At 38.9% G+C, this 110,490-nt stretch overlaps 1 protein-coding gene across 3 annotated transcripts; it reads right to left on the reverse strand.

Moving 5' to 3' along the window:
• Positions 1 to 17,889: 17,889 nt before the first annotated feature.
• Positions 17,890 to 109,292, reverse strand: SLC25A13 (solute carrier family 25 member 13). Of its 3 annotated transcripts, none has more exons than XM_010712547.2 (18): positions 109,242 to 109,292; positions 90,418 to 90,471; positions 86,574 to 86,716; positions 79,759 to 79,874; positions 66,008 to 66,147; positions 59,799 to 59,945; positions 57,876 to 58,014; positions 56,949 to 57,042; positions 56,688 to 56,772; positions 54,736 to 54,820; positions 54,143 to 54,301; positions 48,103 to 48,155; positions 47,026 to 47,106; positions 34,683 to 34,823; positions 23,905 to 24,043; positions 20,148 to 20,306; positions 19,944 to 20,034; positions 17,890 to 19,107 (listed from the first exon to the last, which is right to left on the reverse strand). In XM_010712547.2, the coding sequence occupies exons 1-18, from the start codon at positions 109,275 to 109,277 to the stop codon at positions 18,918 to 18,920; spliced, it is 2,052 nt and encodes a 683-aa protein (XP_010710849.1). In that variant the 5' UTR covers positions 109,278 to 109,292; the 3' UTR covers positions 17,890 to 18,917. The 3 variants fall into 3 exon arrangements, with proteins under 3 accessions (XP_010710849.1, XP_010710851.1, XP_010710847.1); XM_010712549.3 differs by lacking the exon at positions 109,242 to 109,292 and adding an exon at positions 109,037 to 109,135; XM_010712545.2 differs by lacking the exon at positions 109,242 to 109,292 and adding an exon at positions 103,112 to 103,198.
• Between the last annotated feature and the right edge of the window lie 1,198 nt (positions 109,293 to 110,490).

Here is a 110,490-nt window from a genome sequence, read left to right on the forward strand (position 1 = left end):
TAAAAAAAAAAAAAAAAAAAGGCTATATCCCAATATATAAATGCATACATTTATGGCTGTGAGTAGCCATGTATATTCATCTTCACGACTATGTGCTTATTTCTGTAGTCTACTACAAGTTGGATAGGAAACGGAGACAGGTATCTGTTGTCTTGTTTTTTCAGTCTGTTTTGGTGCTTAAATGAGCTTCTTCACAGCAGACTGGAATGGGGTTTAATGTCCTACTAACAATCTGTTATTAGGGAAGTGTTTTTCAAGAGAAAATTTGAGCTATGAAGTAACTGAACTGACTTACCCAAGACCAGCAGATGAGGGCTGCAGCTGTTTGTCTCCATGCCAGCCTAGGGCCGCTAGCTTCCCTTTCCCTGCTGCCGTTTGCAGGTCATGGTGTGTTGCTGCACCACTGCACCTCTCTTGTGGCCTCCTGGATAACAAAGCAGCTTCATGAAACCAGTGCTACTCAGAAGAGTGCTTCAACATTGTTTCCCCTCTGCTTTAAAAATACCTGTATTTTAAAAGACCATTTGAAACATACCTATCAGTGAGAGGTGTGGGTCTGGGCTGCTGGGAGGTGAGACCAGCCTGCAGAAGGAGACTGAAGAACTTGGTGTAACTACCAGGGGAGATTTGAGCCTGGAGAAATATGTATGGTGCATGTATTTCTAGGAGTGATTACTGCCAGAAAGCGAGAACCTGTGAAGCTGAGAGCAAGGCTGTCACTGGAGCACACAACTGCAAGTTGGCCGTGTCTTAAGTCTGTTAAGAATATTTCAAACTACCATGAGGATAAAGTTCCAAATAAGCAGGGACAGTGGGAACAGACAGCTTCGCAGTGCTTTTATGTGAGTTAGCAGTAGGTCAAACCTGGCATACAGGATCACTTTGCCTGCCTGATGTACGCTTGTTCTTAGTGAAGACAGTGTTTTTTCTGGTTTGCTGTAAATGAGTAATTGAGTAAGAGAGTTTTAAATAAGTGAGTATGGAGTTTCACCTTCATTTTAGTACTGGAAGATTACTCCCTAAAACTAAAGAAGAATGTACAAGATTTTTGCCAAAGATATCATCTGTCTTATTTGTTGATCACACAATAGGGTTAAGCAGGTATGAGTGAATACAGCTGAAAAAGGGGTCTAGATATTCACCCTAAAACTTAAATTGATTCTTTATCTGTACCTTAGGATAATACCTTACTATCTCCTCAGGATTTCACAGGGTGAAAAGATGTAAATTTCCAGATTGGTACAGGTATCTTTTATAAGAATTCCTCCAGCCCTTGTCACATGAAGTATAAAGCTTAAAATCAGCCAACCAACAAAAATCTGGCTCCAGTCCTTTTTATTCATCTGCACACTACTTTTAAAGCCAACGTATGTTTCCTTTTCCCTTGCAAAGGCCCAGATTCTCCCCCTGCAGAGAGGATCAGAGAGAACAAGCCACATGTGACAGTAGTTAATCATGTAGCTTAATGCACTATTAGAAGGCACTCAGATAACGAAGCGATGAGAGCAGAAGAAAAGCTGTAAGAGATCATTCCCTTTGCACAGAAAGCCTGCAGGAATAGGAGAAGGGAGAGTGGTATGTAATCTTTCTACAGGTATTTTCCTGCTGGAAAACAGTGTAGAGGACAAGAGAAAGAAGAAAAGGATCTATCTGATTGTATGAATCTGTCCACTACACATTAGTGGTGGCTTCACTAGTAGCTCCTCAGTTATTGCTCCTCCTGAAAACCTTTGAATAAGCTCAGTGGAAAAGATAATCAGGGCTCAGGTTTTTTGTAGTAGATGTGCATGAGGCAGTGCAGACAGTGAATGCTTAAGCTACTCTGCCTTGTTCTGGACCTGCACCCTGGAAAACTGATAGGGAACAGAGCTGAAGAAAATGCATGCCAATAGTTTCATGGAATGTTTATTTTTAAATATCTAGTTAGTCTTTTGTGTAATATTTTCTCTGAAAGAAACCTTTCTGATATGAGTCTGGAAATTTTCATAGCTTCAAGTAAAGTGGAGTGTGGAAGGGAAAAAGTAACAAATGCAAAATTTAGTTTAAACTCAATCTGCCTTCAGCAATTTGCAAGTTTAATTGAAATGTACGTGCTATCATTGTGTTGTTAAACACTTCTGAAACAAGAGCCGTTTCTAGAATTAATTTTCTTTATGATTTTTCTGTGGTTTCAACCATTCACATCCAATAGCAGATTTTATTTTGGGAATCCTTAATTATGTCTTTAATTTTTTTTATGGTTTGCAAAATGGTATGTGTTTAAAACATGAAAAACTATATAATTAATGACTTGGAAGGTAATGGTTACACTAAAATACCAAGTGAGGAAAGCTGTTCCCTAATACATTGTATTCAGTAGCTAAAATTCCATATGCAGTTTTTAATTTCAATGTAAAATATATCTTCGAGTGGTTATGTCTGAAATGAAGAAAAAACAGTGCCATTTCATGATGAGCTTCTGCAGGTAATGAAATGCATTCAAAACAAAAGGGGAAGCAGCAATCCTCATGGAAACAAACAATAACAAAAAAAAAAAAGAGCAGTTAATTCTGCTTTTCTGGTGGGAGTTCTTTTCCCATCTGGGAGCCAAAAAGCTCAAGGAAACAAACTAAGCTAAAGACACCGTGGTGTTTCTTCCCTGAGGCAGTGCTCCTTCATTCAGCTGGGCTTCCATGAAGACACCTTTGCCAGTGCAGTTACCTGACAGACTGAAGCTCTTGCAGTTCACGTAAAAATGATCAATACAGTTGTCAGTTTAAAAAAAAAAAACAACTGGATATTGGAAGGAACAACAGATTGAAAACTCCCTACATTCCAGTTTTGATCCATTTGGCATTTTTACATTTTGTAATGCCATGGTAAGAACAGATCGTAGAATGGTTTGGATTGGAAGGGACCTGTAAGATCATTTGGTTCTAACCCCCCTGCTACAGGCAGGGACACCTCCCTCTAGACCAGGTTGCTCAGAGCCCCATCCATCCTGGCCTTGAATGCTTCCAGGGAGGGGGCATCCACAACCTCACTGGGCAACCTGTTCCAGTGTCTCAGCACCCTCACAGTAAAGAATTTCTTCCTCATATCAAGTCTAAATCTATCCTCTTCCAGTTTAAAGCTATTTCCCCTCGTCCTGTCACTACATGCCCTTATGAAAAGTCCCTCCCCAGCTTTTCTGTAGGCCCCCTTCAGGTACTGGAAGGTCGCTATAAGTTCACCCCATAGCGTTCTCTTCTCCAGGCTGAAGAGCCCAGCTCTCTCAGCCTGACCCCCTAGGGAAGGTGCTCCAGCCCTCTGATTATCTTTGTTGCCTTCCTCTGGACCTGCTCCAACAGCTCCATGTCCTTCTTGTGCTGAAGGCCCCAGAAGAAGAACACACAGTACTCCAGGTGGGGTCTCATGAGAGCAGAGTGGAGGAGCAGAATCTCTTGCCTTGACGTGCTGCTCATGCTTCTCTTCATGTAGCCCAGGATACAGTTGGCCTCGTGGGCTGCAAGCCCATCAAATCCATTTTTCTCCACTTGGGTGATTAGGATGTTGTGCTGGACACTGCCAAATGCTTTGCACAAGTCCAGGTAGATGATATAAGTTGCTCTTACTTTATCCACTGATACTGTATCTGTAAATCATAAAAGGCCACCAAGTTTGTGAGTCATTATTTGTCCTTGGTGAAGCCATGTTGGTTACCACCAGTTGCCTCATCTTTATTTTCCATGCGCTTTAGTAGGTCCTTCAGGAGGATCTGCTCTATGATCTTGCCAGGGACAGAGGTGAGACTAACTGTCTTGTAGTCTCCTGGATCTTCTTTTTTTCCCTTCTGGAAAATGAGGTTCCCTTTTCCAGTCAGTGGGAATAATATAGTTCTGATCTCTTCTAACCCAAGATAATATACTTTGGTAGAGCAGGAATTATGTGATCACTTAATTCAATACTCAGGCAAAAAAATTACAGGAGTTTTCCATGACTTTTCTCTGACTTCCACATCTCAAGACTAGGATCCTTATGGGAGATGAATGATGGGATGTGTACCTCCTTTTCTTAACTCTGAATATTATTGCTGTATAGGACACCGCCTCTTTCTTAGAAAAATGGTTAGCTTTTCTGAAGCACAGCAGGTGCTCTTTCTTCTCTTGTAGCTATTGAATTATGCTAAATCTCTCTTCTTTCCAAGGATCTAAAGAGGTCAGTAGTTGCTGCCATTGGAAATATCACAAGGAGATCCATAGGAGAGGACCACCACAAAATGCCTGGGAAAGGTCTGAGGTATTACATGGAAACAGCTTAAGAATAGTCTATAAACTGATAGTTTTAAAGTTTCTTATTTTAAAACTATGAGGTGATCTAGGGAAACAAAAGCAGCTGAAATTTCACCTTTGTCATCTCTTTCAAGAATCTTGTGGTAACTCAGTGTTTTGTCTTCTGTAGTCAATACCAAATGCAGCATGTTGATACACTAATTGAGGGGAGAAAAATCTGTTTGATTGTTTGGATATCAGTCTTTCTAGTTAGTTTGGGAGAGTCTGAGCCTACTCTGATATTACAGGCTGAAATGTAGGATTGTCTACAATTAAAGATACTTCCCACTTTCTTGCTTTCTTTTTCATAAGCCCTATCAAGTTCTAATCCTTCAGGCTGAAATCAGGCTGAAATTTTCTGAAATTGCTGCTTGCTTCCAGCACAAGTTCTGTGGGTTGGTTTTTAAATTTTTTTTTTTTTGGAGAAAGATTAAAGACAGTGTCATAAAGCAAAATGAATAACATGCTTAAATCATGGGAGTCAAGCCTAACTCTTGACATTTCCTATCTTTGAAGTGTTAAGAGTCTGCAGTCGTAATGTTCTGTTAACATGCATTTGTGTGTCATGTATGTATAATTTACAGACTACATTTTAGTCTGTTCTCCCGGTAGCCTGGCATCAAGATGACTGCTAGAGACAAAGAGGGACTGACTTTAGAGAAGAATTAATAGGCATTCAAACACTTGAATTCGTATGTAGAAACTCTGTACAGTGCATCTTTCCTCATTACATGGAAGTTATTAAAGTAACACCATTGTTTATTTTGTATTCGAAACAGAGTTTACCATTAAATATGTAACGATTGAGCAGCTGCCGTTCTCCTTGGAAGGAGATCTGTTCTGTTTCTGTTAGAAATTAAGCTTTTTTTTTTCATATAAACTAATATTTTGTCTTTTTACTATGGCAGTACTAGTTAAATCAGACTCTGGTGAATTGCAAAGAAATAAATCACAACAGACATTAATCTAGATGAGGGCTAAGTAATTAACTCCATAGAAGCTTGGTGTACACTGTGTCTGTGACACTAGACTGACTGCTGTGCAGAGAATAAATGCAGTATTTAGGCTGCCTATGGGATTCCACCCCTTCAATTAAGTAAACAAATATATATAGAGCTACTCTGGAGTGTATCCTTTGTGGTCTAAACACTGTATCTTATTAAAATCATCTGCATGCAGTATGTGGGGTTTGAGTTCCTGCCAGTGGTTTCATCCATTGTTACCAGTGATGCTCGGCTCTCCCAAGAGTTAAATACAGTGGTACCATAGTTATGTGAAAAGGGTGCTCTTGGTTACTTTGGTGGCCATTTCCTTGCACATTACCTCCCACTTTGTTTCCATCCATGTGTGTGGCATAGGGTGTTGCCTGGAAAAATATAGGGTTTTTCAGGAAAAAGAAATCCATATAGGTTGAGAAAAATGTCAGAGACATTCTGGAATGGATTCTGTGGGGCAAGAGCAGGGCCAGAATAGGTGTGTGCCTGCTGACTTTGTGTGTGTGCCTATCAAGGTACTTCACATTTACATCTCTATATCTGTTTTCACCTCAGTGTCAGTGATAAAATACCTGTTGAACTCCGGAAGATTAGATCACTTGTTTAAAGGAGAAATGCTATTCGTGTTTCTGATCTGTAAGCATGATGATCCTCGTCCTGCAGGTCCTTATTTTTACCCAGAGAATTAGATTATCATCTGTCCTGCTTTGCAGAAAAGACCGAGCTACAGCTATTTCAGTAGTCGTATTTTACCATCATACAAACATTTTTACCTATAGTGTCTTAAATACATTCAGACATTGTTAATCCATTGCACAAAGTATTTGCAACAGATTTCTTTTCAGTCCAGCGTGTAATTTTAGAGGATGATATGGATGATACAGGCTGACAAAATTCTGCCTAGGGAAAATGGCAAAAATGATATTCTCCTGAAGCTGCATTTATTTGATGGCGCTATTAAATTGAGAGAATATAAAAATGGTGATAAACCACACACAGAGATAAATTAGTGTGAATTTTAAGATTTCAGTCATTAAAATTAATTTACTTGCTGGAAAACTTGCTGTTTTTCACAAATTCAATATTCTCATGTTTTAATTAGTTAGCTCTTCAAAGAGTGATTAAACAGCCTTTGTCAAAAAATATAATAGCAACAGAACATTTTAGAGATGAGAGGAGCATTAATTTTCATATAGTTTTTGTTCTCCTCGATTTTCTTGCTCTTGCAGCTCTGCCAAAGTGGAGACGAGTGAATAGTATTCTCTGTAAGGCAAGCCTTTACCTCCAAAGAGCAGAAAGCGTGAATGCAGTGGATGAAGGATACATGTTAATCAGAAAGCTCCTGATCTCTAGGAGCATGGTGACTAGCTATAAAAACCCATCACGTAACTTAGGTCAGAATAGGGTTTTCTATATGCAAAACCAAGAAAATAAAGCACTGTGCTTATATAAAACGTTGGAATGGGTCACAGATTTTTGACTTGGGAGCGTCTATCACCCTTGAAGTGTTGCTTGGACCACCGTGCAGGCTCGTCTGCAAACGTCTAATTGAAAACAGTGTGTGGCTGCAGACCACATACATTTGGCAGATTGCTCCGAGTCGTGGTGTAACGGTTCATTTTCAGATTCTCCTTTTACACCTGTGTTCTTGAAACGTGTGTGTTAGAGGTGATTATAGATCGTTTGGGTTGGAAAAATGCACTCCTCCAAATTAACCCAGGAGTCAGAGACAATGTTGAGAAAGGTCTTCCCACTGCTATTTTTCCTTTGAGCTATCAGAACTCCAGGTAAGGGTGAAAAAAAATGTAATTATTAACCTAGTGCTCTGGATTGCACAATACTTTCACCGGTAATCAGCACTGCAGTTTGTGAACCGGTATCACAATGACAGGTAAATTGACCATGAGGTACAGTCATTAAAAAGAAATACAATAGGTTGAATATGGACTACTGTGCTCCCTTTGAGAGGTTGGGAAGCTGGCTTCTCCAAAGTGAGACTGCTGCTCTTGAAATTACTGTTGCATTTTCTCCTTCTCAGGAGAGTCCGCAGCCCTCACAGAACAGTGGTGCTGGACAAGAGCATGGAGGGATGAAGGCAGAAAGACTTGTCCATTCCCATCCCAAAGATTTAGAGGCTCCAGGAAATGCACTGAGCCAGGAATAAAGTGAAATATCCTCAATGAATAATTCATGCCCTGGAAAGTGGTTTTTCAGGGAAACTGAAGCTATACAGAGATTTGGACAAATTGAGCTGAAACACTTTCAGCAATAAAAAAGATGGATAGGAGGGGAGTACACTGAAAAACTTGAAATATGGTGCAATATCTTATTTCAACTTTCTGGATATTCAGGGTTGGAATTTTTTTTTGTTGTTGTTTTTTGCTTGGTCTAGAAAAGTATTTTTTTTTTTTAATAGACATAAATTAAAAGAGAAGATATTACCAGAAAGTGTTTAATGATCTGAAAATGAAATTAAATTTCTGCTGATAAGTGTCTTCACTGTATTTCTGTTGTTCTTCTGCTTGCCTAGGGAACCTAGCACTAGCAAGCACAGCTGGCAGTGTCGACAGGTGTCTCTTCTTGAGCACAAATAACCCTTCCCTGAGTTCTGCGTTAAGATTTTAAGGGTAGTAATGCTCAGGGAAGTTCCTAAAAGCACGGTTTCTGTAGAAACGTAGGGACATACAGCTTGTGTTTGGATGACGTCTGGTGTATGGATTGGAAGCTCTGCACTCTGAGGATATCTCTGCCTTAACAAGAAGGTGGAGAAGGCTGTTCTTGGTGAAACCCCTGTTTGTGCTGCTACCTGTGACTAGCTTGCCTTGGGAGCCTCAGGAAGAGAGAGAACTCCCATATTCTCTTATCAGAATGCACATATGCCATCTTCTTGGTCAATACTAGTGTCAAGGAGAGCACGTTTATGATTCAGGACTGGAGAACTAGCAGGTAAATGATGTGCTCGGCTGGAGCTCAGGTAGCACAGAATGCCTTAGAAGTTTCATATAAAGGCTCCTGCCCCTCCACTCCCTGTGAGGAGCTGTAGGCTCCCGTGAGGCCTCTCCTCAGCCTCTTCTTCTCTGAGTTGAACAAACCAAGAGACCTCAGTCTCTCTTCACATCCCTTGCTTGCCTTGACCCTGCACTATTTTCATAACTTCCTTTAGATGATCTTTACTATAAAGTTTTATGTCCTCGTATTGTGGTGCCCAAAACTGTACACAGTTGCTTCTAAGCATTGTTGCTTCTAAGTCTTCTGTGGCTCCGTGGCTCCGAAAAGGTGAGAAGAAAAAAATCAACCTTCTGTAGCTGGCCTGTGCAACCCAACCAGATAAATCCCGCCAGCTCAACACATTATCACCAAAATTGAAGAGGTTGAGATTAATACTAGAGACCAGAGGCTTCTGACTTACCAGAATGCAGCCACCTCTGGCTGTTGGGAAGGAGACAAATGAGAATGGGGAGACCTCCTTATATAGTCGTATAAGCCTTACGTCACCGCATCCCATCATCTCACTTTCTAAGCACTTTGTATTCCATTCTGTCCAGTCAGTGGTTGCCTTCTGTGCATCTGGCAGACCCAGGGAAGCACAAGCTGGGTAAGGTTCACATGGGTGTGATGTTATTTGTCCCTAATAAGATAACCTGGTAACTGTAGCACATCACAAGAATAGTTAGGAATCCACTCGGTGTTACTGTCTGGAACGGAGCCTGAGCTTGCTGAAATTGCCAATCCACCACTCCAGTACTTGGCAGTAGCTGTGGCTGCTGCATACTGGTCCTTGTGTGTGGTGCAAGGGGCTGCACTGAGCTCACTTTGCGTGGGAGTCTCAGGTTGCTGGTTGGGAAGTGCTGCCCAAGGAGTGCTTCCTTTTCAGCAGTGGTGTTTGTGCTGCTCCATTCCATCAGAAGCTTTACTGATGCTTTTTCTCACCAGAATCTCTGTATCTAAAATCATAGTAATAGAGGTGGTGGACAAATTAATTCTGAGAGTTTGCATGACATAAATCAGCTTTTGAATATCATTGAGAAGCAGTTTGTGAACTAGTTGAAATGATAAAGTGTTACGTGTGTGTGATGTTTAGTATGTTACAGGTTACTGATCTTTTATCAAACAGTTACAGATACCCATTTTATAGATACTGAAGTGCTTTTGGTAGATATTTCATGGATTTTAATTGAGGAGAGGGTTCTCACAAGGTTAGAGTGATAGAAAGAAAATGTTAATTGTTGAGAAATGAAGAACCTCAGTTGTCCCAAGTTAAGTAGCTTCACCCTATAAAAAAATGAATCAACATTTTAGCATCTTGCTAAAATGTTTTCTTGCATTACCTGTAACCAGCTGAGCACACGTAACTTCACAAGCAGGAGCAGGTTTGTGTGGATGCATAAACTTGTAGTCACACTTGCAGCCTGAACTTTTTTGATATTTTAAAAGCTGGGTAGAAGACCGAACAACTCCTAGCATCTGAACAGACAAAGTTTGGCTTAAGTCACCACATTGCTTTGGTAATACTGGTTTTCCTCATTAGAATTGCTATCTGATGCAACCTAAATACACTGTGGTATTTAAGCTAAAGTGGTGTGAGTAATTGAGTTAATTAATTAGCTGTAGGTAGCGCTTACATTCTCTTGTGAAGGGATCAAAGGAGAACACTTAATAACATTTATTTTCTTGTTCTGCTCCATAGCATGGTGTCAGTTCATTCAAATAACCTTATGACCCAAATGTTAATATAAGTTATTATATTACCTTATGCTTCGGTGAACATTTCCACTCTGTGTAGTGATTATGACTGCTGGAACTCAACGCATGCTACTTTGGAGTAACTGAAAGTGGACAGAGAAATGACAGATGAGTAAGAAATGCCTAAACAGCTCTAAGTCCCCGCCCTTTTCCTACAAATTTATTTTCTTCCACTCTTGCCCTGGGATTTGCAGTACAACTACTGCATCAGGAAAGCTGAAATGGGGAGTTTGGCCCACGGAGGCACACGGGCCTTCAGCAGTTACCAGTGTGTGTATGCCCAGCTGAAGGATCTTTAATTGACAATGACTGGGAGCATTAATTCATACAAAAATTTGAATTGGAGTTTCTGGATACTTTCGTTTTTGTTTGTGGTCTTTTGCCTTATAACTTGTGTGGTTCAGCATAAGGGATTTCATAGAAAGAAGAGCAAAAATCTATTTTTCCTTGACTCTGCATCCCTGAAGGATTTAGATTAGAGAGGGTTGTTCTACTACCAGACTATTAGCAGAATTCTCCCTTTGTTGAAGGCATGATGCAGTGTGTGAGATTAAATAAGGTAAAATAAAACAGAGATCTAAGTAATTAGATTGCATGTGGACACTGAATGTTTTCATCTGTGTGCTAACGGTCTTCGCTTAAATCACTGTTTTGTGATTTGAGGCATTAAAGAAGGCCTGAGGCCTTCTGAAGCTGTTAGTTAGCTATACTGCATATCTACGTTTGCAGGGAGGATGTTCAGTTTTCAGTTTGTTGTCATTTGGGCTTTATTTGTCTGTGGCCGTGCTGTGGTGTAAAGGGAATTAAATTATCTCAGTGTAATAAATACATTCTTTTTTTTTTTTTTCTTTTGATGTATTATCTTGAGCCACTTAATACAATGTAAAGCCATTTGGGATTTAAAAAGACAACAAGAAATGAGGCTTTATTAAATTCATGGAATCCTTTGCCTAATATATTGTTCCACTGTAACAATTTCACTACTCGACATAACTGAGGCTTATTTAATGTTTTCATTCAGTTTGACAAATGATAGTGCTATGTACATCATGAGAAAGAAAGTCTTTTAGAATACTAGCAATGGTGACATAGAATTTGATGCACAGATGGCTTTGGCTTCATGTGTAATGGAAGGATCTTCGCACTGTCTCCCAGCTTACTCTGCAGGTGTTTGTGTAGGCGTGTGTGTGACCAAACCTTTGCTATGGGTGCTTGTGTGTTGGTGAAGTGACCTTCATCTTGATGTTAATGTTTCCTTCTGCTTAATGTTCTTCAAAGAACAGAGCTTTCTTTCAACTGAAGACCACAGCAGATCCACATCTGTGTGTGTGAAAGAGACGGCTGGCTCCCATGGTTTGCTCCTGGAACTCTGGTCTCCATTCCAATAGTCAAAGAGAAAAATGCAGAAGTGGAAGGTGGAGGCACACTGAGGGCTGGTAGCTTTCACACAGATGGTATTTTTTGGTCTGCAACCTCAGTAAATATTGAGCTGTATTAATTCAATATTTCAGTAGGCAAAACAAAACTACTGTATGCCAGTCCTTCATATGACATGGCTGAGTCATTGGTATATGCCCTATATGTGGGAAACTTTAAAACATATGCTAGATCATTGCCCAGAATATTGGCTGTAGAGGCAAAACTAGATGCAGTGTTGAAAATCTCATTGACTTCATTGAGACACAAGGAGATATTGCAAATACCCATCCAAGCAATCAACTCTGAACTTGCAGCAGTGTACACACAAGGTTAACATTAGCCTGTTATGCAAGTTCTTGCCCAAATCGGGCTTCCCAGTTTGTGTAAATCACTTTTGCTCAGTCTCCAGCCATATGGACTGCTGGAGAAGGAAGGAGGTGAGAACTATTTGCTCGTATTCCAGTATGGACCATCTCAGTTTGCGTTGTCTTCCAGAAATCGTAGTGTTGGATCCAGCAAGAAATGACTGCCTTTTGCCATATCATTACTGCGTTTTTCTCAGGAAGTTCTGCTGTGGGTTAAGGCTCCTCTTGAAGCCTGATGTTCAAGAGCTCTTCACCAGAAACATCAGTGCTATTGAATGGAAACGGATCTTACGAGTCAATTTCAAAACAGATGCTGGTGGGGCAGTCTCCAGTTGGTTTTACATTCCCCTTATAGTGCATGTTTCCTCATGGTAAATTCCTTAACATAGAGGAGAGTAACTAAGATAACAGAATATATTTATTTTACTAAGAGCTTTAATGAACTTCAGGAACATGGTTTCAGTACAACGTTGTAAAATCAGTTACCTTGTACACAGTGACCTCGGTCCTGCAATCAATTACTCTTGGCCATGTGTGTGCTGTGAAGCACACATGGATGTGTCACAGAGATCGAGCTTGTCATAGTTTGGAAAATCAGAAAGATTAACAAAGGGGTTCTGCAACAATGCTTAAGCAAAGAACTTCTCCCCAGAATCGTGCAGGGAGATAAGCTTTTCTCTCTGCCACCGGAGCTGGACGGGAGAACAGTTTTGTTCAGCTTTGTGCCGGGATGGGGCAGCACTGCGGGCTGACATGGACGGCCATGGGCTGTGGCAGGAGCCGTGCCTCAGCCTGGGGCTGCCATCCTTGTCCTGTCTCTCTGCAGCTGGCGGTCCCACACAACGACGAATGGACACGCTTCGCTCGGACCCTAGTGGAGATCCGCGCCAACCGGGCGGACAGCGAGGAGGAGGGGGCAGTGGAGCTGGCGGCATAGAGAAGAGGAGGAGCGGCCTTCCCTGCCGAGCCCGTCGTGCTGTGGCTGCCTATGCCAGCGTGCGTGCCAGTATTGCTCAGAGCATTCCATATTAATCACACGGCTTTACACGGGGCTGAAAAAATCCAGAGCATTTTCATACTTTATATTTCTGTCTGAAAAGTAAGAAAGAAAAGACAAATCAACCCTTTATGGGTTTAGTTGTTGCTTTTTAACTACTTAGTAGCTGTATTTAATGGGTAGGAACCCCTGGTTAAACTTGTGCTCACATTGCCCTTCTGGCGTAGTCCTATTAAATCCATATGAAGCCAGATATGATTATGTGCAGATGTGGTGTGCTTCACTGTATGGGACTGGGCCAAAGGCTTTAGATGTGGTGTTTCACATGGTGACTTACATTATGAATGGATGTACTATACAAAAGTTGCTGCTCCTTATTTATTGCGGTGTGCTGCATGGAACATATTTATTTGAAAGCATTAAAATAAACGATCCTAAAGCATGTGCATAATGAGAGAACTGCATTGTCTGTGTGCTGCTGTAGAGGTTACATTAAAGTCCGCGTAACAATTACAGTACATCAGTTGTGCTTAAGATGTAAGATCTATAAAGGTTGGCTTGAGTGGATGGAGTGCGTTTCCTTTCCTTTTTTAAGACGCCCATTATTTCTAGGCACTTTAACAATATTTCAAATACAGTTGGTCACTGATACTTGTCATGCAAGTTAACACTAACAGTCTGACAAAGGGTTGTGGTTCCCGAGTATGACACTAGCGTTGCCAATAAAATGTATCCAGCCTGTTCTGTCGCAGTGTGGTTAATCCTTCCCTGCCAGCAGCGCTCAGCACATTCATTACTGGGCACTGGGAAATGGGGCTTTGCCGGCTTGCAGAGCACTACTGCAGCTGCTGTGTGAGCACACTGAGGTGCAGGGCTGGCCAGCTATGGCTTTGGTGCAACAGATTCTCTGCAGCTGTTACAGAATAAACTAATCCATGCCAGCTTTTAGGTTTCATTTACTCCTCACGCCTACTGTGCATGGTTACCTGCACACATAGCACGGCACTGTGCTGCTATATGAACAAGAAGAAAAGGAATAAGGAAAAAAGGTCTCCTCCAGCTGTCTTGAGACAGGTCTGGGTAGGAGACAAGGGAACATTCTCCTTTACAAGGAATTCATGGCCAGAGCAAGGCAGCAGGGCACAGGCTGAGGGATGTGGCAGGCTGTTGGCAGCACAGCACTGCAGTGTCCCCTGGACAGACAGGTGAGCCATCACAGCAGGAAGCACTGGAAGTCAGACAGTAACAATTCTGTGCGTTCCCAGGGAAGCACATCTCCATGCAGTTAAAGTCAGGACTCTATTGGCTAATGCCATCTAGGGCCAGTCACATTCTGAACCATGGACTGGGTTCCTCACAGGGGGGTGTCACATCCCTATGCCTGAGACACAGGACCTGAAACAGTGCACAGTGGTTTCAGCTAACAGTCAGCTGTCTGGGGGCACATACACACGCATGCACGTGTCCATCAGAGCCTGTTACAGGCCAAGGGCACTCTGCCCATCACCCTCGCACAGTAAACCCACACCCAAGTGTGTGTACCCAACACGGGTGCAGTGGGAAAGGGCTCAACCACGGTCTGTTTCCTGTTCATTGTAAGCAGCGCACTGACAACAGCAAATTTGCTTCCGTTGTTTCCACATTACCTTCAGTTTTTTGAATCAAAGTGAGGGGAAGTTCTGTACTAGCATGCGGAAGAACTTCCTTATGGTAAGGGTGATGGAGCACTGGAACAGGCTGTCCATAGAGCGGCTGTGGAGTCCCCTTCTATGGAGATATTCAAGACCTGTCTGGATGCCTACCTGTGCGACCTATTGTAGGGTACCTGCATGAGCAGGGGGTTGGACTCGATGATCTCTTGAGGTCCCTTCCAACCCCACGATTCTATGAAGTGCTCACTGCCCACACTGCCTCTCTGCGTTCTTAGCTCATAAAGTGGCCTTAAGAAGTGCCTCAGAAGTGCTGCACATTCCCACAGAGCAAAGCCCCAAAGGGCTGACAGCACATGCAGCAGAGGTTTGGACAACCTTGAGCACGAGAAGCACACATCGTGTGCTGCAGAGGCACTGAGCCGGACACCTGCTCGGGCACGGTGCTGTGCTCAGCCATCACCCAGCGCACAGCAGAGGTGGCCCAGTGGCCTGTCTCCTCCTAAGTCAGATGCAGAGCAGTTTGTCAGGTACCCTATTTTTAGCAGGTTAAGAGAAACCTGCCCAAGTTATTTAGGAAGCCTGTGGTGTATGTGGTCATGAAAGCATCCCCACTGTCAGTCTTAAAGAACTTAAACCAACCCCCTTCCTCAGGGACAGGCAGAAAATCCCTCAGCTCCTGCTGGGCACACAAACAGGAACAGAGGTGGCTGACTGAGATGCCCTCAACAGGGAACATCATCAGTATTAGAGCAGCTCTCTTTTTGGCTGACTCAGTGGGACTTGGCTGGGCTGCAGGAAGCAAACAAGATTACCTTTTACCCTATTCTTTCCAACACTTTGCGTAACTCACCCAGAAACTCAAAGACAACAAACATCTCAACATCCCTGGGGCCTTATGTTCGTAGGGCAATCTGACAATTTATTGGCCTGTAAGCTTTTCAGAACTTTTGCATCCCTTTGTGTCTGGAAGAAGCTGACAGCACACACAGCCAGAGGATCTCTAGACAGAACTGCTCTGAGTATCATGAGCTGGGCCACGCATCGGGGAGGCCATCACAGGCTCTTCACCATTCTGTCTCTGCTAATAGAGACGTGTCCTGGCTGCAACAGTCCAAGACATCCCATCCCATCCCCAGGCTGCATCAGAAGTGAGTGGCTGCCATCTGGATGTGCACACATAGGCAGGCGGTGACCCAAAAGCACAAAAGGAACAGCTCAGCACTCAGAAGTCTTCCGAGAGCTACTGCTTTCCCGTGGAAATTCTTGACAAGGTAAGTCAGGCAAAAGCAAGGAATTAAATGGAAAAACAACTCCTAAATTGCCTAAAAAATCTCCAGTGTCAAACACAAGCGGCTCCCAGTGAAAAAGTTTAACTTTTGTGACAAGACTTAACCAAAAACTATGACAGTTGATTTTGGAGAAATACAAGAGGCAGGCTTTTTACCCATTTTTGAAACAAAGGAACTGTCATTTTGGAAGACTTGAATAGATGAGGCCGAGAGGTTGCAGCCAACAGCTGCCCTGTGCTCTCTGCACAGTGCAGCCCAACTCAGAGGTACAGCTACTAGTAAGTATCATCTTGCCCCTCACCTTCAGGTGAACGAACACTGCAGGCTGCTCTTCTCATGCCTTATTTCACTGATAATTTTGAAATACAATTTAGCTCCAGTAAGTAATTTTTATGATGACCCAAACACAAATGCAATATAGCAATTTCAGTATTTCAACAAATAATAAAACACAGTATTACTTACCTAATTCTTCTGCAAAGATATTGCATCCATGCATTTTCTCAGTTTACAATCTGCGCTGAAGCCAACACCTCCCATCTTTCAAAAGAAGAAAAGCATTCTTCTTCTATAAACACTAAATTCTTGTCTTAAGAGGTAGCACAGAAGACACCCAACAATAACTTCTGTTGCCCAGGTACTCAGAATATCACAAGTCTAGTGGCTTCTATGACAGGGTTATAGCATTGGTGGAAAAGAGAAGAGCAACTGACATCATCTATCTGGACTTGTGCAAAGAAAGCATTTGATACTGTATTGCACAACATCCTTGTCTCTAAATTGAAGATATGTGGCTTTGACGGATCACTTGGTAGGTAAGTAATTTGTTGGATGGTCACACTCAGAGCTGTGGTCAATGGCTCAATGTTCAGGTGGAGACCAGTGATCAATGGTGTTCCTCAGGGGTTGGTATTGTGATCTGCACAGTTTAACATCTGTGTCTGTGACACAACAGCAGGATTGAGTGCACCTGCAGTGAGTTGGCAGATGACAGCAAGCTGTATGGTGCAGTTGACAGGCTGGAGGGAAAGAATACTATCCAGATGCACCTGGACAGGCTCGAGAAGTGGGCGTGTGCAAACCTCATTAAGTTCAACAAGGCTCAGTGCAAAGTCCTGCATCTGAGTTGCATCAATCCCAAACATGAATACAGGTTGGGAGGAGAATGGATTGAGAGAAGCCAGGAGAAGGATTTAGAGGTGTTAGCTGATAAGAAGCTCAACATGACCTGGCAACATGCACTTACAAGCCCAGAAAGCCAACCACATCCTGGGAATGCATCAAAAGAAGCGTAACTATCAGGGCAAGAGAAGTGAGTGTCCCCTCTCTGCTCCACTCTTGTAAGGCCCCACCTACAGCACTGCGTCCAGCTCTGAGGCCATAGCCTACAGACAGGGAGCTGCTGGAGCCCAGAACCTCTTGAGGAGGTCAGGAGAATGATCAGAGGGCTGGAGCAGCTCACCTATGAAGCTGGGCTTGTTCGGCTTGGAGGAGAGGTTCTGAGGAGACCTCACTGTAGCTTTCCAGTACCTAAAGTGGGCCTACAGAAAAGCTAAAGAAAGACTTTTTTTACAAGGGCCTGTAGTAATAGGACAAGGAATAACAACTTTAAATGTAAAGAAGGGAGATTTAGATAAATGTTAGGAAGTAATTCTTCCCTCAGAGGGTGATGAGGTGCTGGCACAGACTGCCCAGAGAAGCTGTGGATGCTCCATCCCTGGAAGTGTTCAGGGCCAAAGACTGGATGGGGCCCTGAGCAGCCTGATTTACAAGGTGTCCCTGGCCATGATGGGAGAAGGTTGGAACTAGGTGATCATTAAGATCCCTTCCAGCTCAGCCCAAGCCAGTCTGTGATTCTATGACTATGAAAAGAAAGAAAAAGAAAAAGAAAAAACAAGCAGAAAGGCCTACTTCAATCCTGCTCTTTGACTGAAGAAAAATTTCTTTTTTGCATGACATCTACACCAACGCATGTCTTTTCTACGCACACGGACACACATAACTTTGTTCACAAACTGCAGATGTTTTTATAGCCCAAACTCCCGAATATTAGCTTTATCTTTAACTTAAATTAATCAATGAAGTTGAACAAGCCTTTGGATGTACTATCCCATTTCCATAACAGAATACCATGTATGCATCTGTTTGAAAGGTTTATTACTATCTTCATAAATACATAATTTTCTAAACACTGTGCAAGGCACCAAAAAATTAAGTAAAATCTTTTCTTTTAGAGTATTTTAATCTCTGTGGACTCAATGAAGTAAATAAGAATCTGAAACCACCTATTTGCCAATTACAAGCCAGCAGTTAAGGCAGGTACCATTGATACAGTGCATGAATTTTCTATTGCAGCTATTTAAACAAGCAGCGTTTTACTAGAGTGCATATACAAACTGAATTCCAAACACCAGCAACCCAAGATAGGCACCTAGTTATGAAATTTCCTTGTATGTGTAGTAGAATGCCAAAAGTACTGCCATAAAGTGCAAAGACTATGGACAATAACACTTTCTTTTGAGCATTTTGATACTAGTAACATAATACAACGGCTAAACATTTATAAATGTGGTTTCCATTACAAAAACATGTTCCACATAAAAGCTTCATAATACAATCCAGAAACAACTTGTGCGTGTACATATTTAAAAAGTTGAAGCTGTACTGGCAGACTTAGGTACCAGGGGTATGTTTGCTGACCTCTACAGACACGCACCAAGTTGATAACCAGTTTACATGTACACTCAAAATCATTCTGCTTTGAGCACCGTGATATCCACTGAGTCTTTTTTGCCATTTGAGTGACAGTGTGTGACATCCACCCTGGGAATCTGCAACTGAGCACTGTCTGTGAGATGATCTGGTTCACAGCTCTCACCCAACCCTCCCCAATAAATGGAACCTAAAATTAGTGTCTTCCCAACATAAGCTCATGTCAGATGTGGACAGATACATTCATGGTCCCAAACTTAAAATGACTGGTAAGAATTTCACAGTGATCTGGTTAAGGAAGCACAAAGACAAATGATTACGTTTAAGATGAGAACTGCCTTAAAACTCAAATGAAGCCAAACTGTTATACGATGTGAAGCTAAAGGAACAAAAGTATTAACCAATTAGAAAAGTGGCTCTTTCCCAACTAATAACAAAAAGCCTACAGCAATAAGCTTAGGGTCCTACTGCTGCAGCAGCCTTTGAGGTAGGTGGTGATGGCTTAAACCGAGGTAGGTAAAGTCCAAACTTGTTTTCAATCCCTGCAAAAGTGGCAACTGCCAATTTGTAACCACCAACATGGTCAGGGTTAGGAGCAGGGAGCGTGATCCTGGATTTAGGAACTGGCTCCGATCCAACTGGTTTTCTGCAAAACAATAATAATAAAAAAATAATAATTTCCATAGCATGAGAGCAATATTCACAAAACTACTCCGTAAGGCCAGCTGAGTGAGGTACCTGAGAGCACTTTCTACTAAGTAACTAAATTAAATGCCACAACCTTCCATAACAGCCAAGGGTCTTTGCATTCACTGAGATGGAGGATGGTCAAATCTTTCAGTGCAACTTCACTGCAGTGTGAAGTTCAGAAGTCTCTCCGACACCGTACAACCAATCCAGTAACTCAGCAGTGTTTAAGTAACTTCTTTGGTAGCATTCTATTGCCCCCAAAGCTTCATAAGCATCTGCAGCTGCATCTGGTAATCATGTTAAAACAGCAATACGCACATCCCTATGTACTATGTCCTCAAAGAAGGCTGAGGCTCCAACAAACAGTATTTGGACTTGGTGACACCTGTAGACCCTTCTGTATGTCAAATCCCTCCTTAATAAGGGATGCAGCTCCTTCAGCACACTAATGAGGACTAATGCAGAGTGCATCCTGACTCAGTAAGCATTACATCCCCTGCAGTTCTACCCCCACCCTGTTATTCAGCCTTTTGCTGTCTCCATTTATACTAACACATGTCCCCAGACCAAAATGATGACATAAAATGTGGTAATGTCTTGCTGTGATACAGGTGGTGGAACACCATCCTATCCTCCACCAGACGTAACGTGGCTTAACTAACATTGACAAATATTAACAAAATCTTTGCAATATCTTCTACATAATATTAAGACCCCTATTCTGCCCAAAGACACGTGGAGATCCCAGTGCAGCTGTGGGTTCCCAGGCACATTCACACACCACATACTTACACTCCCCCGAAGTCCACGTAAAACCATCTCTGCAGTAGTTCATAAGTCACAAGAGTTACACCAAACTGGGGAGATGATCGAAACACGCGAGCTTGAAAGAAAACAAAACAGTCCTTAAGTGACACAAAACCAAAGCAAAGCAAACAAAAAACAAAACAAAAAACAAAACAAACAAAAATTAGTAATCAAAGCTGTTTTCCACACCTCCTGCTCCTTTCCACAGAGCCTTTGGACCTTCCTCTCGAAGGATCTTCACAAAGCAATCTACAACGCCGCTGTAAGTGGTCTGCCCTGCCCGGGCTGCTACCTGTAGCCTTGTTTTGATGACATCTGCAGGAGTCACCAGAGAGGCTGCAGGCATACCTAGAGACAGAAAAACCTTTGGGTTGGTACTGCTGACTTACTACATATGCTACAAACCGCGGTTCCCCAGGGGTAACCATGCCCTTCATCCTTACGTTAGCAGAACCCAGCACATAAGGTTTGAGCAGAAGTTGGGAAGGAAAACAAGCAACAGGAGGCAGCGTTGTGGACGTGGCTTCACCCAGAGGAAGCTTCTCCTAGAGGAAAAACCGTATCACAGGCTTCCTGTCAAGCTGGGAGGCATAGCCTGGATTTTTCAGAAACTTGCATAGTCAATAAGCACAATGTTTTTGGAGGTGAGGTCGATCTTTCCCTTTCCTCTTCACGCCTCGCTGTGGTTCCTGGCACTCTGGCTGCACGCTGTGCTAGAAGAGCCTGTACACACACACTGCCCTTATCCCCACACAACAGCATTACCAAGAGCTGATAATGCCATGCACGCTCAGCAAGGCACAAGAGCTAAGTTTAAAAAAAGATTCATTTTTCTCATTAGGAATGGCAGATTGCCCAGCTGCAAAGTCACAGCTGACATCCCCAGCAGAACACTTGGAGGAAGATTTAAATTTACCCTGGCAGATAATCAACTGAAAGTAAAAAACACCAAATTACCAACAGGCAGTATCTCTGAAATCATTCCTGTCCAAATGGAGATTGCCCATGTTTAGAATTAAGAAAAAAAAAGGAAGAAAGAAAAAATAGGGAGCGAGACTGTACCCAGGAGACAGTGTCTCTTATGGTTTTATTACTTTTCCATTCTGCATCTGTTCCAAACCAACTTGGTCAGATGTAGATGCATAAATCTCCTTTGCTTTGGTTTTTTTTAGGCTTAATAATTCTGTAACAATTTTTGTCCAAACCAGCATGGTCTGGCTTCAGGCACCACAGCATCCTTCTGCACGCTGCTTCGGAGAGATGGAAGCTGGTACATATCACCAAAAGAATTCCTTCTCCTCTCCTGGACCCCCCAAAATAACACACACGCTGAACTTGCACAGTGGTCAGTCTGGCAGGCAAATGCAACAACTCAGTAAAGGTTTCTGAACTTTGGAGAGGCTGAAATTCCTCTTTGCTTACCCTTACCCACACCAGGATATTGGTTTGTCTTCAATTTAAAGCTGGACTTTTGTTCTTCAAAAGCCAACCAGTGTTTTCAAGGAAAACCAAAGGACATACTTAGAAGCAATTCTGCTTACTACACATTGACTGCCATCTCCTTATTCCTCACTCCTTATTGCTGTTTTGTATAAAACAAGTTTTATCGATATTTTTTTTAATCCTGTTTTTAGAGCTATGTATAAAGCGCAAAAGACTTCACAGACAAATAAAAATTTACAGGTCGCTGCCCTGAGGAGCACACAATCAGAATGAGACAAATGACACAGCAGGAGATGACAGTAGAAAAGAGGAGCACGGGAGGAAAAGGAAGCTCATAGGAGCAGTAAGCAGATGGAGCAAATTAAAGAGCTATCCTGTTGTTGATACTGGCATCATCTCCTCAGAAAATGCCATGGCACAACAGGTTGATCTGGTGAACAGTGAAAACAGCAGCAGATCCAACCAGATGATGTGTTGTTGTGTAGCATGTGTCCCTAATGACAACAAAAAGGAAGAAAACACAGACAGCAGACACAACACCCATTGGCAAAAGGTGCGGGGGTGCATGCAAGCAGGCCAGCTTGAAGCAGAGGGCCCCGCACATATAGAGCCAGTGCTGGAGATGTGGGGTTCTTCTTGTGGCCTCCCCTCATAGCAAAGCAGGGCTGACATGCACATCCCACCATACTTCATCTGTACCCAATAGAGAAATTTCTTGGTTGTGTAAGCTGTATAATGAATGGTGAATCTTTAATACTGTAATTTGCTCACAAGAGTTAACTTTGAGTGGAATTCACAGGAAACCCTGGATAAAATTCACAACACAGCTAGTTTGGTAAGCTGTATCAGCAACAATAAAGACTGCTTCTGTGCCTGGACTTCAAAGGACAGTTATCTCAGTCTGCAATCAACTTGACAATGGCTAGAAAGAGAAAAATAGGAAAATCCAAGAAATGACTTGGCTTTAAAATGCCAGCTTATGTTTGAAGTCTGAAAATAAGAACTGAATGGTTTTGTTCCACTAAATTGGGTGAGAAGTAAGTTGGATGTAAGTTGCTGTTGAAAGGTTTGGAGATTAGTTGTTCTGGGATATGGGGATGGGAGAGGACAGAGTTTGTAAGCACCAGTCATTATAACTGGTGCTGGTTTTCGTGGTGCCAGGTTGATTCCTCTGCACTACAGATGACTGAATGCCAACACAAGGAGTTGAAGCCATATGCTTTCAGCAAGGCAGGCCAATTGATCTGCACTGGCCTTGGCCACATCCAGGAACCAGTTACTAGCTTTAAAAGGTCCTTACTCTTTAAGAAACACAGCCCCACATATAATCCTCACTGAAAACAACTCCCTCAGGAAGAAGAAACCTTAAAAACAAGAAAAAAGATGAACTACTTGTCTGTGCTGGACTCATGCGTCTCCATCATTTTTCTGGCCTGCCTGGCTGCAGCAGCCTGCCAGCTGGCCAGAACTTGGGTGCAGCTTTGAGAAGCCAAGTAGCCTATCATTAACATGATGAAAACATCTGCTTTGTGAGTGCTGATGGGAACATCCTGCTTGTTACCCATTCCCCTATGGCCATGTCGCACAAGCTTTTGAGCCCACTTGTTTCCTGAAGAGAACTTCTAAGGAATGGATGTGGCAGGAATAGGCTCCCAGGCTGCATGAGGCAGTGAGCCCCTTTGGGTGTAGGAACTGTGCATCATGTCAGGGACCACCTACACAGCTGACACAAAGGTGAACTGAGCCTGCAAAGTGTCTCTGTCTTCCCCTAGGCTCTGGCACACTCAAACTGAATATATCTGTGGAAACTGCTTGGCTATCCTATACACCATGCAGCAGACAAGAACAAGCAAGTGCTCAAGATGACACTCAGCACCTCTTTGATATCTGGGTGTCAGGAATCAGAAACTTACGGCACACAAGAGAACAAGCATCTCCTTATGCTTTCTTCCACACAAGTGCCTGTTGCAACAGGCAAGACAATGGAATACAGCCCAGTTCAGAAACTGTTCTGATAAGGGCGAAGTCCTCACAAAGCCACGTTAACTGCACAGGAGACTGTGGGTAGCCAGTAATTTTTATCATTTTGTCACATGTTTTGCCAGCGTATTCTGCAAGCATGGTTGTTGGATTCCACACACCAATATTCAAGATTCCTTTGATCACAAAATTTCATAAATGCCATGATTTTATTTTCAATGATTTCATTTATAAATCATTTCAACAAAAACCTTTACCAGTCATTCAGCCAGCCAAAGCCAACAGCACAGCAACGTCACAAGTAAAGATGACATATGACGACAAAACATCAGAACTTGAATCCTTCATTTCTTTTTTCCCCCTAAACATTATGAATATACCTCAAACTTTATTTTTAATCTCAGATCATTTCTCTAGCATAGCAGCTTTATGCTATTTGAGCACAATGCTGCAAAATGTGCTCTAACTACTGCACTGCTGGTGTAAGACAAACCCACATAGAAAGCAGTTTGGGCTTACTTACCAGCTATTGACCCAGCCAAGAGCAGATTTCCAGGACTGACTCTTCCATCTTCATTGGCAAATGAAGCTTTCAAATGAGCATAACAGGGGAAGTAAATAGCAGAGAAGGGGATGTCACGCAAAAAACACGCCTTAGCGCCCTGTGTTGAAAAAGAGAACAGGTTTTGAGAACGAGCAAATTTAACATGATGAACAACGGACACCGGAGAACAGAGCAACATCATAATTTTTGTTTTGTCACTAATGGCTTATAGAAAAAGCAGTTTCTCCTCTCAAAATAAGATAGGTGTATTTCACTCTGCTGAGTAGCATGTGTGTATTGCTTTTTGGTTCAGTAATTTCTATCATTATATTTATCTTGTCTACTTGTTCTCCCTCACTCCTTAATAGTGTAGACATTTATTGGTAATAGAGAAAATGTTGTGTGTTGGCATAAGCCCTGGTAACACCTTTGCAGAATAGTAAGTAGTTGACATTTGAGCCATATGCCTGTAAAGGAAGTTCAGGGTATGTTTGAAGAAGAGTCACAGGACAAGTCTGTTCCTTCTCATTCTCACTTACAATAAATACTTCAAAGATAATAGTGCTTCTTCCATACATCCATGCAGACATTGCAATTGATAATGCAACGTGTATCAGAGGAAAGAGGGGAAAGTAGGACTGTAACACCAACCCTTTCACAGAGCAGTAACAGAGAGACTTACCTGTGATTTTTGAAGTACGCATTATTTGGGATACAGTTTGTTTTCAGGTCAGTTTCAGCTCTTGCTACCAACTTGCTTCAGTGGTACAAATAACCAATTCAGTTACCAGTACAATGGCTTCAAATTTAAGAGGACAGTAAAAAGGCAAGAAAAACTGTAGGGCAAGAAAGGCAAGAAAAACCTTTTTCTAGCAAGAGGAAATGCAAAAAGCCACTACAGTAGGTCAAAGAAAATGAAATACCAAATATCATCCATGCTTTGATAGCAAAGGGATCTGCAATCTGCCCTTCCTCAACCTGGGGATCCAGGACACCAGAGTCTGAACGCACAAGGACTGAGTGTGGCAGGTAGACACAAACAGAAGGTCCTTTGGAAAACTGGCGGTCTTTCAAGTTTCAGAAAGAACTGCTTCATGGATGAGGCTAAGCCTGCTTGCTTTGAAACTAGGGCAGAGTCACAGTGAAACTCCTTGAGGTTCCTCAGTAAGCCCACCTGAGGTGCCCTGGTTGCAACAGCTCTCTGATGTACAGCCCTACCAGAGCATGGCTCATCACCAGGCATTTCACAGGTGACATGCTAATATGCACAGAATTTAATTAAATCTAATTATATGCCTGGACATATCTGTAAGTTTAGCCCGTATGGTAATAGCAATGAAAACAGAGTGCTGAAGTAAGCTGGATGCTGATTATCCAGCAAACACGCAAGAGCTGCAAGGTGTCAGAAAGGCTGAAAAGATGCCTTTTGGCAAGGTGTGGCAGAAGGGATTACTGTAAAAACAGATCCTGTCAGCCCGTTCACAGGAGATGCTAAGAAGCATAGTTTGACCTCTGAGAAAATGAAGATTTTATCTAAAACCAGCCATTAGATCCACTCATCAGATGTTCTGCATGGCATGGACGTAGTTGCCAAGTGCAGTGAGCAAAACAAACTGCTGGACCCCTTTCTGTCCCTGATCTCTCTCAGCTTACTTCCTGACAGACCAAGAACTGACCATTTTACCTCACAGTCCATTCTAAGGTTAATTACTCTTGCTTCTAAGAAGGTTTGCCTTGTTGTGTAATTGGATAGGTCTGATTAATGCTCGCAGTCACTGGTTCTTGTTAGGCCTTCCTCAGGTACACCGAATGAGACTTAAAGAAAATGCCACATAGGTCCTCAAAGCACTGCCATTGCACAGCCACAGGCCGAACCGAGGTACCAGGCACAAAACAAAGTCAGTGCTGGGCTGGGCTCTCAGAATTACCCATCCAGCCTGTACACCTCACCAATAGGGTAAGAAGGTGGATCTTTTGCAATTCACATTCCACAGGAGTTCTGGCCTTGTGTTCCAACAGAAGCCTGTTTTACAGTTTACCTTTAAGCCTTACATTAGGAAAAAAAAAAAAAAGACTAGGGTTTTACCCAGCTCTGCATGAGAAAACAACTTTTTAATGATCAAGTGTCTGCACTGTATTCATCTCACAGAAAAATTACGAAATTCACTAATGAAACATTCTCAGACCAAGACGGTTTCTTCGAGGATTTATTTTTAGAGCATACTTCTCCTCAGAGCAAATCTCCTCGCTGCCTTTACCCTCAGGGCACATTACTTTTATTTTCCTTGCAATGCTGCCATTAAACACTGTGCACATTTTCCTCCGCATTTTTTTCATACTCTGAAATATCTCTACATAGTTGAAATAACGTATGGAAATCCACGAACTCCGACTGCAAGCAACTCTCAGTGGAATCTGAGCTGCTAATATTCTTCCCCTTTCATTTAAAGGTCCTTTTTCACAGGACAGAAATGGTGTATTGCTAGTATCACTAATAACGCACACTCTGGTACGCAGAGAGAGGATGTCCATCAACTTAGTTGGCTGAGTGTAAACAAACCCTGGATCAAAACTTGGATCCACTTTAATAATAACCCGATTTGGCCCTGTTCCAATATCACAACAGTCTAAAGTTTCCCCCCATCGTTCTGTTTAAAGTCTGGGAAAGCATGTTTAAAAGCAGGCCTCATTTAACTTCAAGTTAATCATCCGCAACCAGCCTAGGCCAATTAGGAAGGCTTAGGGAGATTGGCTGCAGTATCTTGAAAAGCAAAAGCAACATTTATTTTACTTCTCGCACCTATTTGATGTGGACAACGTGCTGAAAGCCAAAAGGGGTTTTAATCAGTCCCCAGAAAGCTGTAAGGATCATCCGCTCACGTTTATTCTGGCAGCCAAGGTGCAGAGCTGCCAGGCATGAAATTGTTGGGAGATCTTACACACCATAACGTGTGCCTCACCAATGCAACAGCGGCTTGGCTCCCATCTTCGAGCTCTTTAATAACCTGAAAGCTCTTAATCTTGGACGCTATCTCACTGAATAAACCCGTGGAGGTTAAAAACAAAAACAAAACAAAACAAAACAAAAAAACACACAAAACCAAGCTCTGATTGTCAAAGATCCTGATAAATAAGCCCAAGTCAGCGCCGGGGCAGGTTCTTTAGCATGCTAATTCCTGCTTATACCAGCTCTACCTGCAAATAAGGCTCTAAACAAACTATTTCTACTACAAGGGGAGGGTAATTATACTGACAAAGGCACCTCTGTGTCGGGCTGGGCACAAGGAGCCGGCAGGTCTGGGAGACGCAGGCTTACCCGAGTCTCCTGCAGTGAATGCACATTGTCTGGTGCAGGGGAAAAATGCCAGACTGGGGGACCTAGCAGCATTCAAGACAACAGTGGTGCACCTTGTCTGAGAGGGTTATTTAATGCTTCTGGCACCTGTACTTACAGCCACCCCCTCTTTTTCTCCTTTACAGGTTTAGAATTTATTTGGCATGTATAATTGTTATTTTGATCCTATAGCTACAAACAATAGGCAGCATGTCATTTCTTGATCATTTTGCATTCTTCTTGGGTTTTACTACAGACTTAACCCTTTGGAATCGGAGCTCTAGCAGCATCTAACAGGTTTTGTAGCGTTCACAAACACCACAGGCATTTGCTTTCGAGGGCTGTAATTTCTTCTGCTGTAAAATGACATTGCTGTAAGAGCCGCTATCCGCTTTTATTCACGTGTTTACTCCAACCAATACATGAAACTGATTCAGCACAGCAGCTTAGAGGAATAAAACACATTCCAAATACCGCGCCAGCAATTCAGATGCATTTTGCAGACAAGAGTGGCAAAACTTCTCAGGTAAAGAGCTTCTTTTGGAACTAAACCTTCTGAACAGCAGGTACTCACATAGGAGAATGCAGTCACAAATGAGCGTGCTGGATGCAAGTTAATATAACTCAACTCTTTTCCTACTCAGTTTCATGTTTATCACCCTGCTGTAAACCCATAACGTGAAGAGCTGGAATACCTCAGATGTTGTTACCAAAAGCTGCCAGGTGAGAGCTTGGTACGTACTGCCAACTAAGATGACATCTTCCAGGTCAACATATCAGAAGCCTGTTTATGAAGTTATTATTATTAAAAAGAAGAAGAAGAAGAAGAAAAAGAAGAAGAAGAAGAAAAAGGGCTTACTGAAAGGTTTTCTGACTAGTTTTGGATATGCAGGCTGTGCTGGCATTATCAGCTAAGGCACAAATCTGAGATAAATACCTTCTAGGAATTCTAATCATAAACATTACCACAACTGATGTGTCATTTCCTCAAAGGATCATTTACTAAACTCTATTGTTTACTACCTCTTTGGCATCACAGAAATAACTTGCACAAAATTAGGGAGTGGCGCTGCACATTATGCAGAAAAGCACTATCCACCAGAATGATTACTTGTAAAAGTAGTTGGACTTGATAATCCATATGAGTCTCCTCCAAATCAAGATATTCTATGACTCTACGACTAGTATTTTAATAAAAATCCCATTTTATGGATATGAGTTTCTAAGCAGTACAAAATGAGCAATTTAAATATGTCCTTGGAAACCAAGAGAATATAAGTTCAACTGACTTTAACAGGACCTCATGCATGTTACTGTGATAGATAGGCAGAAGACAAAACACATTACCTCATCTTGTACAATCACTTCGGTATTCTATTGTGATCAGAAATTACATGAGATGTATTAAAAATACTGAAAATCAGAAATGTATTCTTTCTCACTTCTGCCAATGCAAATAGTATTCTGAGCTTGGGATAGATGATACTTTCCCTGACTGGGATACACAGCCTTTATACTTTTAAGAACAGTTGCTGTTTACAGAACATCTGCAGCTAAATAAGAATTTACCACCCCTGAGCTTCCATGCCCTAGTTGCTTTCGCAGCAACAAATAAAAGCAGAAATAAGATAAACAGAGGAAAGAAACACCTTCTGCAGAAGCTGAGTGTCCTGAAATACTTTCTTACACATGCAGTTCTGAATTTGAGATAAAGGCAGAAAAAATAAAAATAGTTGCTTTCTACCTTTGAAGAACTCTGGGGATTCAACCCAGCAGTTAACCTAACAAGTCGTATGTGTCAAATCTTACTGTTGCAATTATGGATAAAATGAATAGCATGGATATATAAATGAGGAAATCATGAGTGAGCTCAGATGCGGAAGGTAAAAAGGAAGGCGAACTGGGTCTTCTACCCAGGAGAAATGCAGAAACACTGCTTGGGCATGCAGCAATGGAGTCAGAATAGTCAGAGGTCAGCTGGTGCTGGACCCAGTGAGTTGCAAATGCTTTTGTGAGCATATCAGCAGCTCAGGACAACTAAGGGAATTGTGAGGCTGTTGCTCAGTGGGGCAAGACACTTGGTGACTAAGGACATGGAAAAGGGAGAGAAATTACTTACTTGCCTCACTTTTTACTAGTAAAATCTGCACTCCGGCTTCTTAGTTCCATAAGCATATTAGAAAAGTCTGCAGAAGCATACCATCACCTACAGTAGACAAAGCATTTAAGCCCTTTGCACACAGACAATCCATGAGAGCAGATGATGCATCTCCAGTGGTGCTGAGATAGCTGGTTGATGTTCCTGTGAGTTGGCTATTGCCTTCAAAAACTCAAGGCAGTCAAGGGGGTTTGTACAATTGGAAAAAAAAGACAAATACCACACCCATCTTGAAGAAGAGCAAGAAGGAAGATCTGGAAAACTACAAGCTGCTTGGATACACCTCAGTCCCTGGGAAATTTACAAAGCAAACTATCCTGGAAGCTGTTTCCAGGCACATAAAGGACAAGGGAGATATTGGAAACAGCTAATAAGGATGTTCCAGATAATGGCATGAACTGATTGCCAGACCTGTAGACAAGCTGGCAGAAATGGATGTTGTAAGTTGTGAGTACGGGCAAAGTTTTGAAATGATCTGCTGTAGAATCGTCATAGGCACATCGGTGGAATGTGGGCTGCACTCTCAGCAGATTAGTGGATGATACTGAATTGGAGGAGTAGGCTGCTATTCACAGGGACCTTCACAGCATGAAGAAATAGGCTGCCAAGAACATCATGAAGTTCAGAACAGCAAATGCAAAGTCCTGTATTTGGACTGGAACAGTGCCCTGCAGCAGTACAGGCTGAGTAGCCAAAAAACTGATTTGCAAAAAAAGTCCAGGGGTGCTGGTGGACAAGTAAAAAACAGGTCAGAAATATCTCTGTGCAGTAAAAATGGACAGCCACATGCTGTGCAAGGATGCAAGGGAACTGATATTCCCATTCAGCACTGGTGAGACTGCATCTGGAATCCAGTGTCCAGTTCTGGGCTCCTAAGTACAAGAAGGACATTGCTACACCGGAAAAAAGTCCAGTGCAGGGCTGTCAAGGTGGGCAGGGAGCCCACGGTGTGTGAGGAAGGAGAGGCTGAAGGAACTCAGTGTGCCAAACTCTGAGAACAGTAAGTAAAGGAAAGATTTATTGCTTTCTTGCCTAAAGGGAAGGTGTGGGGAAAGCAACTCCTGTAGGAAAGTTTTAGGTTGTTTTTTTAAAATCTACAAAGGTGGTCAAACACTAAGTCTGGTTGCCTTGATGTCCTGCAGACTGGTTTTCCACACAAATTAATCAGATTCAAACATCAAAGGTATAAAGTACAGCAGTACACAGAGCAGGGATCTTAAGAGTGCTGCTGTGAATTGTTTTGTCACTAGCATAGTAGAGCACCACGTTAACACAACAAGGAATTATCTAGAAGAATATTAATCTCCTGAATACAGAGGGACATCAGTGATCATCAAATGCAATTTGTCTAGACTAGAATACTGTCATAATTAGGATTATAATCAATGAAATATTCACTCAGCCAGGTGCAAAGAAGTTATACATAACATTTCCTTTGTTAAATCATTGACACGAAACCTAAGATTTATCTGTGCATTGGTTTTCTTTGCTAAGGAAAGACAGGAACACTGAAATTACCTGTATCAGGGAAGTTTGAGAGTTTTAATCTACAAAATGCATTTCCTAGTTAGAAATTAACACAAAACATACTAATTCAAACAACAGACAGCAGACCTTGTTGAGACGTGCAAGCATTTGCTTCATGAAGCTAGGACTGACTTGCGTAACTCCTTGCATCTTCTGGCTGCAGTTGTAATTAATGGAAGTACATTCTTCCATATTGACTACTATATGGGACACAATGATTTTTCACCTAAATTTTAGCATAGATTTTAGCAAGATTCATAGGATCTAAGCAGAATGTGCTGGACTGATCTGTTGTGGTCAGAACTGCTTTCAAGTTGATGTATTTCAGAACTGGGAAAACAATTTTTAAAACAGTCTATGCAACGTAGTAAACAAAACAGCACCAAAGCAGAGAGAGAAACAGAAAAGCCACTGTGCAGCAGACTGGATGATCACTCCTGATTTAAGAGGTTTGTAGCTTTTCAATACAGAAGTAATCTCACATTGACAAGCAAAGGAAACACTTCTGCTCTGCTAAGAACTTACGAACTTGACTGGTAAAGCTGTCATTCATCATAGAAAAATATTTTAAAATGCCTGTGCTCCTATTTTAAACAATTATCATGATGGCAATATTAATTCCAACATAAGACCAGAACTTCTGGACTCCATCTTCCTATTAAGTATGTGCTATCCCACCACTGATCTCATCACTCTAACAAGTCCATTTTTTCCACTGCTGGCAGTACAGTGAAGTCAACAATTTTGGCTTTCTATGCATTTCACCAGGCAACTATCAGGCTGAGGGAATCCCTTTCTGTTCCACCTCAAAGCAAAACCTCGAAGAAGATTCTGCAAGCAACAGAGGATCTTGTCTCTGCACAGCTTCTTGTACCATCCCATCCAATGGCCTCCTCTAGGGACTCAACTCTACTGATGCTTGTTAATGGCCATCAATGCAGACATCAGAAGTGAATCGTTGGACAGTCACTTTCTCATTCTCAGACACTGAGCAGTGGTGGAAACTGCTGTAGAAAACTGCAGTCAACCCTTCTTAGGGCAGTTTTACAAGAATTTCTAACAGGTCAGACCAAAAAAGAACATTATACACTTGAAACAAACAAAGCTGATGGAACACTTAATTCTTGTTACTTTTGCTTTCTCTACACCAATCACAGGGTTAAAAAAAAAAAAGGAAAAGAAAAACACACAAAAAAACCCACAACCAGATTCATACCAAATTGAAAAAGAAAAAAAAAAAGAAAAGAAAGAAAAAAAAAAAAAGACAAAAACCCCTGTTATTGACCACTTACAATTAAATTTTGGACTGTTAAAAAAAAAAAAAAGAGGTAATTAAAAAGCATCTGTTTCAAATGAAAAATCCTGAAATGAAAAGTCTAGAATTTGCTTTCAACACTTGCAAAACTAAGTGAATCAGTTGGTCCTAAATCACTACTAACATACAGAAGTGTTTAAACACCTGGAATATTTACACAAAGGCCCACACATAACAAAGTTCAAGACTCACAATACAAAATTATTTTGTAAAGCAACTATCAGATCTTGTCCTTCCGCAGTAATATCCACGGATGCTTCTTAAGTTCAACTAAAATAAGTACATTTGAGGCATTGGACATCTTCACAAGGACGCAAAAGACAAAGCTGCACAGAAAGCCCTAAGATGCAAATAAAAGTTCAGATCACATTAAGAGATCACATGAGAAGTGGTGAGACAGACACAAACCCCTCATTTCAGTTTTAGAGTCGTAAAGCTAACTGACTAGTTAACAGCACAAGCTTTCCAAATTTATCAACATAATTCAATTCTCTTTATTTCTCTTTTCTGTTTTTGTTTGCTCAGGCTGTTTTTTGGAGGAGACAAATACAGATTGCACATAGGAACCACAAGGAACAGGGGTAGGGAAAGGATAGAGATTGAGAAACAGAGACAGAAGAGTGAAAAAGTGAAAACCCTTATGGGTTGCTTTCTTTTTTCTTTCTTCTTTTTTTTTTTTTAAAGTAGGAGGAGGTGAAGGGACTTAATGAACGGTCCAGTGAAACCATGTATCTTGGATTAAAAAACAGTGCCTTTCCCAGTGCACAGCTGAGCTGTAACAGCACACATTCAGAAGGTGCATTCCTCGCAAATACTCCCAAAATGCGTACTTCAGAAATCACAAATAAGCCATAATACGACTTAAGACGCTTAAAATGGCGCTTAAAAGTGGAAAAAATAAGCAAACGCTCCTGAGCAACCAACAGAAGATTATCAGGAAAAACAAATGAATAAACACTAGCTGTACTAAATCAGCTGGTCATTCTTTCTCATGTTGTGTTTTGTTTATAACAGTTCAAGCACAAGTCAGTAGCTGCCCTCCATTCCTGCACAGCCTCAGGGATGCAGACTGTTCAGTTGTAAATGCTTACCCGAATCAACACCATAATGTCATTTATTAGGAGTTTACACAATAGCATCAGCTTCAGTAAAACACCTAAAAAATTAGCAAGTCGATTTAAAGGGAAAAACGACTCCCCATTAAATCTTATTCAGACCTGTTACTTCTCACCAGGCCAAAGCATACATACATCTACTCCCGGGCAGGCTTCCTCTTTGTAATGTTAAAAGAACGATTTAAAAGGATTGCGGGTGAAAAATGTGGATGACATTTAAATATTGTTGAGGAGGGGGATGGGGCTCATTTGGTGCTATCGAAGCATCTTCAGTTTACAATTGCATTGCTGTAAATAAGAAACGGAAGAATACTGCCTGCTGCACTACAAAGACTGGGACAAAAAGACAGCATGAAGCTTTCTCCATGGAGAGCAGGCTACAAAATCTGAGGAAACACCATACGGTGCTCTGTGGTGTATGGAATGTATTAATTTTTGTTCTGAGCATAACGGGTATTTCAAAGTATTCCAAGACCTTTCATACCCCTCCATATCTTGTCCACCTCATCTACAGGTGGAGGGTAGTATGTCTGCCCTTTCAATTATTTGCAGCATACACTCTGTTAAGATTCATCAGAAGATGTTTTTAACCCTTCTGCAGTCTGTGTGTGTGCTTGTGCGTGTGTGTGTATCAGTCTAACATTAAATCCAACTTCATTTCTAGATATTTATGCATATATATATGAGAACAGTAATGGAGAAAGCAGAAGAGTAGAGTTTGCACCATACACTCATAAAAGTATATTTTCCAGTATTACTCGTGGAAATGTGTTTCTAAAATAGCAAGGGGCAGTTTGCTGTAGGAGTTTACTTTCACACTGGGCTCCCACCATCCATATTTCCTCCCTAGTTATTGTGCCGTAATTAATTCCCACCACCAGATTAACAATGGCAAAGTTAATTAAGTTAATTTCACTGGGAAAGTTGCTGAATCAAACACAGAAAAGTAAAAGCACAGCTCCACAACTGTAAGCTCTCTATAATGAAAGCAGATGAAAATAACTCTATTTTTACCCCAGGCACAGCATCAGGAAACATAAACTAATCCTTAATCAACAATACTTACAGCCAGATCTGCTGAAAAGATGAAAGAAATTTCAGTAAGATTCACAAGGGCCACATACTTAAATCACAAGGTAGTGTCTTCCCTTAATCAGGAGCAAAAAATGAAGATATAATACCACATAACAAATAATTAAAAAGAAGTACAACTATGTTCATTCTCAAAAGTTTTTAAGAACAATGAAATAATCTTCTGATCTGAAATACTCACAATTTGCTTTTCATTTATGTATAAAAAAAAGGTACCTTGTAGAGACCAAAGAAGCCTAAGTCCCGTAGTACAGTGAGGGCACTAACACGAGGGCCAGTAGTAATTTCTCCAGCCACCTGTAGTCGAATCTTGACAATTTCTAGTGGATTGGTAAAGATCACTTGAGAACCACCAGCCTGAAATTAAAAGTAGAAGGCAGTATGTTAACTCGTTAAATTATTTGCAACATATGTCCTGTTACATATAAGAGAATATGTTTTTAATCTTGCTGCCATCAGTTCAGCCATTAGCAGATGTGAATTTTAATATTAGTTAATAAGCTGCAGCTCACAAGGCAAGAAATCTACCCCACGTGAGATGAATGGTCAGGAAACAGAAAGGAAGCAAGTCAGCCACTGCAGGACACTGCGGTACATCAAACACACTCTGCCTCAACTCCTGCTGCAAGAATGTATTCACCAACATCAATTCCCAAAATACTGACAAGCCAAGAACATCCTAAAGCAAGTAATAGACAAAAGAGTAACCAAGCAAAGAAACTGAGAAGATCATGCTGGTACTTTGTGAAAACATACTACTGAGGAGTAGAAGTCTAGCAGAAGCTTTTTCCATTTTGGCACAAGTTCACAAAACAAAGAATACATGGATTCCAGAAACCAGAACTGCAGATATCTTTTCCTCTTCTAAAACCCCACTGAAATACTAGCTTCAGAGTTACTAAATGCTGCTTGATTCAAGAGTCTGAGCTCCACATCATTACTTGTGCACCAAGTAAGAAAGGTCTAAAGCCTGAAGGATTCCATTCATCAAGAACTGCTTAATGTTTAAAAACTGTCGGTCTGTATTTGTTGGTAAGGTACCACTGAACTCATCTTGTAAGCTAGTCAGACTTAAAACACAGTGGTAGCAAGCATTTTAGACTGCACCAGTTCTATTGAAATCCATCTCATTCACAACAGGTGACACAAGGCATTACCATTTTGGTACACCAACAGATCTCAAGCTTAAATTTGAAACGAGAAAAAAAGGTTACGTGACACAACCTAAGTGAATTTAGAAATACTCATTTGAGCTCCATGTGGCCAAAATTCGACAGCGTCATTCTAACTTCTGTTAATTTCTTAATTACACAGCCCAGCAGCTACGCTCTTTTCTAGGCTCTGAAACTACAGACTATGCAAAAGACAACCCTCCCCACAACAAAACAATTTTTTTTTCTAGAAGGCGATGACTAAAATAAATTGTATCTAAAAGCACTTCCATCTAGCCATGTCTAGTATGTAAACACTATGTGCACATCTTTTTAAATTATCCAAATGTTAAAAGAATTAATCATAGCTCAGATCAGCTATCATTCAAAATAAAAAATAGGCACAGTAATATGGTTTAAATAATGTGCTGAAGAAATGGCAAATCTCACGAACAACTATTCTTGTCTACCACTTAGACTGAGCATACACAGTGTGGTTACAAATTAAAGTCTTTACATAACCCCCCAAATATCCCAAATGTTTCCTATTTTGACCAGAAAAAGCATGCTCTTGTGTAACTCAACTGGTTTTGACTTTCAAATTGGTATAATTTAATTTAACTGCATTTACCAAACCAGAATCCTGTACATATAAAATTGCTATTCCTATTGCCATCAGAAATTAGGATGATAAATTATTTGGCACATATTCTGATTTCAGGTTTGCACTTAAAACATATTAAGTTAGCACTCAAAAAAAAAGACATTCTCTTTTACTTGTATATTCATCTAGCAAAGTCTCAAAATCAAAGCAAATATTGGATGGGTCTTTCTGATGAATTATAAATTCCTATGTGATAAACAGTTTGGTTTATTATTACAAACATTAAGTGTTCCCACACTGCCATCACACATTTTTCATTCTTAAAATGATAAAATCCCAATTGCAAGGTGCTAATATTCATTTGCAAATTTGCTAGAGTCATCCTCTAAAGTACATTAATTTAAAAACTCATATCAACTGATCTATGTTAGCACAAATAAACTACTTTCTCTCAGTGTGATATTCTTGCATTACATTGTACCATGACTCCATGGGAAGTGTTTCTTTAATTTTCACTACAGGAAAACCATATCAATACTCAAAAGATGACAACAAAATTAAGCTTAATTGATGATTATTAATGTACCAAAACATTGAGTAATTTAAAAATCTATAAAATGTTTATAAGTGAATGCCATATTTAGAGAAAGGAAACAGAAAGAGATCTGTTTTTAATAGAGAATAAAGGCAAATAATTTCTGAATTCTAACGAGTGGGAAGTATTTAAAGTGCTAGCACATACAAATGTTTGCACGTCCAGTCTGGCTGTGGCAGTACCTGGGAGCGTTACATGTTTGTGGCTCTGGGTAAATCACACAAGACTCTCTCTGTTTCAGCTTGCTATTTGAAAAATGGGGATGCTATTACTTACCCACCACTTACCCACAGTCATGCTCACTGTATTCAAATTTTTAAAGCTCTGAGACCTGTACGCACCAGGCATTACCAAAAACACTAAAACAGCTGATGTGAATACTACTGGTTTTGTTGCCCAAGCTGTTCCTCTAACAAAAGACACTGAAAATTTCCATTGAAGTTCTTCTGCAAAACCACTTAGGTACTACTCCAGAACCCTTTGCACCTTTGTCATCCTCTGAATTTGATGGAACATATACACCAAACATCAAATGATGAGTAATTGAAGGTGATAAGCCAGACAATACCCGACAGAAGGTCTTGGCAGGACCTATTGTAGTAGGTGTCAGTAGTACCCCACCACCTGCCTACCCTGCAGTGGAGACGAAGGATGGTTTGATATCAGCCAGTGCACAGGCACTTCCAGTGGTAACAAGTACAGTCACCTCGTGGGGAGCTTTTATCACCCTGTTATTTAATCATCCATGATGGCAACTGCAGCTCCCTATTCTCAAAAGGGAGGGGAAGCAAACTGGAGATGGCTACTATATTGTCTAATGAAATGATTTCTTGCTTGTCTAGTACTGGTAACTCCTATTGCGTTATTCATCATCACAGTATGCAAGTGTCTCATAAATATTAATGGCTATTTCCTCCCAGTGCTCCTGTGAGGGAAGCACAATGGCTCTACTTTTACAAGAAGGGGATTTGAGGTAAGGAGGTTAATTGTATGCCCTGTGTGTGTGTCCCCCAAGCTCAAACAAGCAACTAGTAACAGTCTCCAGATATCCTGATCTCTAAATCAGTAGCTTGAATCACAATAGCATTGTTTCTGTCTTCTGAGTTTTTACATAGTGAATGTAATGAAAGAAATCTGTTGTTTATTTATTTGTTTATTTGTTTATTTTCCCTCTTCAAGGTGCTGGCATAAACTGTTGTGGAAAAGACACACAAAACATGATCAATGTTATCAGCCTGCTCATTTTATTTGACAAAAAGTTGAAGAACATTAACTTCTTGTTTGGCACCTTTCACAGTTAAAAGTGTACCTCATTTAAAAATTATTTTAAAATATGTTCCCAAAGGTAAGAACTTGGAAACTATTTTCTTGGCCAGAATAAACACAGTTTAAGCTCAGGTTGCTCAAACCTAATGATTTCTCTATTACGTGTCATAAAAATCATGATGGGATAACTTTTATAAACTCTTGAGTACAGATAGTTACCAGTAACATCAATTTTTTTACACTGAATACCCTCAACTCAGAATTCTTTATCTCCTCTTCCAATCATATATATTTTTTTTAAATAAACAAATGATCTTATTGGAAAAGCACATTTATTACTTTCCAGTTATTATCATGTGATTAAATAAAAACGGGAATGTTGGCTCATTTACAGGAGTGAATACCTAGAGCTAGTGCATAATTATCTGAAAGGTCCCACAAAGGGCTCATATTATTCTAAAAGTATTTAACATTTGACCTATTCACAAGCACTTACGGTCTTGTATGATATAAAGCAAGAAAATCAAAGAGAAATACCTGCACCATCCATCAACTCCTCATACACAGATCACTAGAAATCCGCATGCCTACAAAATGTTTATTGTGTTTTAACACACGGAGGGCTAGGTATGCACGTGTGAATTTTTTTTTTCTCCCCACTTTTGCAGTTATTCAACTCTGCACTTGGTATATCACCCAGCACCTCTCGATGGCGGTATAGCCTTGTACAGTCATACAGTAATGCCTATCACATTCCTCCCTCTACTTTCCTATTTTATAGAACAGCAGGGAGAAGCAGAAATAGTTGTGGTATTTTTTTTTTGTCGATGGAGAAATACAATCCATTCTGTAAAAAAAAAAAAATATTTAATAACAGCAGCTGGCTTAACACTACTCCAGTTTAAGAAGTTGGAATGTTTTCTATTTCTTCACATATTCAAATAATCTTGTAATAAACTTTACTGGCAAATAAACAGATTTTCACATCCTTCATTACACTAAGGCAAGGAATCCTTGTTCTTTTTCACATAAGTGCATTCTGTGCCCTTATGAGACTAGATAAGAAATGAGTACGCCAGACCTAACTCTCCAAAGGCTTTCAAATCTGCATTTGAAAGCTTCAGTGTACATTCTGAAAAGAATACAGCTTGTAATTCACAAAGAAAATTCTGTATTTTCCATCCCAAAAGAAAGCATTAGGTTGTGATTCTTCTCTTTTCATCACTATTGATCATCAGCTCTTCCAGCACTTTTAATTAACCTTATTTACTAGCTTCAAGCCATTAGGTTTTTCCTGTTTTCAGCTAAGAGCGTTTAGGGTTATCCTAGATTTTCTGTACCTAACTTGTCACATATCATCTTCTAAGCTTATGGATAAATAAAAGGATTACTACTGTTATTAGAGTGTTAATATTTCCAACAATATCATCCAGGGACAGCAATTATGGCGATTAATGGCAACCATTAAAATACATAAGCACAGTATTATACAATTATCCAGAGTCAGCGTCTGCAAAAGAAATTGTCTGCAATGCTTTGCTTACTCATTTGATTTACAATACAACCACGTGGTGCAAGATTCAAAATTTGTAGTCAACTACGTACCATATTCAGTCATATGGGCTACTGCACTCAATCCCAGGATATTACTCTTTACCACCTGTTTCCCTGTGCATTTGCTAGTGTATGCTAATCCTAATTTAAGTCAAAGCTCTGAAAGTACTAAGCATTGTACAAACATAAAGGTGTTTTTTTTTTTAAGTAAATAATATAAATTAAAAATGTACTAAAAGGATTGAAGAATGGAAGTATCACCATCCTCACTGTATAAGAGGCAACTAAGGCCCATAAATATTAAATGATGTACCAAAAAATCACGTGTAACTTCATGACAGAACAGGATCAGAAGAGCCAGATTTACAGAGTGCCACTACAGGGCTCCAAACTACCCGTGAGAGTCTTGGTGTTCATATGCCCTAAGGTCACAAAAGTGTGAGACGAATTGTGTTGAGTGGCTGCATATGTGGTTTCACTATGGAGTTCACTGTTACCAGAAGAGATGCCGAGTAACAGACAGCTGTCCAAAGTGACTGTTTTTCTTATATATTTCAAAGGTGAAAACCTTAATTATGTGGCACTCTGTGTCAAGGGTAAATCACACTGGGTTCTCAAAAGGTTGGTTCTGTGTTACATTTCTTCAGATAAAGCCAGGCTTCAAAAACCCAGACAAGCCATCTTGTGCTATTTTGTGTCCTCTCATCTGCAGCCCTATCTATACAGAATTCTGATAATGCTCTTTAGCAATGGGAGTTCATGTAGTAAATACCTTTTCTTCAGATCATGAGGAGATTTCCTCAGCCCTCAATCATCTGCTTTTCACTCCCCAGACCAGGCTAGCACAGAAACAGCTTTCATGCTGCTCAGGCAGAACTGTGTTTTTCTCCAGCTAATCTTTGTCTTCCCAGGACAGACTTCTCTTGGACTGGTTGAGGTCTAAGCTTAGGCTGCACAAACAGCAAATAGAGCTGTAATCACCAAGTCTTGTTAATGTCCACATGTACATAAAATGCAAAGCAAGCCCCTTCAAACATTCACTTAAAATGCTCATAAATAGGATAGCAATTAGCCTGAACAGAAGTGCATTCCTGCTACTGCTTCATATAGATAAGCAAAATTCAGATACAACTTGTGAGAATTTCCAGAAATAGTTTATTAATAACCTGCCTACACAGAAACTAACAGGAGCATGGTTTCTTTATAAGCACAGACCAACTCTGCTATGGGAAAAAAAAAAAATAAAATTGCAGATTCTATATTTTCTGTGTTATAGGTAATTCAGTTCTTAGAAGCCTAGCCAAAAAAATCAAAGTGGAGCCTTCTTGATTGGCATTATAAAAGCAATTAAGCTACAGACCTGTCAAATATGTTAACATTTGGCTCTGTCTGCTCTACTTGTCTATTTTGACTAGTTGTGGAATTATTTAATGATTTACAGACCTTTCAAGTCTTACGGCATGGTAGCTATATTAAAATTGTGACCCATTATTTCTTGGTCACATCATAAATTACTGTGACATCATAAATATCTTCCTTTTTCTCACAGAAAGCTACTTTAATTCCCAATTTGAGTTTGAGGTTTTGTTTTCTTTTTTTTTTTTTTTTTTTTAAACCTGCACAGGTAAACACTACAATATTTTACTGCTTTTAAAAGAAGTAATAACAGGAGAAATGAATGCCTAATAAAAAACAATTATCAAAACAATAATTTTTTAAGCTATAATGCATCTTCATGTAAATTTTTAGTCAATACTTCTAATATAGGAAAAAAAGAATGGAAAGAATATGTGGTATACTTCTTGTAAAAAATGGTCTTTTTAGTAGATAGAACTGATCTGTTCTGCAATCTGACAGATATCAACATAAACCTACAAACCCCATCTAGTTTAAGAGTTTGTACAAATCCACTTCCATCCTTCATCCTGGTCCCTCTCTATTTTTATTTTCTTAAGGAAGAAGGGAAGTCAAAAGGAAGAGGAAGGGGGAAGGGAAAGAGGAAAGTACCTCTAATTTGTAATAGGAAAATAATCTTAGAAAAAAATAAAATGAAATGAACTAGTCTAAAAGGAAAATTCAGTGGAATGAAATCACATTCCATGTAACTTCTGACTGTTTTCAGGAAAAGCCAGTTTAAACAGGTATGACTGGGGAAAAGATTCAGTAAAACTATTTTTTAAAACATCCAAACCTGCAAGGAAATGTGGGGTGAGGTCACAGAAAAGTAGGAACCCTACACCAGGAACATCCCCACCCTTTGGTAAAACCTCTTGGAAGGGTTATCGTGTTACCATACGCTGCCTTCCCCAGCTTCACTGTAAGGCTCTAAAATAAAAATCAGATGAAATTTAGCTGCAGATGCTTAAAACAGAGCAGTGTTGAAACAGAATGGGTTTGCAAAAGTGAAGTTATATTTAAGCCCATATCGAAATGCTCCTCTTTTTTTTTTTAACCAGAAGTTTAACATCGGTCAGAACCAGTATGCTAAAAACAACTGCAATTAGTAGCTTAGAGGAGAAACCATACGTTTCAATATCGAATGAATTACACTATATTCAGTGTATTTTGTTCCATTACATTAATTAAACATACTTTAAATCTAATTCATTTATTTAACAAAATAAATTCCATGTAGTAAGCTTTAATTTTCATCAGGAAAAAGAATAGTTTTAGGAGCCCTTTGAACCTTTCCATAAGCAAGAAATGCGACCGTTGGGCTTTTATATGTGTATATACAACTGCCCTTTAAGGTGAAATGGAAGTTATGGTCTCTGGCTACAGGGAGAATGGACTTCTTAGAGTAAATCTGCTAACAATACAAGAAACATATGCCATTTGCTTTCAAAGCTAATATGAGCAATCATAAAGAAAACCATTATTACTTAACCATCTCAATAAACTATACCAAAACTGGTCTCTGCAATAGCAGTTTGTAATTCTTTTTTTTCAGATCTACATACAGAGATTCCACCCCCTCCACCTACTTAACGCTCAGTTTCATTTTTACCCATTGCTCAGAGTTCCTTGCCAAATAGAAGAGAATTTTGTCAGATTTAGGTTTCTGAATAATGAAAAAAAAAGATTGATACCTTCAGACACAACTTAGCAATGTCTGAATTTCTGTAAGTGATCTAAGAATCATGGTCCATCTCTCTGCCTCTAGTAAAATTCAACAGAGAAAATGCAGCTCAGATGTAGACTTATCTTTATTACTCTCTGAAACATAAAAAAAATGCTGTGAATAGCTTAATAAAACTATTTGCACTGGACTGGTTATGTGACACAATTCATCTGGAATTTCACATCATATTCCTTTATAAAAATTAGTTCAGGACAGGATTTTGCACTTTCTAGATGAACCCCATCTTAATCATATCTAATTTTTATGTTCCATGGCAGAGTTGAGGTTGCCCAAGCAGGTCCATTATGTTTCAACTTTATTGTGATTGCTATAAAGTCTCTAGAAATATGCCTATAATTGCCTTGACAGCTTAAATAAAAGCAGATCTGTACGGGGTCTGTAATTGTACTGTGCTACATGACTTAAACTGGCTAATAGTGAGTGCACACTGAGCAGCTGGGAAGAAAAAGACTGTGCACTTGGAAAGAGGAGGGAGAGTAGGAGGAAAGGTTACAAAGCAAAATGTTTTTCCCTTTTCTTGTAGAACATCAGGCCTCTGATTTACCTCTATAATTGTATTGCTATATGCAGACAAGTCCACATATATTAAAAAGCTGTTTCTTTTCAGCCGTGCTACAACACTTCCTCCATTTTTCTTAATATTTTGTATGTATTTTCTAAGCACTCTATTTTGAATCTTCACATTTCTTCCACTGACAATTCCAGAGACAAACCATATTTTTCAGTTAAATGTGGAACTGCTTCGTATTTATGGAAATAAGCAAAATTATTGTCTCATCTGAAAGCTTACCAGTAACTAAGTGGCAGCAGTTAAAAAATAGCAGTAATAATAATAACTCTATGCCACTTTTAAAGAGCTTTTAATCTGCTAATCTAATCCCAAAATAGGAATAATAATCAGCACTGTATAAAAAAAAAAATCAATCTGTTTTTAATGAAGCTTTTCAGGAAATTAGGTTTAAAAGAAGCAAGTAATATAAAATCAGTAGGAATGGTGATTATTCTTTTCTTCAATATATAAATCAAAGATCACAGAAAACAAAGATTTATATAACCTACAAGATTACCGTCACCGTAAATGAAGAGATTTCAAGCTGAATTTAGTGCTTCCTCAAACTCATCCTTTTCCCTGAAGGGAAGTTACAGCCAGCACCAGCTGAAATCAAACCTAACATATTTTTGCACTTTTTCTTTTGAGGAGGCTAAGTCAGATTTGTAGTTTAGATGCTTAGCAGATCATAGCTCTATAATATCATTATGCTACATCTTAGTACTGGAGCTCTTCACTGTTGTAGTAATGGTAAGAGCTATATAGGATTTGGATGAGTCCTAACTACACAGTAGAGGCCTGCGTTCATGGTAGGTGTCAGGCATTGAGCAAATCTTTCCATATATTTTCATAGATAGCAAACACTAGAGTCACTAAGACAAATCCCTACAAAGGAGATGGAAATTTTGAAGCAACTGTTTACATAGAAATCCTCCTTAAGATTCTGTATAAAAACATCAGGGTTGTATTTTTAATTGTATTCCTGGAGGTCTCAAAAAAAAAATCTCAGACAATCTATCACTTTCATCTTCACATAATAAGCTATGAAACACCCTGCTTACTGAACTAAGTGCCACGAGGTCACGGACTAAAAGATCTTTCTATTTTCTTCTTCTTTTTTTTCAGCAGAGAAAACAGTTTACAAAATAGAAAAAGACTTGTTCAATGAAACAATCAGCTTTAGTTACAAGTGCAAAAGTCAGCCATGTGTACTAATTCTCAGTAATTATGATGCAAAGCGAGCTCCTTAGGGACTTAAAAGTCAACGCCTGGCAATGGTTGGACGAACAGCAGAGAGGAGCTGCTCAGGTGATACTGACCCCTTCAAAGCCCTTTGTGTTACTGAACAGCCAGAAACACCCAAGAATCTGCTTGGTCCTCCCTTTCTTAGGTATTAATGCTGTAACGAACTCGTGGGGCTAGTATTTAAAGCACTGAAATCTTATTTAAAGCACTGAATCCAGCACAAAACCCTCGCATAAGCAGTGAATGGGCTCCAGGAAAATACAAGCACGGAGAAAGGAAAACGTAATCTCAGTGTTTGTAACACAATCACAGCTGAAAACTAGATGTGGAGAGTGGAAAGGTGGTAGGGCAGGTTTCTTTTTATACAACACCTCTTAGCTGGCTGCCCCTTTTTAGTCTGTAACACATCATACTCTCCTCTCTCCTTGCCTCCCTTATAAAGGATTGCTATGCTTTCAAACGAGGTAAAATCCAAGACCAAAAATTTTCAAAAGCATTCAACGATGTCCTTGCTGCTTCCACTGAAAGCACAACTTTCACACGAACTGAAACTGGGACAAAAGGTTGGGCCAGTCCAACTCTAGAAGCTCTAGGAGAGATCTGCCTGTGGCATTTCACATTTTATGCATGTTTATATCATGAAAGGAAAACCCATCTCTTTTCCTCGAAAAGTTAAGCACCACTTGTAATGACAGTCTGTGTTACTAGGCTGAATTCGGTTTAAAATTACAAAAAAACAAAGACCACCTGCAGCTGAGACAAGTTGCAACCTATCTGCCTGGCACCAGACTATGCCCTTAAGTTAAAAGGAGCACTTCACAGTTGAAAGGAAACTCAGGGCATTCTGCCACCGCACGTCTGCTGCTAGAACCTCACGCAGCATCCCGTTCTTCATATGTATTTCGAATTCCAAATGCAACGAGCCAACAGTTACAGCACGTTTAAAATACATCTCAAGCCACCTATCTCTGAAAGCAGATCCCTGGTTTATGATGAACTGCTGGCAAAAAGCTTGCCGGTGAATGACAGGTCTCCGTAAAGAGTGCTTTTTCTACTGCATTAAAAAATTCACAGCAGTCTGTAAAAATAAAAACTCCAGAATAAATGACATTTTAAACGAAAATTTCGCTGAGTTTCTATGGCTGCTATGTTCATAAGATGTTTTATTAGTGTAAGGGGCAAATACTTTTTACTCTGCAAGTAGTTTATTGCATTTTCCCTTCACTTACAGCATGCTTTTTATTTAGGATTTCAGAGCCCCACATTCTTCTCCCCCCCGCCCCCTTCCCCCTTTCTTTTTTTTCCTCCCCTGAATTCTACTAGAGTTACAGAACAAGGGGATCCTACCTGGCAGTCTACAACAGGTCAGTGATCAAACAGGGCGCAGTGAGACAGCAGCCAAATCCTGCCCCATCTCCTGAGCGCTACAGAAAGCCGGAGCTTCTCAACCCGTGAGGCATCAAACCACTGCACCCCAGGCTGAGATAATCTGTAGTATGCTCTCCGTGAGCACACACAGAATGGATCTCTGCACCGACTGAGGCTGAGATGCAAGAATTTGTTTTTAAGTTGCTGCTCAATGTAGTTTTCAACACAGGTAGAAGTGCTTGAAAATGTGACCTCATCTGTCTTATGACAGCAGAAACAAAGATAGATTGAAAATATACCAACATTGCTATGCCCCGGTGATCAAAGCCGTTTAAATAAACACTGTTCTTTATCTGCAAAGTGCACTGGTCTTTGAATAACTATTCATTTTACTTAACGTATTTACATTTGCCACAACAAAATCAATACACCAGGTAAAGTAAGCTGTAACATGAACAGACAGAACTAGACCAAAATGTGAAGTATTATCATTTACCCAGGAATATACCACTTGTTCATTAAGATACCACTCAGTGCAAGGAAAACAATCTGAAAAACGTAGTGGATTTTAAGTGCAGCCTACATTCAGGAACGCATTATGTACTGAGTTAACATTAGACAGCCTACGTCTGCTGAGAACTCAAGGAAGCATGAGTAGTTTTTGCCATTTCAAACAGCCAGTATTGCTGCAAAAAGTGAAAATTAGTGGGCGCAATAACACATCAGGAAAGAAGTGACGTGGCAGAGTGGGTGCCACAAAGTAGTAGCTAATTATTAATTTCTGGAAAGGTTAGCATGAATCCTCTTTAGACCATAAGCTACAGCCAACACTCACAAAGACAGATTCTGTATTAAGGAAACAAACTAAGCTGCGAGAATTATACAGTGCAGTTACAGGCATGATGCACAGATACATTTACCCTTTCATCAAGAGTGGCTGGCCTATCTAGGAAAGAACTGAGATGCTCTAGGAGAGTCTGCTCTTGAACCGGATCTGTAGTTAAACAGAAGCCTTAGTCCACATAGGTAATCTTACACACCGTACTTTCATGTATCTCAAATTAAGGAAATTAAAGATACTTACACAGCCACCAGCAAGAATTTCTGCAGCCAGTGGGACGGAGCCATCTTTACTCATAAACTTATCTCTCACAAAATCATTAACCTTAAAAAACAAACATTGATGAAAGCCAATAAATTACAAGGTTGGGGAAAATTCTGGTTTTGTGCAACTAAAAATGCAAATACATCCATGCAGTTAAAAGATACTAAACCAATCTTAGATTTTTTATGACATTAAAGTTGACTGTTGTTTTCTTCCCGACAAAGATTTGCAACATTCAGTTTTGAATCGTCGGAGAAAAATGATAACAATTGGTAATTAAATAATCATTATCAAAACTTAATGATAAACTCATTTAAGATTTTAGAAATATTCACAACATTTGCAAATTGAAGTATAGTTCTAAACAAATATCACAACGTTCAGTAATAAGTTTTAATGCAATAGTAATCCACTTAACAGCAGTAAGTATCTTTCACGTTTTAAAATGCATTCTATCAGCTTTTGTGAATAACCATTGCATTAAGATCGGCCTATAATGAGAAATTATTCAGTGTTTTCAAATCATTCAAGAAATAACAAAATTACAGAAGACAGACATTTAGGGAAAAAAAAATGCATGCAAACAAGTTCCTTTTTTATCAACACTTCACTCCATGTTCAAATTGTCTCCTGTAGTGCAAAAATTAAACATACAGGAACTATGCGAAGAAACAGAAACAAAAGTCCTCTAATCTCAATAAATAATTACTCATTCTTGCTAAGAGGTGAAACCAAAGCCCTGCACTACTTACAAACAAGCAGACAGATGAAGAAGTTGAATAAGCTTGTTATATTTTGGAGCCAATCCAAAAATAAGTTTTCAGTAAGATTCTTAAAATATGCTTAGAAACATGTGACTTGTATGCCACTTGCAGTGTTCACAAGTGAGATATAAACAGTTGCTTTGTGCAATTAAGTTTCTATCAAGCAAAAACCATGGAATGTGCTTTATCAACTAGCTGACACATAAAGAATAAAAATCCTTAACAAGCTAACTGTAATTAGATGGACTTTAAAATGTGAGGAAATGCAAGAATAATCAATTTGCAAACTTACAGTAAGTTTTATGGCCTTCTCTGGTGCTACTCCTAATAGCTGTGGTAACAGACCTGTAAGGTAGAAAAAGAGAATTCAGTGCACCAGTAACTTGGTATTAACTAAACAAATCAACAAATGTATGTACAGATCACCACCTAGAAGCGGGCAATTTTTACAGCAATTTTGTGTTATTATATTTAATGAGAGTACTTAAACATTCCATTTTGAGAACAAACTCTGCGCTACCACTTCAAGTCACAGTAACTTCCTACATATACTAGAGTTACTTTAGCTTTCTTAAATCCGTGATATTAGCTCACGTTACACTTAAACACCAACACAGATCTGCCAACTACGTTTCAGTATCTGTCCTATACTTACATCTATTTTCTGCATCTCCACACGACAATGTGTGAAGACTTTCTAATAAATTCTGTAAGATACAAGATATATCTATTTCAAAAAATCATGACTGCAGAACTTTTTTTTTCGGGCAACAAAAACAATGGCATTAGAATGTAGAACCCAAGGGGACAGGAATCAAAATAACGTAAAACATTTGAACATGTACGACTGCATTCTTGAGCACATTGCCCAGCTAACTCACCAGCCCTTAGAACAAATTATGCTACCTTCTTCCCAGGTATGGAATTTCCTCTTTTATTTTGTTAGAAGTGATGCAGTATAGAACTGAAAGCAAGAACCTAACTTCTCGTTTCACTTGCCTGAAGTGAACAGACTACACAACCTCAAAACACACAGAGCTTACCAAATAAGCCTGGGGCTAGAACAGTGTTGTAAGTGTTGGCAAAGGCACTCTTCAAATCACACAGGCTAAATGCAGAGCCCTTTGCTTTAGCATCCCGGACAGCACCTCTGGGTACTTTCTACAGTCTGACATTTACAGTTCTCCAAATATTTTGGAAAAAGAGACAACAACTATCATCCCACTTCTAAGAGCTCACTTGCAGAAAAGCATTTTCCTGAAGAGCTAAAAATCAGAATAAGAAAGAGATAAGTGAACACACACTGGTGTACTCTTCCATCCTGCTACCATCTATCAGCTTTATTGGCTATTAGTGATAATCTTAGCAAGGAAAAGATGGCAGAGGGGATAGCACTGTTTGGCTTGTGGTAGCCAAGAAGTCAGTTGTGCTTATAAACTAATGCCTTTAAAATTTTGCACTAGCAGTATTGGGATTTTTGTTTTTAAATTGTGGGAAAGAATAATTAATTTCTGGTATACACATACACCTACAATTTATCCAAGATTCGTGGAAAATCATGATTGTATGGCTAAGTATTTGAACAAAAGAATGCCAAGTTTGTGTACAGTTCCTCAAAATAAGAGATTTTGCTAAGTTGCATTTCAAAATTTGAATTTTTGAATCAGTTTTAGCTGCATTAGGTGACTTCACTGAAAAAAAACATTAAGACAGTCAAAATTGTATAATTGAATATTACATTTTCTGTAGCACTATGAATAAAAGACTAGAATATACATTGTACAGGATATCTTCACAGCTTTAACCTTATGCAGACCAAATTATCTTTGTAACTCTTATATTAATCTAAATTTACATCTGTAGGACATATGTGGCTTTGTATAGACATTCTGGCTAATGAATTTGTATCTTCAGTGAGTAAAAAGATGCTGTCGTCAGCTGCACAGGGAGGGAGAGGGACTCTGCTTGCTTTTATACCTATGTAACAAAGCTATTTCTGAGTGGTACCTTTGTGGTCTAATTATCCTAACTAAATTTTTGTTATTATTTACCCTTTTGATAGGAGCTCTGAAACACTGTTGAAAGAGTTCAGAGCATGATAAAGATGGTAAGTTTTGGACGTAAGAAAGCATATCAAGCAACACATGAAAACGCTATTTTTCTCTTGGGTTATCTTCACATGCTGGGGATTTTTCAGTATTACTATGCATTAACAGCTCAGCAATATGACACATCCCAGATGCAGGACAGGGTTAGAATTATCTGACAGTGTCTTAAAGAATGTATGCTTTTATTAAAGAATAATATTTTGCACATAGGCAGCCTGCTAGTATAGTATACAGCAAACAGATTATACAACCCATTTTCATATATCCAGAACTCTTGTGTAGCAATTACCACACACTACTTCATATCTGACACATCATCACACAATGATTATCTGGAAAGGTGAAGTTATGAGTGAGACAGAGCATCAAAAACGGCATTCAGAGTTTGCAAGATCATACAAGTTACTTTTTGAAAACAGCCTAAATACAGCCAAACAACACACACAAAAGCTCATCCAACCCATCAGTGGTGATGGTATTGAGCAGAAGTCTTTCTTGGCCAAAACATTCTTCAGATTTCTAACAGTGAAACTTCAGTTTCACACTGTGTAATGGATGAGATTTTCCCATCACGTTAGAAAAACCTACTGTATGAAGGAGTTTCTCAGTATAGGTTAAATATTTGAAACTATTTGGGCATGCAGTGTAGAAGTGTGAACAGAATACTGCCAAATTTTCCTATTACAGAACTCATACAAGAAATTAGACAATTAATTTCCAGTTGAAATTTAAGCACAGCTTAATGAGACTGCAAACTAGGTATTTCTTTCAGGAATACTATGTGCTGTGACAAAACATTACAATAGGACACTTGCACTTCCATTCTACAAAAATGGTACTTCACTGTATATTCCAAAAGAAAGTATTTGCCATGGTCTTGTATCATTTGCATGAAAGTCTATCAATAATAATTAAATTGGATGATGAATGAATGAGTGAATGAATTTTAAAATCTAAGACTACAAGGCATCTGTAGTCAGTGCAGTGTTAGAAGCACCATCTGAAGAAATGAAACTAACACATTTCTCAATAGCTAATGACCATAGATAACAGAGTCTTCTACAACTCTTTTCTCAGTCTCTAGGTGAAGTGCATTAACTAACATGCATAACTACTGAACAATTCAGTGAGCTGCATTTTATCTCTGGTACTTAAATTTCCCATCGAAATGCCATCTAGAGTAGATGAAATAATCTCTTAATCTCACTGGTTCAGACTGTTAAACATTCTGTGACTCATTAGGGTGAATATGCAATTAAAATATTATTAAGAAATATAAATGACTTCATCAATTGGAAGAGATGTTGACTGATCAGAGATTCCAACGTTTTCTTATATTTGCATATATATAAATACCTGTGAATTTCCGAATACATATTTCAGGTACAAGTGTAACCACAACATTAAATTATAGTTATCTAAGTGAGAATTGTTTTAAGCCATGCTGAGAAAGAGACAGGCAAAAATTTTATCTCAGGAAAAAAAGAAGTGCCTAACAACACAGCATTCTAGTAGTAGATACTATAAAATTAAAGATCCTACAAAGGTTTGTATCATATTCGCCTTTTAAAATTGAAGCATCTTCTCAGTAGAAGTGTTGGTTATCCTCAGTATTCCGTGCTCTCTTTACATCCACAAGATGGTGTAATTTATCCTTATCTGAGACAGTGGTTTAGAACATGGTGGTTTTGCCCTTTTCAAGTTTGGAATAAAATAGCAATACAAGGAAATACATCAGTTCACTTCACTGGATGGAACTATGCATCTTGTATTAAAAATATCCTTTGAAATGGCTCAGTTCAGAGCAGGGTTTGTAATTTCTGCTTGCTTTTTTTGCAGTGTGGTATGGCAAACAGACCATCACTCCAAACCTTTGCATGTTTTTTGTTGCTGTTCTAAAATGAAGGTCTTGCATCACTGTTCTGTTAAGTAGGAGAATTCTATCAGATACTGCTCCCTTCTCCACCAGGATTTAAAAAATATATATGTAACACCATGTAAGAAAGAATAGCAATGAGCAGCAAGAGCAGTTTACTAGTTTGTCTTACCCAGCAAAGCATTTAAGATCAGAATTAGATGACTCTTACCTTAACTTTACTGCATGACATTGGGTAAATACATTGATCAATCTATAAAATGTTTCTTTCAAATTTTCCTGCCCTCTCAAGCTTAACTGGAAACCTTTGTTCTGTATTTGGCTGCTCAACCTTCCCCAGTGTGATCTCGTCAAAAATCATGCAATGGAAAGAAAGCAATTATGGGAATGCACAGAGAACGTGTCACATCTTTTAAGGCTCTTTCACCATTTTACTCTTTTAAAAGAGAAGCTAAATCAGGCTGCCCTTTAGGTAGCAAATGTGTACAAATGCAGGTCTCAGCTTCTGAAATGGTATTCTTTTCTATTGCACAATTTCTTCTATATAATCCAGAAATGAGATTATTGCCCAAGGTTTAGAAGTTCAGCTCTACCAAACTGTCTGGGATTTCACTATTCAGTACTCCTAGGAACACTGAAAAGTAGTAAAGGGGACAGAGAATGGAAAGATAAGCAGTACAGATGGAAACTTCAAAAATTCACTGAATTTGGCAGTGAAAAATCATTTTAAAAATATGACAAACACATGGAGTCAAGAATCCACATTTTGACATTTCTGATTTTTTTTTCCAGGCAAAAAGTCACTATACTTCAGAATTTATATAAGACAGGAGTGAGGAGTTGTGGAATTCTGCATGTTTATTCTTTCAAAATAATGGAAGAATACATTTGCAGGGAATACATTCTGTTCTTTTGCTGTATTTTTTTTTCTTTTATGATCATGACTGCTATAAACCCTTACAAAATAGAAACCCTGTCAATACTCCTTATTAAATTATTAAGTCTATTAAAAAAAATTGCCTCAATCACATTTAATAGTAACAGACTCTTTCCATTTCCAGTTGTGCTAAAATAATCACAAAGTTTGTATTTTGAGTAAAGCCAACTTACAGCAACTCAGATCATACCTCAGAGTGTCAATGTACCACAACAATTACTTTTAGTTATGTTTCCCACCTGTTAGTGTTTGTTGTTGTTGTTATTGTTGCTTTTCAGGTGCATATAGCTTTGTCAGACCCTAATATGTTTTATTGACATCTTCCATTCTTCATTCCTGACTCAACTGTTTTTAGAAATTTGCTTTCTTTATTACATACATCTTATTTTCAAAAGCCTAAAAGGAGTTTTTAAGCTAGATTGCTAAAAGTGAAATAAATAATGCAAATTTCAAATCCACCCCAACAAACATCACAGATGGGAGGGAAATATCTCAATAATTCAGATACTAGAAGTATAAGTCAATTTATCTCTTTGACAGAGAAGAACTAGTCTTATGAAGTAGTTAATGATTCTTTACCTCTGCCTTACTCAAACTTACATCATTGATGGCATAATTGTGACAAGGGGAAAATTAAAAAAAAAGAAACAAAACCAACAAACAACTGTCATCTGATTGTAGGTACTTATTTAAAATGTCCAAAATGAGGATGATTTAGACCTCAGACAGAGCAAATGAGCTTTTGGAGCTTTGTCCATTTACAATAGAGGGAGAATGGAACAATTAATTTCACAGCATGGGAGTAATGATTATATATATGAAGCTAAGTTGATCCCAGCTCATCTCTCTGCCTGACTCAACACTGACAAGCTTGGAAGAGGTATACATAAAACTTGATCAACTTCCAGTGATCAGTGAAGCACACGGAAATGGTTTGGAGAGACCAGATTTGCCATATAAAATATCAAAAAGGAGATCTAGTTAATAACAAGGTACTATATTTTCTCTACGGATGCTTTTAATAGAAAGACAATAGATGAGAAAGGACATTAAAACAAAAACAAACAAACAGAGGATGATTTGTCTTAACTTCTTACAAAACAAGACAAAATTTTCTTGGTGCTAAGGACTGCTAAGGAGATGAAAACTTGACTAAAAGTATACTTTTTGCTATAGGAAATTGCAATTCTTGCCCTGTTGCAGATGGAAAGGTCCCACAGAAATGTTCTCATTATAGTGAGGTTTTAATTATCAGTAAGTTCACAACCGTTCAGCCAGAATGGGAATGCAAATATTTGCAAGAGTATACATAAAGAAAAAGTACAAATCAGACAAAATTGAAGTATTAACAAAATTGGCTTAAAAATTCAGAGTTTTCCTTAATTTTTCATATGCCACCTTTCAAACTTACCTCTATAAAGCCCAAAGAAACCTTCATAGCGAAGCACTTTCTTGAAGCAATCAAAGCTGTTTTTATACATAAGTTCTCCCACAAAAGATCCTGTAGAGCGCTGGTTTTGCATACGAGTTTTTACCAAATCAATTGGGTAGACTGCAGTGGCTCCAACAGCTGCAAATAAAAATCAAGCTATGTGAAAACAATGATTTTGTATTTGTGGTGTTTGATTGCAACTATCATCTTACACATATATATCTCAATGCTCAGATGTATCTTTTTTCTCAACACATGTTCTGGATACAATTACCACGCATAATTTCAACCAAAAGCACTTCTTGACGCTATTTCATTATTAACTTGATTCTTCTGAAACTGCTTTGGTGACAAATTAAGTAGAAATACCACCAGCAAACTCCAATTGCTCATAAATTCCAAAACTACTGTAGACCAGATGACCTCTTCCACTGCCATCTTATAGTGATGACATTGATTAGAAAAGGATTTCAAGGGAAAGTCTTCCACAAAGAAGGGAAAGTGGGAAAGGGGAAAAAGTATGAAAGGAAAAACAGTGAAGATGAATACTCCTTTGCTCAGCCATGACTAACCTCCAGCAATTGAACCAAGGGCAAACCTGTACGCTGATTCTGCAATCTGGATGAGGACTGGTCGAGACACATCACCTGGAGCTTTCTGTCAAGACAGGATGTAAAATAAAAGGGAGGACAAGTAAAATAATCAGAGTATTGCATTTCTTAAGAGAATATCTCAGGATCAGAAAGTGTATCAATACCTAGTAGAAATCCCAGAATGCACTGGAGAATGTGTCTTTATAATAAAATGTCTTATCCACACATTTCCAAGCATCATATAGCATAGCCTCTTCAGTTTGGGACAGAAAAACAAGAAAGACTGATGGTACAAGAAATTATACAACTTCAAAATCAAGAACTCAAATTCATACATAAGAGGGCACACATTATGCCTTATGTTATTAATTTTCTACAGTTAAAAGCAGCTCCAGTTTGGAATTTCTTTCTAGCATGAAGAAAATAGGTATCCCTATTAGTTCTCAGGCTATCAAAGCACGTATGCAAGCATTTGCTAAAGGACAGTGAGATTTCATAAAGTACTCCTACAATTTCATTTGCTCACAGTCCATGAGTTCAGATTCAATGTAATGAAAAGCAAATTTCAGAAGTGCTCGAAATTTAAAATCACTGGTTAATGAAGGAAAATAATGAGTGTAACAAAATTATGCAGAGGCCTTACATCTCCTACAATAACAGTTTTATAATCCCACTTTATTATGATACTAAGAAACAGCGACCCCAAAGCAAAAATGGAAGAAGTTTTCCCTTTCACAATTGCATTTTACTGCCACCTATTGTAACTCATGTTACTTGATATTCAGACCAGGCTTTTAAATCCTTTAGGAGTCTTCTAGGAATAGATGGTCAGCTTTTACGAGTCTACTCATCTGAATTCACCCAGCATAGTCAACATTTAGTCACCGCTCAAACACACAAAAAACCGCCATGCTAGATACCGTCTTAGAGTCGCAGTGGGGTTGTCCAAGTGTAGGGGAAGGAGGAGGAGAAGAAAGAGAAGCAAAGGAGATGCGTGTGTATACACATACACACACAGGCCTGGCTTACAGCCTGGTAGCCCTAAAAATGTAGCTTGCATCAACCCATTGTGGTCAAACTGGCGTCTCCGCACAGACCCAGAGTAGGAAAAAAATCAACAAAAAAACCCCACGGTTTCACAAGACACAAAGTCAAGACTGTCTTAAAATAGAGACAGAGAAAGAGAGAAACAGAGATGGTTAGTTTAAAATCTATCTGTATAGAAACTTGTATCATTAAAAAAATATAACATACGCTACAATGACATGAAAACTAAAAGCTCAGTAAGTTTGACATTTAAAGAACATTCCTGTTTCTTTTTGCCTCTAACGGAACAAAAGTTCATTTTGTTAGACCACCAGGAGAAAGTCAATATACTTCAGGCTTTGGTTATATAGTGAATATTTATGATTTTACTTAAACTGATGGTGTGCTAAACATAATCCCTCTTATTTTGATACTCAGCAGAACATTAAGCAAAGCAAAGAATACTCTGAAACCTTGAACCTGTGTGCATTTTCAGAACAAGGCTTGCCATTTAATATGCTAAAAGCTGGATTTACTATCAATACTCAAAGCAGGAAGTCCTTCCTCATTAAAAAGAACAGAGAGCAACAGAATCATAAAACATAAAGAATTTAATTAGGTATACACCTAATATTTACTGAATGGGTGGATTACACTCATATATTTTTATCTTTCCAAAGTAAATTACATTTAACCTGTCAAAATGCATCCCAAGAGAAAAGGGAACAGAGATGAGAAAAAAAGGCATGATGCACCTTAAAAAATGAATTCTAACAAGAAGATACTCCTCACAGATACTGTAGAGTAACTCAGTAATCTGAGAACACAGAAGGAGATGGGCTATCTCTCTAACACTGGAAACAGAACACAATACATACTAGCTTCTTACTGCTTCCTATTCTTACCTGTCTCTGAGCCTCAGCCAGGTTGTAGGGCAACGTTCCTTCCTCCAGAGGAGCAATTCTTTCAATGTCAGCCAATGTCATACGCCTGAGGAAATGAATTCGGCTTAGCAACTGCTAAGAGATATGTTTTTGGGTCACAGCGAGTTATCTGCATTTGACCACTATACCACACCCTTCTGTTCCCTACCACCACCTCCCACTCCTTCAGAAAACATGAGAGGAGGAAGGGAAAAAGGGAAGGATAGACAGTTCTTCACTTACCCCCGCGGCTCATATAAATCTGCTAACTGAAACAAGATGTCTACTTCCATGGGTGTAACCTGACCAAATTTCTGAGCTGCCAGAACAAACTCCTCTGCAAGAGAATAGAAATACAGAAGAGAAACAAAAATTGTCAAACCAGATACAGACGCTCAGTAATCCAGAGTACCTTACACTTACTTTGTATTAAGCAGAAGATACTAATGGTGGAAAAGAAAAAGAGAAAGGGAAGGAAAAGAAGTGACCCACCATAAAAGTGTTCCTGCCACTATATAAATGTATGTTTGAAATGGTATATCCACCATGTAAACAAGTACTAGTCTCTGGTCTTGAAGCTGAGTACTATCAGTAGGATTGAGGATATTTGACATACGGTATCAATCAGTTGTGGGTCACAGGGAAAAAAAAGCAAAGAAAAAATATCAAGAGTTAAGAGATGTGGAACATTTTATGCATAGTCCCAGTAGGCCACATTAATGAAACTCTGGCACTGCACAGGGAATTCTCTATAAAGAGGTTAGATATAGCAGATAACATCTTGTTCCAAGCTTGTCGATCAGCTTACTGTGCTGCCAATACAAGTTTATGGAATTCTTCAACTACCCTTAAAGGTCATTTTAATAGGCTGCCAATTTGGCAGGAGTCCTAGGAAGTTTTCTTAAACTTTTAAATATCTTTACATACTTTCCTCACCCTGCCCCCACTGGCAGTTTACTGGGACCTTTTTCTGATTGAAACAAAACGAAAAACCTGGAGGGTGGACTCCAACAGGAGTGTACAAAACTGAATGGTGTACCGAGGAATACTAACAAAGCAGGCTTTTCTCTCCCTCCCATTGATTTAAAAGCATACAGAGGAGATCTTCCCCTCCACTCGCCCAAAGCAAATGCCCAAGGAAATTTCCAGATTGCAAACATTTATACAAACCCTTAGTGACTTCCACATCTTTTCTATTTCCAGCTAGAGTACTGTAGATCTTTCTAATGAGCTCCATGTTGTTAAGGAGAGAATTAAATCCATTAAAATAGGAAAAGCTGACCTGATGAGAAGTGGTACCACCAGCAGCCTACAATAGAGAAAGTAAAAGCAGAAAAGAGTGTTATTAAATTAAGAAAAATCTTAAAATAAAGATTTTCAAACAAAGTTATTTTTACAAGAGTGAGGGTATAAAAGGATTTTTTTAAATAAAGTAATATAAAAGTAAAATAAAGAAAACTATGAAAGATTCTTATGTTACTGAAACTAATCATGACCAGAATGTAAAACTCTCCCCATCCTACAAACCTAAACAAATACATATGCAGGATTATAACAACATAACCAGTAGTAATTTACAAAGTTCAAGTTTCAGTGCTGTTTCAGTTGGAAATGTTTTATAAGTTGGCTTATTTCTAGTAATGAGGAAATCTACTTCTACATGTAAAGTATATTACTATACAGAAAATCTCAACAAAATCAAAACATATTTTGAAAGAGGTCAACTCAAATATTTAAATTCACATGCATTTCAAATTGTGAAAAAATAGCAGTAAGCTCTCAGGCTTGTATCAGCAGTCAAACCAAATGGAAACAACAAGGTTTGCATAACTGCTCATTCTCAAATGAGAACTGAACTTAAGCCTTTATTTTGAAGTGGTCTTGGGCCTACACACAGAAAAAGAAACTGGATCAATTCACTAAGTACAAGATTGATGAACTACAAAATTTCTGAAAATAATGCTTAAGCTTGTCAAAATTTAATTGACCTTGAGGCAGAATCAAAAATCTCATCTGATGTTTTATGAGAGAATATATGAGCCAGGAAAGCTGCTAACAAGATTGGAAACAGAAGAGAGGAAGAAGGTATGAGAAATCATTGTCAGTCCACAAGTCTTCTGGCTATGCTTTTTATTGTATGCTTCTTCCAATATTCTGCCCACTTTGCAGTTCTCATCACTTTACATATCTCCCTGGAATTCTGTCTTACAAATCAAAGAAGAAAAGACTTCTTTAAACCTGGATAAAGCCAGACTTCAGATCACTTGGAAAGACTTATTACAAATTCCCAAGATTAGAAACTGTGGTCAAAACCAAATGTGCCTTTTTTTTCCCCCTTTAGTGAATAATATTTAAGTTGGCCTATCACATTGTATTATAATGTGATAGTAGTAACAGAAGTTCATGCTCTCTGAGAAACAGAGTTCATGAAAGACAAATCTTGTGTGTGCTGGAAGACCATTCTTAAAAAACAAAACAAACAAACAAAAAAATCTAGAGATTTTACTTGTGAGAAACAGTAGAAAATTACTAAAAATTACAGAAAAACATTTTGCTCAATGGACAACAGAAATAGAATCGTGTCTAGAAAACAAGAAAACGTCCAATAAAAAATTAAGTGCATTTCAAGCTGACAAAAGCATACACTAAAGCGTACCAACAATCAGTCAATAGTGAATATCCTTGGGTGATGTTGCAGTTCTTACACTGCCACAGGTGTTTGGACACTCAGAACTGAAATTGCAAAGCAAGTCCTTTGAGGATGACATCCCAAATGGGATGCAGAGGGTTGTTTGTTTCTAACCCAACATATTTGACACAGCCCATTACAAAAGTATGACCAAAAATAGTCAGGCAAACTCCACATTTGTAGGCCCCACAACAGCCCATCTACTTGCTTTGTCTTATGTCTCAGGAAACCAGTGGAGTTGAGAATTTATATTCTGTAACGAGGGATAACTTCTATATGCATAGATAATTTTTGCTAAGCTTAAAGAAATGCACCTGTAACCTGGATCAGTGATCAAACTACATAAAAACGGATCTCAATCTTGTGTTCCATGATTTCCCAATGATGCTACCAGGACTACTCACAGCAACTAGACATTCTTCAACAAATGGTGTCAGCATGTGTGGTCGGATAGTGACCATAATATCCCTGAAGTCCATAGCTGTGACTCTTCCAGCCTGAGTATTGTCTCGCTGCACAAAAGCTTGTTTTGCATGTTCTAATTGTATCTCCTGAAAATATATGTTAAAAAAAAGTTAGCTTCAGAATTATTACTGTAACAGATTTATTTGATGCAATCCTACAGAATATCTCACACTTAACAAAACATAATTACATGTAATCCTTTCAATTGATACAGTATGTATAGCTCTCTGCCTTTTCCACTTGTAGCATAAATGGCCTCTGTCATTGAGCTCAGTACCAAAAACAACAGCCATGACTTCTCTGCTCTGTGGGCATTAGGTCATGCTGTTCAAACTGAGAAACGGAAGGCGTATATCAACAAACCAGTAGAGGTAATCTCCCATGTGTGAACATTAAAGTGTCCCAGGATGTGCATTATCCAGTTTATTGTGTGTGTTATTGCAAATCAAAATACGTTCTGTAAAACTCTTCATGGCTGCTTGAATGAGGACAACGCAATAATAAGAGATTTCTACAATGACTTTCAATAATCCTGAAAGTATTCACTCAAAAAGCATTCTCATCTAAAATATTTTTATTTATCTATTAAAGACAATCGCAGTTTAATTTAACTCTTCATATCAAGACTGTGTAAAGATTGCTTCTCCATATTTCAGCAGCACTAACAGACAGATATAAAACAAGCATCATCTATTGCAATCACCTGATAACCTGTTTGTGATTCAGATGTAATGCTGAGAAAAGAGAGGACAGAAAAAAAGACTTTATATCTCCCAAAAATGTGTGTCTTTTTCTACTGTGCCTTTGCCCTTTTTTCATAAATTACTATTAGAACACTTTGTTATGTTATCTTTTAATTAAAAGGAACAATCCTGCACAGATGGTAATTTAATAATACATATCAATGCTTTGTCTAGTTCTACTAGCTTGCTAAAACCAGAATTACATGTTGGTCACGCAGTCTGACTTACCAATCAGTATTTCTCTACCAAGTGGAAGAAAACAAATCATTACCATGTCCCTCCTTTCAATTTCAAGCCTTATAAAAGCTTCTTCACTGGAAACTCTGTGCTAAGTCTGAATGAATTTTAATAATCAGTTACTCAGGAAATGGAATCACTGCAAAAATATGTCAGCAGTACTAGACCAAGTCTTGCAGTGAACAATGGCACTATCCTATTACTTCCACTCTATTTGCAAATACACGCAAATTCTGTTAAGCCAAGACTTGCATTAGTCAAGAACCAAAAGCATGATGTATTCACAGAACACAATCTCCTGAAAGTTACCTTTTCTTACAGCAACATTCAGTGAAAGGCCAAAAGCAAATCAAACAAGCATAAGTCCACATCCACAGGACGTCTGCAGCCACCACTCAACCTTACGCTCGCTCACTCCAGTCTGCAGCCACCAATGCATGCTGCCATTCAAACCACTTTTTGTCTTTTCATTTCAGTCTCCGAGGTTCTCTAATTTCAGTCTTAACTCATAATTAAAACACTATTTATTGAAACAAAAGGTATGAAGAAAAGCGCCTAATAACTTAAGCAGAAGGTAAAGGGGAAGAGGACAGACAGGAAAGGACTGATCAGTGTTTCAACTACGCATTTCATTCACAGAATTATTCAGAAATTTCTGCTTTTAATAAGAAATGCTTGTGAAGGTTATAATTTGAAGTGTTACAGTCTCAATTCTGTCATACTTACAGCCCCCTATGTGGATGTGTTACAACTGAGCTATCCAGCTGGATGTAGCTATGTAAGCTCCTGTCTCATTTCAATTCTGACTACAGTTTCAACAGAGTTTGGAAGCAAGAAATTTCGGGAGGTTTACAGTGGGAAGAGCACTGCAATGCAAAACAACTTGTCAGCTTAAAGCAGACAGCTAACTCAGGAGGCACAGAGCTCTAAAGAGGAGTTAAGTGTATTAACTTCCATTCCTAACTACTCACTATGAATAAATTAACCAAAAAAAAAAGTCATCTAATGGTAGCATCACTAAAGAAAAATAAATTGAATCTACCGGAAGGACTACATAAGAAACTGAATTTTGTTTTCTTCTCTATTTTTCTCTCTCATTCAATTTATTTTAACCACTGAATTTGCTGGCAGTCCCATGCTGGCAGAACTCAGTACTAAAATGCAATAAAAAACCCTGGCACACCACTTGCAGAACACAAGTTCAGCCTGCTACCACCTGTGCACATCAGCCTGCAAGCGGGGAGCTATGCCTCCCTGTTGGTGGGACCTAGGGTGGGGGTAATGTCATAGCCACAGAAGGAAAGCAGGGCTCATGTTCCAGAGACACGTGTGAAGGGCACGTTTCTTGTCATCACCCAGATAATTACAAAAAGGCTGTTAGTACTACAATCAAGTACAAGTCAAACGATCTCATTCTTTCCTTGCTTATGCGATTTCTTTCCATCTTCTTGGTACATGTGGAACTAACTAGAGAGGATTATCCCACATGCTCAAAGATGTGATCCAGGACACAGTGCTTAACTGCAAAAAAGGCAGCAAGACAAAGGTTTGAATAGGGTGAGCTCAGCCTTCCATAGTTCTCTTTCCACATCTTCTCTTTAGTTCAGAAATGAAATGGCTTAAGCAGACCGCAAATGGCTACTGAAGGCTCATCCCACCTTCATGGTCAGGTAGTGTCTCTTAGGCTAGTTATTTTGAGCTGTGCAAAGCACTGTTTTGTTCCAGTTGCAAACACAGAAGGAAGCATAAGGACCTTCTGTCACATAACATCCCCAAAATGTGAACAACACACTGATACAACATCTGAGAATATTCGGATTATTATATGGAAACAAGACTCAGTCTCATAACTAAACATCTCATACAAAATCTGCCACAAAACAGGCAGATGTCACTCCTTTAATAACTATATATTGTATAACAACACAGTAAATTCCTTGAAGTGTTTAGCACAAAAGAAAAGCCATCTGTTCCATCCAACTCTGAGTCTGAAAGTTAAGATACTTCACAGCATGATTAACTGTGCTTCAAAATGAGGCTCAGCAGCTACTAGCAATTTATCAGGGAAATTTAATGATATTCTTAACTCTACCTATGCTGTGTACATGCAGTAATATAAAAAATGCCACCTTAAAATAAACTGAAAAATAAAGCAAAGCTGTAACATCTAGAGATGTCCACAATCTCCAGAAACATTTGTTTCACCTATTTCTGTCCAATATTGCTTACCGAGACAGGCCATGTTTAAAAAGAATACAATTCTCATTGCTTTGCATTATGAATTACACATTCTAAAGAATCTTCTCCGACTAGATTTTTTGTAAACCTAGATATACTCAAGAAGTGCAGTTTCTCCTTTGATGATGCAAGTCCAAAATTCCCTCAGCTCGAATAAGACTGTGAAAAATTAATTTGCACATCAGGGTAGGCATGCTGGCACCGGAACGTTTGTGAAATTATTTTCCATCTAGACATTTTATCTGAGCTTTCAGTTACAGCTCATTATAAACTTCATTACTTTCCAGTTAGACAGAAACTATGCTCGGGTTCCATCCCAGTGGATCTACAAGGCATCAGATGCAGCACAGTCCTTTCTATTGGAGTAGATCCTTAGGTGTCAATTATAAAGAGTACTACTTAATCAACTAATATGGTAGGCATGAATAAATTTCCAGATAATGTGAAAATTGAATTAGCAAGTCCACATAGAAGCGTACATGAAAATCCATTCTGCAGAATAGATTTCACATGCTGGGAAAGGGGCCAATGTTACGCTTCACGAAGCAGACTTGTCATTAAAGTGATAATGGAACATGACTATATCCAAACAGATACAGATGTGACTGATATGTAGCAGAGATATCTAGGTTAATTTTAAGCTAGCAAAATTAGAAGCAGGGAAAAACAACACACCTTGAGTTCTGGGTTGATGCAGATAGATTGTTATGCATATTTGAGCTAAGTACCTCAGAGGCTATACTTTTGGGCATCTCACTGTTACTGTAGAAAAAAAAAAGGATGACTGGATATAAATATCCAGAATCACAATCAAAAACCCTTCTTATTTAAAGCCAAAAGAGATCTGTCTTGTGCATGGATTAAGTATAGCAATGTTACTTTCCAAGTCGTTTCAGCTTTGCCAGAAGTAATGATTAGCCCAAACGTTACAACAGATAATGAATATGTAACAACTTTATGTGGCATAATAGGATCCAATATGAATGAATTTGACTCTGTGTGCATTGTTTCGTTAGAAGTGGCAAATTACATTGTACTTACAAAGCAGTACCTGAAGTGCCTTACAGAACCATGTGGTCCACATTAAGAGTAATGTAAAGAGCATTCATAAATCAGGAATGCAGAGAGGTAATCTGCTATCCACTGTGTTCTCCTGCTGTCTAAGGTGCAAGGTCTAGACATCAGAACAAGGGGACTGACTGACTCATGCACACGCAGAATGTCAGAAAGAAAGGCTGAGTACCAAAGGTTACAGAACTTAAAGGAAGATTTATATATCTCTGTATATTAACACTTCAATTTATACTGAGTCATTTCTGTGTCCAAACTTCACTATAATATAATGCTGCAAAGCAAGAGTCAGTAAGGAAATGTGTTTCAAAGTTTCACAGTTCTAGAAAATTAGTAAACAGACGTACCCAATCTGTGACTGACTGAGCATCCTAACAAATTGTACTGCTAACATACAGCTTTGCTTCAGCAGTTTTCAGACAATTAACTTGCTTGAAAGTCCCTCATGTCTGCACTAGTACTGAGATCAACTTTATAAGCACCTGTGGAACTTTTCCTCAATGCAGCTCACATCTCTATAGGATATCCAGAACTATTAATCTTTCTACCAATCTTATTCTCCATGTTTATGCTCATCCTTCCTCTTTCTGTCATATGGGGAACGTGACCAACAGGTTTGTCTGGCTCAAGAGGACCGCTGTGTTCCAACACAGTGATGCATGTGTGTGTATGAGTTAAGGTTGATTGTAATTCATCAAAATCAAGATATGGATCCAGGGCTCATTATGTATGGAAGGAACACCAAATCATGAGATCACAGGCATTTACTTTTTTTTTTTTTTTAAGCAACATATTCACTCTTTTATCCCAAAGAGGTTCTAGTCTACTCTTCTGCCACAGAATTGGTCTACCTCCTAGCTACTTTGGAGTTGCAGCAGTCAATACAAAACTTAAGGAAATACAACTTAATCATGTGATACCTGACGTCCTCTTCATACAAAATTAATTAGGCTCTGTTCTACAAAGTCAATTTGAAACATTTGTCTCAATAGCATTAGCTTAATTATTCCTCATCAAAATGATACCACCTCCTACTGTGAACTAACACACTTGTGTAAACAAGAAAAAAAGAAACCTTGCAGTCTTCAAGCAGTTTCCCATTTTAAAACTCTCCAGTGTAAATACTAATATAGGCATTAAGTATTCAGAAGGAATACAAATAAGAATCTCACGTATTTCACCACTTCAAGAATCACTTTTCCTACTGCAGAGTATTTTTGACAGTAGTGCTGAAATGCAGATAAACTGTTTATTTTTTACTAGCACAATATTTTGCTTTCTCTAACAGATACCACAAAGTGTGAATAGGCAAAAATTCCTTGTAAAAGAAAGATTGTATTTTATTCTTTATACACCACTAGAAAAACTAGGTAGTGTTTCCCTTTCTTAAATTCAAAATAGGTCACAAGGAAACAAGTGTGTAGAAAGGACTTGCAGTAAAACATTATTGGACATCAACAGTGAATTAAATACTAATTTACTAAACATGCTATTTACACATGTAAGTATTTCTCAATATCAGTCTTGCAAGTGGGTCTAAAATGTTCAATGCTGTTATGTATCATACTTTGACTCGTTCAACATAGGAAATTTTCAAAATCTGAAGTACAAGTTTTTGATTTCATGTCTCCATCTATATGACTTTCTGCACGCTGACAATTAATTAAAAAAAAAGAAAGAAACAGCTGGCAAAAATCAGCTGTTTTACCACTACATTATCCTATTAATCAAGAATATTAAAATCTGGCACTTCAATTGCAAAAGCCCACATGGTCTTTCTTGCAGCTTTCCTATCAGCACAGTATTTTGCAATCTTTGAATCATTTTAATTTTGACAAACTTTATTGTACGAGACCCACCAGTAAAAACTGGGTGAACTCTGGATACGTTAGGTGTCTTTTTCTATCCTTTCCAAAATGCAGCTGTACGAACTCTGAATTCCAGTTAAATGGAATGTGCTGATGAATCGTGGTCTGGCCAAAAACTTGCTTAGCATCCTCTGAGAAGAAAAGGAAAATGTTAATAATAAAATAGCAATAGAGATTACCATACATTTATAACAAGATAAACAATCACAGTATTTTTTAACCTGAAAGTAATACTGTTCATATGAATCAGTAACATATTGCAAAATAAACCTAATTTTCCCTATTAACAAAAATCATAGTAAATGAAAAGTTTTGAAACCTTCATAAATACAATCTCTTGGATAGTCTTATTCGTGGAGTAGCCCAGTATATATGATCAGAAGAGACTCAACTAAATATTTTAAAGTTTCAAAGTGAAGCAAGAAAGGATTAAAAGACAATTTATAAAAAGTTGACCAAAGCTAACCAATATTCTACATAATCTTTTCTAACTGCTAATAACAAATGTTTTGTGTCACAACAATTCAGGCTTTTGTATTATTCTAAGAGTTCTCGACATTCAAACAAAGGAGTTTTCTAAAACACCAGCATTCAAGATCCATTTTTCTGCAGTTACCTTACAGGAATAGTCACGTGTAGGTCAGGGAATGAAGGGACATGGCAGACAGAACACAATCCTATCACAACCTTCAACAAAAAGCACACTTCAACAGTCCCTGCTTTGTTGTGAGGTGCAGGGTGATAAAGTTTGTTAAACTACACCTTAATGCAAGGTTGATAGTTTAGCCTAGCAACCCTAACTGAACTATCAGTTCTTATGGACTTAGCAGATTTTCTGTTAGTACATTGCATTTTTGGTGAACAAATGCTGTTTGAAAGACATTCAGTTTATATAATCAGCTATAAGGACAGTATGTTGCTGGAACTGCACTGTACATATTTTAAATCACAAAAACAGCAACAAGATCTGAGGAAGTACCTGTCTTTTAGACAGGTCTCTCCCACAGTGAAGCCCACTTCAATGCAAAAGCAGAAGTCATCTCAGCCAAAAACAAATGGCAAACACATCTCCCAAAGACAAGCTCAAAGTCAGAGGTTCCCAGCTGCTGTATACCTTCCTAATATCTGCATGAGCCCCATAGCAACATCAGCCAGGAGCCAGCTCTCATCTTCTGCTTGCTCCTGCAGGCATGGAGAGCTGGTTCCCAGGAGACACTCCCTACCCACAGATAGGGCCAGGAGGTGCCTTCCCGCTCCCTTCACACTTTGCAGAAGACCAGGAACCCAAACTCTCGGCTCCTGTCTGTCTGTGAACAGGAGAACTGGAAGCCAGTTCCCAGGCGTGACCAAGGCCTGGAGGCAAGGAAAGCAGCAGGCTTTGTGCAGGCCTGCCTGCAGAAGAAGCTGGAAGCTACCTCCTTGGAGCCAGCTCCCCTCAAGGCCTAGGAGCTGTCTTCCAGCTCACCTCAGCACCACAAGCAAAGTGGGAGCCAACTCCTTGGAGCCATGAAGTCTTACCTCCTGCAAAGCATGAGTTCTGGCTCAGTCTATGACAGTCAAGCACAACAGCTCTGCTGACCTGGGGAAACCCAGCCAGGACAAAATTCCCCACTTTCAGCCAAAGAAGCAGGGAAGAAGTGAGAGCCAGGACAGAACGGCTGAGAAACAAGAAGCTGTCAGAAAGTATCTAAGTTAATGAAGGCCAGAGTTGCACAAAAAAAGTGTTTCCGAGGCTGCGAAAGAGGCAAGAGTCCTGCTGCAAAGGCCACACAGACCCAAACTCACTATGGTTGGTACTACCTGCAATGATTGCTTCTTCTAAAGTGAGGAGGCTAGGAATCATGGAGAGAGCATAAATGATACTGCAGACATCTTTGCATCTCAATAAAGTCACCTGTTTCATTTTTAAGAAGAAATCATCCACTGAACCCTGGAATCAGTGGCTAAAGAAAAGTTGTATTTAACCTACAAACAGAAAAACTGACCCTAGTTAACCACAAATTCTTAAAATTCAAATCTTCAGGCCCTAAAATCTGATGAGAATTTTCTCTGAGAAATTTGAGACAGTGCCCCCAGGACAGCATTGTTCATTCATGTCTTCAAGATCCATTACAACAGGCTTGGATCTTGTCAGCCAGCATTCTCCAAACACAAAATTCTACTCTTAAGTCAACTGAGAGGAAAAGTCAATCAGTTCAGAGTGAGGTACCATCCCACTACTGAATGTCTTTTATTTAGGATGCTTCCTACTCACACAGCCTAAAGCATAGATCAGGTGTAGTTTGAGATTACCTTCCCGCTTTCTGTTGGCCTTTTTCCACTGAGTCTCAAAGAAAGGAGTCTGTATGAAGAAGCCTGTTTTGTCCACAAACAAAAAGAACGTTGTCTCTTCCTCACAGCAACTACTCTGCTTTTCCAGAGGAATGAAGATGTACCCAGGAAAGCTACAGAACCAAAGACATGCCTGTCTCCTGCGCAGCACTCAGATGCTCATCAGCTTCTTCCTTCCCCATCTCCTGAACTTACACAGAACACCAAGACACTGATTCTGTTTGGATTAATTTAGAAACAAATCACCACTTATAAAAGCTAGATTTGGTTGGCCTACAGATTTGTCTTTGATAGAGAAAAGTACCTTATAACTTGATGTGAGATAACAGACAGGAAAACCTTAGTCAATGTAAAGACTTATTCTCAAACTCCTTTTGATGCGACCAGGCTCCTTACAATCTTTACTTGTTAACATACGAAAATTAAAGTGCCCTGTGATTAGAGCCTTATAATTTCATTTGATTAGTTATCACACATAGGCTATGTTTTAAGTACAACATATCTCACACCTTTAGCTGTATGCTTTGTAAACACTCCTTAGTTGAGGCCTACAAGAAAAATTCCAGCTCAAGAAAATCAAATAATAGGAAGTGAAAAAATGGTAATTCCCAGCTAAGAAAAAATACATATTATTGGCACTACAAATAGCAAAAGGAACTTAAAGCAAAGGAACTTAAAACCTGATAAATCCCAGTGGAGATGAGAATGGAATGACTTTGACAGGCTTTGCAGTGAGTCCTCTTTGTCCACCTGAAACTACACTCTTCCATAAGGTTGAGTGAACCAAGTTCTACAGTCTCTTCCCTCTGTCTCAACTCTGAGCACAAGCACAAAGGTCTGAGCAAAGAGCTATAGGAGAAAGAGCTGACAGAAGCCTCAAGTCTCAGATCCTTGGATCTTGCCCTAGCTCCCCACATGGACACTTTTGTCTGCCTGCCCCTCTTGGCAACTCTGACCCACTGACTCTTTACAAGGCATGAACCTACCTTGTCGTTATGGGCTTGTTTGGTGATAACTGGACTCATGGCTGAGCTTGGCCACTGCCAGCAGATCTGCTTTGCTCTCCTTACTCAGGCAGCATGAGACAGTGCCCCTCAGAGCTGAGGTCTCTGCCTGGGCCTCTCCGCCCTCACATCACCTTCCCTTTATTGAGAGCTCACAACAAGCTGCCCTTGCTGCTCCTTGTAACAACAAAAAAAAGTATGATGAACTTGTTGAAAAGCATGTGTGCATACAGAGAAGATCATATAAAAAGGCTGCTCTGAAAGTCATGCCTCATATTTTATTACATTGGCCTATGACATCAGAAGCAGATGTTGGTATGGTAGTAGAGGTTGAACCTTCCCACTGATAATCTGCTACATTTTGTTGTTGCGCTACAGATGGGAGCAGAGGGGCATGACTGAATACCTCCATGTGGAAAATATGGCACCCATTGACATTCATCAAAGTTTGCTGAACATTTATGGAGACCAAACAGTGGATGTGAGCACAGTGGTGCATTTCAGCAGTGGTGACAGTGGGTCACCTCTGCTGCAGCAGACTTTTATGATCATGGCTCTTGTTCATCACCAGTGAAAATGCATAGCTAATGGTTGTGACTGTTGAAAAATACTATTTTGTAGCTGAGATTTTGCTCTATCAGATAGTGTTACCAAGTAGTAATATTTTGTATTATCTTCTTATACTGAAATTGTTGATCCAAACATGTAGCATAGAGTTTATTTCTATCCTTCCATGGTCTGGAACAAAGATTGGTCTATAAATATCATGTTTTATTTTGGAAAACATAAGAACACAACTGCTCAGCTAAGATGAAAAATAATGATTTCCTTATTGATAGTGTAAGTATTTGACTGAGTTGTCCATCCATACCCATTTACCCAGAAGAGTATAATACTCTGGAGGAACAAGCGTCATAATCACCTCCTTCATCCTGCCACTGCTTTGTCAAGAAAATAGGTTAAAATAGTTTTATACTTGGCATATTGCAAATAGTTTGATTACTACGGATTGCAAAGAAAAGTACTCATCCCTCTAGCATCCCTTTTCAAAAAAAAAAAGATCAGGAACAGCTGTCACAGGCACCTTTTTCCACAGGTTTGAAGCCCTGCAATAGCACAGTAGCGCTGTATTTTTCTGCCTCTTAATTCCTTGCAAAACATGGACTACAATCTATTCCATAATTCCAAATTAAAATAAAATTTAAAAAAAGGTTCTTTCCTTCTTAAAATACTACTAGGAACATATCTGGCAGAACTCTCAAGCTGAAGCTGGCACAATAGAAACCGAGCACATAATTTGAAGATAATGGGATTGTATTACATGACTCAAGAAGGATGGAGGGTTAATCTGAAAAAATACAGCAGCTCAGGTCAGTGCAATTTATCTGCACTCTGTCATGTAGTATGGTTCCTGTTTTAAAACAGATTCATTCAGAAGAGTGTAAAACCTTACATTAACACAACCCATCTATTTAGACTAACATCAATTTCACCTGCATTTGAAAAGTGCAGCTATACATACATATTTGCATATAAACAACTTTTTTTGTTGTTTTTAAACACAACTGAGTTCACTTCTTTTGTTAAATTTGTGTTTGTACGCATACAGAATCTCAGAACCATAGAATCATTCCAGTTTGAAGGGACTCTTAAAGGTCATCTAGTCCAACTGCCCTATAATGAACAGGGACATCTACAGCTAGATCAGGTTGCTCAGAACCCCATCCAGCCTGATCTTGAATGCCTCCAGGGACAGGGCATCCACCATCAATCTGGGCAATCTGTGCCAGTGTTGCACCACCCTTAATAGTAAAAAAAAAAAAAAAAAACCAACATCTTCCTTATAACCAATCTAAATCTCTCCTCTGTTAGTTTGAAACCATCTCCTGTGTGCTATCACCACAAACCTTGTTAAAGAGTCTTTCTCCTTCCTTCTTACAGCCTCTCTTTAGACACTGAGAGGTAAGTGGTAGCTTATTCTTTTTTAATAGAACTTGTTACTCCAAATTCAGAGAAAATCCCCAAAGACAAAATTAAACTAAAAAAATAAAATGGCAATATTAACCAATTTAGCTATGTTGAGCTACTACAGCTGTGGACTAGTGCTGAACTGTAATGGACAAGATGGGGTTTTGCTGCTTAACATAAGCCAGTGCTGCTTATACGTAACCAAAGCTGTTGTATCAAATTCAATGTCCTTATTTCCATATGGTAAGTGAAATCATTATCTGGACTCATTTCTGTTACCCATGTCATTGAGATGTTAAAAGCACAGGACTTTCAGAATCCAGACTGACTCAACAGCTTTCTTGACACTGGTAGAGGTGACTTTTCTGTAGTTCGTCCAGAAATACCAACTTACTTCAGAGTTCACATGATGTTTCAAACAGCAGTTTAATACACCAACCAAAGTGATAAAAGAAAACTCCTGGCTTGGAGAAATTATCCTAAGAGAGCATAGAAGTTATTACACTTTACACTCCAGGAGAGACATAAGAGATCTATTTCTTTAACAGCTATTTTGCTTAGATAGATGGTATTAAAAAAAATCACTTTCTTGCAAAGCATTAACATACATTTTCCCCCACTTAAATACTTCAATTTCAAATGCACCACAAAATGTACTCCCACAACAGTACTGTATTAGTATAAAACTATTTTAGTTCAATTAAAATGTCTAACTATCTACCCCCAAACCTACCTAAACTGTAATTTTCACTTCGAGCACTTCCAACATGTTCTCAGTTTTGTTTTCTTTTATCAGCTTATCAAATCAGGTCCTGCATTCCAAATGTTAGAAAAAAATAGTAATTAACTGCTAGGTAACAGCAGATTTTCCAATTTTGAGAAGTGAAGTACACACACTATGAAAGTATGTGTACTTTGCATTCTGAAATTTCGTATTAAAATTTGTAATAACAAAGTACCTTTCCAGCTCTTAGGGCCTGCCTGAGTTTTTGCATTCTAATTTATAATTTTAGGGCACTTTCAAAAGGAGGTGGAAAATAAATAAATAAAATCAAGCTTAAAATAGTACACTTACGCTGCCACAGCTTAAATATATTCTGGTGTGGGAGCTTCTGGTTCCTCTCCAAATGCTGCCTAGCAATCACGTTGGGTTTTTTTTTCCTCTACAGCCTATACAGATGTGTGAAAGATGGCTAACCCTCAGCTTACTGTTAACCAAAGAGTGACCTCATACAGTTGAGATTTACTCTCACACTGGCTTTTTCCCACCTTTTCCACACCTACTTTTTTCTTTTTAAGTAACATGAAATAGCGTCAGAAAGCACGATGTTTTAGTCATTTGAGCATATATGAATTATCCCACCAACTGGAAGTGCTCTCTGTTACCTCTGTCTTTTAAAATTGAAGCCATTATAGTCAATTGTGCAAATCTACAGTTAGCCTTTCATAAAAAGTGGATTTTTGACCCACTGAACTGGAACAGTTTCTGAGGAGTTCTCTTGTTTCTGAGAAGATACCATACAATCCATGCATGTCAATCTGATACTGATGTGCTACTGCATTCAGAAAACGCTCCTCATAAGCAATTTTAAAAGTTCTGAAAAATCATGGTTGTTTTGGTAGTTTTTATTTTTTTGGAATGCAAGTTTGTCATTTAAAGAAGTGCAATAAAACTCCACACATATCAAAAAGTGGTTACCTTCACAGTGATTTATCACCTCCAGGTAACAACAGATTGACATCCGGAGCAAATAATGGAAAGCAAAAGCTTACAACGGATCCAAGGATTCTCTCATAAAATGAATTGGTTGACTCAGCAAATCTCCAGGTAGAAAGGATACTGTGCTATGACAGCATCTACTGGAGTGTGAGCACCCTTAGAGACATCCACAGCAAGGAAGAAGAGCTGGAGGATGAAGTCCTTACTAAAGACTCAGATGAGAAACACACACTTTGTGTGGTTTGAAGAAGCAACAAAGGCTTTATAGCACATGTGCATATGGATGAGATTAAAAACAGTATTAGTAACCAAATGTCATTCAGATGTATCAGGCAGACTTTAAAGATGACAAAAAGCAACCCAACAAACAAGAAAATAAACCAGAAAAATTCAATGCCTGGTACAATTCTAATACAATTTTCAGCATCACTGTCTTTTAGAAGAGACATACTAACTACTGAAAAAAATGAACGGGTTATGATTTTGTTGCCCTACCCAAACTTTTCAACAAGGGCAGAGCAATATTACAGATTAAATGTACTTTAATGAAAATATTATCATAGAGAACACACTGCTATCTTTGTGATTTTTCCCCAGTCAAGAGATCCATTACAAACTTCAGGTTTCAGCACTCTGCTCAATATGTGCTGAGTTTTTTATTTGTCCTCATAGCTATCCCTGTTCCAACTGTTTACACACAAAACCTCAAAAACTATCAAAACACCTCTTCATGACATAGATATACATATATTTTCCAATTCAGCTTGGCTGAGATTTTTGACTGAGGTGAGCACATCTATTGCCTCTGCTAGATACTGCAAATATCCAAAAAAGAGGCTCTTTTCAAGAGTACCATTACTCTCAGCAGTTAAGATTCCGGATCCAAGCGTGTCTGCTTCTTCTGTCCTCCTTGGATGTCAAGGAGAAGTAACATGAATTTATACACAGATTATTACATATTTGGCTTACAGAAAAGTGTTTTTAAAATTTTTTCAAGATGCAAACCATTAAAAATATTTCTGCTGGAGCTGTGGACATCCATAATTTCAACTCATTGGCAACAACATTACATTTCTTTGTTACCTTTCTTGGCATCCTTAGAAGTGAGTGACAAACTGCCAGAGCCTAAAGACCACAGGCTGGGAAAGCACTAGGCCCAGGAGGGCATAAAAACTAAACTTACTCCCTTTTGCCCTGAATAATAATAATTTAAAAAAGAAAACACAGATCACTTCTACTAAGGTAAATATAATATACTGAATAACTCTACAATAAAATATCATTTTATCTTCTCTATGAATCACAATCAACAGGACAGTTGGGGATTAATACACACAATGTACAAAGGCTGAAGGAATGGGGTTTTCTAAGCCTGATGGAGGACAGGCTAAGGGAGGACCTCTTCTGTTTCTGAGAAGATACCATACAATCCATGCTCATCAATCTGACACTGGTGTGTTACTGCATTCAGAAAACACTCCTCATAAGCAATAACTGTCCACAACTACATGAGATGAGGGTTTAGGGAAGGCCAAAAAGCAACAGAAGCAAGCTGGAGCATGGACGCTCCCAACTAGGCATCACAAACTCTTTTTTCAACCATCATGATGGTCAAACACTGGACGACACTGGCTCATAGAAGCTGCAGGGTCTCTATTCTCAGAGATATTTAAAACCTCCATTGGACACAGCCATCAAAGCAAGCTGGTCTTGCTGGCCCTACAGAGAACTGTCACTTTCAACCTGAACTAGCTAGTGATTCTGTGACCATCCCTTGTTTTTTGCAAATGAGATATGCTCAGGCTTCAATCAGCTATCTGTCAGTAGGCTATTTGAATTGAAAAAGACAAAATGAAAACAAGAAAGATCAAACCAAAACACAAAATACCAGTTCTAGGTGACTTAAAAAACTCAGTTGTATCCCCTAGACCAATGAAACACTAATGCATGAAAAGATGGAGCTTCCCCTAACATTTAAAAAGAGAGGTTCACTTTGTAATATACTTTGTTTAACTTAAGATGCCTTTATGGAAGTCTGCCTAGTTACGTAACACATTAGGTAAAAGAAAACAAAAAAAGAGAAACCTGCGAAGTTGACATAAGTTTAGAAACTAAATTCTATGAAAATAGTATTAAGTAGAATTCAAAAGTTGCTCAGAAGAAGAATACATATACTTGCAAATCTTCCTTAAATACTCTTTTTAAAAACAAACATATCTGTGCAGTAGAAACAACAAAAGATATTAGAGACTAAACACAATTTACACCTGTAACACTGCAGTAGGTAACACTGCTGCTGGGATCATCATATGTTGGCAACCATCAGTTATAAACCAACAGATGTTTCCTTGTGTAAACTAGCACATCATGAGCTACAAAATGTTTCAAACTAATTTGAACCAGCAACAGAAACATCACTGAGGATAATTGAATATTGCCATTCATCAAATGATCAAATTTAGAGCCTCAGCAATTTACGCTGGTAGTTCAGATTTCACTTTTCTTTGCTTTACATGGTTTTGAGTGTACTGGGCTGGACACTGGCAAGCCAGATATTGCATAAGCAACTATAAATCCCATATGAAGAGCCAGGTCATATCAAGCAAAGCATAAATAATCCTTTGTAACAAGAGCAAGCAGGTTCACAAAATCTGAACCTAATCCTAGTTAGGAAAACAACCATTAGACTCCTGTAATAATTCTTAACATGTTGAAAGAGTGTCAGAGCATTATTACAGAGCAAAAGCTCTGAAGATCATCAGAAGAGCTGTATACATAAACCTCAGTTAGGAGATACATGTTTTTAGAGTTTACAAACAAGCGTTAAGGCAATTCAAGTAACATATGCAAACAGGAGTGCTTAGTAAGATGTATCACTAATTTATTCGTTCCTCTAAGAAATGTGTACTGCTATAATTAATAACAGAAGCAGAGATGCACAATAGCTGCTGTCTACACGTTAATAGAGTTCTGTTACGGGACAAAAACAGATACATTGCTCAGGTCCACAGCTGTTAAGACAAACAAGCAACAATTTAGAGTTTGGGATCTCTATTTCCTCTTTTTTTGCTGTTTGGGGTGTTTTCTGTTGTTTTTTCCTTTTCAATGAAAAGACCAACTTGTTTTAAGGCATATTTGTATTTCCCAAAGCAGCACCACGCAGCATCCATTTTGAAACAGCTTCAGTTTGAATTAGAAAACTTCAGAAAAATAAATAAATAAATTGGAAAACCACACACTATACCACAGCTGCATTTCAAAAATTATGAGAGAGTAAGAATTTTCGCTTGCTGGGAAAATTTACTTCAAAACAAATCAATGAAAATCTTTAACACTGGGTTCCATGCTGGTTGTCAGCACAGTGTCAGGCAATCACTTTTGTTTTTCTACCTTTCCTTTCTCTATGAGAAAAACCAATGTGGACAATGTTCCTTTTGCCATTCGTTAGGGCTGTGAAAGCCTGTGTATGAGAAAGTAAGTTCCAGTCCACAGATATCACTTCTGTATTACTCACTGCTCAGAATTGTTACCTGTCATCATTTCATTTATCTATTCAAAATTAAAGATGAAGGTTAAGACAACTTAGTTTTTAAACACTGACATTTTTACCCAAGCTTCTCATGTTTTTTTAAATACCATCTAGTAAAGCATTTCAAAGGGCTCTCCTTCTTTAATGAGGCATTAAAATACAGTCATACGACAAAAAAGCAACTCTACTAAGTCTCTTAAACCCCTGGACTTATATTATCAGCTTTTATGTGCCTGTCAACACTCAACAGTAAGAAGCAATAGTTTGCTCTTTGCCTCGAATTTAAAAGCCAGCTAAACTTCCTCCCACTTTCCTGCTGAGAGCTTTAACTCCTTGCAAACTCTCAAAGCTTTGACACTTCAGCAGCAGATAAATCTACAATATGATGCAACAGCCAGGTGTAGACTGAGTCAGCCACTGGCTACTAATTTACTCCTGACCGTTTCATTCATCTCGCTGAAGTAATAAACTAGAAATACTTTCCAGCCCGCCCCACTTCTACCACATATACACACTGCTTGCAGATCAGACCTCTTAAATAGATGCCAGCTCTGTCAAAAGAACTATATACAGTTAACTTGTAAGTTGAAAGAACTGAAACATTTGAAATTGTACAGATGTCAACATGTGGCTAGAATGCAAAGGAATTTCCAACTCAGAAGCTAAAGCAAGAATATAGTATTTTTCAATAAGAGTACAATATATTAAATGGTAAAACTTCTTTACTCAGAACGTTTCCCTAAATATCTACAGCCTGAATGTGGCAGTCAGTATAAAAGATCATTGATGCAAAGCCCATTATTAATTTGTTTTACAAAGGTATCAAGCTAAGAGCACCTGTGAAAGAATACGAATTGGATGACTTGCCTAAGTGAAATTCACAGCCGGAAAGCCCTGCATTCCATCCAGTATAAGCTAAAATATTTACACCGTTTTCTCAGTACACAGAAAAACAGTGACTGCAAAGATAAGCCATGCTGTTTCTTTACAACAGTAAAATGAGATGCGCGCTAAGAATGGGATCCTTGAGATACTATACATAACAGAAGCAGTGAAAAACGATCCTCTCCCTTTTCTCCTTTTCCTTTCACACTGTAATTCCACAGTACATAAAACCCCTATTTAAGTCTCCTAACCTTGATAAGGACTTGATCCTACTCTCATTCAAGTTAATGGAAAAAGATCTCATAATTAACCTCAAAGGTGCATGGCTGAGGAACTGAGCAGCAAAGTTAAAGGGCAGTATTGTAATTTTCAGTTGTGAAAGTGTTAGCTTTTTTCATAATAGTGAGGAAAACAAAACAACTTCTTCCTCTTCTTCCTTACAATAGAAAACATACACTAGCTTTATCTAAAGGTCAATTGGTATTGCTGAGAACGAACAACATTGAGACAGCTCTTACATCCTTCTTCTAGGGGGAAGCTACCCGATACTACGCAGAAGTTACAGATACTTTTTATGATTTCACAGTGGGAGAGGACGGAATTAAAAAAAAAAAAAAGATATCTGAGGCTCTGCCAATGTTGGCATGCTTTCTTTTTCAAATACCTTAAATACAGCCTGGCATAAAAGTTTCTGTCATCACTAAAAAGACTTCAATGAGTTTCAAATGCCAAACAAATCCCTTGACTCACTGTGCCTAACCCCAAGGGAAGCATTTACCAGCAGGAAAAATATGAAGAAGAATGCCAAAAGTTAAAAAGTTAAGTTGGACTGATTCAGCATTCAGATCAAACAACTACAGTTCTTCTTAGATTATTAACAAGTGCTCCGAGCAACTGGGGGCTCTGACACAGACAAGAACCTGCACATCACAGGCATTCCAGGAACACTGGTTTGTCTGCACTGGAACAAAACCATTACTAAATATGTGGACCCTCCTGATTTAAAAGCATGCTGTTTCTCGTCTCTCTGTTCATACACATGAATAATACTGTTAGGCACAAAATACTTCCTTCATCAAGGTTAGAAACAGCAGAATTCTTTTTCTGAAATTCTTTCAAATCCTTTAGCACTCACAGTCATGTTTTTAAGAGCTGTTCTAACAAGCAGTATTGCACACAGAACACACATCTTCAACTAACTCAACAGAAAATCAAAATAATGAAAAATCAAAACAGATACGAGAAAAGACATCAAGTCTTTTCAGTGGCCACAACTTGAAATGTAGATTTTTGGAGATGGTAGAAGAAAGAAAATGATGCTTCAAGGAACAGTAGTAGATCTTATCAGTTTAAATGATCTGAGAATATGCAATTGTTTTTTCTTCTTTTTTTTTTTTAACTAGGTATATGTGGGGCAATACCAACAAAAGACAAAGGGCACGTGAACCATACACGGGAAGATGGGAAAGAGAAGAGTCATCATCATCCAGTTACCTTTTATTTCAAGCCGTTTAATAAACAATTGAACAAACGTACGGCAGATGGATAACTCTGTACAAATGTAACAGATAAGAAGTAGAAATTTTATCCCACATAAGAATTTAGGGTCAAAAAAGTCTTCCATACTTTCTGAAGAGCAGTTCAATGCCTGAAGTTATTTAAGAACACTATTTTCTGAATCTTTCTTCCAGACGTCACCATCCTTCCCCCTAGGCAGGTGGCAGATACTTCTGCAGATATCAGAAACTGTCTCTATGGTGTCTAAAATAAACAGCCTCTTAATCATGTTTTAAACTGTCCTAAGTATGTCACATTGTCTGTGCAAATACTACACCCCCAATGCATAGCTGAGTTTCCTGTGGGATAGCAATGCATTTATTACTGAAAAGTCTCACAGACGAAAGTTTTAAGCCTTAAGAGGAAGACAGCTTGCAACATAGCCAATTTAAACAAAAAATAATTCACAGTAATTTCAGACTCAACATTCACCCATGTCCTCTGGCAACTTCTTTGTGGTTTTACAATCATTTCCTATAGCCACCTCTCACTGTTGTTCTGAAGACATGCACAAGCATGCTGGGGAAAAGAAGTGACCAGTTCTCTAGAGAAAATCATGAAGAAGACCACGACCTTGACTTCCTATTGTACACATGGACGTGATTTATAGAAATTCAGCCAGAATCCTACTTGGCACGAGTATAGTTCTATTACCAATTGCTGTGTTTCCTATGGTAACAGAAGGTTAAATAGTTTGACATAAGTAGAGATTTCTAAATTGAGAGTGAACATTTAAGACCATTCTTACCAAAAGTAACTTCTCCTTTGCCAGTCTTGTCAAATAGCTGAAAGGCTACTATGAACAATGCATCTGGAGCACACAGGACTGATTCAAATGCCACAAACTCTTGGAAGGATATCAACCTAAAGGAGGAAGAAAAAAGCAAGAGCTATGAAACAACTTGCCTGCAGAGACGTGAAATGCAACATAACATAGATTACGCAAAAGAAGTAAGATCTCAATGACAATACATAGAAATTGTTATCAACAAGGATTAAAACTTGTCCTAAAATGCCCCAACACCAACACTATTAGCAGCCCTTTACATTACTAGATAGAAACAAATTGGTCAACAGGCAACTTCTGTGCTTTGCAAGTCACAACAGAACAAAAATAAGCCCAGTGCTCCATGTGGCAATGGGCCACAGCCTTCATGTCCAACTGAACTGCCCTCCTGGGAGTCCACCACATTTCATGGGCAAGATTTGAACAACCTCCCTTCAGATTCAGTGCTTCAGGCTTTCCAAAAGCAAATCCATTCAAGACCTACATACTGCCACTCACTTCTCAAGGAGCTGATCTGAATACGTTATGTTAACTAACTTATTAGTCACCTCTCACAGCCCTCAAGTACTGCAAGTTGAGTCACAGATCTTCAAGCAGCAGTCTGCACATTCTTCCTCTGCCCAAGAGCACTTTATTCAAATTCATCATCATAGCCAGGTTCCCAATAAGCAAGTGCACTAGCAGAGCAGATAAAAGCAGAGGTGCCTTTCCTTAAGATAGTTAATAACTAGAAATATATAATTAGACAACTTGGCATTGTTTCCAGCAGTAGACTTGATACAGCAAAGGCCTTGAGCAGTTTCAATTTCTCCGGGTTACACCCAGGAGTTTAAATGGAGCTCAAACTCCTTTTCTTAAAGGGACAAAGGCTAACCATCCTCCTGCTTTGCTACTTTTTAATGATTAGGTTGCGCAGTTTAAAACCATCTTCAAATGTGTGGCTGCAGGACCTGCTGGCAGTCTGAGATGTTGAAGGTTGCCCTCTCTTTGTGCAATTCTATGGCAGCATAGTAAGTGTGTAGCTTTCATGGCTTCACATGGCTGCATCTTGGGGATGAAGACTTATTTCTGAGATGCACAGAATTCCACATAACAAATGATGAGAAATACACATAAGAAAAAAAACAAAATTTTTACTATTATTCTTTGGAAACTAACCGTAGCATTGTGACTTCTACTCAAAATGATACTGCAGCTGGTTCAATGAGAACTTCCACTCAGTATGCAATAACAGGGAAGAACGAAGTGTTTGAAGAGGCTGGAAAAGACATCCATCCCACTGAGTCATCCTGACCCATGACTCTACTGCAATTTCCAGCCACCCTGTCTTAAGGGAATTATTTTTTTTATGTCACAGTGAAGTATGCTTTCTGTCAGCAGCCAAATATCCACAGGGTAACAAAAGCTGATTTCCACAAAGAACAGGAAAATATAAAAAGATGAGTACTACCAAATAGGTACTATCAAAAAAACATGATTAAGAAAAGGTCAAAAAAAGCTGTTCTACTTTACCTCCCTCAACATACACACACTAAACAGAAGTGAAAGAAACAGAGTCAGAAATATTCTAACAGATAATTAACTTTGGGAAGTTGCCACCATAGATCATTATGCAGTAAGGAAAATAATGAAGAAGAAACCTCCTCAGGCTTTCTTAATATTAAATTCACAACTGATGATGACAGCAAACATATAAGCATGCCTTAAATTTTATCGGCAAAGAAGCCAATGACTTGCTACATAAGTTGCACGTCATCACACAGGCAGGTTGCTAAGTCATGCAGACAATCTTCAAATGGCAGAAAACTTCCACCTCCCCTAGAGCCAAAGGGATTAGAAAAAAAAAAAAAGAAGGAAAAAAAAGAAGCAATTTTTCATTCAAATTTAATCCTATACATCACAACCTACACATTTTTGCATTTACACACATTTGCTGCTACTATTAAACTTGGAGGTTATAAAAGCTCTTTATTATCCATTATTATTTGTTACATACCTGACAACTTCCACAACAGTAAATAGATACAAAGAACTGAGTGCTTCTAGCCCAAAGATTATGAACAAAATAGCAGGCAACAAGACTCTAGAAAAGGATTGTTTAGAATTTAAAGTACCTGCCAACATCGATTTGATAAAGCTGCTTTCTGTGTGAAACAACAACCAACGTATGTCCTTACTAACAGACCCCAGCATATACAGTGATCACAACACTGAAATACAGCACCTTTCCCAGCAGAATCCCAACAGAGCGTATTCTATGCTGTTACACCTGGAACTGATTAAGACTCCGAGCATTAACACAGCTACAAGGTTTTATACTGGTAGAAGCATTCTTTGTCAGCTCTTGCAAGTAATAAGCCCCCTCTAATAAGTCAGGAAGAGATGATGAAAATAACCCCATATTCATTTTTTAAAAGCAATTATTCATAGCCCTAGGAAGATTAAAAGTGTACAAATTGCGTGGTTCTTGCCCGACTATTAAGGAAGAGACATTAATATCTGCTGCGCCAGCTGAATTCAAATTAACCCAATTTTTACGTGTTAATTAAACCAGCTATTTTCTTCTTATTGTATTTTTGCTCTGTAAGTAGACTAGCCTGCTAGTGATTCCCAACAGATCTATTCTAACAACAATGACGTATTCATTTACTTCTATTATGACCATACAATACAGTAACTGAGCAGTAATTTTTCACAGTCAATTTCATGTGTGATTCTTAATGCTTAAAGATGCTGAAATAATGTGTACTACATAGCCATATGCTCACTTCTCTATACTGCACAAGGGTAGTTGCCTGGGTAACACATTTTCTCTCTGGTTTAGCATCACCCTTTTGGGTTTAGCATAACCCTTCACTGAATATCATTAGGTGTCATTAAACAGCACATATTAACACGGACTTCAATATACTACTTAAGAGTTATTTTATCTACATAAACAAGTGCTCATTTATGTTACAAAAGCAGAGAAAAGCCTAGTAATTTTAACAGGGCAAAGAGAGGAAGCCACAAAATGTTTCCCAAATTTTTACTTCAGCATTGAAGATATCCTACCCAGCCCGTCAAGTCTTTCTTCACCTTCATGCTCTCATTAACAGTGCCAAGATTGCACTGTTTACTCAGGAAGACTGAAACACCGATGTTTTAGAACTTATCCACACATAAGAGCAACATGCCAAACATAACAGACATGTTTGGTGCGACATCACTGCTATATACTACTCTCTCCTTTCTCCCAACCTTGTTTTGGTGCTCATGCCCACACTATCTGGACATCACACAGATGTAATGCATTTCTACCAGAGAAAGTCCATATACAGCCATACAAAGAAAAAAAAAACCAAAAACATTACCTGCTGCTCTAATACATACAAATGCAGTGATGAGGAGATTTCTTCAGAATCAATGCATATATTTCTACTGCATCAGCAATGCGAACATGATAACATAATAGGACACAAATTGAAGCTACATCTATTATTTTATGCTGCAACCTAGGTAAACTAAGTACAGTGTAAATCGGTGCATTAGGGGATAAATTTATATCCAATAATAATGGAAAATGCTGGTATTTCCAAGTGTTACTTTTGAATAGTTTGTCCTTTCTAAAAACAAAGCACAGAGTATTTCTCAGTAAAGTGTTAGTACAGTCCAAACAGTGATAAGGAGTAAATACTTATTTTGTTAGACAGATGTTTAGAAGTACAACAAAAGATAGAAAAACAATACATACAGTAGGCAAGATGGAAAATGGCTCTTCTGATGCTGATAGGCCTTGATAAAGCCACAGTATTTCAGGTAACTTGATAGCCCGGATGAATCTTAATTAAGTCTTTTTTTTTTTTTTTTTTTTTAAAGTTAGGAATGAGAAACTTAAGACTATGAACCAGTCAAGGCTCTTAAATCTGCTTCATACAACCTATAGCTACATGATAAATGGCTCTTTAAAAATCTGTGTGATTACTGACCCACTGCTTTGAAATGCTTCTCTGGCCATCAACAAGAAAAGCACTTCCTTTCCTTAAGGAAAACCTTAAAAGACACCCCAGTAAAAGGCAAGAAGATAAGCCCACCTCCAAATATTTCTGCACCCTTAGATGGAGACAAAACTTGCTCCCATGGCAACAGATATTCACAGAATGTCAGAGTCTTCCTTTACAGGTCTTACATCTTTGTCACACCAACAGCAATTTCTGTGAAACTCTTAATTTTTGCCAGTGCAGGAATTGTGCTGGAGCTACACAAGAGATTTTTGTCCATGGCAACCACAGTGAGACTGCATGTAAAAAAATCTGCACATTCTCTGCTTGCAATGTTCTCATTCTAGTTCAAGTCTCTGCAAAAACAAAACAAAACAAAACAAAAAAACAAACACAAGAAGCAAATACCAATCTGGTGCCCACTTCATCTACCTACTCTGTTCTACTCCAATGCCACAAAATTTACAGTACCTGTTAGCTGCTAATAATATGCTAAGTATAAGAAACGTTCATTTCCATGTCCAGAGTTCACGCTATGGATTTCTTCAATTCTTCAAGGGGCTAAGCAACCCCCTGCACATCTATTACTTTGCTAATGAGTCAGTAGCTCTCATGCTGTCTGCCTGTCACCTTTATCAGTTCCAGATTTCAGTATTTCTCACTGACTACACTTGGTATCTATACATTACATCTCCGCAGAACTAAAAGAAATTAAAAAGCATTTTAGATACGTAGGTAGGAACAACCCTGGTGATTCTGGGCTCAGATTTTGCTGGTGGTTGCATTCACTAATCTGAAGAACAGATACTTCTTCAGAACAGAAGCAAAGATCCGATTTCTAGAAGCACATATGTTCACACAGCAGTAGAACAAAATTCACTTGCCACTGCTTTTGCAAGTCTCCTTTTTTTCTACCAAGAATAGACACAGATTATCGAGCAGACTTTCATGACCTTAATATCATCACTAAAACACTGACAGGCCTAGTAAAATGAGAACAAAGAAAAGCAGTTTTTCACTCTGCTTTAAAACCAGAACCTCTGGACTGCCAAGCTGGAAAGCATTCAACAAGGGAAGACCACCAGGTCTTGTTGCCGTTCTGAGGGGATTTCATTTCAGCAATAAGAAACAAGTGCCCCTGCTTCAGATGATCACTCTAAGAATTACTTCATGTGCCGCCAGCAAAAGGTACAAATGCCTGATCACATGGCAAAAAATGCTACAAAGCCAGATTAGCGAGATGAACACTAATCACTTTGTGAACTTTCTCCACTTTTTTACACAATAGCATAGCAGCTAAACAAGGCGACAACCTGAATACTAAAAAAGAATCTCCAAAGTCACGACATGAACACGCAGTCAGCTATCACTGCAGCCTGGCCTGCAAAAACAATTCTTACCTTGGCAGAAAGCAGCAATTAGAAGCTTCAACACTACACTGCAAAACTGCTCAACTCCTGCAAGATCATACCAAATTACAAAATCCCAATCCATCAACATGTTCACATAGGCTACAGTTTTCTATTTTGCTCCTTCTGACACCAGCTTCTGCTTGTAAGGGAGGTCCAAATGACAAGGTACAGATTATACTCACAGGCTTCTTATTACAAAATGGATCTGAATCTGTGCAAACCAGAAAATGCAGTTTTACAGGCATCAAACCGAAGGAAGAAGTCTGAGGAATGTTTAACGTTTTCAGACAAACACTATCTGAAGCACCATCTTCTTGCTGCCGTTATGCCAATATAACCAAGGTGATCTTTTATAGAATTATTTTATCAGGGATAACAGTCATTACATTAACTTGTCTACAAAGCTAAAGGAACCCAGCTACCTACTGCCTAAGCAGGAAAGAGAAAAAACTATCACAGAAGTCCTCAGTTATACACACGTCTGTTCCCTAAGAAGCCTGCATTCTCTAGTCATACTTTATTTATCTCACATTTTACTCTCTGTAACCACTGATGTGAGTCATGCCTGAAGTTTTCTGGTTTCTAAAAATGCCACAACTACAGACTTTAAAGTCCACAGCTAATTATTCTGAAGTTTCTCCTTTAAAGATACGTTTAAGGCAAGGTTCAAAATACACATTCATATGGGTGAAGAGACAGCTTGCCTGGGCAAGTACCAGAAACAAAAGCAAGGATTTCTTTAAAAAAGTCAGGAGGAAAATAGAGGGGTAGCTAGTCTTGCCTATTGGCAAAGTCAGCCTTCCAAATGCAAAACCATGTGCCACCAACCTCACTGCTGTCTTCCCAGGACTGAGGAGTGGCTCCCTAAATACCTTTGCTGCTCTTCCTCCCTCTTGAGGGAAAATGGAAAAAACTTTTATTAATGCTGCAACAAATTTAAGGAGAGGCATTTTTTTGTACTGTTTCTTCCTACATGATCTAAACTTATTTTGGATTGCTATTTGAATGTGTTTGTGACAAATACAAAGAGTAAACAGAGACAGAAAGACTCGTGGAAGGAAAGGGAAACAAGACTTAGAGGAGCCAGCCAACAAACATGAAAGGTTCAATGAGTTAAAAATACATAGTAGAGAGAAAATGGTTTGCTCAGCTAAACGCTACGTGAAGCCCAAACCATTGTTTCTACTCTTTCCACTTAAAAGATACTGTAATTCCATTACATATTTGCAGGCAAAAAAAAACCCAAAACAAAACAAAAACCACAAACAAAAATCCAAACCAAACCAAAATAATCACCAGCCTTCTTTTCAAAGGAATGGTTTTGTGTTTTTTAAATGAACAACAATGAAAGAAAAAAAAAGAAGAAAAACACCAGAAAACTTACCCATCTTTTGTCTGATCCACCACACCTGCAAGGAGCTGAACAGTGTTTGCATTTGGCAAACCATCCCCAATTATCTTCAGGTACCGTGTGACAAAGTCATTAGGAGACATGAAGAATTCCCCATTCTTTTCCACACTTGCATACTGTCAAATGAATACAGTATTTAGTGTCACAACTGCATCTTTCTCCAGGTTCTCACTGCCACAGGCATTACTCCCAACCCACAGCTCGTAACCCGGACCACGGTTACTGAAGGTAAGAACAGTTCTGCTCTGAAGAAATTAAAACCTACAATGAAACAGACTAAGCAGCAAGTACTCAAACAGCTGAAGGCTTGGCTCCCTAGCCAGAATAGTGGCAGACACATGATTGTTTGCTCAATTCGACAGCAATTCTCTACATTTTTTGTTTTGAAGTGGAATAAGAAGTACACATGCATTTGCAAACATGTATATGGCACTTCAGGACCGTCGAATCCACATTGTATGGTGATAGTTTTTCTGTGTCTGGGGTACCGAAACTTTAACAGCTATGAGGTACTCCAGAATATTATATTTATCTAGAATGACACCTTAGTGTAGCAGCTCTACTTTGGCACAAGGTGGGTTTACAGCCAAGAAACAACTCTGTTGTGCTCGTGGAGTAAACGATCCCGCAGGAGCATCCACGTGGGGGTGCTATCTTGGAGCAACTCCAGCACAGAGGATTCAGCTGCAGGTGGCCCCTAAGTGAAGGAGAACCTACAACTATTCCTCCACGCTGAACTGAAGGAGTCAGAGAGCAGCAAGCAGTTAGCAGGAAACTGTAAAAAAAAGCAAGAACTTGGACACGGCAGTTTAGCACTATACAGAAATAAGAAGTGGGGTCTGAGACCTCACCAAACATCTGTAATATACAGTAGCCTATGCCATATTGGCATTCTACTCCAGAAACAGCACTCAAAATACATACCTAAGTGTATTTGCTCCCAAGGTACGCTTCCAGGAACAAATTACATATTCCTTTTTCTTGATATTAAGCTATTTTGAAAATAATGAATAAATAACACTGCCTTTTGCATCACCTTTACTCTGATTCCTTATTCAGCCCTCAAATTTTGAAGCCCCCATTTTCGGCCAAAGGGTGAACTTCCAATCAACCCTAAATACTTTTCCCAGGATAGTGAACAAGCACCACGAGCAGCAAAGGAACTTGCTAATTCCTTTAGCATTTTTAAGATAGGAGAATAACAAACCATTGTTGAAGCTGCCCACAGAGTACTATCCATACTGATGATACTTCTAAATAAATTAGAAGCCTATTGACATTTTGTAGCATACTTCAAAGACATGTTTTATTTCATGTTCCTGGGCCTTTGCTAAGGGCAGGAACTGCCAGTTTTCATTTCAGAGCTGCACCAGTGCCTGCAGAGTAGCGTTATAGCTGCAGTAGGCATATCACTCTCAGAGGGATGCCAAAGTGTAACAGTAAGTAGATTATTTTCTTCTAGTGCTATATAAATACAGTCTTCAGGTACAACAATATCTTCAAGGATTCAGACTTCAGGGAAGCAAGCCCAAACAATACATAACTTGCTTTGGCATCTATATATCGGTTAGCATTTAAAGACTCGTGTTTCAATAGACACTGTTTCTATCGCAAGCTTTCTAGCTGATATACTGCAAGGAATTTTCAATTGTATATTTTTATAAGAACTAGCAGATCAATTGATTTCAATGTAATCATTTGCAGGGAGACAGAATCTTTCAGAAACGCAGCCTCAAAAACTTTTAACACAGCTGCTATTGAGAAACAAATCAAATAAGTCAGACAGTCTATGCTTCTATATTTCATTTTTTTCTTCCAGGCTAACCCCCTGCTAGGGCACTCAATAACAGAAAACAGCACAAGGTTTCAGTGTCCCCCTGTTTCTTGTCATTGTGATTTACTCAAATGTATTTGAAATCCAATCACGTACTCTATACTACATATAGAAAATGACCTTGGAAAATGTCAGCTTGATCACTTTGACTAAAATCTAATCTCTTAGGGGTTATGGTAGAAGACTTAGAAAAAGTAGACTTACTGTTGGAAATTATCATAACAAAAAGAGAAAAACATCAATTCTATTGGTTTTGGAGGAGAGGCATTAGGAAATGGTTCTTTACATTGTATTTTTCCCCACTTTGGCAATTATACCCACAGAGAATTTGATATTATACAATAGTACTTAATGGCTTTTGGTAACTTATTTCCATACTTTTTAGATACTCAAGTATTAACCAGTTCAACTCCACTTTTAATAGATCTGCAAACACTTTACAGGGGTTTTGATGTATTAAAAATGCTAAAAGTTCATTGTAATCAGCTGTATTAGACTGCTACCCACATATTAATTTCTACACAACAGGCACCATTTCTATTTGGGAATCTTTTTTTTTTTTTTTAAACTCTTTATTGAAGAAAGAAAAATAGATGTCAAGTTATTTTATAAGTGAAAGCCTCACAGTTTACAGAAGCAACTCTATTGACCCCACCGTTCATCTGAAACAGCTTAATTAACGCTGGCCATAGCTTACCACACTCAACATACTGCACTCACTCATCCTTTTTTCCCTCTCAGCAAGCAGCACTATTTCTGTACTACCATCTTCTTGAGCCAGAAGTCTACTCCATCTGCCTTTTATGTTGCCTTAGTCTTGCTCTTCAAGCACTGACCTATGAAAATCCCATTCTTTTTCAAGAGTCTTTTCAGTCTCCTGACAGATAGCAGTTCCAGGGCTTAAAAAGTTAAATCTTGGCTTTCACAACTGCGAATCTCATTTCAGAGCTTTAAATACTGACAGTATATGATAAAACTATAAATACCGACAATATACATAGTGACACCTACACACATTGTTAATAATAGATCACAAGGGCCAATGGAAAATATACCAAGAAGTGAAGGGAGTCTGGGGAATGACAGAGAGACGGAAGGAGGAGGGTGGAACTTAGAAAGGATTTAGATCCCTTAGGCACTCACCCCCTTCATAAAAATAATTCAGATACAAGAGGCTCCCTCTAGCACTGCGGCACTTAGCTCACTAAATATTAATATTGTGGCTGGTAGCCCTACCCACACCAGGAGGATTGGAACTAGATGATCTTTAACGTCCCTTCCAACTCGAACCATTCTATGGTTCTATGATTTTTAACCCAATTTTATTCCACTTTTTTTTATATCAGAGTACCAATTTAGTGCAGACACATTGTAGTAATAAAATCTTAGGAGGTTTGGTAAGATTTCTTAACATTTAGGTAATGGGCCAAAGAAAGCCATGTACCAGCAAAATATTGCAATATACTTCTCCAAGCAGACAAAGCAAATGCACAAGTGATTTATAACAGGTGAACTCAACTAAAAAGGAATTTAAATTAAATAATAAATATATCCACCACTTCAAAAGGTAATATTCCCAACAGTTCTCCAAATTAAAGAAGCAGGAATAACTCTGATGGAAGGAAGACAGCAAGGATGGGAGAAGAAAGTTTACCAAATGGTCTACCAGCAAGGTGTCTACACTAACATTTTACCATGTGTAGGAACAATACTGAAACTCCCACCCCATTCTCTGAACAATGTGGGTTTTTTTCTCTAAGATAGTAATACTTCATCTGAGTCAATACAATAATCACTCAGGAATGTATCTGACTTCTTGGTAAGCATTGTTCAATTCTGATAATGGTATTTAAGTCTAACATGGTAATAATACAGTGAATGATTAACGGTTGGAAAAACTATCAAGAGTTGTATGCTGCAATAAAGGAGCAAAAGATATGAAAAATTTAAGCAGAAAGAGTAAAATATTTACTTTATACATACCTTCAAAAATATTGTTTTCAACTCAGCTGGATCAGCTCTCTTGGTTAGAGCCACCTACAAGTAAACACAATTATATTAATATCCATAATTTATAAAAAAGATGTCAAAGTGTCATTAAAAAGAAAGAATTCAAATAGCAGAATGAGAGATGAAAACAACTGTTCACCTTTGATAAATTAGGTACTGCTTCAGATGGTCATATTTATTTTACACATTCCACATTTATACTAAGTTAATCAACATTTTTGTTCTAACTGCTTTCTTTATGCAACCCTGCAGTTCTTAAACAAGCACACAATAGTAAGTCATACAGATATTCAAGCATGAAATCTTTTCAGCATTCTTCTCTGCTGGGATTCGGCATTTACCACCTTTACCATATAGATTTTTATACTTCCAGCATTTTTCATCTAAGGATTTCAGAGTACCAAATGCAGCCCCCAACTGATAGATGACAGGAATGAAATACTCAGACTTAGAAACTTGCCCAAGAATGCAGCTTCCTAAAAGACCAAATTCCAATGTAAGCATTTGGTTTATTGGTATTTCTACCTCATATTTGCAATGTTTTAAAGTATTTAAACTTACTGTATGCCTTTTTGACATGGTAAAGCCACCACAGGATCTAGATTTTTCTGCAGGTTAAACAACCAGCTACTTACAACTAAAATCTAAGCTACAGGTATCATCACAAACACAAAATAATTAGAAAAGTTTTGTTGTTGAGTTTTTTTTTCCTCCGCAAAAAAACACTGAAGTAAAGAATATTATATATCTACTATGGCCAACAGCATTTTCTTCACTTACATGCCATGCCACCCATTTGCTCAATTTGGCATTAAGTAGACTGATCCCTTTTGTCTATGCCTGGTATAGTTTCCCATTCCTGATAGTCAATGCAGCACACTGATCTATTTGTAATCCAAGAAAAAAATTACTGTGAAAGCACCTGAATATTCAAAAACTTTGAAAATGCCTCTTTAATAAGGAACAAACAGCAAAAGGGCAGGACATAGACTGTTATCCTCACCTAACAATTAAGCATCATACAATTTATCAGTAAAACACATCTACCCACTTTCTTGGTTCTCCAAAACAATACCAAACTGTAGTGGTAGATGTATGAGGTAGACTGCAAGTGCATTTCTAGTACCACACTAGACTACTGCACAAAACAGTTAAGGGGTAAAATGTAGCCTACAACATAATTAGACCCTCACCCATAGATTTACTGAGGAATCTTCAGTATGTTCTTCCTCACTCTAATTGGGTCACTGAAGAACTAAAAAACAATACCCAAAGAATTCACACACACATACCCCCCCCCAAAAAATCCATGGAATATTTTAAGAAAAGTGTATGAAAATGGAATCTTATGGTTCCTTTTGTTTTTTTCTTTTTTTTAAGGAAAAAAAATGCACTGTTACACTGGGACTCGGGTTAAAGTCCACAGCTGGACACCCGATTCTGTGTGTGCACAGAAATCTGTGTGGAGGCAGTTGCAAAAAATCAAAGTATAATGGTGAAGTCGGGAATCTAAAAATCTGTATTTTCCACGGCACAAGCTGTTCTAAATGTAATCCTTGTGTAGTAAGCAGAGATTTACTTTAACCCCATATGTAGCTGGGAAGTTTTTGAAGGGGAAAAAAAAAAGCATTTATATACTGCAGTGCAGAATCTTGCCACCATATGGGCAAATAAAACATGCCTTAACCATCTACATCCATTAAAAATACTATTAGGATCACACTTCATCTGTATCAAAGTTTAAGTTTTATACTGTCTCAGAAATCTGCACATAAAGAAACCAGGAATTAATAGAACAAAGGAAAAAGGTACATGCTGATAGCTGTACATCCATTAATGTTTGTTTGATTTCACTGAAACCAACAACAATCTTGGGAAACCTGAGACAAAAACACACTCATGGCCCTTGTGCCATTTTTTGCCTAAGTCCTCTCATTTGCAATACTGTTCAGCAAAGCAACAGAGAGTGCACAGACAACAGAAAGCTCTTTACATGAGGGCCAGTAGCACACAAGTTGATTTCCATGCTGGAGCTGTTCATATCCTTAGATTTCCCTGCACCCTGATGCTAATTTAGCCCATTTTCTGCAGCCAAGCTCTTTCTCCTTGCACTTGATTTACACTGATTTGTATTTTTTGGTCTCACTTCCACCTCTAACAACAAATGAAAATAGAGTATTCCCACAAAAAATGTAATTGTAAAACAATGCAAGAAAACAGAATCCAGTGGGAATCGATTAAAATATAGAGTTTCCAATCAATTCTGTTGATATATTTGTCACACAAAAGACAGAAGGAGCAAGTTGTCAGATGGCGTATCATATCAGAAGGTACAAAAGGACTGTGCTTCATGAAACAAGAACAAGATAAAGGGCAGCTGGAAAGTTAATGCCAATATAGCATTACCATGATGGTAAACATACAAACACTGGAACTTCCCAGCACTACAGTAAAGATCACCTTAATGGCCACTGCCTGGATGTAGAAAAGTAATGGAGATGGGGATCCAAGAACATGAACACTTGTGAATCACTACAATATTATAGAAAGTTTATTAGAACAACAGCAAGTCCAAAAATCTTGAAATCTGAGATATAGCTTTCTTTCCCACAGTTTAACCTCAGTACAGCTCAAGTGCAAAGGAAGAAGTTGAGGGAGGTAAAGATGCTCCGCTCTACCTCATTGCTTTTAAAAATTCCTAACTCCAAGTTGGTAAGACACAGGTGATCAGTCCTTCAAGAACAGAACTGGGGAGCTCAGGTCATTTAATTCTAGAGCACACTATCTATAAGAATGTTTATGTCTGAATGAAAAGCCTAACAAGTAGTTACAAACTTGAATGATTGAAATGAGTATTTTTTAAAGTACATCCCTTCTTAAATGTGACTACAGACAGCAATGTACTTGGCACAACTGAAAGCCCTCAACTGAAGACTGAAACCTCATGTCTTCTAGAGATGTTCTTTAGTTTTATTATGAGTTATTGAGTCCACCTGTAAGACTCAAACGCAAATGGCCCAGCTTATGTAAGAGGTCAGATCAGATGACTGTAATGTTTCCTCTAGCTGAAAGTCTACAGATGTGCTCAAAATGCACAACTCCAAAGAAGATCAAGGCAGGGTTTCACCTTAAGTTCTTGTTTAAATGAGTGACTGGGATGTTGGAAACCAGGTAAGACGCAGTGACTGGCCAAGTCTGAATAGACATCAGAACTCCATGAATAATGTGTACGACGGAACAACAACACTCAGGTTTGAATTTTGATACAACGAACATGCTTATGTAGACAGGAATAACCCTTTTTTCCATATTAACACAAATACAAAAGTTTTTCTATCCTCCTTGGTCACTCTCCCTCACCACACAGCATCACAAGCTGCAGCAGCTTCTGCACCATCTGTCAGTTCTCTATTTCAGCTGCCTCAGTCATCTTTCCCATTAGCTCAACATGTTTCTGCATATTCTCACCTCAATAAAAGCACTGTCGTTCCTTCTGCACAGAATCCAAGCAAAAGGTCTTGACTGTGAAAATACAACTAGATGGCATTTGAAATATCTAACCAAAGGCAGCTGATAACTATTAAGCAGGTACTTCTATTATATTCAATCCAATGAGTCAAAGCATGGTCAACCTTGAGAATTACAATTCAATGCGAAACATTGCAACTACAGTGAAAAACTGAACCTGAAAATCAAATCTTTGTGAGAAAATAAATCTGTTTTCCATGCCCAGGTTACTAAAAACATCTTTCACCCTCAGAATTGCTCAAACTGGGCTTTCAATCACATTTTGCAGAAGTGTAAGCCTACCAATCCATGCATCAGTTACTATATTCCTTTGTCTAGTAACACCTAAGAGCTTGAGCATCAAGCTAAGGAAAAGAAATGCTATTAATGCTAATCAACAAAATCTTCTTGGATTCTACAGGCTGATTTAGTATGCAGAGCTACAGAATAAACACTGCTGAAACTAGAATTGTGCTGAGCCTACCTCCCATTACAGAGAAGCAAAAAAAAAAAAAAAAAAGCTAACTGATGGAGATGGCAAACCTCAAGAAAAACTACTGTCATTCATCTTCAGTCTGTCACAATTACAAATCTCTGGACAATTCTCAGTCCAGTTTCTGCACCACGGTAAGTGGAAGCCTCACTTCCCCCAAGCACATCAAAGCTAAGAGATCTACTTTATTGGGCAATTACCTGATATCTTTGATCCTACTTTGAAAGCCCCAAGGCAAATGCAGCTGGCTTGTTCATAAGCTGATTCTCACACAAGGACATTCCCAATAAACTGTGGTATTCTTGCATACAGACTGATCAGGGGACCAACACAGTTATGAATTACACACACACTGGAAAATGCCTGTCATCCTGAAAATAGATGATTTATCAGTTTGTCAAATGCTTGTAAATAGGTACAGCAAGGAGGTGGAAGTAGTATCTACCTTAAAGAAAACTGATGTATTTCCCAAAAATAGGAAACTCTTTCTATGTAAAAAGACATTTAGACAGTATAGTCCTATAGCTTTCCTACTTAAAGCTTGAAAAGCAGGACTACTGCTAGCCCAATATTGAAGTAAAAATAGCTAGGCACTGTCATTGCTCAGCAAAACTGTTTAGCAAGGTGAAAAAGCACCACACTGCAAACAGTGCTGCCCACTACAAACTTTATGAACATAGCAGAAGACAATATCAGAATTAGGAACAAACTCATCTGTTAGTAGGCAGTCAGCCTCTGGACTAGGACTAAGATGCAATTGTGGTAATCCTTACAATTCAATGCAAAGCACTGCAACTACAGTGAAAAACTGAACCTGAAAATGAACTCTTTGTGAGAAAATAAATCTGTTTTCCATGTCCAGGTTACTAAAAGAAGAAGCTCAACCCTTCCATCACTTTTGCCACCTATCACAAAGAGCTATGCTCCTCTGACTACATCAGTTCATCTTGTTTCTCAAAGCAGTATTTCCAATGAGATCATTGCTACTTCATTATGGTCACTATTTGCTATTAATGTATGCCAATGAATGTTATGAAACTAGAGACAAATTTGCATGTATGCAATAATTACACATAAGAAATATTAGGGATTCTTTAATAAAAACAACCAGTTATTTCAAAATGAGAATAGTCAAATTTCATCCACTGATGGGCATTTTTCTAAAATAACCTCCTGCTCACAACAGACAGATGGTATGATGGATGCTAACATTATTACTTTGCTCTCTCTTTTGCTTTCTTACACCATTCAGAAACAAAGACATACCTAAATACCACAAATACCAACCTGCTAACATGACTTTGGTAGCTCCCCCAGTGCAATTCATATAGACGTTACCTTTTGATTCTCCCAGGGTGTGTTGACTTACAGTAGTGCTATTGCACAACAGTGCATTGACCATAAACTCATGGCATGATCTCCCTCACATTCAACTTGCAAAATCAGTCAACTCAGTGCTAGCAATTCACTTTCTAGAGCTGAAGTTTAGGCTTATGTCTAGAAGGGACAGAGCTACTTAACCCAAAGGACAAAAGGATAGCAAAATCCTCCAGTATGACAGCAAGACTAAAACCAGTTCCTGCAAGAAGCAGAAAAGAGATACAAACCAACATTAACCACAAACTCCCTGAACAGTGTTACAAAAGGTTTTTCTCCAGGACTGTGAGTGCAGTGGCAGATATGCTGTGAGTAGGCAGAACAGTTTTACAGCAACAAGTGAGAATCTCCTGTCCTTTGAAGAAAACAAACCTGCAGTGGGCAGCAGCATCATAGAGGGGTTTCAACACAAAATGCTCTGCTTTAGATAACCAGTAATTCTGTAATTATAAGGAAATAAGAAAGTGTTCTATGGATGTGTCTATAAACTTATGGAAAGGTCTGTCTCAGGGTGTTGCTAGAGTAACAGCCTTTATTTGTGACACCACACTCGTGAATAAGCATCTGGAAAAACTGAGCTGGAGAGAAGTTCCTATACACTGCTTGTCTTGACTAATAATTGTGTGACAGGAGTTAGGTAGGAATAACTGACAGGTAAATGTATTTTGTTTCAGTGTTGTGTTTTCTTCTTCGAACACAGAAGTTCACTTTCCAAGATCCTATTTATAATCAAATCCATCTATTCAAGTCTATTCAAAATGCTACACCTCAGTAGCTCAGAGAACTGGGAAGGGTGTGGGAGTGGGCATGAATCCCTACGTATGCATGGATCCAACTGTATAATCTTTAAAAGAACAAAAGACAACTGCATAATGGAAACAGCATCATATGCACGAAGTGAACTTATTGAAGGCTATAAATGATGAGACTCAAAGAAAATCTTTAGTCCTGCAGCCAGCAACCCTTCTTCTGAGCTAATAAAAATAGCAGCAGCATTTCAGCAGATACTTGCACAAATAATAACCCTGTGCTACTGAAATACAAATTATTTTAAGTATGAATTGTTTTGTTTTGTGTTTTTTTAAGGGGAAAAGAAAAGCGTGGGGTCTTTAATTTTGCCCTTTCTTATCTGCACAGCATCCAGCACAGCGAAGCACGCCCACGCTCCATGATGCTGGAAGGATGACAGCAGCTGCCCCCGCCTTTCATGGGTAAACACAATCGAACCTCTGTACATGGGGAATCTGGACTTTAAATCACAAAAGCTCTCTCTTCTCTCCTACAGATCTCACCTGCAATCTAACGACATCTGTGCTAAAGATGAGCGTGCAGATACGCTCTCTTCCTGCAAGTGCTGTGTCACCATTTGCCCAACTCCCATCGCACGGGCTTCAGTTTTCAATTACGAGTTCACATCCCTGAACTCAGGGCAATTACAGAGCAGAGGAAGCTTAGCACTTTCTTTTACAATTCTTATCTTCAGCATTAGCAATAAAAAAATTCCTGCCGTTTAAATATTAGCAGATGACACAGCAGCTACAGGCCAGTGTGGGAACACGACCTTCATTCTTAGTAAGAGCCTGAGCAGAAAGCTCAAGCTTCCAAAAAGTGTACTTGGAACCAATCCCACAGGTGAAAATGTCAGATAACCCAATGAAGACTAACTCAGTTATGTAAGGCAGTTACAGGTTGATCTGAACTTAGCCAAAACTATTGAAGAGTTCACAATAACTTCACAAAATTGGAAAAGTTGTAAGATACCTGACAACAATAATTAAAAACCTCTCATCTCCTTAAGAACCTGGGGAAACATTTCCAGCATTTTAATACATCTTAATTAGAATCAATTCTGATTTTAGCTTGAATGATTTGGCTTCTCCTTAGTGAGTCTCTGTTATTAGAGGCATTTGCATAAAGTAACAGCTGTTTCATTAAAACATCACATTTACTGGTGCTGCATAGTCATCACGGTGTTCATGTGAGCTCATTTGGTTACCATGGAAATGACGATGATGTCAAACTGAGCATTCTGATTCAGAGGTGGAATCAGAAGAAAAATGAAAAATTCTAAAATTACTTTCACAGAGGCATCTTTTGGAGAGAAAAAAAACAGAATCAAATCGATTTGTCAAGAAAGATTTCCTTTTTCTTCGGGAGCACTGCAGTTAAAGTCTAAAAGCACAGGAGGAGACAAACATGGAGGAGGATTTAAACTACTAGACAAATTTCAGCACTATCGTTTCAATGTATCCAGGAGTTGTTAGTTTTGCTCACTAGACTCAGGACATCAGGAAGGAAATTGAGAGCCATATGTCTGCTATCCCATAGTGCGCTACTGCTATCAGCTACCAACATAGCTCCCTTCTGTCAGCGACTACCGAAAACATATGGAAACGCCAAAAGCATCCTTCTTTCTGACCAGTCGATCCAGCTCATAGGAATGCAAAACCAGTGCTTTGCCTCATGGAAACACGAGGCGATAAATCCATGGTTACTCCTCAAGACTTTCATAAACTGTGTCAACCTTCCAATAGTGAATAGAAACATCAAGTGATCTTAGAGCAGTTTTTATTACAGATTCCTTTGTTTGCCGGAATATAAATTTATTTAAACAAACTCTGGGTCACACACAACACAAAGTACTCTCACGCTTTCAAAGCCACAAAAGAACTGTAAATACTACTACATATAGAACTTTACCAAAAAAAAAAAAGAAGAGAGAAAATAATTGAAAGCCTCTTCATGCGTCCTTTGCTAAGCTACTCTCATCATTTCTGAAATTCCCCTTTCCCTTTTTCACCCCCCCTCCCCCAGCATATCCACAGGAAAAAAAGAAAAAGCTGGTTCACCATCTTTGTCGATGGCACATAAGATAAGGAACTGTTAGGTGCTATATTAATTATATAAGATTTGGGGTGAACAGAACAGTATTTGGACTGAATACTTATGAGCAGGATTGTGCATGGCTTATTCTCCTAACAGATTCTGAATCAATAGGTTGCACATAACGAATCACCAAATGCCAACCATACGAGGTTACGGTCACTCTCGGTTTTTTTCACTGTGAGCAGAAAAGAGAAGTCCAAAAGTTTTGCAGTGCAATGTCGCAGGGCAGAAAAGATCACACCCACCGCTTCAATCCTGAAAGAAAAGATGCAGCTCAAGTAACAGATTTGGCCACGTGAACGAAGTAAAAGCAACTGTAGAAAGTTTGTTGTTGCCATGTTTTTCTTCCTTTTGAACAGCATCAACACGGAACTAATTCCCAATCTTTACGAAGCAGTTTCCAGTCAGACTGACACACAATGGCAAGCAGCGTTAGACAGGTGAAGTGACAGGGAGGAGGAAGGCTGACTTGATGTCAGTGACAAAAACTATTTTAATGGAAATGTGAAATTATTCAAAAATTTCTTCCCCTAAACATGTGAAGATTTCTCGTCAGATTCAGACTGCACAATGGGCTGAGAGCAGGAATCAGCCAGAGTATTTCTACATATCACTTTTTTTCTAATGGCTTTTCATACTCAGTGCCTTACTTAAAGGTTTCCTCTGCCAAAGATCTGTTAAATTAGTGATGTCCCATCAAACAGTACCTGTCAAACATGATAAAGCCCTACAATAATAAAATACGTGACCAAGAGATTTTAGTAGCCAGGGTTTGAAGGAAAAGTAGAAACAGGCCATATTTGAAAAGAACAGAAAGATGATAATAACAACAGTGCTGTTTGCTCAGTAACACTAATTTTCAGATCTCTTTTCTTCTATCCTAAAATTAGACCTGTGTATGAGGTCACGCGATGGATGGATGCGACAGGAAAGTCACGTAGCAAAGGACAGATGACAACGCCTGACTCCTACTGCAGAACATGCCTTTCAATTAACTCCTTCAATAGGGAACCTCCTGCTCTACTGACAGAAGACAACACCCCATCCTCTCTCTGTAACATCACATGCCAGCCCAGAACTCAGCTGAGAAGCTGTCACGTGTACCTGGCATAAAAGAGCTGCAGGGGAAAAAAAAGCACAGCAACATCACAAGTAGGCAGAGATGGGAAGAAACATTAAAACAGATGTTGTTTCTCAGTGCAGGAGGCCCAAGAGGACTGTTAGGGCTGCACTATGCATATACACACGATACATATTTATACACATACTTTGGTTTGGAGGTTTGTGGTAAAATGCACAGCAGCATGTACACATTTGAATACTGATCTCCAAATCAGATTTGCTTGCACAGATGTAGAATTTGTGTGTCATGATCCTGCTGATGGCTTTTTATGTTTTGGAGATGTTACCTGCATTTTGATTAACTGCAAGGCTCAGTCTTTGATGAAAGATGCAGTCAGATGCAGCTCAAGCTACTCCAACACTGAATAATTCGCTCTAATTTATTCCTTACAAGAAGGATTCTACCTTACTGCTTTACTTAGATTAAATGGGCACATTTGCTAACTTCCCAGAACTAAATATCCATTGACTGGAAAAAAAAAAAAACAGCCAGGAGTTCTATTAGCTGAGAGAGTTCAGAGAAGTTGAGATAAAACCCAGCAACTTAAGTAAGAAGACAATTACAATTTCTTCCTCCTACTGGCTGGATGATTGGCACTTGGCACAGGATCGTCCTTGTGAAAGCATCCTCCGCTGTTGACTAAGTGCACTTTTAGGCAGTATGCAAACACTATCAAGAAAAGGCAGAAAAACGTGTGCCCTTCTATGACTCTGTATTCTCAAATCTCTAGACATTATTTTTCCCAGCACACGATGTCAGAAAAGAAAACAAAAGAACAAAGTGTGCTAGATGTTGTTCTCTCCATACCTCCTTGCAAAACCAGCACTAAAAAAAAGACTCCAACTGCCAAGGAACCTTCTTTGAACCTTCTATTTTGTGATAAGTTTAAACTTATCTTCTCAGATGGAAATGAAGCTCGGCTCCAAGAAAGAACATTTTAAAATCTTCAGTAAATAAAGATCAGGTAATATTCAGCAGCAGAAACTGAAGTATATGAAAAGATAAAATTGTGCACAAAGCTGGAAAAATGAGGGGTCAGCAGCACTTTACACACCAAATCTAAATTTCAGAATTTCAGTTATGAAGGAACTGTTACACGTTTACAGTGTCAGAAACGTGGGGAGGAATAATTTGCATTTGGAGAAATAAATGGAATTCAAATACATAAGAGTGCTATTCTCATCCTTTTCCTGAAGTTTTCAATTTAAGAAAAATGTGTTCAGATGTATCAGAAAAATTCAGACTTTGATTCCCTATTTTCTCACTTTGCAGTTTCACAACTGATCCAAGATGCTGTGCTTTAAATTTCCTCGATGGCCATTTAGCTCAGCAGCCAACACTTCAATACATAAGGACAGTAACATAGAAGCAATCAAAGGAGGGGAATAAAAAAATAGCAGTAATTAAAAAGGCAGCTATCTATTTATAAGGTTGCCAAATAACTACAGTCATCCAGCCACCCAGCACTTCCTTTCATGTTTCAGCTTTGGAAAAGTTGCTCTTCATAATTCTTCCATTGCTCTAATCATCAAGGATATAAAATTATGGTTGTAGAAAGCACACATACTGCTCTTCTAGCAGCTCCCCACAACCGCAAATGTAATCTTTAAAGTGTTTTATTGTTTCTACCTATTTTGAATCAACGAGTAGTTAATTCAATGAGTACTGAAACGGTGGGAAAGGCTACAAACCTGCGATACTTTGTAGAGCAAGAAGTAACAGTCTCGAGAGTCATTATCAGTCCTATTTGCATTAACAGAAAGAATATCAAACATCTAGATACACTCGGGAGGCTCATATAGAAGTCTGTAGCATCTTTTGGAAACAAGAGGCTACTTGGACACTGCTTGACTGAGACCACGGCTAAGAACCAAAACAGTATCGCCTTCCATAGCTAACGTTTAGGTGTAAGTTAGAGCTCTGTTTTGAGGAGGACAAGGTGATGGCAAGCCCCAGATCCCTCCCAAAACTCACATCTAAATTCAACTCAACTGCCTGACAAGGAGCACAGACCGTTAGGCGTAAGGCTGCTGTGAGGACATCTCCATCCCACAGACAAGAGTTGTGGGGAACCAAGAAAATATGTCACTCAGGAAAGGAACCAGATTTTTGAGTGACTAAAGCAATCATAACTTGCAGCAGCTCTATTTATTACAATAAACTCTGATTGTATTTAGTACAACAAACTCAGATCTCAGTCTGGAGATCTAAAACCAGCAACGAAATAAAAATACCCAAAGAGAATCTAAGAAACTGGTAGTAATTATGCCTATAAATATCAGCTAGTAAGAGCAGAAAAGGTTTGTATTGCCAACCCAGCAATTCACAGTCCTAAATGTCACAAGCAGAGCTGTGACTCCCATCAAAGCTCCCAAGCAGATACACAGTTCAGCACTGGCCTTTGAGACTGGGCCTCCTGCTGAAGGGATGAACATTAGTTATCCTAACATGGAATGGTAGGCAGTGAAACAAGAGCGTACAAAGGTCACAGACACAAAGGCAACAGTAACCTAGAACTCAAAGGCATGAAGTTTTACCTATATACATATGGATAATTCAGAAAAGGCCACAGTGCCTACCAATCAAATGTATAACAGTATTTCGAAAACAAGCAAAATACAGAGTCTATTGCATCACATAGAAGGTTCGACCATCATCATCACTGGGATAAATCCCCCTATCTCTCCTGTTTCTGAAGTAATAAAAAAGCTTCAGATAACTAGGAAATCACCAGTTGCCTCACACCTAACTGGCTAAGATTGCAGTTGTCTTCTGTGTGCCATTTACTTCTATGCTGAGCTGAAACTCATCAGCACCATTAGAAAAATGTGTTGGAACTTGCTGGGCTAATCAAAGAAAATGCAGGTATAAACTTGAATATTTAAATCAACCAATTGGAGATACATCCTAAAAAACAAGCAAACAAAAGAAAAATAGAAACCACAACACTCCACCATCTGCAAGGGCAATGTTATTTCTTATTTCTGCTTCTATGGAAAATTTCCATCAAAGTTTTCCTTTTAAAAGCATTCCTGTGAGTGCAGTTACTGGGCTATATGGAGAAAATGGGACAAAAGTCTCCCAAAGGGTCTGGTATAAAATTTAAGAGGAAAACAGTGTAAGAGAACAAATGATGACAAAGGTTTCTTGGTGTTTCAATTCCATTTTTTTCTTCTAACGTAGTCTGATTGCTGCCCACAAGTACCAAGATAAACAGTAGCAGCATTCGTTGACCAAGTAGTTCCAGAACAACCTCAGAAGTTTGCCTCTGCCAAACTTACTGTTACACCTCCAAGGCTATATTCTTGCACCACGTTAAGGGAAAAGGCCCTGGCATCTGCACAGTTATCCATCCCATTATGAGCGAAGCATGAAGGGCTGTCACAACTGAATTGCCTGAATTGCCAGGGAGAACAGGACAGATATAATTTGCGTTAAATTAAAAAAAAAAAAGAAGAAGAAGAAGAAAAAAAAGAAAAAAGAAACCAACAATTCCTTCTCATTTCTACACTAAGAGCTACATTACACTACGTCACCATGGAAGACAAACAGCACTGTGTTGTTTTACTGTGATCTGACTTAAGGCAAACAAAAATACAAACAAAAAAATACACCGGAACCCAAAGAAACAAATGAACAAATACAGTTTTCTACTTTCTGCCAAGTCAGTTACCCACTCCAATTCATCATGGCACCATTACATTACCCTAGTACTGCTGCTGCATACTCAGTACACCCAAGTTGAATCAGTGCTTCAGGGTTACTGCTGGCTTTCAAAGCACAGTGATCAGGAGATTCAGGAAGCATATGGTGTCTCCCCACGCCAAAGGGCACCTCTGCAGCAGAACCACCTCTGCAATGGGCCAGTAGCCAGGCCTAAAGCCAGGGCCGGCCCAGCCTGGGGCTCCAAACAAGAGCAGACAACCTCCTGAAACTATAGGAGTAGAGATGATATTCAGGAGATTTCAAAATTATTTTTTGAAAAGCATGGCTGTCCAGTCAGAAGCTTGCAAACCTCAATGCTCTCTCTACAAATAAAACGCTTGTTTGTACAACTGCAAAATGCACTTTGTTCAGCCTCCCAGTGTCAGACCCACGAGCACACTCCACTATTCCAGTCACAGCATGATGCAAAATCTGTCCCTCAGTGAGCAAAACCAGCACATGCGGTTTATGATTTTCAGGATTCCTGAAGTCCCAGCACCATCCAGCAGCACTGCAGGCTGACCGAGCAGCACAGCCATCTCAGACATCATTTAGAATTACCACTCCGGCAGCAGCCATGCACAAACATACCCCGCGTGCACTGCAACCCCCCAAAGCACGATGGGAGCTATCAGCCATGCAAAATGCATAAACATGGCAGCAGACAATGCAAATCTCCCCCTCTCACCTGAGAACTCTAATTGTCAGCAACTGAATGGATTTCTTGTATTACTAACTGCACAGTACTCCTGGCTGACAGACAGCTGCAAGGCCTGATGTGGGAACATCTGCCAGAGACACCCTTATCTTTTGATTCCCCACGGGTTCACTTTGCCTGCTGCTCAGCATGCCAGCATAGCTATTCCTGGACAACTCAGATAGGTTTCTTGTCCTAATTCTAGTCCCAAAGCCAAAAGGCTAAGAGTTAGGTATGGGGTGTTGATCTACAGAAAGCCAGAAGATGTTGTGCACCTAATTCCAGGTTTGCATGTGACCAAGAGTTACACCAACAAGCAAGGTAGAACTCCAGTGGAATCCCAAGAGTGCACTCACTGGTCAGCAAAGAAACAGTTCTTGAAGGCTGCCTCGGACTGCAAGGCATCAGTGGCATGTGAATCCAGCAGTTGAGGTTAAGCATCTCTCAGGTATCCAGTAAGAAGAGTTTGTTGTTGCCAGGCTTGTGGCAAGCTCTGTTTCTTCTGTTTCTTCTCTAAATGCATGTAGCTTGGTGTACATGTGTGCACTTCTCCACTCTCCTAAATGTTTCTTTTTTTTTTTTTCTTCACCTCTTTAAAGAAAAGAAAAATACCAACAACCCACTCCTTGTGAGCAATTTCATCCTTTAACACACTGAGTTTTGAGCAAGCCAAGTAACATTTTTGGTAAAGAATATAATTGCAATTGTATGTTTCTAAGGTATTGTAAATAGCATGAAATTATTTTAAAATGTTATGAAAATGCATTTGCAGTGTTCCTTTAAGTGTTTTAACAAAGCTTCTGTTGAAATTGCTTCATTCCAAAGCAATCGAAGATAGGGTCTTTTTATAAGGATCTCTTTATCTCCCTACAAATGGTCGAGATACAGATATTTCCAGAAAGGGAATGCACCAGAAAATATGCAATCTTACGTTTTACAACCTATAGTTATCTAGCACCATAAAACATCAGCTGCTATGTTTCTGAAGACTGCGCTGTAGCTCGAGTACAACAGCATCATTACAGAAGTGCCCAGAAGCCTTATACAAGTTTAGGTCTGGTGACATACAAATATGCAGGCTCTGTTCAGTACTGTCAAGCCAATCTATAGCCAAAGCAGAAGCAATTCAAGAGATCAAAAGCAAAAATGAAGCTAAAATTAAGCAATGCGTTCATGCCATCTTCCAGGAAATACAGTATCACATACCTCCTTGTCACAATCCTTGGACAACATAGATAAATGAAATAGACATTGGCCTAAACAAGCTGATCAGAAGACAGATTGTTATCATTCAGGGATGTAAGCTTGTCTACATTACAGCATCAGGAAGAATGCCTTATCATTTGAAGCACACTTTCAAGAGCATCTCTAACTACCTGGGACACAAAGCTGCATAGAAAGTGGAATTCATTTCCTGACATGATAAGATCCAGATAACTTAAAAACAGTATCACAATGGAAGAGATGCATGTGAGGATGTATGCATAACTCTCAGTCCAGTAAAACTTTCCCAGGGCTATCCTGGAAGTCAGGTTACTCTGCAGTTGATCTTAAAGGGAAACTATAAAGGAAAAGAGTAAGTTTCAAAAACATGCTAAGAACACTGATAATCTCAACACGTAGTCCCATCTAACATATTAAAAACATAAATCCACAAAACAGCCCCCACCTTGCTCTGGTAAAGAAAAGGGGCAAGTACAGCAGTACCTATAAACACACAGGCACAACTAAGACCAAAAAGGAACAGTGTGATAAAGCTCCTTTTCAGGGTAGCTGTCCCCCCAGTGCTCACTGCAGAACAGAGCTCTGTGGAGTTTTCCAGCAGGTCACTTTCTGAGATTATTCTTACCAGTGGGCCTTGAAACTGGATACACACCTTGTGGGATTAGGTGGTTCCCAGAAATGTAAATGTGCAGGAAAAGAAACAAAATGAAACAAAGCATATGACAATGGTGAGTAGGAGGGGGAAGGAGAGTAAATCACTTGCTTCCTCCTAGGTATGAAGTTACCAAGACTCACATGAATTCTTCATCAGATAAACTCTGGCATCTTAAGAAGACAAGACATAATAAAAGGTCATAGGCAGCAAAATAATACACATTTTTCTCTGGGGAAGAGGTGAAAAAAAGTCTCATGACACATAAAGCATTTCAGAATTTATAGGCTCATGCCCAGCTACACAACAGCAAGCACTGCTAGACTCATACAGACCAGCAAGGCTAAATTCCCCTTGGATCTTACACAACGCTACCACATCCAAAAAACACAACCATGATGCAGTTAAGTGTCACGACACTATTAAGGCACAAACTGAGTGACGATTCAGGAAAACAGACGTTCTCTCCTTACTCACCAGCCACTTGTTTCCCACAATGTCGCTGGTGGTGCTGGCTGTCTGGAGCCTATCCATAAGAGACTACACTCCCTCTGGGGGCACAGAAGCCCACCACGATGCGAGGATCCCTCACCTGTTCACTTTTGAGGGCCAGTGCAATGCAATTCAATTCTACTCTACCATTTTGAAGGAGGAAGGTAAGAATAGCATTACCTAGGGCAAGAAGAGCTAATTCAGTCTGTATCCAGACGCATCTCAATCTATTGCTAGAAACGGGGAAAGGAGCACGGGAAAAGGAGCTGAATGAAGGAGGTGTGATGCGGATGGATGATGCAGAAAAGGAGCAGGCTGGATATTCATGATAGCAAAATAACACTTGTGGCATGGCTGCATCAGAATCTAATGGTTCTGGCATCGTCTGGAATCACATTCTCCTTGAATCTTATTGTCGCGATGTTCATATTTCAATCACTGCAAATCCAGACCCCATCAGCTCACATGGCACTGGGCCACCACTTGTGCACACAAAAAGGCCCAACAGAGCCAGGGCCAGCACTCCAGTGAACTCGGTCAGTGCAATGCATCCTGTGGGACTGGGGCCTTCACTGATAAATAGACCACACTAACACCAAGGCACGCAGAAGTCTGGGATGGGCACTAATGGCCTTTTTTAACAGTAAACACTACGCTACCAGAAACAACATGAAACTCCACTGATACAGTTTCCAAGGCAGTTAGAAAATAGATATAAGCAAAAATAGAATAAAAAGTTGTTAAGCATACCCAAACTGTGGAACGAAGTTTATTTCCCAGGCATTAGAAACATCCCAAATATTGTCATATAGGTAAGGGCAGCAACCTTACCTACTCATTAATACATTTTGACAGTCAGGTTCTAGTTCTTAAAAAGATTGATGCATGCACTTCATTTTAAGCATGCAAACAGTCTCACCGGATAAGGTTCATGGCTTTACTTGAACAGTTGTTTTGCAACTATTTTTTTTTTAGCATATGACATTTATATTACACTTTGTTGATAAGACAATCACTTTTAAACAAGCAATTTACGCATTCTGGGTAATAGAAGTAGCCCAATGGATACAAGTTCACACATGCAAAACAATCACAGTAGAAAAAAAACAGATAGACCACTGTATTTAAAAGATCTCATCCTATATTAGTGCTATGCAGCTTAATACAACTGTCAAAATTTATTCACATGCTATCCATAGCAGAGATGAAGTTCAATGGCGTACAACAATTCCATGCAAAGCCCACAGTTTTCACACAGGTTTCTATGTCTTAACGTGCCTACTGAAATCATCCAAGTTTGGAATTTGCTTTAATACAATTTCGACTCCTTTGAGGGTAGCTTAGAGGCTGTGAAGCATAAAGTAAAAAAAAATTTGCACGTACTTTCTGCTACTATTAATAACAGTTTCTGGCCTCGAGCTGAAGAGATAAAGTAACAAAGTAGCAAAGGCAAAATCAGATAGGTGAGCAGGTTTCATTGAGAAGCACCTTAGAACTTCCCATTGAAAAATAATTTTAGATTTTACCAGGCAGTATGACTTTAAAAAGATATCAAGTCACACTTTGAGCGCGCATGATATAATCACTACGGCCAGAACTGTGTAAGGGTTCATGGAGCAAGGGCAGCTTACATTCACTCAGCAGCCACAGCCAATTCAGCTGTAAAACATACTCTGGGTGAATCACAGGTGGCATTAGCTAGATTGTATAACATGTCTCTCTAAAGGAATCTGACTAAAGGGCAGACAAAGCATGGCGCTTGCACTGTTAAACACTCAAAAATGAAGAAATAAAGCATGGGATGCTGTGTACAAGCCCATTACAGCACTATACATGCATTACCATAGTTTTTCCATAAAGCTTGTGTTTTCTGCAATTCAGAGAATGAAGCCAGCACTTATGAAGGCAATTTAGTTATCAGTAGGTTAAAATTCTACTGAAACATCTCAACTATAATTTTCCTGGACACGTGTGCAAATATAATTTGCAACGCAGTTTTCTCAAAATGCTCCCAGGAAACACTTCTGAAGACTCCAAACACGCATTTGTGTGTAACACAGGTAAAAACTTACACACCATATGAACGCTGTATAAGTAGTATGACACCAAGTATCAAACAGTGATGAAAACTCTATGGCCCTGTAATGGACATAAAAGCTTGCATGCATAAAAGCTCTGCCCACTTCTTGATCCCTGAGTGCTTAACTATGCAACCTTGACAGCATCCCATTTGGGCTTTCCTTTTGAAAGACCAAATTCCTAGAGTCTGCTTAACATGTCATCAATGGAAATCTTGCAAGTGAAGAACAATTACATTCAATTCCAAAGACTCATATGCCTAAAATGGTATAATTAAAAAAATTAAAGGAAGCGGTCATGCAGGATACTGGCAAGGAAAAGGTACTGAAGGAATTTTAGAAAAATCATTCAACTCACCAGTCCATTGTTTGGCTGAGGTGAAAAAGGCAAACATTACTGAGATGCATCAGTGAGGGAGTTAGAACACAAATCAAGGCCCATGCCTGCAAGCACATGTGAATAACTTAAGGCCCAGAAGCTCTTAATGTGGCAAAGTTATTCATGTGTGTGCTTGCAGAACCTGAGTTCAGACGTTACCGTTAGAGCGCAAAACGCTACTTACGTGTTGTTGCTGACTACAATAAAAGCAGAAAGTCATCTGAGTTTAACAGCAACTATTTCACCTCAAAAAGATAAAAACCTTCAAGTCTCACGAGGTAACTTAATAATTAATCCAGTCCAGCTGCTCCCAGTTCTGCTGCTGTTTGTTTTTTGTTTTTTTTTCCAACCTAAGTCATTCAAGTCTGTGCACAGCTTTCTTCTGAAATTACCTGAGGGCAGTAAACCCCACAGTAGTAGAAAGTGCTGCACCTCTGTCTTGCAATGCACCAAGGATGCTTACGACACTTATAACAAAGAGATATTCTTTTTATTACGTATCTCTTTGCCAAGTTTGGTGTAATCTGAAACATGCTGTATTCAACCCAGTTTCTCCCCAAGCGTTGACTCCTTCCCACGTATCCTACTAAAGATTTAGGTAATAAACAAAGCTAAAAGAAAAAGGCCACTATACATATGCATAGCATGGAGCACATCTGTATATCCAATTAGACAAGCACTAGCTACGCAGACAATATGTTTAAGGTATAATTGAGTACTGTGGATTGAGAACTGCAGACTGCTTCTTATGGTTTATAAATTCAGTGAACTGAAGACCCAAGTCTGAGTTTTATAAGAAGTATTTAATATGCTGTCAGTATGGGCCAGTGGGCAATTAAAAAAAAAGTTGAGACAGCTAAGGTTCATTAATATTGAAGGATGACTGTTTAATATATTTTAGCAAATAAGGAGGAATCATGCACTGCTCAATCCATTATAACTGCAGGTACTTCAGTTCCCAGTGAGCTAGATGCTAACAGGAGCAGCTCCATCACAGCCTTACTGGCATAGAGGAGCATGGAACTCCAGCCAGAGCATCTGAGTACGTATATGTGTTTGCTTGGCTTTCTTACGGGAAGCTTTACTATTTTTTCACATAAAAGTGTCTGTCATCAGGAATGGAATACCCACTCTTAATATGGCCTTCTTTTGGTAGATAGCCAGCAGTGGGGGGAGGTGAAGCGGAATCATGTTATTGATAAAACTATTTACATTAATTTATTACACTGAAACAGCACAAAAGCATAGCAGAGCAGTACCCATCTGATGGAAGAGCGCAGAGGTGAAGCCGGAAGGAATTATAAGCAAAAGTGGAAACGGCAGGATTCCTCCACAACCACAGGGAGAAAAGGCAAGAGAAGGCCGCAGAAGGCGGCCCGCAGCCGTGCCCGGGCCCGAAGGCGGACAGGTCGGCACCGCGCTCCGGGCCGGGC

The sequence above is a fragment of the Meleagris gallopavo genome, chromosome 6 (genome assembly GCF_000146605.3).
Source record: "Meleagris gallopavo isolate NT-WF06-2002-E0010 breed Aviagen turkey brand Nicholas breeding stock chromosome 6, Turkey_5.1, whole genome shotgun sequence".
NCBI lineage: Eukaryota > Metazoa > Chordata > Aves > Galliformes > Phasianidae > Meleagris > Meleagris gallopavo.

Excerpts from the sequence above, each read along its gene's own strand:
- SLC25A13 (XM_010712545.2), bottom strand. The coding sequence starts at position 103,183 with ATGGATAACTGTGCAGATGCCAGGGCCTTTTCCCTTAACGTGGTGCAA. Across the intron at positions 79,875-86,573 it reads GTGGATCAGACAAAAGATGG|GTTGATATCCTTCCAAGAGT; the intron begins GTAAGTTTTCTG and ends TTCCTCCTTTAG. Across the intron at positions 20,035-20,147 it reads TCTGTGGAAAGGAGCAGGAG|CTCGCGTGTTTCGATCATCT; the intron begins GTGTGGAAAACA and ends TTTTCTTTCAAG.